Genomic DNA, 144,179 nt, shown 5'->3' on the forward strand with positions numbered 1-144,179 from the left:
GCTTCTTGATTTGATAATGCATCAGCTAGGAGGGGCTGGGAATCTGAAAGGACTAGTTTCTTAAAGAGAGCACAACCCACATCATTTCCAGAAAAAAATTTAGGTGATTTGATGAATAGCTAAGAAACTTTGTAGTATAAGATAAAATGCTGAATTTGAAGTAAAAACAAACAACAAACAAGCCTTTTCAAAAGGGAGACTAAAAGGAAGTATCCATTATTGACCAATGGTCACCAATGTTGTCTGCTTCCTCTGGACCATGTCACTGACCTAGGGTCTTGGCTTTTAGAGACTTCTAGCCCTTGAGATCAATGACTTCCCTCAATCTGAGCTCAAGACCTGATCTTGGGGCTCTGCATTCCTCTGGAAATAGGGATCACATGACTTAGGCCTAGTCTCCTAGACTTCTTGAGAAAGCTTTATCTGTCTATCTCACTCAACATCTACCTTTCAAGGTTGTTGTGAGATAATAGTTGTAAAAACACTTAACATAGTGCCTGGCACATAGTAGGTGCTTAATAAATGCTTATTCCTTCCTGGAACGGAAGAGACAAAGAAGCTCCAGAATATCAGAGGGTTGAGCATGACTTATAAAAATGATTACCTAAAATATCCCATAATGCATCTAAGGGAATGTAAGAAGGGGAAACAGAGCCAATGTTTTCAATGAGACCTTTGTTACATGACATTTTCCCAGGATCACATAATCGGAGTTGGAAAGAACTTTATAGGCCCTCTACTCTCTTAATCATACTTTCCTCTTCTTTAAAATGAGGGAACTGGATGATAATGAGAACTAGAAAGAACCTTAGAGATTATCTAATTCGATTCCTTCACTTTAGAGATGAAGAAACAGAGGTAGAAATAAGTGTAATAAGTTGATCCTAATGTCCCTTATGTTTTAAAAGCCTATGAGTAATTCTCTGGGAAAAGGGAATTGGTATTAGCCTAGTGTTCATCTCTCCTCAAGTTAATAGCTCTTTGGTGGCCTGTACAACAAATCTCTGGAAATTCTCTTAATTGTTATTTTTGCCTTATTTTATTGTGTCAAGTTACCCAGATCTTGGGATGGTTAGATATGTTCTCTAATGTCTGGATGAAAGTGAGAAAAAGGGAGCTTGAGCTTAAATTATGACATGTGATGATAGAGATTGTCTTCTTGAGCAAATTCATTCTGGGTCTTGGTTTCACCATATTTTATTTTGGGACCTTGAACTTGAACAAAAAATTTCTTTTTTTGGCTCTGATTGGAAGCTGAGAAATAGAGCATACAATGAACACAGATAAAGTTGTAATAAGTCAAAGGTGACTGGAATTTGGAAAACAAAGTAAGACAAGCTTTCTCTATGTAAAATGCCATGGATGATCATTTAAAAAAAAAAAAAGGTGTTTTCACAAAAGGTACTTCTTAAGATAATAATTGCTTCAATATTCATGAGAAAATCTTTTGCTTTTCAGAAGTGATAGATTTTCAATGATAACCTATTATACTCAAACTCATTATTTGCAATTTGACTTTTTTTTTCTTTAGCAATGGAGATTTCTTTTAAAAAGTGCCAAAGTATAACAGAAGAGTATCATGTCATCTTATGAATATATTAATTAATTTTAATTCAATTTTTACTTCTAATCACTAGATGAATTTATGATCATATTTTGAAGGTATTTGCAATTGATATTAGCAGGCTACATAGGAAGGGAGTGTTTTCTGTACTCTGCAAATCAAGGGTACTTATTATCTGTTAACATATTTTTGCCAATTTCTCTTCTGTTGAGAGCCAACTGAGAAAATGAGAGAAACTTGGAGAATTCAGAGAGAATAGAGAGCATACTCAAGCAGAAAACTGCTTTCAAAATCTTTCTAATGTAGAGGGAATCACCTAGTGGCAGGAATAGAAAAATACTTTTAAAAAAAGTTTTATGATCTCTTTCTTTTAGTTCATTCAGCTCATGAGACTGCTTAGTCTTTTCCATTCTCCCAATGGAGTGAATTAATTCTTTCAATGAAATGTTTTTCCAATATTTCAAAGTACAGGTCAGTGAGCAAGCTAAATTCTTGCACAAATATGGATGTAAATCCCAGTGCCATCAGAAGTAAGTTACAGAGAATTTATCTTGACTTGATGATGATGCAATTTTCTCTAAGATGACTTTTTTTCAGTCTATTTAAGAAGATGCATTTGAAGTATTCTAGCTGGGGAATTCCATGTAATAATTCAATATGCCTCTAGATTTCTGCTACATGAAGTGTTTGTCTGAGTTGACTTACTCTCAAAATCTCTATCCTAATTAAAGAAGCTCCTGGTAGGGAAGGCATTCAAAGAGAAATATTTCTTCCATAACACTTTGGCTAAAGTAGCTACAAACAGCAGAAGTCGTCTGATTCTGTGTGGAGAAGGTAGGGAGTCTGTGTATATTGGCCAAAGTGGTCCATCAGTACAAGGGTATTGTCCATGTACTTCTTTTATGTTTTAAAGAATTGTCCCTTACTTTATTTGCCTCTGTACACTTTATCTTCTTAAAAAAAGTATAAAAACAACTTTTAATATTTATATTTTACATTTTGAGTTCCTGATTGTGCCCCTCCATCACTTCTTCCCTCCCCACTCCTTGAGGAGGCAAACAATTTGATATAGATTATACATGTGCAGCCATGAACATTTATTTCTTTTTCTTTCTTTTTTTTTTTTTTTGATATGATCCACATTCAGTTTCTTTTTTTTTAAATTTAATTTTATAATTATAAAGTTTTTAAATGATAGTATATATGGATGAGTAATTTTTTATATAACATTATCCTTTGTATTCATTTTTCCAAACTTTCCCCTCCCTCTCCTAGATGACAGGCAATCCCATACATTTTACATGTGTTACAGTATAACCTAGATACAATATATGTGTGTAAATCCAATTTTCTTGTTGCAGAACATTTACTTCTGATTCCTTTCCAAAGAATAGTCTAAGTCCAAACCTTCAAAGTTTTTTAAAATTTAATTTAATTTAATTTTTTAAAATTTTATAATTATAAATTTTTTGACAGTATATATGCATGAGTAATTTTTTTTATAACATTATCCCTTGTATTCATTTTTCCAAATTTTCCCCTCCCTCCCTCTACTCCCTCCCCTTGATGACAGGCAATCCCATACATTTTACATGTGTTACAATAAAACCTAGATACAATATATGTGTGTAAATCCAATTTTCTTGTTGCACATTAAGTATTAGACTCCAAAGGTATAAGTAACCTGGATAGATAGAGAGTAGTGCTAACAGTTTACATTCACTTCCCAGTGTTCCTTCTCTGGGTGTAGCTGTTTCTGTCCATCATTGATCAACTGGAAGTGAGTTGGATCTTCTTTATGTTGAAGATATCCACTTCCATCAGAATACATCTTCATACAGCATTGTTGTTGAAGTGTATGGTGATCTTCTGGTTCTGCTCATTTCACTCAGCATCAGTTGATGTAAGTCTCTCCAAACCTTTCTGTATTCCTCCTGCTGGTCATTTCTTACAGAACAATAATATTCCATAACATTCATATACCATAATTTACCCAACCATTCTCCAATTGATGGACATCCATTCATCTTCCAGTTTCTAGCCACTATGAAAAGAGCTGCCACAAACATTTTGGCACACACAGGCCCCTTTCCCTTCTTTAGTATTTCTTTGGGATATAAGCCCAATAGCAGCAATGCATAGTTTGATAACTTTTTGGGCATAATTTCAGATTGCTCTCCAGAATGGCCAGATTCTTTCACAACTCCACCAACAATGTATCAGTGTCCCAGTTTTCCCACATCCCCTCCAACATTCATCATTATTTGTTCCTGTCATCTTAGCCAGGTGTGTAGTGGTATCTCAGAGTTGTTTTAATTTGCATTTCTCTGATCAGTAGTGATTTGGAACACTCTTTCATATGAGTAGAAATAATTTCAATTTCATCATCTGAGAATTGTCTGTTCATATCCTTTGACCATTTACCAATTGGAGAATGGTTTGATTTCTTATAAATTAGGGTCAGTTCTCTATATATTTTGGAAATGAGACCTTTATCAGAACCAAAGCCTTCAAAGTTTTACTAGTTAGTCAATAAACATTGCATGCCATTTATGTGCTAAACACTAGGGATATAGATAGAAATAAAAACAAAGATAGTTCCTGTCTTCTAGGAACTTACAATCTAATGGTAAAAGACAACACATAAAAGAAACTGAAAAACTGGGGGGTGATGGGGTTCATTCAAAATGGGGGCCATGTTGGAGAGTTCTAAAGAAGTGCAAAAACAGTGTAGCAGTCGAGAAAAACGGTTATCAAGCCTGTCCTTAAATAAAAGCCAATGGCCCTGCCCTCTAGTTTGAGGGGTAGATGGTACTGATGACTTGTCAATACTGGGCAGATTCAATCTATTTAGTACTACTGTTAACAGTCTGGCAAGACTTTTTTTTGTTTAAGCTGAGAAGACTCCTATCAGGGAATCATGATAAGAGGCAGTATGAGAAATCAGTATGGGAGAGTGGAGGTTCTGGTACAGAGAGATGGATGTGGTGGTACATACCTGTAGGTCTCAGTTACCTGGGAGGCTAATGCTAGCTGGTATATAAAATTAAGTGCAATTAGTCCAGCATCAAAATGGTCCAATGGGAGTTGGGGAGCCACCAAATAGCCTAAGGAAGGGAGAACTCTACCAGTTTGGAAATGGAGTGGATCAAAGCTCTCATGCTGATCAGTGGTAGTGTAATTGGTATATGCCTACAGGCCCTGCATTTCCAGTCTGGGTGAATTGGTGAGATTCAGTCTTTAGAAAAAGAAAGAAATGAACTGATGCTGAGCAAAACAAGCAGAACCAGGAATACACTGTATACAATAACAGCAAGAATGTGCAGTGATCAACTATGAAAAATTTGGTTCTTCATAGTGGTTCAGTGGTCCAAAGCAATTCCAATAACTGGGATAATCCCAAATAACCCCAATAGACTTTGGACAGAAAATGCCATTTTCATCCAGAAAAAGAACTATGAAGACTGAATGTAATTCAACACATGCTATGTTCACACTTTTTTTTTCCCTCTCTCCTATGATTTTTCCATTATGCTCTGATTTTTCTCTTCCAACATGATTCATAAAATAATATGTATTAAAATAAATAAATTTTTTAAAAAAAGGAAAAAAGAAAAAAATCTTCCTGGAGAATGACAAAAAAAAAAATTTGGAAAAACTTCCTAAGAGACCTTTTTTTTTTTTTTATCTTAGCATAGACTTTACTAAGAAAAGCTTCATGAAAATAGTAGCTACAAAACAGTTACCTCTACATTCTTCTTTCCCTATTTATATATGATTTCACAAAATGATTCTAGGAAAGTTACTTAATTTCTCCTTCCCTCAGTTTCCTCATTTATTAAATAGGAATAATAATAATACCTACTTCTTAGGATTGTTTTGAGATAAAATCAGTTAACATTTATAAAGAGCTCTGCAAAATAAAGTGCTTTATAAATGCTATTATTATTGCTATTTTATTGTCATTCTTTTGAATAAGATATATATCCTTCCAGAAGCATATTATAGTCATGAGTATCATCTCAAGTCTTAATGATATTTATGAAATAAAATTTGCTTCCTTATGCTAGGATCTTCAGTTTACCTCCCTTATTATCTATATAATTTCCTCATTTACTAAGAAGGAAATGGCAAACTACTCCAGTTTCTTTGTCAAAAAAATCCCAAAATCATCTTCTTCTTTTTCTCAAAGTGAACAGGATTAAGGGATCACCTTTAGATAGTGTCTGAGGTTAGATTTGAACACAGATCTCTCAGATTCCAGGGCCAGTACCCTAACTTATTTTGCTACCTGGCTGCTCTTCCTTTCCTTTAACTCTTTAAGTTTTAGTCCTTCAACTTCTCTTTAAAGATGCAAAAATGTTTTCTCATCCCATTCAATTCCCAACTTTATTTACAGTTTCAAAATCATTTAAATCATGTTCATAACTTTTTTTTTGAGTTTACATCCTTTTTTCTTCTTTTACTTTTCCTTCTAGTACTTTCTGTTCCAGAAATTAGAGGTAGAACTCTTTAAGGAGACGGTGTTTATGACTACAAAGTAGTACTTATTAAAACTACCTAATACTTGATTTTTAGAAAAAAATTAGCTTTTTGTTTTCAAAATATATGCAAAGATAGTTTTCAACATTCACCCTCATAAAACATTGTGTTTCAAATTTTTCTCCTTCCTTTCCTGCCACCCTCTGCTGCACAAGAAAAATCAGAAAGAAAAAGTAAACTAACAACAACAAAAAAGTGGAAAGATTATGTTGTGACCCACATTCATTCCCCATAGTGCTCTTTCTGAATGCAGATGGCTTTCTCCATCACAAGTCTATTTGGGATTGCCTTGAATCACCTTGCTGTTGAAAAGAGTCACAGTTGATCATCACATAATCTTCTTATTGCCATGTACTTACCACTTCACTTAGCATTAGTTCATGTAAGTCTCTCCAGGCCTTTCTGAAATCATCCTGCTGATTATTTCTTATAGAACAATAATATTCCATAATATCCATATATCATAACTTATGCAGCCATTCTGCAACTCATGAGCATCCACTAAATTTCCAGTTCTTTGCCACTACAAAAAGAGCTGCTACAAACATTTTTGCACACATAGGTCCTTTCCTCTTTTTAAGGATCTCTTTGAGACACAAACCCAGTAGAGACACTGCTGTGTCAAAAGGTAGATATACACAGTTGGATAGTCCTTTGAACACAGTTCCAAATTGCTCTGCAGAATGATTGGATCATAATAGTAAGGTTTGCAAAGCTGTCAATGTTTCTTACCATATCATGGAATTACTTAGGCTATTTCACCCTTTAACCAGCATTTTCCCTTAATATCATTTTACGGACCTCAACTGCAGCCAAGTCAGGAAGACCAAGAACAAAGCAAGTATTTTGTTTTTGGTAGGTAGTATCTTTCAAATGGACTCCAATTCTAGCAAATTTGCAAAATACACAAAGCTAAAAAGGATAGATGACATCTAGTCTAACAGAGTAAGTTTCTTAAAAGATTTCATCAGACTAGAAAATTGGGTCGAATTTGCTAAAATCAAATTAGGAATAAATAACACTGTCAGACACTAGGTGTCACTGGCGAACAAGGCAAGATGAAGTGTCAGTCAGTTCCCTGATCTGGGAGATTTGTCTGAATACCTGGCTGGACAATTTGATTCTTCTCCCTTTGAATGGGTGGAGTTTCCTAATTTCCATTAGGGTTATTTATTTCCCTTTCCAAGTTACTCATTCTCTCTCTTTTGTGGAGTCATGGCTTTATTTTCATACCATGTCAGCCACATTACTATAAGCAGGGGGAAAAAAGAAAGGGAAATAATTTTGTTTTTGCAAGTTAGGTTTATTAAGAGTTCTTGATTTCAAACTCAATATTCCTAGGTTTTTTTTAAAAGATTTTTTTGGGAGCCAAGTTTGTAACAGTTTAATACTAGTCCCTCTCCCTCTGCATTTAAACCTTAGAATTTGGCAAATGTTATAAATTAGGGCTTGATTTATTGTTTTATTTATTTCTACCTAGTGATTCCTAGTTTAAGAAAATTATGGAGAAAATGTAAATAATGTAGATTCAACTTAAAAGTGTGTCATAAGTTACCAAGATGATTCTGATTCAGGTCCCCAGCCTAATTAAAAAAAGATATTTTTCATCTCTAGATGAATTTGCCCTGTTTCTCCCCAGCCTTTTTCATTTAAAAGCTTGGGCACTAAGCAAAGCTGTTAATCATCATCATCATCATCATCATCACTACAATTTTTCACAGCTAGAAGTACTAGAAACTAAAGTAAACCTTTAAGGAAAAGACACGAGAGAAGAGGAAGGGGAGGAAAAAGAGGAGGAGATGGTGGTCATGGTGAAAGATGAGGAAGAAGAGGAGGGGATTCACCATCTCTGCTACAGATCCTAAGTCAGCAACACAGAGATTCTCAAGTTTCTGATCTGTCCTTTATTTCAGTATGAGAGCTTCTGTGCCATCCTGTTCGTCATTTTACATCTACTTTTTTTCTTTCTTTTCTTTTTTCTTTTTCTTTTTCGCTTTCCCATTCCATCTCTTATTCACCTTCCTGATTCTTCTATCCTCAAGAACCTTTCTCTGAAGGAAAGCAGGAGGAATTTGAGATTCAATCAGTCATCCAGTGACCACAGTTACCAGATTCCATTTCTTCCAATCTCTTGAATTATTGTCATCTGTGGACATGCCCAAAAGTTGCTTATTTACATAAAGGTTTACTAGGGATTAAAAAAAAAACCAACCTCAGAAGTTAAAATAGAAGTTACCTAGACAGCCCAGAAGGCAGGTATTGTGGATAGAGGATAGCCCTAGAGTCAGGAGGACCAGTCACAGATACTTATTAGCTAAGTGACCCTGAGCAAGTCACTTAACCCTGTTTGCCTCAGTTTTCTCATCTGTAAAATGAGCTGAAGAAGGAAAGGACAAACCACTCCGATGTCTTTTGCACAAAACCGAAAAAGGGTTATAGAGAGTTGGACATGACCAATTGACTAATCAATAACAAAAATAGCTAAAAACCAGTTAATCTGGGGGTGTGTGTGTAATTTCAAGGTTTTAGAAGATGGCAGACTCAATATGAGACAACAATATGATATAGAAACCAAGAGAGTTTAATATGGTTTTATGCAGCACTTTGAGAGCCTAGGACTAGGCAGATACGGTTCCGCCATACTCTACTGTGATCAGACTGCACATGAAGAATGATTTCACTTATGAATATCATGAGCATAAGAAAGGCACTAATAAACTGTGGAATATGTATAAGATAAAGAAGAACCTCAAGTTTATACCATATGAGGACTGAAGGAACTGAGGATGCTTCTCCTGGGGAAAAAAAAAGTCAAATATGAGAAGGGAGATGGTAAATATTGTCACATTATTTGACATGGATTGTTGGGAGGGCTTTGTTTTGTTTTGTTTTTTTGGTCCTAATGTGGCCATCAGTGGGTGGAAGTGGCTAGGAGAAAGGCAGACTAAGAGAGTTCAGCAGGGCTTAGGTGGATGCTGAAAAAGCATGGAAGTAGCTCTCCTCTCTCTCTTCAGGAGTTGCATTTTAAAATACAGTGGAAAAGCCCTAGTAACTCTGACTGAAGCAGTAATTTTTTACTTTCCTACCCTAGGATGCTTCTGATTTCCTATCTCCTTTGTCCTGAAACAAAGAAGCATCCAGGGAATTCTGGGGCTTGGATACTTTTTCATGAAAGTCTAACACCAATTCCTTTGCTTTCCTGAATATCAGCCTGACCCAGCTTGGCAGAAAATGCCTCCTCTTTAAAGCAGAGAAATGTTGTCTCCCATTACCTTACTATCTTCTCCCTCTGTCTCTGTCTCTGTCTCTTTCTGTGACTCTGTCTGTCTCTGTATGCCTCTGCATCTCTGTTATTGGTCTGTGTCTCTCCAACAGATAGAGTGCCAGGCTTAGAGTCAGGTAGAACCTGAGTTTTCTGACCTCAGATACTAACTGTGTGACCCTGAGAAAGTCACTTAACCTATGTTTTCTTCATTTTCCTCAGCTACAAAATTAGAACAATAATAGCAACTATCACCTAGGAATGTTATATATACCTGGCAGATAGTAAGTGCTATACGTGTTAGCCATCATTATTATCTGTCTGAATAAGCATTAAATAAAACACAGCAATGTAAGATTTCTGCTGGCCAATAACTTTTATCATATTTTGAAAGTTCAAGAATGAGGGTGAAGAGTTAGAGAAAACGTTGAAGTTTTCCTAGTATTTTCAGCTGCCTCTATTGCCTTTGATGAGATTCTGAGTGGACACATGAATCATCTCCTTTTGGAAAACAAAGAGTTTTTATTTATTTGCAAGGCGATTGAGCTTGTCACACAGTCACACAGCTAGTAGGTGTTAGGTGTTGGATTTCAATTCAGGTACTCCTAACTTCAGGGTTGGTACCATCTGTACCATCTAGCTGCCCCAATTTATCTTTATTTAGTTATCATTTTTCATTCATTTTGTTTTCATGTTTCCCTTCACTCTTGTGTTTGAATTGTTAGTACACAGCTCTGGTCTTTTCATCAGGAAATATTTTCAATTAGGAAATTTCATTAATGATTCCATTTTTTCCCCCTTTTAGGGTTATAGTCAGTTTTTCTAGATAGGGTATTCATGATTGTAAATCTATATCCTTTGCCTTCTGAAATATCGTATTCTAAGCTTTCTGTTGTTTGACAATGTTGGCTGCTGGAATGCTTTGTAATAGGAATTCTTTCTATTTGGTTGTATTTTTTATTTTTTTTTTTGGCCTACCCCTATCCCTCCCTAACTTGGATTTGGGTATAACACCATTAGTGGTTTACTGCAGGGACTCAGCCACTAAGAGCTAGCGGGGAAGCTCTGCGGGTTCAGGGTGACAGAACTGAAAGATTCCTTTTGGTCTAGGAGCAGGGGTTCTCAAACTACATACGGCCTACAGGCCAGATGAAGACGCTGTTGAAAACAAAGCCTTCTTTGCAAATTAGAACATTCTACATTCAATCGTAAGTTATTATTTTGTGTATTTTTGTGTTACTTTAAAAATGACACAAAAACGTCAGATTATGCTTTTATCCCAACATTTTTTCCCCATTTCTTTTCAATACTCCACTCAGCCTTCCCGACGCTTCAGCTTTTCCACCTACCAAAGGATATGGCTGGATTTAATCTTTTAAAATATTTTATAAATTTTAACATTTTTATATATTTATATTTAATATATTAATTTTTACATATTCTATGTCATATTTTAATATTTTAGAAATGCTAATATTTTATAAATTTTAATATTCTATAAACATTTTTAATATTTCACAACTATTTTAATTTTTATATATTTTATAATTTATTTCATAATATATTTTAATATTTTATAAATTAGTCCATTCATAAAAGGGACAGTACTTGGTTTCATTATCTTAGCTTAAATGTTGCAGCTATTATTTGCGGGGGAAAAAATGCTAACTTGGATGAATCTGGTGTGGTTTGCCAAAAGTTGGATTTTAAACGGGTCAGAAATAATTAATGACGGTTCTCAGAGCGCACTAGTGAAATAAGCAAGAAGTGCGGCCCGAGGGCGGAGCCGGAGAGAAGCGCGCCACAGAAAGGATCTCAGAGACGCCTGCTTATAAGGTAAGGACGGCTCTAGCGGGCGCTGGGGATAGTCGTCCGCATTGGCCCTCGGACTCAGCCCCCAACCACCTACAACCCAGCGGCAAACACAAACACAACACGCAGAGGAGCTCGTGCCGGCCACAGCCAGCCTCCACCGCTAGTCCGAGCGGATTGTTTTTTAAATCCATACAAATGCGCCAATCAGAGGCCGCGCTCCTGGAGCGCGGGAGCGGATTGGCTTGGCCTCGGAAGAGCTGGACCAATGGGCTACAAGATCACTCTGCGCTCCGTGCGCCGCTGGGAGGTAACTGACGTAGTGGAGACGGCGCCGGCTTTGAATCTGCAGGTTTTTTTCTGGGTTGTGGGGTGGTGTACTCCGCGCCGGAACTTTCAGGGTCTTTGTTGGAGGTCTTCTACGCAGTGGAGGAAGGTAAGCAGTGGGACGGACGCTCGGTCGGTGGGAGGTGGAGGTGGAGGTTGTGGAAGTGGGCGCTTGCTGCCTGTGTAAAACGTGCCGTTTCCCCTCCGGGGTCGTAAGAAGTGGGTCCTGCATCCTAGGCCCTGTGAGGGGGTAAGATGGTCGTCTCCCACTTCTTCCCTGCCCTTATAGTGAAGAAATCTCTCCTAATGAAGGTATTCCTGCCCTTGATTGCCATAATGAAGGCACTCCGCCCCTCCCCCCATAATGAAAGTACTCCGCCCCTCCCCCCATAATGAAAGTACTCCGCCCCCTCCCTATAATAAAGGTTTTCCGCCCCCTCCCCCCCATGATAAAAGTTTTCCGCCCCTCCCCCCATGATAAAGGTATTCCTTCCTCTTTCTCTCCCATATAGAAGGTAACATTCTCCCTGCCACTCCATAACGAAGGTATTCTTTTATTTATTTTTTTAAAGTATTTTATTATAGCTTCTTATTTACAAGACGTATGCATGGATCATTTTTCAACATTGACCCTTGCAAAACCTTCTGTTCCAACTTTTCCCCTCCCCCTCTTCTAGACGGCAGGTAGACCTATACATGTTAAATATGTAACTAAGGTATCCTGTCCCTGCCCCCCTCCCCATAATGAAGGTATTCTCTCCCACTCTTCCCTCCTCCGCATCAAGGAGGAGTACCCATCAGTACTTCCTGTTTTTCTCCCTCTCCTCCATTCCCTCCCCCCCCCCCCCCCCAATCTCTTGATATATAAGGAATCTGCCTCCAGTCCTCCGGAGTGACCAGGTTATCCGAACTTCCCATCCCACCCCCCCATTGGAGTGAGTTTGTTGACAGTTTCTGGGCCTCTGTTCTCAGAATTGAGCACACAGATGAGTGGGACGAGAGCCCAAAGGACCCTTCCTTAAACAGTTCCTGTTCTCTCCTAAAACTGAAGCATGACTGAATAGGGTTGAAATGAGTGCCTTCCCTAACCATGACACAAGCACATGCAGACATCCCGCACCTTCCCTCTGGACACTCTTGAAGACACACACACTCACACACTTTGGACACTCTTGAAGACACACACACACACACTCTTTGGACATTCTTGAAGACACACACTCACACACTTTGGACACTCTTGAAGACACTCACACACACTCTTGGACATTCTTGAAGACACACACTCTTTGGACACTCTTGAAGACACACACACTCTTTGGACACTCTTGAAGACACACACACTCTTTGGACACTCTTGAAGACACACACACACACACACACACACACACACACACTCTCACACACTCTATCCCTTTCCCTCTTTCCCCCCCTTCTTTCTCTTTCCTTTTGCCCCCTCCTTTTCCCTCTCCTTCCTTCTGCTCTGACCCCTCCTTCCCTCTCTCTCTTCCCCTCCCTCCTTTCTTTCCTCTCTCTGTCTCTGTCTCTGTCTCTGTCTCTGTCTCTGTCTCTGTCTCTGTCTCTGTCTCTCTCTTTCTCTTTCTCTCTCTCCTCCTCCTATATTCTTTGTTGAGAGTGATGGACAGATTTTGCATGGGTGCCTACCCCAGTCTTCTGTAGAAGTCCCCCAGGATCAGCTTAGAGTAACGCTGACTTGTTTTATCAAACTGGAAAGTGGTCCTTGCATTTTGTGTAGGTGAGAATATTAGTATCCATATGTTAATTTTCTGTGAGACTTAGGTCTTTTCTTTCCCTGCTGTCCTATATACACTCTTCATGAAGATACCCATTGTCTTGCAACCTCAGTTTCCTAGAGAGCTTTGGGTTCTGAGATCTGTCTAACCAATAGAAAATATGCTCTTTAGGACTAGTAACTCTCACTTTTGTCTTTGTATGTGCATTGACTAGTGTAGTACCTGTCACATAAGTATTTTTTAAAGAGTAGTTAGACAAATTAGAGGTAAACAATTATGAGCATTGTCATAGAAGTCTAGTAATGAGAAAGAATATATAGGGTGTCAGAGGAATAAAAAAGAATAGACTAGGAAAAGATTTAATAATTAAGAAATTTTTGTCAACCTTAGAACAGTTCTGTGTGGAGTTGAATTGAGACACTATTACAAGGTGTAAGAAGTGAGTGGAAAGTGAGGAAATGGAGATAAGGAGCTCTGAAGGCTTTGTCTATGAATTTATCTTTGAAAAGAATGAGCAATTTAATTTAGGAAGTTAGCTGGAAGGGGATGGTAGTGTCAAGTAAATGTTTTATTTTATTTTTTTAAGGATAGGGAGATCTGGACATGTAGGAATTGGAGAGAAAACCAGTGTAGAAGGAAGTTGTTAAAGGGGAAAAAGAGAATGATTTATCTGCCAAACTCCTGCAAGAGATGCAGTGTATCTTCTTTGTCTCTGTAGACAATGTGATGCAGTTGCATTTTTTTTTAATATCTTCAGGACAGTGATATTCTTTTACATTGACATACTGTAATTTTTTCAGACACCTTACCTCAGAAAGTGGAAGAGATTTGGTGGCCACCTATTTGACTCCCTAATTTTACAGATAGGGAAATTGGGATTGAGGGAGGAGTCTAAGGGACTTGTGCAGGGTTCCCAGAAGTAGTGTCTTAGGTGGAATTTGAGCAATTTAATAACTTTTCTTGCATAATTCCAGACTTGTCTAAAATGTTTGATTTAGTTCACAGCTCTTCAGCAGCTTGTTGGGTGCCTGCCTTGTCTCTCGCCATGAGTTTTCCCATCTTTTATGAATATGAGGTATTATTACTTGAGGCTAATTTTTATTTTGTAGTTATATTATTATTGGCTTTCACTACTTTTTAGCACCTAGTGAACAGTACTGCAGTCTTTAGCCCCTTGTTAGTTTTGATACTGATGCTAGAAAGAACATAAATCCCAAGCTTCTGGGAGGGGCTAGGGAGGCATAACAGAAAATAAAGTTTTAGGTTATCTTGGTCTGATTCAACCAAACTAATAAGCTGTATATTGTCATAGATTATATACTTGAAGTTACCTTTTCTATCATAATAGCTTTATTGTCAGGTACCTCAAGGAAGGACTAGAAAATTGTCATTGCTACTATTTGTTCCTCTCTCTACCCCATTCCCCAAGAAAAAAAAAAGATCATGGTCATTAAAGTGGCTGAGAGGGAGATAGCACAATTTGGAATACAAACTGCTGACATAAACAAAGGACAATCCTGGTATTGGGATCATAATGGAGCCTTGGAGTTTGTATCAGTGACAGGTTGTTTTCTCTTAAGTACTAAAGGAAACCTTTCCTTTGCAAAAAATATCAAATTTTTTTTTTTTTTATTATACTAATAAATGAAAAATACTACATATGAAACATTTGATACCTTGCTTTTTAGCAGTGGAAATAACAAAACTATATAAGAAAAGATACAGGCTAGAAGAATCAGGAACAAAAAGTAGTTGTTACTAACTTATCATTGCACCCTGTCTAAGTGAGTCTATTCAAAATTATTGTTGTTGATTCAGTAGAAAAATAACTCCAGCTCCGTAACTGGAATCTCATAGCTAGGTAAATTAGACATTTTATGCCTGGGATATGGCATTTAAGTACCTGTTCTGGGGAATTCTGTACCAACTGGCCATTACTTTTACTTATATTTATGAAACTGTCATATGAACAGATTATATAGTCTGTGAGATTGAATTCCTTAAAATTTTTTAATATTATATCATATATATATTTAATACTACAGGAGCAATGATTGGATTCTTTTCAACTTATTTTAACATTTTTAAATGTTGATTGAGTAAGAAACAAGATTGAACAAAATGAGTTGGGCTTTAGAGGAATGGAAAGATGGTCTGTCCACCAAAGCCCTTCAAAAAATTCAAGAGCTTGAAGGACAACTAGACAAACTAAAGAAAGACAGGCAACAAAGACAATTTCAGCTGGAATCCTTGGAGGATGCCCTGCAAAAGCAGAAGAAGAAGGTAATATTTGATTGATTGAAGTGTCACTGGGGGTATGGGGAATATTATAATTTCTTGATTACACTTTTAATTTTCATGTTTGAACTGACTTGTATAAGTGATGAGTCAACCTATTCTATTTTGAGGAAAATGTTTTTGTTGTTTTATTATAGGCTGCATAAAAAAAAACAACTTTCTTTTCATTCTTCAATTCTAAATAAAAAGATATTATGGAAAAGCAGAAAATTGCTTCTGGCTCATAAAAAAATTAGAGACATTTAAAATAAAAATATAAATAAATTTTAGAACAATACATAATTACTTGGCAAATATATTTTTTGTTCACAGATTTTAAAGTACTTTTGCTTCTAGTTGGCAATTAGAATAATTGTGTCACCAATTAGAAGACCAAGCACACCATTAGGAGATTACCACTGATTTTAATTTTCAGGCCATAAGTTACTTTGTTTTTAATTATTCTGAGATAAAAATCTAAGATGCTACTCTGTCCACTTAAAGACATTATTTTGTCAACATTGATTTGATATATCAGAATCTAAGCCAGGAACTTCTGGTTTATTAGTCAAGACTTCTGGAGTAATTCCCAAAATAAGCTGAATGGGACTCAGAAACTCCCAACATTAGCAAGCTAAGGGATTTATTGGTTCATGGCACCAGGGAAATATGATCACAGGACTGTTGAACATTGGAATAGTTTTCTTAGGTTTGGAGGAAGTATCCTTTTAGAAGTATTTTAAAAATACAGTGCAGTCTTGTTTATCTTAAGTGGTATAAAGGTAATGTTCCCTTTAATAGATAGCTATTATAATGTATAATTTTCTTAAATCTTAAAGAAAGAAAATTTTTTTTAGGATTAAAAAAAGTTAACTTGAAAGTTTTATTTCAAAGAAATAAAACATGATTTATTGATAAACTAGTGTAGCAATAAATATTTTATAGATTATCACCTTTAGTGATTTACTAATTTGTAAATTCCTTGGACCTTTACATTTCCCCCAGAAATAGAAAACTAGTGACTTGTATATATCAGACACTTAAATTTTTGTTCAATATGCTACTTATTGATTAATAAATGCTTTAACTTTGGCAGCAAGTTTAGTTTAAATTCCTTAAATTATTTCTGATGATTTAAATTAGGTTGAAGATCAAAAAAATGAAGGGGCCACCCTCAAAAGGGAAAATCAGAGCTTGATGGAAACATGTGATAATTTGGAGAAAATGAGGCAGAAGATTTCTCATGAACTTCAAGTCAAAGAGTCTCAAGTGAATTTTCAGGAAGGACAACTAAATTCAAGCAAAAAGCAAATAGAAAAACTGGAACAGGAACTTAAAAGGTAACTCTTTTAATAAGTCTTTTAGAAAATTGTTACAGCATTTTGTTTTTAATTAAAATTAAATTATTTTTATTGGCAGAAGCTAGAATATTTTAATTTAAGAGAAATCTAATAATAAACCATTAATTTAATAAGGTATTAAAACTGTAAAACCACTCTTTTTTGGCATAGCCTATATTGAGAATTTGTTATATCATGATTTATTACATGGATTGGTTCAATTGAGAAGCGTCATGATATAATATTTGTATGGGATTTGAAGTCAGTCTCCCTAGATTCTTAAAATTATAGCTTTTAAACTTACTATTTGGGCCAGGCACAATATCTCTGTTTTTTAAGCCTTTCTCCCCCCCCCCCCCCCCCCCCCTCCCCTCCAGCTATAATTTATATGTCTGTAATGTCTGTCCTCAAATCTTGACTGGATTGTTTAGGGTGGAGGGAGGGGGAGACACCCTTTCTGGGGTTGGATTTTAAGATCATAGATTTAGAGTTTGAAGGGACCGTGGAAATCTTGCATTTTTGCCTATGAGAAATTTTTGTAAATATAATTTTGCATATGAGGAAACTGGCTCAGGGAGACCTGGACAAAACATTTTATGCCTCTGGACCTTAGTTTCATCATCTATAAATAAAAAGTGTTGAATTAAATGGGCTTTATATCCTAAATCAATGTTAATGTGACAGCTAAGTAACTGTGGATCAGAGAATCCTAAATTTTCAATCATCTGACTGTAAATCCAGTATTCCTGCTATTGTACTACCTTTGTGACATAATTCCTTAAGCTTTCCTCTGCTAGGGTAGCTAGAATAGAGTGTTTCACTTGGAGTTCAGAATACCAAGTTCAAATCTTGCCTTAGACATGCTTTAGCTTTACAAACCTGGCCATAATCACTTAACCTTGGTCTGACGTAGTTTCCTCATCTGTAAAATGAGGATAAAGTGGAAACTTCCCTGGGTTCTTGTTGCGGATAAAATGTTTGCATAATGTTTTGCAAATCCTGAAGTAGTATATATGTTAGCTGTTACTCTATTACATTGAACCAAATCTTGCTTTAAATATATATATCTGTCCTTGTTGTTTATTATCAGTTTTAGAAAAGTAAGTATTTTATTTAGTTAACCAAATAATTATGGAAAGAGTTTTAGTATTTGACATTTATATTTACTGCTTGTTTTTCACTATAAAAATTGAGGAGTACTATATTCCTTAAAATAGTTCTTGATATATGTAACAAATAATACACTAAGGACTCAGGTTGGACTTTTTAGATTTGAAAATCATGATCCAGATAACTTTTTGTGGTCCTTTCCTCCCAACAAAATATATTCTTGTCAAAATAAGAAGCAATCACAGTAACTGAAGTACTGCTTTAACTGATTTTCTCAAATTCAAACTTGGGAATTTTTATTAGACAATTACTTTTTCCCTTCCTCAATTTTCTCTCCCCTCACTTTTACCCCTCTCTATTTATTCCTTCTTTCATTGTTGTTTTCAAACATGCCCAAATCTTCCTTCATCCTTAAGAAACCTGAAGTAGGGTCAAGTAAAGACACATATTGGTAATGTTGTCTGTTTGGAACTTTTTGAAATTGACCACATATTATTCTTTTTTTTTTTTTTTTTTTTTTTAAATTCATTTTTCCAAATTATCCCCTCCCTCCCCCCGATGGCAGGTAATCCCATACATTTTACAGACCACATATTATTCTTAACATTTTTAGTGGTAGCTATTTCTCCTTTTTGAGGGTCAATTTTATTTTTTGAAAGCAGCCAAAAGTATTTTAGAACTAAGGGTGGTAAGTAGTCAAGTGATCAAATAGGATCTGTGTTGACTGCTAAGGTCAAAATTTCCCTAAGAGGAGAAGGCGTAAATGGATTATACCTGTACCTTTGGAGGATTCAAATTAGATCATTATTCATTCTCAAAGAGTTTCAAAGCTGTTGTATAACCTTCCTCTATAATTTATCTGAAGCATATACATTTGGATGTATTATGATAAATAATAATAGCTAAAATTTCAGTAAAGTTTTAAGGGTTGCAAATACTTTAAAAATATTTCATGAGATAGGTACTAATGTTACATCTTTTTTTTTTTTTTTTTTAAATAAATGAGGAAACAGGCAGTGAGAGGTGCACAGGGTCTCATGTGTATCTAGTAAATTTCTGAATCTTCCTATCTTCAAGATTGCCATTCTGATAGTATTGTGATAGCCATCTGATTAACAATATATTTGGTTTGGGGTCAGTTTTAGATAATGTGGTGACAAGAGACAATTTGTATCTTTGAAAGTCCCCTTTTTTTCAGGCTAAGGTATGGAAGTGGTAGGGGAATGTTATTTTGTCCTTCACTTTTCTTTGCAAAGATGCCAGTGCTATTCTAAAAATTTATGTGCCAAATGTTAATTTGCCCTGTTTCCCAGTAATTCGCGTTCCCATTCATTTCTATTTTCTATTCAGCCCATTGTCTGACATAGGCCAAATGTGGAGCCTTTATTAAGAAAGTAGTAACAATAGTAAAAACTAGCAGTTATTTTCTGTCTGTAGTGTCAAGAACTAATATTAGATAAATTTAACTATGGGCTAGATCTGAGGTGGATAATTGATATTATCCATTTGTTAATAGGTTTATATTGGTCTCAAGTTACTTTATTGTTTTCTCTCTTTGACAGTAGAGATTGTTTTCAGTTTTTGTATTCCTGGGTGCCTGGTACATTGATAGTAGGTACTTATGAATGTGAATCAATGGATTTGATTGCTTGGGTATCATAATACTAACTGGCTCTTTGAGAATGAAGAGGCTTCTAATAGTTTAATTTTGTTGTTGTTCAATCTTGTGCAACTCTTAATGACCCCATTTGGCATTTTCTTGACAAAGAAATTGGAGTGGTTTGCCATTTCCTTCTCTAACTTATTTTACAGTTGAAGGAGACTGAGGCAAACAAGATTAAGATCACTTAATCTTGGTCATATACGTACCTATATGAGTCATATAGGTAATCTAGGTAATAAGTGTTTGAGAAAAATTTGAGCTCACTAAGACAGTCTTTCTTACTCCAGGCCCATCACTTAATCTATAATATTCACCTGAATCACCTAACTAAAATATTCATATAACATTTTTCTTTTTTTCAATGTTCTTATAAATATGAAGTAGTTCTGTTTATTTTATAAATAACAAAAACATGTAGGACATAATGTTGGTATTTTCATTTTGTACTTGGTAATAGTCAAATATCATATATAATATCGGTATTTTAGGAGATTTCAGTTTTCTAGATGATTTATGGGTAACTAGAAATATATAATTTCTGTAAATCATCTGCTATTTTCTATAATTGGGGCACATTTGAAAATTTTTTTTCTGACAGATATAAATCTGAACTTGAGAGAAGCCAACTGGCAATGTTGCCAGGAGATGTCTCAACATTAAATAGTACACCACAGAAGAGTTCTGCTCCTCCTGTACAATCAAGTCATCAAAGTGGTAAGGATTTGGTACATGGGTTGTAAGAGCTTAGTGTAAGGACCTTAGATAAAGGGGAGAGTATGAGTAATGTACTAGAATCTAGCATGCAATCTTATTTGAGGTTTTCTTTCCTTATTTTTTTCCATAATAGGGCATAACTTAGAATTGCTGGAACCTCAGCTACCTCTCTTAGTATTTGCATCCTTATATATAAGAAGGACAGAGAGAGAAAACTGAGATTGTGCATGTGTCTAGTTTGAGAGTTCGTCCCTGTATCTTTTTCTTCTTGTCCGGTCTGGCCTCCAGAAATCTCACATTTTCCCCATCTGAACCATACATGAATACAAATTTTTTTTTTCCCTTTGAGTTATTTTGATTATCTTTCTATCCCTAGTCTTTAGTATATATGTACATACATACATATATATGTGTAGGTACACAAACACACACAGAGTACCACGTAAATATAGTATTGAGTGATACTATAATGATACTAAGATGATTTTTGAATTAAACTAAAGGAAAATGGTGAAAAAAATTAATTTGTTTAACAGGATGAAGAATCTTGGTTGGCACAGTTATCCTGCTCTTGCTCTTATCTATTATCTAACTATGTTCAGCTAGCTGTTTTTGGGATCAGAGTACCTCTAAGCCATATTATTTTTTAGTTCATTTGAATAATTGGGAAAGATAGGACGTTAGTTGGTTTCTATAAAACATTTCATATCTGTCTTAGCCCAGTTATAATCTCTAAACACTTCTCTCTGCAGAGTTTGAATTATGGAACTGGAACACATTTCCCATCCTAGTGACTCCCTTTCTCCTAAGTGTCAATCTAGAGTTCCTATAATTTTATAATACCACATGTACAGCAATAACAAAATGTCATTTCCATCAACATTCCGTCAACTATTAATTCATTACAATTTCCTTTAGCCTAGAATGTGCAGAAATTGTTGCTTCGCTGATTACTTTAAGCCTATTTGTTTTTCTGTGCTCAATGCAAGGAATTTCTCCAAACTACAGCAGGCAGACGTTTTAGAGGCCTATTCCTATAACAACAATAAAATTACCCATCTTCCAACAAACATTTCTCATCTGTAATAGGGGTTTTTTACAAACAGCTCCTTTGTAAAAATATGTCCTCACAAGCATTTATAGGAAGTATACAATCTCACACTTTTAAGTATCTCTGTCCATAAGTTACATAGAAGATGATAGTTTATCAATTCAAGGTAATTTAGGGGAAAGGAATAAATCTATATTTTTTATTATGTGCCAGGCACTGGGTTAAGTAGCTTTTACAAATATTACCTCATTTGATCCTCACAACAACCCTAGGTAGGTGCTTCATTTTATAGTTGAGTAAAATGAGGCAGACAATAAATGACTTGTTCAGGGTCGTATAGTAAATGTATGAGGCAAACTCAATTCTTCTGTCTCTAGGCTTTAATACCTCAACCACTGCACCACCAGCTGCTTCTCTTTATGTTCTTTATACTTCAAACCTTCTTTCTGGAAAAAAGAATGTGAAAACATTGATGTTGAAGTCTTAGGAGTTAGGTCAAAGCTCTTTAGTAACTTAATTTCAAAGTCAGAACAGAATGAAAAGACCTTCAGTTTTAAAAAGAATGGATCTTTATTTTTCCAATTCCAAGTGTCTTTCTAGGATGAACAAGTTTTGTGAAAATGTAATTGGATATTCCTTGAATAGGAATTTTTGGCTCCCAATTCCAGTATTTAATTTGACTATAGTAATTGGCAGTATAATCTTGAAAAACACATTTTCACATTTTATATTAGTTTTTAATCTGTTGAATATAAATGGCCAAGACTAAATAAAACTTTTTAAAAGATATGCATCAAGGTCTTGTTATGAAATTAAACAATTCAGATCTGACCTCTAATTTTTCAAGTCTTCAAAAGGAATTTTGATTTTTGTGTATGTTTGTAGTCCTTGAAAAGTTTTTCTGAAACCTGTGTACTTAATATTTTTCATTCTACATATATTTTTAACTTCTATTAAGTAATATGTTCTCTTGTTATGATAAAATAATTTTGTTTTCATTTGGAATTTGAAATATTAATATTCAGATTCTCAAGTATTGGGATAGATACTTTGTGGATTTTACTTCGTTAAGCTGAACTTCTCTACCTGAAATTTGTTGTCTGTCATATCTGATTTTAGCTTCCATGTATGAAGAACTACAAGAAAAATATAGTAAAGAAGTTGAAGAACGAAAAAGGTTAGAGCAAGAAGTTAAAGCTTTACAAATGAAAGTAAGTTAATTATTTGAAATGCACATTCCAAAAGCTTATTTTGTTATAGTTTGTTATAAGATTAGAATTTGTTTTCCCCCCAATTATTGACATGTTTTCATTAATTTAGGGGAATGTAAGTTACTTGCTTTAGTAGTCTTCATTATTTTACATTAAAAAAAAAGGAATTTAGTAGACAGGTGCAAAAGAGTTGTTGGAATACATGGGAGCCACCTGACAGTGGCTGCTGGAAATCCAACCCAGACCTGCAGCCTCTTGTGAGAGGATGATACAAGGAGACTGAAAGGCAGTTGCTGTTCTCTGACCTCTCTGACCGAGAGACTATTATGTTGTCTGGTCTCTCTCCTCTTCTTTCTTTCTGCCTCCAATTTATCTCATTCCCAGTCCACAACACCTGTGTCAGCAGAGGTTGCTCTGCAACTCCTTCAGATGCTATGATCCACAGCTGTGGAGGTTCTTGCAGAATTGACCTGTAACAAAGGGCTATAAATGGAGTGGCTAGTTATTCTTCACCTCCCTGTATAAATCCCAATGGAAGCACAAAAAACCCTCCATAATTTGGTTTATAGACATGTATGCAACTATTTTCTAGAGAGTGAGATGTTAACAAATGAAAGGATGATTGGGAAGACCAAGTTCTCACTGATTTAATTTGTTAACATGAGCCAATTCCTTCACGTGTTTTATTATTTGTAGAAAAAGTTCCTTACATTTATTTCAGGAATATTGCTTTCTTCCAATGCCTCCTACATTTTGTATTTGTGAAGTTTTTTTTTTTTAATTGCCAAGTGTAAGAAAGACCAGTTTTATACAGTTTCCAAATCTGATGAGGATACTGTCTGCTCTTCTACCCAATTCTTTGATTAAAATTCTTAAGCATAATAGCACCAAACATAGATTGTTGAAGTATTCAGTTGAAGAGTTCCATTTAGCATTCCAATCCTGCTAAATTGACATTGAATCATTAGTGACTAGTACTTGGCAATTCTAAATTTGGTTAATTGTATTATCATCTCTCATCTTTTCCATAAGAATGGCATGAAAACCATTAAAAGCTTTCAAAAAATTGAGGTGAAATATATCTGTCACATTCTTCTAATTCCTTCTGTAACCCTATTAAAAAGAGGCAACACATTAGTCTGGCGTAATATGTTCTTGATGACATATGGTTCTTTGTAATTGTCTCTTTTCTAGATATTCACCAACCATTTCTTTATTGATTCCTTATAGAATTTCCTTGGGAGAAAGTCAAGCTCACAAGTCTTTATACTATAGAGATTCTTAACATTTTTTGTCTTTGCTTACTTTGGCAGTTTGATGGTGAAGCCTGTAGACTTTTTAGCATATATGTTTTTTTTAATGCAAAAAAAGGGGAGGGGATTACAAGAAAAAGCAAGAATATCCCAGATATAGTTATTAAAAAATTTAGATAACAAAACAAGTTCTATGGTTCTATGAGCATATGTTGAAAATTGAAAATTTAAGGATGCTTTAGAATTTCAGATTCTCTTCCCCTCCCCCCCTTTCAGGTTGGTATTCTGTCTTTTAAATTATGTAGTACCTTATTTTCCATGATCCTTCCAGTATCAGCAATAATGGCTTAATAGTCACATATATCTCTATCATTGTTTTTTTTTTTTTTTTTACATGTGAATCAGAGAAATTGAATTTATCAAGAGCAGCTAAATGTTCTCACTTATCTTGGGTATCAAGATGCCTTATTAGCCATTTCCATTCTGTCTTTTCCAGTGCATGACCATTTTATTTGATCAATTTTTAATTTTTATTCTCTTGATAATTTTTAGTTCTTCCTTTAATGTTTTCTGTTCTACAAGCAATGAGCCTTCTCTTTCTGCTGGGGTCTTTTTTCCCCCCTCTTATGATAGCTAACAGTTTTTTCTTAATCTTTTTTTTTTTTTTTTTTTCTGATCACACAGCTAGAAAATCAAAGTGTCTGAGGCCAGATTTGAGCTCAGGTCCTCCTGACTTCTGGGCTGGTGCTTTATCCACTGCCCCATCTAGCTAGTTGCCCCTGCTAACAATTTTTTATTGCCTGAGGTTTTCATTGTCACCTTCAGCTCATTCTGAGTTTTATCTATTCTGACATTGACAGCCAGGTGCTAAATTTAGTCTCTTGCATGTATGAATTAAAGAATGAAAAACATTTATTAATAACTGCTTATAGGGTACTAAGCAGCTTATTGAATTCTGGGGATGCAAATTGAAAAATCAAAATGGGCCTCCTTTTCCAGGAGCTTGCATTAGGGGGAATCGTATATAGACAAGTTCTGGCTAAAAATCAGTGTTGTGGCTTGAGTGGAGCCATAGAATAATTGATTAAGGTTAGTCTGGGGGATGTCTAGATATGGTGAACTTTTTGCCAGACATGAGCCCAAGTCTCTGTAAGTGGAGCTGCAGTTGTGAGTGAGGAGGAGGGTTAAGGCAGGTAACATGGCATCAGTACAGCTCTAGGGCATCAGAATAGATCTGTAGGTGTGGAAATATGAGCATTGCAAGTGTTGTAGTGCCCCAGACTGGGCAGTGGAGAGGCTGAGGACATGGCAGTAATGTGCTTGTAACAGGGGCATAAGTCTCAAACTTTCATCTTCATCTAGTTAATCTGCTTAATGAAGGGCAAACTTATTATATTTGCTATGTCATATCCTAAATCAAACTATAATGCTGACAGATGTTTGCTTTCCAGAGGAAATTACAAGGGCCTAATCTATTACTGTTTGACCTGTTTTAAACTGACAAAGTGAGCCAGTAATGGCCAACGTTGCCAAATCCTAGAGCCAGGTTTGTTCTAAGATAACTGGACAAAAGTATTGTCCATCTTTTTCCAATATAGCATGAGAACCATATCTCATGTAGAAGTGAATATGTCTCTTATTTCCATGTACATCTTCCTTATATTATCTTTGGCGGCTCTCTTCCAAATCTCTCATTTGCCAGTATTGTGCACCGTGGTGTGGTGAGTGTTTTTGTTCCATCCCTTCTCTGAACGAGCTACACCCAGCAAAATAACTCTAGGAGATGATTATGAACCACTACATAGAATTCCCAATCCCTCTAATTTTGTCCACCTGGATTTTGGATTTCCTTAATGGGTTAAATGTACACTATTTCAAAGTCTGATTCTTTTTGTACAGCAAAACAACTGTTTGGACATGTATACATATATTGTATTTAATTTATACTCTAACATATTTAACATGTATTGGTCAACCTGCTATCTTGGGAGGGGTGGGAAGGAGGCAAAAAATTGGAACAAAAGGTTTGGCAGTTGTCAGTGTTATAAAATTATCCATGCATATATCTGGTAAATAAAAACTATTTAAAAAAAAAAGAGAGATAATATAGATTTTGTATAATTATATATGTAATTATTAAATAAATGTAGTTATTAAAAAAATTAAAAATCTTTATTTCTTTAAAAAAAAAATAAAATTGAGTTTTAGATTCTCTTTCTCCTCCTTCCCTTGAAGAAAACACATGTGAAGTTATAAAAGTATTTCCATGAAAGTCATGTTACAAAAGAAAACATATATAGGTCTCCTTGCCCACCCCAAAAAAGCCCTCAAGAGAAAAAAAGTTAAAAAGTTGTGCTTCAGTTTATATTGATGCAATCGAGTCTTTCTTTGGGTTATCATAAGTTTTTATCACAAGTGCTTCAGAGAAATCTTGAATCGTTCTATTGCTGTGAATAGCAAAGTCATTCATAATTGATCATCCCACAACTTGATATACACAGTACATTTCACTTGGCTAAAAATCATGTAAGTCTTTCCAGGTTTTTCTGAGAGTATCCTGCTCATCATTTCTTATAGTGTAATAATAGTCCATCATCATCACATACCATAATTTATTTATCCATTTCCCAATTGAAGGGCATCCCCTCAATTTTCAGTTCTTTGCCCTGACAAGAGAGCTGCTATAAATATTTTTGTACATAGAGATTCTTTTTTTTGGATACTTTTTTCTTTAATTTTTTATTTTATTTTAATTTTAAAAAATTTTTTATTTTTTTATTTTATAATTATAAAATTTTTTTTTGACAGTACATATGCATGAGTAATTTTTTTTTTTTAATAACATTATCCCTTGTATTCATTTTTCCACATTTTCCTCTCCCTCCCCTAGATGACAGGCAATCCCATACATTTTACATGTGTTACAGTATAACCTAGATACAATATATGTGTATGTAAATCCAATTTTCTTGTTGCACGTTAAGAATTGGATTCTGAAGGTAACCTGGGTAGATAGACAGTATTGCTAGCAGTTTACATTCAATTCCCAGTGTTTCTTCTCTGAGGGTAGTTGTTTCTGTCCATCATTGGTTAACTGGAAGTGAGTTGGATCTTCTTTATGTTGAAGATATCCACTTTTTTGGAGATATTTTAAAAGAAGTCTTTAGTTGTTTTATTATCTTTTCGCAGAAAGCAAGTAAGACAATTCCCTCAAACAACATGAGTCACAGGGAAATTGCTCGGCATCAATCTTCTTCATCAGTATTCTCATGGCAACAAGAAAAGACACCTACTCGTCATTCAGCTAATGCTCAAGAAACTCCTTTTAGGAGAGGTTTTACTGCCTTACATGTTCCATGGGAACAGGAAACAACACCTAATAGGATGCCAAGTCGGCAAGATACTAATTGCAGTTTCCATGAGAACCCTAGTAATCCTCACCTGCTGGATCAGATAAAAGCCCAGAACCAAGGTAATTATTGAATTTTTAAGTTTAAATTACAATATGAGTCTTAGAAAATTTTAAAAAGTTATTCTAGAACTTTTACTAAGTATTAAAAAGTTTCAAGTTGTAGAATGGTTTTAGAAATAAATATTAGGAATAACATTTCTTTCACTTCATGTATGAAGAAATACACAGAATGAAGTAATTTTCTCCCCGTTGTTAATAAAAGAGCTGGGATTGGACTTCATCTGTCATCTAGTTAGTAAAATTTCGACTCTACAGTATATCTTGTTATTACTTTGATGAGCTTAAAGATTTTTTTTTTGAACTTCAAAATATATTATTTTTCATGTAACAAGGATTTTCTCTTCCTCTCATCTACTACTACTCCATTTGAAAAAAAAAAAAAAAGACAAAAAATCCTTGAAACAACTATGCACAGTCAAGCATATTTGACTATATCCAAAAATAAATATTTTATTCTGATTCCTGAGTCCACCATGTCTTTTTTTTTTTCCCTGAGGCTGGGGTTAAGTGACTTGCCCAGGATCACACAGCTAGGAAGTGTTAATTGTCTGAGACCAGATTTGAACTCGGGTCCTCCTGAATTCAGGGCTGGTGCTCTATCCACTGCTTCACCTAGCTGCCCCCAGTCTACCATGTCTTTAGAACATATGGATCAGGTACTTCATCATTGGGCTGTGTAATTGTGATTGGCATCAATTAGAGTTCCTAAGTCTTTAACATTTGTTTTTCTTTACAGTGTTTTTGTTTTTGTAAAAACTGTTCTTATTATATATATTCATCACATTGCATCAATTCATATAAATCTTTCCAGGTTCTTTGGAAACTATCTTTTTAATAATTTCTTATGCCATAATGTTATTCCATTACACTTATTTGCCATAAATTGTGCAAACTTTCTCTGATGGGCGCTGTCTTTATTTCTAGTTCTTTGTCAAAAAGGGTTTTTATAAATATTTTTGTACATAAGAATTCTTTTTCATTTTTCTTTGATGTCTTTTGGGCTATTGGATTAGTAGTGCTGTTGCTGCATACTCCCTAGTTGTAAAGCTAAAGTTAAAAGTGTATTGTCAATCTAAAATTTCCAGTGTGCTTTTTTTTGTTTTGTTTTGTTTGTGTTTGTGTATATGTGTTTTGTGATTTAAGAGTTAAGATGCAAAGTTAGTGAACTGGAACATCGACTGCAAGGACAAGAAAAAGACATAAAAGGACACATGAATAAATGGCAAGAAACACAACTTCAACTAGAGAAAACAAAATTGGAGTTAGCAGAAAAAGAGAAAGTTTTGAACAAAACCAGGGATGAACTGATGAGATTAACCACACAATTTGACCAGGCAACAGCCAAGGTACTTCTGGGGAATTTTATTTTAAAATTTCCATTCTACTAATCGTTCTCCTGCAAAAGTATTATAAAACAAGAGACATTGAGTAAATGTTAGTAAAGCAAATTATAGGAAAGCTTTCAGGATATATGAAAATATAACTTTTAGACCTAAATGAAATTAAATTGCTCAGCTCATCTTCCAGTGTTCAATAGAAATCATAAAATCTTAGAATTAGAAGGAAACCATGAAGGTTCCTTTTTCTCACTCAGTTCTTCTTTAATATTCTTATTTCTTGAATATGTCTAGTGACTTTTGCCCTTAATAAATAAATTTTTACTTTGTTAATTTTGATTGTAATGTCGAGCTTCCACTGGAAGATGGACAGGTAATTGGAGGGCCTTGAGATAATGCCATAAAAGGATTGATTGAAGAAATTAAGAATGTTTACTCTGGAGAAAAAAATATGATAGGTATCTTATATTAGTTGAAAGTTTATCACCTAGAAGAGGGATTAAGTTAGTTTTTCTTAATGCTAGATAAGAAAATATACAATGTTTGACAATTTTGTAGAGTCTCTTTTCATTTAAATGTTAGGTGGAATCTTCACAATTAGAACTCTAGAAGTAATAGATTCCAAAAGATTCAGTAAAGGATGAATGAATACTTTTGTTTAAATATGGGTTGGATTCCACAGTTTGTGAATTTTTTTTCTACCTTTATATTTCTGTGCTAAGGTAGTGGAAGATTTGACTGAAGGGAAGTAGATGACAAATAGTAGAATCAATGATGAGTGACTTGAGGATAATGATAATATCTATAACATAAAGTAGGAACTTAAATTAGGAATCTAAAAAGAATATTTGGAAGACCAGATTTGGAGCTGGGGTAGAGAAGATCCAATCTGTTTTAGACATGTTTAATTTGAAGTCTTGGTGAGATGTCCAGCAATGAGTTGGCATAGTATTGGTGCTTAGGAGAATAGGGCTAGCTATATAGATTTGGAGGTTATTTGTGTAGATAATGATAACTGAACATACAGAAGTGGATGATTTCACCAGAGAATGAGAAGAATAGAGGACCAAGATTGAGTCATGGCAGATAGTAGGTAGGAGGGCAATGATGATCCAGAAGATGAGACTGAAAATATTGGTCTTCACTAGTAAGGAGAGAGCCAGGATAGAGCACAAAGTGCCAGGATTATTATAGATACAAAGCATAAAGAGACCTTAGAGGCCAGCTAGTCTCACCACATTTTAGGAGTGAGGAAAGCAGTGAGTGAGCAAACAGACTCACAGAGGTAAGTGACTTGCTTGAGGTCACTTAAGTAAATGTTAGAAGCAGAATTTGAACTCAGATCTCTAATGGTGGAAGGATTCTAGAGTGAGAATAGGGATAGTACTCAGTAAGTAGAAAAGCTAAAGAACTCTCAAGAGTAGATATCAATTAGCAAAAACACCAGTTGCTTAAACATTAAGGAGTGATTGGTAACCTTTGAGAGATAATTTCAATAGTGGATGAAGAGGTTATATTGAAGCAAGATTATAAAAAGGTGAGAAGAAAGTGATGAACTTAGTATATACAGTGAAAAGAGATGACAGTATTTCAGGGCATGATAGAGTCATTTTAAGGATATGGGAACTGATAGATTTATTGTCATTAATGATGAATCCTATATATAGGGAGATGGTGAAGATGGCAGGGCAGCTAGATTATCCATTACCCATAATACTGAATTTGGAATCAGAAAGATTTGAGTTCACACATAGCCTTAGTGACTGACTAGTTCTGTGACAGTAGGCAAATCTTAACTTGTACCTTGATTTCCTTATCTAAAAAATGGGTATAATAATAGCACTTAAAGAATCATTATGAAGTTTGAATGAGATAATTATAAAGTTATTTACAAACCTTAAAGCACTGTATAAATGTTAGCTATGTAAGATGAGAGAGGGAATGATCAGAGGGTGTAGGGGTAAGATCTTGTTCAGTGTTGGTGCCCTATATTTTAAACTATTAGTTTTTTTCCTCCTCTGGATTGGAATGAGAGTACAAGTAGAGGGATTTAACTTGGTAAGGAAAAGGGACACCTCTTTATCAGAGATAATAATAGAGGTTCAATTCTGATGTTTAAGACATTGAAGATATCAATTACAAATCTAACATTGTGCTTTTTTCCCTCAAATCAATCATTTTTCCAATAAGTGCTGCACAATTGATTAGTTGTGGGTCTGTCAGTATATACAATGTACAAAATAGTTTCAACTAATTTTTAATAATAAAAGTATTTTCATATCAGTACCTTTTATTAAGTAGGGTGAGAAGATATAAAATAAAGAAAGCAGAAATGTTATTGACACCCTGCTATGATGCAAGTATCTACAAACCCAATTTTAATTTCAAATCCTAAATCCCAAGTACATAGAAATATGACTACCACATTCTCAAATTCTGATTTATACCTAGTAGTCCAGTTTTATCCAAAAAAATTTATAAAATAACTACTGGGGAATTAAGGCACTTGCAAATGGAACACTATAAATTTAAAGCTAAAAATTGAATTAAAAATGAAACCTTTCCAAATAGGGCTTGTAGTCAGTAAAAATGCAGAGACAAAGGGGCAGCTAGGTGGTGCAGTGGATAGAACACCAGCCTTGAAATCAGAAGGAGTGTCTGGCCTCAGATACTTAATACTTCCTTGCTGTGTGACCCTGGGCAAAGTCACTTAATCTCAACGACCTGGGGGGGGGGGGAATTCAGAGTGAGAAGAGAGTGACTTGTAAGTAATAGCAAGGAGGCCAATATCCCTTGAGTATTGGAGGTAAGATATAAAAATATGTATAAGGTGGGAGAGACATGGTTTATGAAAGGCTTCAAATGTCACACAGAGGATTTTGTATTTGATCCTGAAAGTAGTAGAGAGCTATTGGAATTTATTAAATAAGGAGGTAATGTGAATAGACCCATGAATTGGGAAAATCCATTTAACAACAATTTAGTAGAGGATGCACTGGAATGGGGAGAGTTTGTGGTAGGGAGAACCACCAGCAGATAATTGCAGTGGTCCGTGGTGATGATGTGATCTATGCTGCCTTGGTGGCAGTGTTAGAAGAGAAAAGTCACTGACCTCCTTTAGGTCTCCTTAAGAAAAGGGGCTTTCATTTATCTTTCCTAAGACATAGTAGATGGCAGTTCTTACAATCCAGGGGAATGAGACCTGTTGGGAGAAGCATACTTATTAGTGGTGGGCTGATGGTTAGATCAAAAACTGGAGGACCAATTGAAAATAATTTATTAGCATGCCAAGGAAGACTGATAACAGCCTCAGCTTCTTAAGGTATAGATCTATTTTTTATAATTTTTTAGCCCTGCTTAGAGTACAATGGCCAATTAATAGTTTCTTATAAGTTATAATTCAGTAAGATAAAGGAAAGAGGGGAGTCATCTAAGGGAAAATAGAGGACATCTGGGTGAAATGTTTTCCATGTAACTGGCAGCATTTGTTATCAGAATAAGAACATTCCCTTTTCAGGGGCTGGAGAGCTGGGAAGATGCCAAAGTACTTTTACAGTAATAACAGTGAATTAAGCATGACAACTAGGGGGGAAAATTGGGAGATGAGGGGGCAAATACTGCCCCCTCTGTCAGGAGGGTAATAAATTCACTTTTAGAATTTTTTTAAATGCCTATAGAATATCTGTTTTGAGACTGAAAGATTCAGCAGTCTTATAAGTCACTTTAGCTTATCTAATAGTTTCCCAGTCATAGAGCAGTTATTGATGGTAATGATATCCCTTACATCTCTTTAAATAACTTGGCCTAATTGTTAAATTTGAAATATAGGTGATTTAAAATTTTGATATTAAATTTAAAAAGATAGTCAGTATTAGTAGGTTCCTAAAAGTTGTTACAAAAGATTTTACTGAAAATATTCTTCTTAGTAGTTTGGAGAGTTCTGTCCTACAAAAGATTTTAGAACCATAGTGCCCTACTGCCTACCAGGAAACAAACAAATAAAAAACCCCAGCACAGTTAGGGTACTCTTGTCAGCTACCTATGAATTCAATTTTTGTTTTATGTCTTTACATCCAGGATCTTGTGATTTTTGTCAAATACCTTGTAAAATATCAAGATACATTATATCTGGCATTTTCCTGACATTTTTAACCAAACCTATTAAAAAAAAATTTTTTTTACTTAAAAAAAAAAAGACAATAGGAATTGAATTTTAGTGACTTCACTTTTTCAAGTACTCAAAAACCATCTCTCAGAATTTTAGTCAAGCTTGGATAATTCTAATTTAACATTTTCTCTTATTTTACTTGGTTTCTTTATTTTTGTCCTTGAGCCTTCATTCTTACTGATGGAAATCTTCAGTTATAGCTGCAAGTTTTCACTATCTTCAGATGTAGGTACAATCATTTGAAATTACTTTATTTCTATTTTTTCACCTGTTTTGGACTTTGTTTCTGATTACCAGAAAACCTGGAAGTAGAATAGGAGCTAAATTGTCTAAGGCTTGAAACTTACCCTGGAGGCACCTGTGGTGACTGGCTAAACTTGCAGGTGCTGAATAGCTGAAATTTCAGAATGTTAGTGCTCATTGTATGTTAAATCCCTTTTAGAAGTCTGCCTGTAGTTCCTCTCTTTTATGGAACACCTGTTTGGAATAAGAAGACCTAGGTTCATATTTCCTTCTCTGTATAACTATAGGTAATTCATCTATCTTTTATGACCTCAGTTTCTTCATCTGTAAAATGAGGGAACTGGATTAGAATGAGCTGAGGATCCTTCCAGGTCTAAGTCTATTAAATCAGTCCCCTCTTAGATTTTTTTTCTTGTTTGATGAAGTGCATCCAGTGGAAGGAGCCAAGGGTATACAGTTATTTTTCACTCCTTGTTGAATTGTGAGATGGAAGCTTTTAAAGATTATAGAAATGGATATTTTCATGTTGGTTACCAGGCCTTTACCAATTTCTGGAGGAGTGATGGAATCTTATATTGCCATTGAAAACTTTTGTAACTTTTCTATTTTTCAGCTTACCTGTGATTTACAGGTAAATATATGGTGATAACCTGGCTATTCAGCAAATTTCTTTTGTTTTGGCACCATTAATTTTTTTAAATTGAATTTCATTTGATTTACATAGCTTTATTATTTCTCTCTCTACTCCTTGACAAAACAAAAAACAAAAATACACAAAAAACTCCCTTGATGTACTCTTTTACAAACATATAGTCAAGCAAAACAATTCCCATATTGGCTATGTCCAAAAGCAAACAAAAAAAAATTACTTACATATACACTGAGTCTTTCACTTCTCTAATCTGTAGATGTTTAGCATATTTCATTTGATTAAACTGTAGTCTTTTAGGTTTTTTTTCCCCCCTTAGAATATAGATTGTTAATGGTATTAACCCATAATTATTAAATCATCAAGATTTGACAAACTCTTCTTTTAGGGAATGGTTTTGTACTTCTGTCTAAAGATTATTGTGCTAAATTCTTAGAACTGTAGTTCTGTTCTATAGGGTGTCCTATGAACCAGAGTTCTTTGTGATGGAAATCGAAATGATTTAAAAGAAACCTTTTTACTGGAAGAATTTTAGATCTTGTTCTCTTGACTAATAACTTATGCTTTTGTTAGGGGCCTTTTAGCTTTTAATTTAAAATTATTTCATATTTTAATTCTTTATGGGCATGTGAGGTAAGGCAGAATTGGCTTTTTGATTTAGTCTGGACCTTTATATCATTGGCATAGATACTGTTATTTCTATTTTCTTAGATGAAAATACTTGAGCATGAAGACATTAAATCAGAGCTTTGTTAGTATGACAGAATAAAATAACCTTTTAGTTGCATCAGTTTGTTTGCCTCTTTAATAGCTTGTAGGATTGTTTACTTGAATCTAGACCAAGTGTTTATAAATTATGAAATTTTGTAGCACTTTGAAGCAAGTTGTAAAGATGATTATCCTCAAAAATTGACTTTTCATTTCTCTCAATATTTCTATCCTCAAGCTAACTGTTCTAGTGCTGTTTAAATAAGGTAACTTTAAAGTCTTGTTGCAGTTCACTTTTTAAAATAAGACTCAAGAGTAACTAGCATTGTTAAATAGAAGATTAATATGTTAATTTAATAATTTAATTTAATAATAATTTAATAATATCTTCCAAAATAAGAGATTGCAGAATGAGAGATTTTGATCTTAAAAATCCCCTATACCATATTAGACTATTGCTAAAATATCAGACTCAAAATTATAAAAGGAAAGAAAGAAACCTCTGTATAAATCAACTTGGGAAACTTTTTGTGCTTTTATGCCCTTTTGTCTTCTCCATTCTCTGATGTTCTTTGCAATAGGAATGCTCTGATTCTCTGAAAAAATCCATTTTGCTTAATTGTAGATGGAATTTGGTTCCCTTAACAAACTAGAATACTATTCATTTTGCTTTATATTGATTTGATAATTGACAATGAAATTTGTGATTTTGGATTAAAAAATGATAGTTTTTTTTTTTTTTTAAGGTTAACTACAAACTGTTCCTGCTTTATGTAAATTTACTTTATGCAAATTTGATTTTACATAAAGAATTCTGAAAGAAATTCTCATTCTAAAAAACCCATATATTAATTTTATTATATAGTACTCTGCTCTTCCCATGTCTGTCCCTCATCTTGGTGCTCATTGGCCCTTAACTCCTTCCCCCCAAAATCCCCCCAAAACTAAACAAAAACTCATAAAGAAATGCTCCATGTTAAAATATACTTGGGTATGGAATGTCTTTCCCTAGATTCTATATGTCGCCCATCTTCATATGGCTGTTTCTGGTCCCCTGAATGTTGCTCTTCCTGCTCCCACTTCTCTGTCCATGTTCTCCAATTACCCTTGAATTGTGTAAATTCCCTCTCTTAATGGGTGCAGTTTTCTTTCTGCCTTTCTTCCCTATGTTGTGGGGCAAATTTGCCCCATCTGTCCCATTGCATAAAATTGCTTTATTTAAAAGTTTGCTTAACTGTCTACTTAGACAAAGCGAGAAATGTCTTATTTTATTTTAGATTGAATCTTCTAAAACTCAATAGTAAAGTTTAAATCTCAAGACAAATTATTATTACCAAGAATAGGAAATCGAACTAAAAAAATCATACTATTTGAGTTGAAAAGTTTTCATCTTTAATGAATTCTTTTATTTATTGTCAGTGTACAACACTGGAGCAAAAATTGAAAAAAATTTCTGAAGACTTGACTTGCCAAAGACAGAATGCAGAAAGTACCCGATGTGCTCTGGAACAGAAAATCAAAGACAAAGAGAAGGACTATCAGGAGGTAAGAAAGAAAGAACAAGCTATTTAATGTTGGTGAGTTTGTGCATGGAGGTAAGTTTGTAATTTTGTGTGTTTCTATGGAATATATTCTGGTTTTGGTGGTCATGGCACTTTTTTTTTTCTGAGGCATTTGGGAGTTAAGTGACTTGCCCAGGGTCACATAGCTAGGAAGTATTAAATGCCTGAGGCCATATTTGAACTCAGGTCTCCTGACTTCAGCTGCCTTGGTCATGGCACTTTTTTTTAAGGCATGATATTCTGTTGTTGTGATGTCAACTTGATGTGATATGATAATCAGAGAAATGTTTTGTGATTCTAGTCAACTCTTTTTGTCATTTTTTTATTATCCTGTTAATCTTTCCATATAATTTACTAAATTATTTAACATTAGAATAAGTATAATATATAAACTCCTGTGGACCTTTCTTACCTCTGTGAAGGGTAGATTCAGAATGTTTTTTCATTTTTCTTCATTTGAGCTCCATGTGATCTTTATATTTTGTTATATTTACTTTTGATATTTTAGTGTAGAGTTCTTTTTATTTATATTGTTGTAGTTACTGGTCCTGATGGAATTCCAGGATAATTCTGTCAATCCTTTTAAAGAACATTTAGTACCCATAGTTCACAAATCATTCTCAAAAACTGAGAAAGAAGGCAATCTTCCAAATTCTTTTTATGAGACAAATAGAGTTCTAATATTTAAGCTTGGGAAAGGTAAAACGCCAAAAGAAAACTATTGTTAACATTATTCTCTTATTAATGAACATAATTCAAATAATTTAAACAAAATCTCTCAATTTTATTTTGTGTATGCTTTTGTAAACGTATTTCTTGTTATAGATTTTTTTTTTTTTGATCTCTTTGTTGGATTGTTTAATTTATTCACATTTAAAGTCATAAGTTAGATTTATGTTTTTCCTTCATCTTTCTCTATAATTTGTTTTTTTCCCCAAATTATGATTTTTCTTCCTTTAATGCTATAAATATAGCCTTATATTTTACTTTTAAACTTTTTTTTTTTTTTTTATTAAAGTGACCATCTTTCTATTGGCACTTTCTCCCCTTTTCTCCATCTTATCTTTGTTGCTCTTTTCCATTTACAGTTTTGTTGTTACCTCTTTTATCTGGTTATAGATTTTGTCTTCCATAGTTTTTCCTTCTCAGTCAAGTACATTGCCCTTCCTTTTCCCCCTTTGCTATTCCTTTTCATTGTTTTTTTAAATTTCATTTTTTGTTCTTTCCAAAAAGAATTTCCTTTACTCTTCATTTTCTGTTCTCTTTTTGTAAGAATTTAGATGCTTATTCTCCATTGCATGATCCTTATAATCATTTGATCTCTTTTTTCAGTATTCTTTTATAGGATCAAATCTTCTAAGATCAAATCTGCTCTCTAGGTGCTTTCTGTCTTTGGCTTGTTGGACTTACTCCATGGATTCTCTTTTTCTGTTGTTCCTCAGTTTCAGAATAATGTCAATTATTGCAGTTGTCAGAGAGGACAATGTCCCATGATAAGATTCATCTTCATTGCCCACTCTCATACCCTATCTTGTTAGCCCTCAACCCCGATATTTGCCTAGAAATCTCCTTCCTGTGTCTAAGCTCTACTACTTCTTTAGGTGTGTGTTTCCTCCAGGGATTTCACTTTCTCTCCTCTTATGACAAGTAGATTTTTCATTCTTCAAATCCTTCTGGCCTCATGAAGTATCAGATCTCATCTCCTTTCATCCATAGGAGCAGTCAGTGGCAGGTATCTCTCCCTCCTTCAGTATAAGGTCCTCTGCCCTTCCTCCTTTCCTTCCCCCCCCCCCCCCCACCTCTTTTCTGCTGTGCTGTATTCATTTTGAGACTGTAGAGATTAGATTGTTAGTGTTCTCAATTTGCTAGCTTTGTTTTTACCCACGGGCATCACTCATTCCTCTCTCTTCCTGCTTTCCTCTCCCACTGTCATGTACCCTTCCAATTTTTAATTTTAAAAGAAGCATTTATGTATTGACAGGATATTGCCAGGTTCTGTCCATGATGCTCCTGTCTGTTTCTTCATTGTTACCTCTACCAGATTTCTTTCACTCTGGTCTCCTATATACCTTTAAAAAGTCTTATTTATCTTTCTGTTGTGATTCTATTGCTGTCTTCAATTTAGTCACTCCAATTCTATTATTTGGGGTGTTCAAGAAGCAAATAATCCTGGTTTTCTTTCTGAAAATGTTTCAAACTTTTAAAAATTATTGAATATTCATCTTTTACCTATATAGTTAAGCTCAGATTTATACGATAGCTCATCTTAGGTACCACTTTGAACTCCTCTAATGCTCTTTGGAATAATTATTCTCTGCTTCATTTTTCTGGACTAATATTGCATTATTTAAGTATCTTTTCATTTGTTTTTGATAGTCTTTTTCTTTCATGGCTTGTGGAACTTGTTTCTGAATTGAATCATTAAATTTAACCAGCATGAGTCTTAGAATTTGTAGCTGTGTCTTTTTTCTGGGGGCTTTCAAAATTTTTTCAGTTAAAATGTCATTTTCTGTGTGCAAAAATTGTGGGCAGTGTTCTATTATTTCCTGTATTTTAGTGTTAAGGTTTTTTAGTTTGTCATGTTCTTCTGGAAAGAGTATGTCTTTTTTTTTTTTTTCCCCCTGAAGCAATTTGGATTAAGTGACTTGCCCAGGGTCACACAGCCAGGAAGTGTTAAGTGTCTGAAACCATATTTGAACTCAGGTCCTACTGAATTCAGGGCTGGTCCTCTATCTACTGCACCACCAACTGTCCCTGTTTTTTTTTTTTTTTTTTAATTAGATTTGGATGCCTTATTTTCTTCTATGTTTTTTCTGTTTCTGTTCATGTCTTTGAGATTTCTTCTTCCTTAATTCTTTGCTATTTTTAGTTGTTTCTCCTCCCCTCCTTATTTTCCTTATTACTCTGTTCCTTATTCCCTGCTTTCTCCTAGTGGTTTCCTTGAAATTGGATCTCAAAGCTTCTTAACTTCCTCCTGCATTAGGAAATTCAAGGTTTTCTTTCCCACTTGACTTTTGGGATGGTCTAAACTGGTTTCAGCTGAATGCTATGTTCTTTTCTCAGGCTTGTTGAAGTGCTGCATCCATAGATAGAATGACCTGTCTTGGTGGCCTATCCCATTCACTCTGTTGCTTAGTCTCTGGAAGTTCAAAACTTTGTAGTATTGGTACTTCTGGGTTGCAGGCTCAAACTAGGCTTTGGCTCCTGAAAGACAATGGCCAGCCACACTGATTGTTGAGGACCAAGCAGCCTAGATCTGGGGACTCTAAGTCACTGGAAACAAAGAAAATGGGGTACTGGGTACAGGGATAGGTTTTGAGGTAAGTGTGTTATATCACAGGATCTGCTAGTAGCAGCCAAGCTGCCAATAGCAGGTGAGCAGCAACAGTGCTGAGTGGACTTGATCAGTGAGCATCAGTCTGTAGTTCCTCCCTTGCCTCCTTTTTTGGGAATCTGAGTATCCTAGATCATGAAAACAGCTGAAGTTATTTTATTTTTGGTGCATAATTTCTGATTTGGAGAGATTGATGAAGTTGTGGGGATTGAGAATGTGTGTAGTTCACTATCTTGTTGCTTATATGATCTGCAGTATTTTAGAACTTGATGCAGTTAATATTAATAACACAGTCATTTAGAAAGAGAAACATCTGGACAATTCTGGAAGCCTTTTACAATCAGGTTGACTGAATGTACATTACTTTCCTTCACATAATGTACAGTCCAACCCAACTGGCCTTTCTATTTCTCATTGATATTCCATCTCCCATCTTTACCTTTGTACATAATGTCTCCAGTACCTGAAATGCATTTATTACTTCCTATAAATGTTTAAAATCTCTAGTTTTCTTCAAAAATCAGTTTCACTGCCATTTCAATTTCTCTTGTCCCTGCAGGCATTTTTTTTTTTTTTTAATTATAGCTTTTTATTTGCAAGATATATGCATGGGTAATTTTTCAGCATTGACAATTGCAAAACCTTTTGTTCCAACTTTTCTTCTACTTACCCCAACCCTTTCCCCCAGATAACAGGTTGACCAATACATGTATAACATGCATATTAAAAAAAAAAATTATCACATATACATATTATTTACCCTGATAAACTCTAAGCTTCTTGAGGAAATGAGGTGGTTTTTTTTGTTTTGTTTTTTTCCATTTTTATCTTCAGTATCAAATATAAGTGCATATTGATTGATAATGTTTGTACTTAACACTGGATATCTTTTTTTTTTTTTTTTTTTTTGAGGCAGTTGGGGTTAAGTGACTTCCCCAGGGTCACACAGCTGAGATGTGGTAAATGTCTGAAGACTCATTTGAACTTAGGTCCTCCTGACTTCAGAGCTGGTGCTCTATCCACTGTACCACCCAGCTGCCACTGGTTATCATCTTTGATAACCAAAACCTTTGATGGGCAAATTCTTCTCATTTTGTGTCTCACTTGTTAACTGTCAGGATTGTGAATGAATTTGTCCTGTTTGATGTTTCATTTTATCTTATATGATCTTAATGTGCGGGGAAGAGGAGTCTTTAATGTTATATTTTAGAGCTATCAAATCAAATACATTTCATATTAAATTATAAATACAGTAGGTAATATCTTATATTCTTTGAGCCCTTTGGTTAATTATATGACTGTAAAATTATCTTTTCATAAGCTTCCCTATTTTTTCCTCATATTTTCATTAACAGTTTGCTCAGTATTAATGCTATATATGGGTTTTTAAAGTCTTTTATTTCTTCTGCTTGCAGAATTGTTAATTTTCTTAGTATCAAATATATTCATATATTTGAACAGCAAAAAAGGAGTTCTAAATACACTCTGTTCTAAATAAAAGAGAAAATTGAATTAAAATTCTAGTAGATGACTGACAGACTACTCTGAATCTAGATTACTATTCATATAGTATTAGTACTTGTTTATTCCCTACCTAAACAGACCTGAATTTGATTACCAGAACCAGTACTAGTGTTAATCATATCTTCTTATAAAATTGATGGGAAGTCTGGCTCCCTGTTGTCTATAGCTCTTTTATGTATTGATTAAATATCTATTTTTTTTTTTTTTTAATCTCTCTTTTCTCCTAAACAATAGCTGTTTTTTGTTTATTTTTGTTGTTTTGATTTTCAGGAACTCTCTCATCAGCAACGTACCCTGCAAATGCTGGACCAGGAAAGCACTCAGATAAAAACAAAACTAAATCAAGAGTTACAACAAGCCAAAAGCACTCAGAACATATTGCAGGCTGAACTTGATAAAGTAAGTTGATCTTCATTTTTCTCTGTCTCACTGTAATTTTTCTTCTATATCCCAGTCTTTAAAAAAAACACAACAGACCATTCTTTGAACCCACTTAAGAAGATTGTTTTATGTTTTTCTCAACACTGTTTAGTCAAAACATGAAATGAATTATTTTGATTTGATCTTTTTGGTATTCAAGTTTCTTTAAAATTTTTTTTGTTTTGAATTATCTCCCTTATCTCTCCCTTCTTTCTTAACTCATTGAGAATGCAAGAAAAATGAAACTCATTACAAATATGTATAGTCATGTAAAGCAAATTCCTTCATTAGCCATGTCTGAAATGTGAAAAGAGAAGGATAAAAATGGATAACAAAATATGCTTTCACATGTCCTTGTAAGTTCATTAGTTTTCTATCTAGATGTGAATATCATTTTTTTTAGTCCCTTCTAATGGCTCATTTATGTTTCTTTGTCTTTGTTTTTGTATTCTGAAGTACCATTTCTTTTTGGTTATAAACATATCTTGCCTTTTAAGAGCAAACTTTCCTCATTTTTAAAAATTTTTGTTAGCTGAAATTTCATGTGATCTTAGTGGAACTTCTTGACACTTGAATTCTTTCTTTGTAAGTGGTAGTTTTTGGCTCTGATGTTTTAAATTTATGGTTATTTTCAAGAAGGTAGGAGGGAAAAATAGTGCTTACTATGTGCCAGAAACTGTACTGATTTACTAATATCTTATGTGAAGGGCTCCGTGGATTCTATTTTCATTTTTACCTTCTTTTAAACATTTTATTATACATTTTCTTTAGTTAATATTTTTTTCTCCCTTTTACCGTTTCAGCTCTCCTCCCCCAAATGAATAAACAAAATCTTACTAACAAATATATAGGCAAACAAATTTCTTCATTAGTTATATCCAAAAATAAATTCTCAACATGTCTTCAGTCCACCTCTGTCAGGAGGGGATATTTTCTTCATCATCAGTTATTTAGATCTTGATTTTTTTTTTTTTTTTTTTTTTTTAATGGCCAGACTTCTTAAGTCTTTCAAAGTTATTTTTCGTGGGACAGTTTTTTAAATTACATAGTCTTGTTCATTTCATTCTGCCCCAGTATCTTTTTTCTGTTTCTTTTATCTTTTCCTGTAGAATAATATCTCATTACCTTTGTTTTCCAGTTTATTAAAGAATTTCCTGGGGCAGCTAGGTGGCGTAGTGGATAGAGCACCAGCCTTGAATTCAGGAGTACGAGAGTTCAAATCTGGTGTCAAACACTTAACACTTCCTAGCTGTATGACCCTGGGCAAGTCACTTAACCCTAGCCTGGCGGGGGGAAGTTGGAGAATTTCCCTGTATCTTCTTCCAATTATTTATTAAAAACAAAAAGAGAACATGTAAAAATTTTATGTATATCTATCTATCCATCTATCTATCCTTTTCTTCTTTGCTCATGTTCGTAATCTAGACCTAATGTGGTTAACTCTTATATTAAAAGACATGTACAGTTCAGCAATTTTTGTTTTCTACTTTTTTTAAAAGGTCTCTCTTTTCTAATGATATCTTGAAATATAGTCTCCTTCTTCTTGGCTTTGGCTTTTAAGTAGACTGATTCTAATGTTTTTAAACTTGTTTTCCAGATCTGTTATTAATAAGAGCTATTGTACATACTTCTATTTGTTAGTCTTTTAAGTTTGTTCCAACATTCCTTATTGTCTGTACAATCAATAATATTTGTTTTGTCTATTCTGATTTTCAGATAGTGAAATACTTGAATAAAATTTTTGCAAATCTTCTGTGAAGGTGTTAAAGTTTTAATATTCTCATTTCTATTTTCTTGCTTGTAAATAATTTCAAATATGATTTTTTAAACTCTTGCTTAATTTCTTCTATGGTTTCAAATATCTTTGTGATCAAATTTTTTCTTTGCTCTCTTTTTCCCTCTGGAATTGCTTGCTTCCTCTGGATTATGTTTTAATTATCCTTGGGTCCATCAAAGGGTTGGATGTAAGAAATATTTGTTACATAAACTTATGATGATATAATTGTGTAATAGATATTTAAATAGATTTGACAACTGATTAGATTTCTTGAACGAGGTGGAGTATAAGGTAAGCTTTAAGTTTTTGTGGGCATTTGATTCTTAAATTATATAGTTAAGTCTTTTTTTTATTATTAGTTTTTGATAGTGGATCACTTACCTTTTAATAAATATATTTAGTTAAAATTTTTTTTCCCCTTAATATTTCTTATCCTGTGGAGTAATTTCCCCCCCCCCCCCTAATCATTCATTTTTTCAGGAGTTCACTATTTAGATAAGGTTTTCCACCATGTTTAGTAAGCTGTTTTTCTTTCATTGTTTTCATATGGAGCTCAAATTTCATTTTAAAAAAAGTTTCACTTCCTTTCTTCCAGCTTCTTGTGGCTGAACATTGCTTTTTTTTTAAGTTTTACTTATAATTGTTGTGGAGTTAGTCTCTTCTCTGGGTTTACCTCATGGCCTTTTTAAAAAAACTTCTTAGTATTTCCGTTTTCCTTTCAGTGTTTTCTTCTATTCACTCATATTTCTAACTTCCATTTCTGGATTGCTTTTTTGTGTTAGGGTTAGACTGCTCTGTCTCATATATTTTTGGGTAGTAGAGGCACACCCTGTTCAGTTCTGACCCCTCCTTTTGAGGCTGCTGTCATTCTTGGTGGAGTAATTGATATCTGCAGGAATCCCTTGCTCCCCTGTTTGTATCCTGGTGATCCTAGTGTAGCTTTTAACTATGGCTTATTCTTTCTTGTACTTGCTCTATCACCAGCCAAGAGTGTTTTCCATTCCTTATTGTGGCCTGACAGATACTGGGTAAGGGCCCTCCTTCCCCCCATCCCTTTTCTAGACTTATCCCTTGTAGTTGTTTTTGTAGGACCACTGGCTTCAGGTCTTTTGGAAAAGTACATTGATAGTAGGATTGTGTGGGTTGTGCAGATTTTGTCTTTTTTCTGATTGTGGTGAACACTGACTTTAGGCCTGTTATAAGAGGGTTTCTTAAATTTTTTTTCCACTTATAACCCCTTTTCACCCAAGAAATTTTTATGTCACCCCAGGTATATAGGTATATAAAATTGGTATATAAATCAAACATTTACTGATAATAATTTCATGACTCCCACATTGTTTTGAGACCTCATATGGGTTGTGAAGTGCAGTTTAAGATGCTGGGTCTTGGAAGGCCCCATGTGTGTGTATTGCCTTCCTGGTTTTCCTTCTTTGGCAATCTTTAGATGTTGGTCCTGGGTCTTGTTGCTTTTGACTAGTCACAAGTAAGATTTCATTAGCTCTAGTTCTCAGATCAAAATACAAGTTCTCCCTCCTCTTTTGACTTCTTTTCAGAACACTTGTATTTTTAGTGTATCTCTTTCCCTGTCACACAATATTTTAAGTTGCTTAATGCATCTGACTATCTTAAAATATTTGGCGCAATGGTGATTCAAGGCTATTCCAATTCAACTTGAGATGAAAAATGCCATCTTCATCCAGAGAGACTGACTGTGAATCAAAGTGTACAGTATTTTCACCTTTTTTTTTTTTTTTCCCCCTTTCTCATGTTTTTTTCCTCCTTTTGTTCTGATTATTCTTGTACAATATGACAAGTGTGATGATAGGTTAAATTATAACCTATGAAAGATTGTTTGCTGTCTTGGGGAGGAGGAGAGAGAAAAAATTTGGAACACAGTTTTTTATAAAAATGAATTGTTGAAAACCATCTTTACATATATTTGAGAAAATAAAATGCGAGTGGAAAACTATTTGGCTTAAAATTAATGCATTTAGGATATTTAAGAGCGAGCTGTCACATGTGAAAAAAAAAATCTAAATTGCTACTTCTGGTGACTTGCAGTAATGTTTTTCTAGACCTAAAAGTTACTGCAAGTCACCAGAAAGATTTCAAAGATACTGTAGTCAGTATCACAAAAAAAATCAGCTGCTAGAGAGAGGAGTTTAGAATGTCATCTACTAAAATGCAAAAAATAAGGATTTATAATGAAGAATAAACTATTTAGTAAAATATTTATGTAGTGTCCTTTCTAGAGACCTCAAGTTGGGGTGAAAAAACATACTGTACTTTCTAGAGTCTCCATGCCAGGTTGTTGTGAGCTTTCTAGAGTCCCCAAGTTGGGGTGATAAAATGTACTGTGCTTTCTAGAGCCCCTATGATTAAAACATAGGTGATTAAAACATACTGTTTTAGTGGAGGAGTGATGAGGCAAGACTCCCGAGGATGGTTAACATATGAAGTCTGTTTATTCCAAATTCACTCACCTTTATATATCCTCATACCCTTATATAACCAAAGCAACACTGTGCATTAAGTATATACTCTGCATGTGGGACCACATAAACAACTTGCCATCTTATGTAGTTTGTCACCTGTATCATCACTCTTCCACCTGATAACACTGCTTCAATCACAACACAGGTTGTCACTATCCCCTGACTTCTCAGAAAAGCTGAGGCCCTTGGGGGGGGGAGGGATAGGGAGTCCAACCAGATATTATTAGCAGATTCCCTCTGGGCTGAAGGGTGTTTTACCTCGCCCAGAATTCCCCCACTATCTGTGGCCCTCTACATATTTATATAGTCCTAAAGGGAAAAATGTGGATCAGTAATAAAATAGAGGATTTCTAAGCATTTTTATTGAAAAGACCAGAACTGAGTAAACTTCAAAATGCAAAAATCAAGAGACAGAAAATAATAAATACATTTGATCAATTGGAAGAAAGTATTAAGATGATCAGAAATAAGTTTCCTTTTAAAATTCTGTCTTTAGATGTTTTAGAGAAAGTGAAATAAAACTGGCAAAGTGCCTGTATATGGTTTTGTTTTCTTTCAATGGCTTAGGAGCAGAAGGAAAGAAGAAAAGAAGGGGAAGGAATTCTTTTTTTTTTTTTTAAACAAAATTAGGGTACAAACATTATGGGTAAGGGCTTGAGTGGGACAAAAATGACATCATGTAAACCCAGCAGATGAAAATGGAACTCTCCACACAAAGTATGGTACATAAATAAGTTAAATTTATTAGGGAAATAGATATGTGAACAAAGGAGGGCAGGATAGGTGAGTCATAAGCAAGACAAACTCCTGTTTTAAAAGTTCAGAATAAAGATTGGAATAAAATAAAAAATAGTATCAACCTATGATGAAGGTAGTTATTGAATTCCAATTGTTAAAGAACTGAGAATTGCCCAGAAGAGTGTAGACAAGCAAAAATGCTAGATGTGAGCAGGCTGCAGGATGTTAGAAATGAAGAATTGAGCACACTATTTAGAAATAATGCGAAGGAAGTAAATATTACTATTCCTGGGGAAAAAAGATAACCTGGGAAAATCTGGGAACGACCTGTAGATCCATAGAATAGCTTTTAAGAAATAAATTTTCCATTTGAAAATTTGTACTTGCAAATATTATTGCATAAGTGAATCTCATGTGTAATATGTGATAAATTTGACTTGAGAAAACTTCCTAGGAATGAAAACTAAAAGTGAAATGAATTGTTTTTGGAGATGGTGAATGGGCTCTAACTCATTAGAAGTCTTCATCCGAGCCTGTATGAGAATTGTTGATAATGTCATTGGGAATTATTGTTGAGGCACCTAGACTAAGTGGATTTTAAGGTCCCTTCTAACTTTTAGAAGTTTGTTGTGATTGGCATAAATTATGCTTTCTCAGGTTATTTGGTTGTTTTTTTTTTTTAAATATCCACTCAAGAATAAATATCATAGAAAATAAATTGTGTTACAAGTTTTGTTTGTAAGAAGGAAAAATGGAACATGCTCTTTCTCGTCTAGGTGGTAGCAGTGAAACAGCAACTAGAGAGAAATTCAGATGAGTTTAAGCAGAAGCTCTGCAGAACTGAACAAGCATTGCACACAAGTCAGACCAAGGAAAATGAGCTGAGGAAGAACCTGGAGGTAAGTGAGAAGTAATGGTCATAATGCATCATATAGCAGATCAATGATGGATGTTATAGCTCTATTTGTAGGAGGCAGCATTTTTTTCTTTTTTTGGATTTGTCTTCTGCTTGCTTATTTTAGAACTGTGGATTATGTTTTTTCAGTCAAAAAAGTAGCACAATAAATTTATTGAATTTGTATTCATCCCATGAAGTGTAACTTTAAAAAAATTACTAAATTATAGAAATGATAGAAATATGTAATTTGCATGAAAAGAACATGACTATTTGGTTTATATTAAGTATGTGACTCTTTGAGAAGAAAGGTGAAAAGGAAGTTTGTAAATATAAGTGATAACTCTTAAAGTAACAAAATAACTTTTATTCTAAGAAATATTGTCAAATAAAAGAATCTATGTTATGCTTTTCAAAATCCCATTACAATTCAAGGCACAATTTGGATACCACTTCCTCATTGAAGCCTTTGTGAACCCCTTTTGTTAATAAAAATTCATGTCCTTTCTTGGATTATACTTGTACTTATCAAACTTTTTAAAGAAGAAGGAGTCTGGCACTTTTGTACAAAGTTTCTTAGTTATAATAGAATTTAATGTTTTACCTCATAGAAGTAAATGGAACATTGGGTTATGTCTGTAAACATGATTGTTTTGCATTAAATTTCATAGGTAAAACTTGTATTAAAACAACTATCTTATGGTATGTACAGTGTAGGAAATTAATCTAGAATCAGCATAGCTTTCTGTGTGTTATACAAATTTGATCATTAGGACGATTCCCAGTGGCAAATGTCTTAGGAACAACTGAATGTATTTTTTTCTTGGCATCATTTTCTACTGACATAGCTCACTGATTTTATGCAATTGATTTGGAAGTTTTATTTTGTGGCTTTTGTCCTTTGAAGCTAGTTAATAAACTGATGCTACAATTTTGAGGGAAGGAATAGCAAACAAATGGCACTTTTTGCTCCAATAAAGAACTCTTGCAAGTTATATGATACAGTGGAGTTCTGGTCCTTGAAGTCAGGAAAATCTGAGATTAAATCTGCTCTCAGACTCTCATTAACTGTATGATGCTGAATGAGTTACACTTAGCCTCTGTCTGCCTCAGTTTGCTCATCTGCCAAATTGTGACAACCATAAAGCATTTAGATCAGTGTGTGGCACATAGTAAATATTATATAAATCTTAGCAATCATTATTAGCTATTAGATAATTTTAAAGTGAATTTTCTTTCCTAATTAATATAAATGATAATTCAGGTACTTTGTTTTACCAAATCAAAATGTTCCCTGATTTTTATTGAATTGTTAATTGTTAAATGTATGTGGAATTTTAAAGCTATAAAAAGAACTTGGCTCTTTTCAACAACAAAGTGATTCAAGACAATAGAGGAGAAGGACTGAATATGAATCACAGCATAGTATTTTCACCTTTGTTGTTTGTTTTTTTTTCTTTTGCATTTTTCCCCTTTTTAATCTGATTTTTTCTTAGACAGCATGATAAGCGTAGTAATATTTTTAGAAGAATTGCACGTCTAACCTAAAAATATAATAAATTTAATTTAATTAAAAAAATGAAAATCATATCTTAGAAAAAACTCTGACATCTTTGTGGCCTAGAAATATAATGTTGGGGTAGAAATAAATGATTTCCAAAGAGTGTTCTGTATGGAGAAGTAAGTGAAAAGCTGCCAAAGCTCAAGTAGAAAAAACTTCAAATCAAATATTGGTTTTATTAGCAAACATTTTGAAATGGAAGTGTTTGTTTCAGCAAAACAAATGTTTGCCTTTTGGCCAGGAGGATCTACTAACAGATGCTTCTGCTGACATAGCCACAGGCAGACTGGCACAGAAAAGTGTCCTCTGTGAGCTTTGTTTTGAGCCAGTTCTCATGTGATGTTACTGGCTGCTGGTGAAAACATTTTGTAAAAAACAATAGATTGATTAGAATGGTTAAAAACACTTATAAAATTTGACATCTTGGCCAAATTATGGTAGCCATCTAGGCATTCTTGTAGGTTTTTTTTCTTACATCTTTTTTACATCTTAACTTGCCCAAGATATAAATTGCTGGGTTAGATATAATTGCAGAACGGCTAGCCACAATTATATTCTAGTTTCAGATGTTTCTAATGCCTAAGAAAAAACTAGCTACAAAGCCTAATCCAAATTTTACATGATAATTTAACATTGTTTTCTTATAAAAGGATATAGGGTTTAGAGATAATTGATGACAGATTAATTGCACTGTGAATTATGATCTGGGATTGAAAAATGATTTAACAAGTGGTCTTTTAACTATATTAAGCGGCTTCAACAGCTATTATATTCCTTGGTTTTTGCTACAATTATACTAGTAATGTTTATTCTTACCTATGGCAATAAAAAAAATTTATGGTGAGGTAAAGCACATTTTACATAAAATAAACGTTTTAGATGTAGTTTGTCTTTCTGCCCTTTTGATGTTGGTAAAATATCTTGAATGATATGTAATTCTTTGTAATTGTAAAGTTTTATATGTTTATAGATTTTGGATATGGAAATATTTTCTTATCCCTGTTAGGATTACTAGGTGAGAACTGAGGTTGTCGCTACATATCCCCATTTAGTAAATAAAATGGCACTTACAATGAGAAATTATCAATATTAGAAATGCAATTTAGTGGTCTAATCATGGATAAAGTTACCCTGTAGTATCAAATCAAATATAATACAGAAATAACTTCAGCCAGGTTACAGTGCCAACTCAGTAGCATTATGATGTAGTGTAGTAAAATGCTATCATGTTGACAATCCAAATCTATGAACATTTGCCTGGGGACTTTTCCAGGCATGGAAATCTGAATGACTAAGTACTCTGAGGAGTTTGTCTTGGCACATAAGAATGGGTGAGACATATAGAAGAAAAATAACCCTTCCAATCCACATTTCCATGATGATCCAGCCTTCCTCCATCAGGAGAAATTAAATTTTATTCTTGGATGGAGTTGAGAAGTACCAAATAGAAACTAAAATTTGCCTCCTTTAGCCTTAGGAAATGATGCCTCCCTTGTTTCTCCTAAAAATAGTAGAATCTGGGTGGTTTTGCTTGCTGGCACATAATTATAGGGATTTTTGTTGTGTTTTTCTAGGAAAGTACCGCAGTTTTGCAAATTATGTGAGGATGCCTAGGAGACTATATTCTTGTATCCTTATCTCATTGTTATTGACAAGCTACCCAATCAAGTTTAAAGTAACTGCATCCATATTGAAACTAATTACTCATGGATGCCAATCTGAAATTGCATTTTCAGATGTTCATTTTTGTTAATCTTAGATTTAAAAAATTTTTGGATTTCATAACAACTGTATTCTTACTAGACTGTTGGCTGTAAAATTAGTTTTTTTTCTTATAAACGAGTTTGATGGGATAATTAGGTTATGGTTAAGGTTAGCTTTTTTTCAATAAAATATTTAGGAAAATACAAGTACAGGTAAAATTCTTTGAGTATTAGCTTTTTCAAATAACTTTACTTCAAAAGAACCTCTCCCTCCTCAACCCTATCAAGACCTTTAGAACAAATAACATTTGTTATATCATCATTTCAAAAATTAAGAAATTATTGCCCAAATATCAATAGTTAGGCTATGGTTCAAGAAAACTCTAAGCTTTATTTAACACCATTCTTAATCAGAGAGGTCTAGCTAATGTTTAAATGTTGGTTTAAATAAGGAATATTTGTTTTCTTAATTTAGAGATGTATTTGTGAAAATTTCTATTGTGTAATTATACAACTATACTGATTATGAAATGTTATCCAGAAATTTCTTATACAGCATTATCAATTAGATAATCTTGACATTTAGTATGACTTAATACTTCACTCCCCTGAGCTTGAATTGAAGGTAGTGTCATTTTGGTCAATAAAGGGACAGGGGCTAGGAAACAGATAATTAAAGTTTGATGAGATTTCATTTCAGTAACAAAATTAAAAATATATACTTGAACAGACAGCTGCCAGTAAGTTTCCAAGTACTTTTCCCTAGTCATTTTCTCTTTTCTTGCATTTGGCTTTCCTACATTGGTACCCATCTGCTAGTAGTAACTAGGCTGATAATTGAAGGCAGTATTCCAACATAACAATGCCAACACCATCTGTTATCTAATAGTATAGCAGGGTGTTGTAGGGAGGGCAGTACTTATATATTTTTTTTCTTTTAAGAATCAGATTTATTTCATTTTTTGAGTAGTCTTGGTGTGAGACATTTAAAAAGTATAATTGCAAACAAGCTAAAACTTGAAGTTTAGCAATTTCACAAGTGCCTCTTATTTTTCTAACTTGTTTATAAACTGGTGGGAAGATTTCAGAATAATCAGTAAATCTCTGTAACTGTCCTATATTCACCTCTAAACAATCACAAAATGCTCCCAAAACATATTCTGTAATAGCAGAACCAGCTAAAAGATGATGTGAAACTACCTTTTAGTTCAAGAAATTGAAGATTTGCTGGAAAGTCTCATTTGTGTATGAGGGGGAGCATAATGCAGGACAAGAAGTGTCCCAGTGAATCGCAAGTAAGCCCCACCTCAGCCAATCTTCAGGAGATCCTGGGGTCCAGTGTGGTGGAGAGGCACTTATAAATTAATATAATTGGTATTATAGATTATGTGGAAATATAGATTAATATAGAAATCTAGCTTATCTCACAGGAAAGTAGGAAGGGGGGGAAGAGTAAGTGAAACAAGTGGAGGGAGAGAGACTGATACTGAAGAGGGGGGAGGCAGTAGCTAAAAGTTGGAGAAGAGAAAGAAAATGTGAAAGAAGACAGAAGACAAATGGGGGAAAAAACATAGAATGGAAGGAAATACTCAGTAATCATAACTTCCAATGTGAATGGGATGAATTCTCCCATAAAATGGAAGTTCACACACAGCAATGTGTATCAAAGCTCAGCTTTCTACAATAATGCAGTTTATAGGAAGCACACTTGAAATAAAAAGACATATAGAGGATAAAATTTTGCTTGAGCAGAATCTGCTTCACCTGAAATAAAGAAAGTAGGGGTAGCAATTTTGATCTCAGATAAAGCAGAAGCAAAAATAGACTTATTTAAAAGAGCAGGAAGGAAACCACAGTTTGCTAAAAGGTACAGACAATTAAGTTAACATTAATACTAAACATATATGCACTAATTGGTATAGCATACAAAATCTTAGTGAATTTGAGTGTGTTACAGGCTGGGAAAATTGGAAAACAGTAGGATACAAATTAGGTATAGATTAACATTTCTAACTACATACCAAGGTAAGGTCAAAGTAGGTATATGATTTAGACATAAAGAGTGACATAAGTAAATAAGAGCAAGGAATTGTTTACTTGACATAGCTATGGAGAAGAGTAGACTGATCAAATGAGAAAGTATTTCAAAATGTAAAATTAGATAATTTTGATTTAAAAGCTTTTACACAAACAAAACCAATACAACTAGAATTAAAAGGAAAGGGGAAAGCTGGGAAACAATCTTTACAGCAAATGTCTCTGATAAAGGCCATATATAGAGAATTGAATTAAATTTATAAGACTATATGCCATTTCTCAGTTGATTAATGGCTAAAAGATATGAATAGGCACTTTTAAGCTGATGAAATCAGAGCTATCCATAAGTATGTAAAGAAGTGATACCACTTTACTCCCTTTAGATTAATTAAGAAGAAGAAAAGGTAAATGATAAATGTTGGAGAGGTTGTGGGAAAATTGAGTCATTAATGCAATATCAGTGGAGTTTTGAACTTATCCAACCATTCTGGAGAGCAATTTAAAACTGTGGCCAAGGGACAACCAAATTGTGTATTTGATCCAGCAAAACCACAACTTGGTCTATATCCAGAAGAGATCATTAAAAAAAGAGAAAAGGCCCTACCTGTGCAAAAATATTTATGAGCTTTTTTTGTGGTGATAAAATATTTGAAATTGAGGGGATTGCCCATCATTTGGTAAATAGCTGAACAAGCTGTGGAATATGAACATAATGGAATATTATTGGCTGGTTGGGTGGTTATTGTGCTTCATTCTCAAAGGTAATTAGCTCTTCTCTAAATCCTTTATAGCAACCTTCATAGTCCTTTATAGTTTTTTGTAACTACATAATTTTTTTGTAATCATTATTACACAGACAATATGTGTTGCACATGAGATTTGAACCAGATCTTACTGAATCTGGAGTCAGCTCTTATGATTAGTTATACTGCTCTCATAGTTAGTCATTAAAATTTACTTTTTTGATCTACAGTCAGAAAATTTTTGTAAGATCTCATCATAACACATTTGTTATAATAAAAAATTTTGCTATATGCCCCCCCAAAAGAGGGGTATCGTGTATTGTAGGATAAAATTATTGTAACTGCACAGTATTAAGTTTTGCTTTATTATTCTTTAAATTTTTGTTGTAGTCCTTGTGTATATCATTTTGCTATTTCTGTTTACTTTGAATTAGTTTGTAAAAATTATCTAATGTTTCTCTGAATTCCTTTGTTTATTTAGTTTCTTAAAGCACAATAATTTTTCGTTATTCATATACCACAATTTGTTTTGACATTCCTCATTATATTGATATCTCTTTTCATTCTCAGTACTTTGCTCATGTAAAATTGCCACTGTAAATATTTTAATGTATGACAGACCTTTATGTATTTGACCTCTTTAGAGGTGTAGGATCTTAGCAGTAGAATCTCTGCTTTAAAGGATATGAATATTTTCTTCACTTTTATTTCTCCCTAATTATTTTTAGTAATTATTGGGCTAATTTAAAAGCCTTTACAACTGTGTCCTTGTCTTTCAATAGCTCTCAAGGAACTTTTATTTATTGAAGTACCAAAAGAATATTGTGATTAGATTCTTTCTTTTACATAATGACTCCCATAGATGACTTCTGATGACAGCATTATATCATGGTTATTAAATTTAATTTTTCCTAAATGAAGATAAGCAACATTGAGCAATATTTTGCACTGTAATTGTGGGATTTATGTTTATTTAGCAGTAGCGGTGGTGTTTGTTTTTTGAGTACTTTTTTATCTAGTTTCTTTGTATCCCTAAAAGAAACCTCAAATATACAATATTTTTTTTGTGTGTGTGCTGCTATTTACATGAAAAAAAGACCTATCATCAGACCTTTCCCTTCTACTTTTAAGGCATTTTGTTCAGATTAAGATGTCTACCTTCATTAAGGAGCATAGCCTAAACGTTTTTATTGTATTTGTTTCCATTGGTCACAATTTCATATCCCAATATCACACTAAGGTAGAAGCAGTTCTTTTAATTTGCAGTGTCCAAATTTTTAGTTAATTTTATTTGTTGTTTTAGAAAATTTTTTTTTTTTTTACTTATCAAGAATTTTTAATAATATTTTAGGAAACGATTCAAGAAAAACAACTCTTCAGTCATCAGTTAGATAAAAGAACAAGAGAAGTCTACCTACTGGAGGAAGAACTCAAGAAAACTAAATATCATCTAAAGCAGAAGCAGAATCTTGCCGAAGAAATGAAAGGTAAATTAGATGACTAGTTGATATGTAAGTTATTTTCACTATGAAAAAAACAACAAATCTTTGAGTATCCTGAAGTTGAAGTGAATTGTTAATGTTGCCCTTGGATAATGTCCTTTGTTTTTGATTGGACTAGGGAAGAGATTGAGACTGAATGCACCGTGCACAGTTTTTAGTGCACAGTTTTATACATAATCTATTTTGTGATAGTTGGGATTATTTAAATTCACTATTCCCAAATGGCTAATTTGTAGTTCTTTGGAATCTAAATGACAAATATCTTAAAAACATCACTATTTTTCACTTTCCTCACAATACTGTTTTGTATGTCCCAAATGTGTTAGTTATACCAAGGCTATTCATTTCATCATTCATAATTTTTCTTATGAAAATGGGAAAATCAAATTGGTTTTATTTGTTATGAATTTTATTTTGTTTCACTGCCTGGTATTTCTGTAACTGTCTTAAGTCATGTTTCATATATGTTAGAGTTAAGTTTGGAAATCCAGCTTTTCTGTAAATCACTGTAAATAAACATAATAAGTTAAGTTTATGTTTAGAATGAGTTAAGTTTAGAAGTTGAATCTTCTAATCATTGCTTTCCTTATTTCAAATCTTTTATCTTTGAAGAATGCTGGTGAATTTCGAAGAGTTATACAAGGTAGTCTTGTTGATTCTCACTAAATTATCCTTGTAGGAGAACTCAAAATAGTGAGTTCTTAGTGACAGGATGGAAGGAGAAGTGGTTTCTAGTTCCTCATTCCTAATTTCTAGTCAATTATTTGTTCATCATATTTGTGATGCTTCAGATGATATAAATAATCATAATTGTTTTCCCCATTTATGATGCTGTAAGCTTTGTAATCAGTCACTTGTTTTCCCATGTATAATACCTGCTCTCTATTCTGAGTGCTTTTCCTTTTGAGTATAAAAGAAAGTTGGCTCCTTATTAAGGGGTCTTGGCTTGATGAGGAATTGAGATTCCTTTTATTGCTAAATGCTAGCCTCATCAATAAATTGAATGGGTCCAGAGCTTTGTGCTTCAGTTTACCTTAATTTTGATTTTAAAACTAATAACCAACTTAACTGCATTATTTCCCATGCCTTCAATGATCATTTCCTTAGATTTCTTATTTGATTAAATGATTTTTGCATCCAAATGATGTTTCCTTTATAATACATGAATTTACAATTTAATTTTTTGTGTGTAAAACTAAAAGAAAGGTAGATTACCATTTCCATTTTCAAAAATAGACTGGACTGATGTCATGCATCACAAACCTCTTACTACCATTTTCCTTGCTATAAAATATCGGATACTTGGGGCAGATTGTGGAACTGCCCCCCATTATAATTGGTTTGAATTTTCATGTACCATGTTGACTTCTGATTCTTTGTGATCCCATTTTGGAGCTTTATTGGTAAAGATAATGGAGTCATTTGCCATTTTGTTCTATAGTTCATTTTACAGGTGAGAAAACTGAAGAAAATAGGATTAAATAACTTGAGGTCACACAGTTTGTAAGGATTTAAAGCCATATGACTCCAGTCCTAGCACACTATCAACTTTGCCACATATCTGTCCCCCTTGCTATAATACCATTTTTTATGTTTGCAGCTGTGTTTGTTTTGTAGTTATAGGTGAATCTAGCAACATCTTTCTCAAGAGTGGCAGGGACAAATCAAATTTTCAGATTATTTTGAAAAAACAGAATAGATTATGGGAACTATGTATTAGGAAATGTTATTAGGAAAGTGGTCCCTTCCTGGCTTTTCTGTAGTTTGTTTTTTTCTTTAATTTCCCAAAAAAGAAGAATGAAAAAGCTTTCAGCACATTGAGAATGTTTATTTTCTAGTGTCATTTTCTATAATATTTGAATGACTGATAATAATGACTGATATAAATAATATTTTCCTTATTAAAGTATATAAACCCAAATGAGTTCACATTAGTCTAGAATGATATATAATTAGTAATTCACTATAATCTGGTCTATGTAAATTTATTGTCCTAAAACTAGATTATAATTAATTAAAAGTGTTATCTTTTTTAGATAAGAATGCCACTCAAGAGGAAACTTTAAAAGCTCTTCAAGAAAAAGTTGATCAACAGGAAAAGTCTTTCATTTTAGAAAAATTGAAGCTTGCAGTGGCTGATCTAGAGAAACAACGAGATTGTTCTCAAGATCTGCTGAAAAAAAGGGAACATCATATTGAACAGCTAAATGATAAATTAAGTACAACACAGAAAGAGGCAGATTTATTACTGAGTACCTTGGAATTAAAGGAAAAAGAATGTGAAGATCTCAAAAAAGAGACATTTCTATTTTCTCAGTGGAAAAGTGAGAAAGAACCACTTTTGAATCAACTTTTGTTAGAAAAAGAAGATTTAGAGAGCAAAATTAATCATTTGGAATTATGTTTGAAGACTCAGCAGATGAAAAATCACAATGCCAATGAAAGCTTCAAAATAATGGAAACTGAAAGAGAAAACTTGGGCTTGGAGATCAAAAAACTTCAGAATGCAATAGAAGGAAAAAGTATAGAATTAGAAGCCCAGAAAAGAGCCTATGATGAACTTCAGCAAAAAGCTGAGTGCTCAGAACAGAAATATAAAAAGGAAATAGAAAATCTTTCTTTGAAAATAGTTCAGTTAACTGAGGAAGATGAACATCTGAAACAAAAGCTACAATTGATGTCTAGTGAAATCGTGGGGAAAGATCAGCGTTATGAAGAATTGTGTATACAATATGAAAGGATCAATAGTCTAGTAAAATCCCAAAATATTTCTCAGATGACAAGTGATGATCACTGTGGGGATCTTTTAATGTTTGAAGAACCAGTAATGAACAATTCTTTTACAAATATACTTGAAATTCAAGGAAGCATACCTTTAGAAGGGGGAAGTCAAAAAATTAAGTTATATTCAGGAGATGAGAGTCTAAAAAGTGCAACTTTACTACAGAATGAAGTTTCTTCATTTGAGTTTTCAGTAGAGTCTCAAAAGCAGATGAACTCAGACTCACAAAAACATTGTGAAGAGTTGGTACCAATCAAAGGTGAAATAGAAGAAAATCTTTTTAAAGCAGAACATATGCATGGATGTTTTGTGAACAAACAGTTTCAAATGCTGAGTGAACAAGCAGAATGTGGACAAGCTGAAGATTTAAAAACCAATAAGCTTTTATTTGAAGAGTCAGTAAAGGAGCTACAGTTGATGTCTGAAACCCTGAATTCTGAGAAAAAAGAAATTAATTCAGTTCTCTTTCAAAACAAGAAAGAAATTGAAGAACTGACCCAAGAAAATCACAGTCTCAAGGAAATTAATGCAATTTTAAATATTGAAAAAATGAACTTAATACAAAAAAATGTTGACTTTTCAAACTGCTTAATTCAAAAAGAGAATAATATTTCAGAGTTATCTGATAGAAACATGGAGGAAAAGCTTCTTTTGGTAAAGAGATGTGAAGATGCTGAAAAGGAACTTGAACTTCTTAAAGAAAACTACAAATCAATGGAGAAACAGAACACTCTTTGTAGAGACAGAAATAATGAATTAAAAGACCTGGAAGGAGCTTTTGCAAGAGAACGTGAAGATTACATAGGTAAGCTAGCTCTAGTTGAAGAAAAAAATGAGAAATTAATTTTGGAGATGGAGACAATACAGTGTGGACTGAGAACTGAGATTGCAGCCATTCAAAACAGTTCAAAGATTGAAGCTGATTGCTTAAGACAAGAAATTTCAAATTTAAAGTATGAACAAAACCAAATACAAGAAAAATGCCATGACTTGCTTCAAGAGAATGGTCGACTGTTGGAATTAATTAAGGCAAAAGATAATGCATCAGTTCTTACTGGCAGTTCAGCTTCTGAACAAATCAATGAGTCAATAAATCAAAATGAGAAAGAATCAGATAATTTTAAGATGATTAAAGTTGAAATGTTTCCTATGAATCTTGATGCAAAAGACAGTTCTTTAAATACTTGTAATCCACAAATGGTACGATTTGAGGAAATTATTAAACATATGGAACTAAGACTTAAAGAAAGTGAAAAAGAGAAAGAATTCTTACAGAAAGAATTAGAAATGTTTAGGAAAGAGTTAGAAATTCGGGATTCAAAAGTAATGGAAGCTAAGCAATATGATCAGTCATTTGAAACCAATAACTATGAGGATTGTAAAAGAGAAATGGATGAAAAGTATATTTCAGTTCTACATGAACTATCAACAAGCCAAAATGATAATGCACAATTGATGACTTCATTGCAAGGAGCAGTCAATAAACTAAATGAATTGGAGAAAACGTGTGAGATTCTTCAAATTGAAAAATTAAAATTAACATCTGAGCTGAATGATTCAAAATCAGAATGTATCTTAGCAACTACCAAAATGGCAGAAAAAATGGAGAAACTGGTAAATGAATTTAAAACACTAAATAATGAAAATAGTAACCTTCCTGGCGATCTTAATGAACATAATGGTAAAGATAAATTTGGGGAACAAAATAATGAACAAAAGTCTGTTTCTTTAAAACTTCTAGAGAACAGTATTGAAGAAGGTGGTGACTATGAACATTTGAAACTATCAAACAAAGAGGTTCAAATGCATTTTGTTGAGTTACAAGAAAAATTTTCATCGTTAGAAGTTGAACACAGAATTTTACATGAACAGCACTGTTGCGTGAATTCCAAATTGTCAGAACTATGTTCTTACATTGACACACTAAAGGCTGAAAATTCTGTATTGTCAATGAATCTTAAAAACTTACAAAGTGATTTGGTGAAGCAGCACTCTCCTGGTAATGAAGAATTTGCATTAGAAGACGGTGGATCTTTATCATCCTCTTGTATGAATGAAATCCCCAATCTTACAAGTTTTGTGGAATCTTCTTTTTATAAGGACTTATTTGAAGAACCAAAAGAAACATCTTTGAATAGTTTAGAAGAGAGTATTTTAAACAGTCAGTCCAGTGCTAATACACATGAAACCCCTCTTAGCAGCCCTGTGGTAGAATGCATGAGTAAAAAAATTGCCAGATCTGATCCCAGTTTAAATATTGAAAAACTTGAAACACTTTGTCAAACTTATCAGATATCACTGAAGAATCTTGAAGAGAAATATCAAAGTCAAGAGATTATAAAAGATAAAGAGATTCAAGAACTTAAGCAACTAATAGGTTCTGAGAGGAAAGAATTACAATCCCTCAGAGTGCAGTATTTAACAGAAAATGAACAGTGGCAACAGAAACTTACAAATGTGACTGTGGAAATGGAGTCAAAGTTGGCAGCAGAAAAGAAACAGACTGAGTACTTGTCACTTCAACTTGAAGTAGCAAGACTGCAACTTCAGGGTCTTGATTTAAGTTCCCGTTCTTTCCTTATTGCTGAAAGTGAAGATGTAAGTATGTTCACTAAGATTTTTTTTTCCCCTTATATCTAATGATATCAAAGGAAAAAAGGGCCATTTAAATTAGATCTGGTTTGATTGGTTTACTATATTTCTAAATTCTGTTTTTAAAATTTGTTAAGAACTATATTACTACTGCATAAAAGCACTCATCTAATTCATGTTTTAACAATTTACTACAGTGATTGGTATTATCACAACTATACTATATATAAAATATTGATGGTGACTGATTTTCTAGGAATGTTATAATGTTTGAACATGAACTTGAGGGAATGAATATGTTTTTTATCACTCAAAGTGTGGTGATCTATAAGCATATCTTGCCTAATTATTGTTTCCCTGATAAGATTTCCTGTGAAGAAAAATATTTTTGAATCATTTGGTAGATTACATCAGTGATGATTATTTAATATCTTCTAAGTGACTGGTTGAACATTATGAGATGTTCAACTTCATAAAATGAAGATTTAATAATATATTTTGTGCAAATGTGATTAAAAATAATACTGACAATTGTTAATTGATCTTGGTTAACAATGTTAGGAAATGTGTTCTTTTATAAATTTGTCATGATAATACAAAATTACATGATGGAGTTGACCCTTCCAGTCACTTTTCAGCAATAATAATATATTTTAGAATTATAGCAATTAAAAAATGTCCTTATAATTAGTATATGTATTTGAAAACTTTTGGCCTAATGAGTTATTGTGACATACCTGATTTAGTTCTTATTGCTTTAAAACATATCTTTCCTTCATTGATTAATTATTATTTAGATATACTTTGATTTTTAGATACCTTTAGATACATTGATTTTTTTTTGTTTCAATACCTGAAATCTAAAAAAAAAAAAAAAAAAAAAAAGTTACAGCAATACCTGCTAAGTGAAATATGCATTGGTTGGAATTTACCATTTTTTTTTTTTTTTTTTGACAGGAAAAGGAAAATTTTATTTTACTATTAATATTTACAACCTATCTCAATTGTATCTGATATAGATAGAATATAATTAAGTACCGTAAATCAAAAGATAACATTTATGTAGATTTAAAGAGACTCCTAAAGGAAATCTGAGGACCATTTTGGGAGGTGAAGAGGAGGAAAGTGGTATTTTAAACTTCCTTATGGTGGTAAAATATATCTAGAAATTAAATTTTATCTTACTTCTGTATTCATTTGTGAAAAATAAAACACTTTCTTTTTGGTATTTTGTAATTACAGGCAATTAAGAATGACCAAGATAACAAAGTCTCAGATAACTCAGAAGAACGCATTTCATTCACTGATGAAAAGATAATTAAGAGTGACAGACTGCACATTTGTGAGCAAAATGTTCAGCCAGCCTTATATTTGGAATCTGAGAAAATAGCTGAAAATGATGGTGTCAGCTCTGCAGCTGTATGTTCTAGGAAATTGAACTTAGAAAATGAATATAGAAATCCATTAGATAAAACCCTAAATAATTCTGAATGTATTCATGAAATATCATTTTCTAGTAATGATACTACAGTAGCCATGGATTTCCTAGAGAATCAGGTGCTCATTCAGAATCTACAAATGAAATTGAAAGAGACTTCAAATGAAAACTTGAAGTTAATCCGTGGCATAGAGGAAAGTAATAAAAAAGTTGACAGCTTGCTCAGTGAAATCAAAGAATTAGACTATGAGTTGGACATACAAAAGACTGAATTAACTGCTAAGATACGCAAATGTTCAGAATTAGAAAAAGTAATTCAGGAACTTCAAAAAGAAAAATCAGATCTAAGTGCCAAATTAGAATCCCTCTCTTACAATAATCATGAATTACTTCAGAGAGTAACATCTTTGGAAAACATAAATTTTGGTTCAAATCCAGAGAAAGTTATATTCACAGATAATATAGATATTGAAGAAAACGTAGCAATGATGAATAAAGATTGGAAAGAACAATTTCTTGAAATTGAAAATGAATTGAAGAGGGTAAAATCTGAAAAGACTAACATTGAGAATCATGCCATCTCCATTGAAGGTGACTTGGAAGAACTTCAAAGAAGGAATCTGAGTTTAGAAAAAGATAATGATAACAAACAGAAAGTGGTGTCCAATCTTGAAGAACAACTTTCTCTGGTTATTGCTGAGAAAAACCACCTTAGTGGAGAACTTGACATTGTATTAAAGGCAAAAATGCAAATAGAAGAAATATGTGAAAAATTGAAGGAAAAAATTGAAGTGTTAGAGGCAAGTCAAAGGGAATCCCTGCAACATGTAGAAATAATGGAGTCTGAGATAAGAGACAAAACACAACTCCTTCAGTCTATGACTTGTCATGTAAACCAACTATTAAAAGACAAAGAAGATCTCCAAGAGCAGCTACAGAATTTAGAAAAAGATACACAGAACCTTAGTTTGATAAAAGATGACTTGAAACATGAAATTGGTCAACTGACCAATGAAAAAGAGTTTCTGATAAGAGAATTAGAGAACCTGAAATCTAAGTTGAGTGAATCAGAAGCAGAAAATGTAAACCTTTCTAAGGTTTTGGAGAGTTCTCTAATTGAGAAAGGAGAGATTGCAGCAAGATTGAATTCAACACAAGAAGAAGTACATCAGCTGAAAACTGGTATAGAAAAGCTAAAAATCCGCATAGAAGCTGATGAAAAGAAGAAACACTATGTTTTAGAAAAGTTAAAAGAAAGTGAACGTAATGCTGACTCATTTAAGGACAAAATTGAAGCACTTGAAAGAGAATTGCAGATGTCAGAAGAAAATCAAGAAGCAGTGATTCTAGATGCTGAGAATACAAAGTCTGAGTTAGAAACACTGAAAACACAAATGGAAGAATTAACTAAAGGATTAAAATGTTCAGAATTAGAATTATTTGCTTTAAGGTCAGAAAATAATACAGAAATTATTGCTTTAAGGGCAGAAAAAGAAAATATATTGAAAGAGTTGCAAGAAAAGCAAGATCAAGTATCTCAATTGGAACAGTTAGCTGCAAACTTACAATTTGTTGAAAGTGAAGTTTTTTCTCTAAGGTCAGAAGAAAATATAGTGAAAGGAATACAAAAAAATAAAGGTCAGGGGTTTGAATTAGAAAATTTGATTCAAACTTTAAACTGTTTAAAATCAGAGCTTGTTGCTTTAAAGTCAGAAAAAGAAATTGCTTTGAAAGAACTACAAGTGAAGGAAAATCGAGTGTCTGAATTAGAAGAGTTGGTCCAGAACCTCAGATATAAAGAACCTGGAGATGTAACTTCAATTTCAGAAAAAGGAAACCTGTTGAAAAACTTTCAAGAATCTCTGGAGCAAGCTTCTGAATTAGAAGAGTGGGCCAAAACTTCCAAATGTTTAGAGTCTGAGCTTGTCACTTTAAGGTTAGAAAAAGAAAATATGCTGAATGAACTACAAGAAAAGCAAAATAGGTTATCTGAATTAGAGGCATCGAATCAAACACTAAAACATTTGGAAACAGAGCTTTTTGCCTTAAACTTAGAAAAAGAAAATTTATCAAAAGCACTGCTACAAGAAAAACAAAGTAAAGTGGTTGAATTTGAAGAGAGAAATAACAATCTGAAATTAATGGAAACAGAAATTTTTGCCTTAAGGTCTGAAAAAGAAAATATGTTAAAAGAACTTCATGAAAATCAAACTCGAATGTATGAGTTAGAAGCATTACTTGAAAACAGTGTGGAGACTTATGCTTCTGTAAGCTTAGAAAAAGACCTATCTATTCAATTACAAGAAAATAGTAGTCACCAATTAGAAAAGTTGTCCAATAACCTGAAATCTTTGGAGATGGAGGTTGTAGCTCTAAGGGAAGAAAAAGAAAACATGTCTAAAAACCAGGGAGAAAATCACCTGATGGAATTAGAGAAATTGACCCAAACCATAAAATGTTTAGAATCTGAACTTGTGGCTTTGAGGGAAGAAAAAGAATCCATATCAAATGAAGTACTAAAAGAAAAGCAATATCGAGTATCTGAATTAGAAGAGTTGACCAAATCCCTAAAGTGTTTGGAAATTGAAGTTGCTTCTTTAAGGTCAGAAAAAGAAAGTATATTGAAAGAATTACAAAAAAAGCAGAGTGAAGTGTCTGAATTAGAAGAATTGACTAAAACTTTAAGATGTGTAGAAACTGAAGTTGTTTCCTTAAGATTAGAAAAAGACAATGCGTTGAAAGAACTGCAAGTAAATCAAGATCAATTATATGAATTAAAAGAATTGATTGAAAGTTTAAAATGTGTAGAAACAGAAGTTGTTGCCTTAAGATCAGAAAAAGAAAATATATTGAAAGAATTAAAAGAAAAACAAGATCAGGTTTGCCAGTTAGAAGAGTCGATCAAAACCTTAAAATGTTTGGAAACAGAACTTGCCCTCTTAAGGTCAGAAAAAGAAAATACACTTCGGGAATTACAAGAAAATCATTATCAAGTTTTTGAATTAAGAGAATTAGTCCAAATTCTAAAATGCTTAGATTCAGAACTGATCAGTACAAAGTTAGAAAAAGAAAATGTTTTGAAAGACCTACAAGAAACACAAGATCAAGTGTCTGAATTAGAAAACCTGACCATAAACTTAAAATGTTTGGAAACTGAAGTTGTTTCCTTAAGGTTAGAAAAAGAAAATATGTTAAAGGAATTACAAGAAAAGCAGAGTCAGGTGTATGAATTGGAAGGGTTGACCACAAACTTAAAAGTCTTGGAAACTGAAGTTGTTTTATTAAAGTCAGAAAACAAAGATGTGTTGAAGGAACTACAAGAAAAGCAAGATCAAACCTGTGAGTTAGAAGAAATGACAATAAAGTTAAAATGTTTAGAAAGTGAAATGATTTCCTTAAAGTCAGAAAAAGAAAACACATTAAAGGAGTTACAGGAAAAGCAGAGTCAAATGTCTGAATTGGAAGAATTGACCAAAAATCTAAGCAGTTTGGAATCTAAAGTTGCTTCTTTAAAATCAGAAAAAGACCACATGTTGAAAGAATTACAAGCAGAACGTGATCAAATTTGTGAACTAAAAGAGGTGAATATAAGCCTAAAATACTTGGAAACTGAAGTTGTTTCTTTAAGGTTAGCAAAAGAGAGCATGTCAAAAGAGTTGGAAGAAAAGCAGAGTCAAGTGACGGAATTTGAACAGTTGACCAAAAGCCTAAAGTGTTTGGAAACTGAATTTGCTTCTCTAACATCAGAAAAAGAAAATCTGTTGAGGAAGCTGTGTGAACTTGAAGAATCAACTAAAAATATAAAGTGCTTAGAAAATGATGTTGTTTCCTTATTATCAGAAAAAGAAAGTATTTTGAAAGAACTTCAAGCAAAGCAGGGTCAAGTGTCTGATCTGGAAGAGTTGACCAAAAGTCTAAGGTCTTTAGAACCTGAAGTTACTTCTTTAAGGTCAGAAAAGGAAAACATACTGAAGGAGTTGCAAGAAAAAGAAAGTAGCATTTGTGAATTAAAAGAAATAACTACAAACCTAAAATGTTTTGAACTTGAAGTTGCATCTTTAAGGTCAGAAAAAGAAAGCATGTTGAAAGAATTGCAAGAAAAACAAGACCACATTTGTGAATTAGAAGAGAAGACCAGAAATCTAAAATGTTTGGAGACTGAAGTTGCTGCTTTAAGATTAGAAAAAGAAAATATGTTGAAGGAGTTGCAAGAAAAACAAGGTCACATTTGTGAATTAGAAGAGATGACTAAAACCCTGAATTGTTTGGAGAGTGAACTTGCTGCTTTAAAGTCAGAAAAAGAAACTATGTTGAAAGATTTACAAGAAAAGCAGTATCATATTTGTGAATTGGAAGAGATGAACATGAGTCTAAAATGTTTGGAAACTGAAATTGTTTCCTTAAGGTTAGCAAAAGAAAACACGTTAAAGGAGTTAGAAGAAAAACAGAGTCAAATATCTGAATTAGAACAGTTGACCAAAAGTCTAAAGTGCGTGGAGTCTGAAGTTGCTTCTTTAACTTCAGAAAAAGAAAATCTGTTGAAGAAGCTGTGTGAATTAGAAGAATCAACTAAAAACCTCAAATGTTTGGAAAACCAAGTTGCTTCTTTATCATCAGAAAAAGAAACCATTTTGAAAGAACTACAAGAAAAGCAGGGTCAGGTGTCTGATTTAGAAGATTTGACCAAAAATCTAAGGTCTTTGGAACCTGAAATTGCTTCTTTAAGGTCAGAAAAAGAAAGTATGTCAAGGGAGCTGGAAGAAAAGCAAAGCCACATTTGTGAATTAGAGGAGATGATCAAAAACCTAAAATGTTTGGAGAATGAACTTGCTGCTTTAAAGTCAGAAAAAGACAGTATGTTGAAAGATTTACAAGAAAAACAGTATCATATTTGTGAATTAGAAGAGATCAACGTGAGTCTAAAATGTTTGGAAACTGAAATTGTTTCCTTAAGGTTAGCAAAAGAAAACATGTTAAAGGAGTTAGAAGAAAAACAGAGTCAAATATCTGAATTAGAACAGTTGACCAAAAGTCTAAAGTGCGTGGAGTCTGAAGTTGCTTCTTTAACTTCAGAAAAAGAAAATCTGTTGAAGAAACTGTGTGAATTAGAAGAATCAACTAAAAACCTCAAATGTTTGGAAAACCAAGTTGTTTCTTTATCATCAGAAAAAGAAAACATTTTGAAAGAACTACAAGAAAAGCAGGGTCAGGTGTCTGATTTAGAAGATTTGACCAAAAATCTAAGGTCTTTGGAACCTGAAATTGCTTCTTTAAGGTCAGAAAAAGAAAGTATGTCAAAGGAGCTGGAAGAAAAGCAAAGCCATATTTGTGAATTAGAGGAGATGACCAAAAACCTAAAATGTTTGGAGAATGAACTTGCTGCTTTAAAGTCAGAAAAAGACAGTATGTTGAAAGATTTACAAGAAAAACAGTATCATATTTGTGAATTAGAAGAGATCAACGTGAGTCTAAAATGTTTGGAAACTGAAATCATTTCCTTAAGGTTAACCAAGGAAAGCATGTTAAAGGAGTTAGAAGAAAAACAGAGTCAAATATCTGAATTAGAACAGTTGACCAAAAGTCTAAAGTGCGTGGAGTCTGAAGTTGCTTCTTTAACTTCAGAAAAAGAAAATCTGTTGAAGAAGCTGTGTGAATTAGAAGAATCAACTAAAAACCTCAAATGTTTGGAAAACCAAGTTACTTCTTTATCATCAGAAAAAGAAAACATTTTGAAAGAACTACAAGAAAAGCAGGGTCAGGTGTCTGATTTAGAAGATTTGACCAAAAGTCTAAGATCTTTGGAACCTGAAATTGCTTCTTTAAGGTCAGAAAAGGAAAGCATGTTAAAGGAGCTGAAAGAAAAACAAAGTCGCATTTGTGAATTAGAAGAGATGACCATAAACCTAAAATGTTTGGAGACTGAAGTTGTTTCCTTATCATCAGACAAAGAAAACATTTTGAAAGAACTACAAGAAAAGCAGGGTCAAATGGCAGAACTGAAAATGTTAAATGTTTCTTTTGAAAGCCTACTTGAAAAAAAAGAAGAGGAAAAGAGAAAACTTAAAGAAGAATCCAACCATAAAGTAGATTTGCTTCAAAAACAATTGAATGATCTAAATAAGAAAATAGAGGACTTACATGAAGAACACAATATATGTAAAGTTAATGAGCAGGATCTAAATTGTCAAGTGGACTGTCTAAAAAATGAGAAAATTCATTTGCTGCAACAACTTGAAGAGAACAAAAATAATAATGCTTTGCTGCAATCTTCTATGAATGACCTTATTCAAGAAACGGAAAACAACAAACAAAAATTAGAGAAGGAGACTGAAGAAAACAGAATCCTTCAAAAACAAGTTGAAGACTATAGAAAGCTCTCCTCTCTGCTGACCCAGATGGAGTCACAGCAGCAACTCTGGGAGAAAGAAAAATTACAGCTGAAAAATCTTATAGTGGAATTACAAGAAAAGATTCAAGAACTGTCCAAAAATGAAACTTTGTATGACAGTTTAGAAGCTTTGCAATGTTCATATGCAAATCTGGAGAAGGAACTTGAGTTGACAAAGAGGGAAAACTCATCTCTTCTTGAAAAGGTAAATTTTGTAAAAGTGAATTATGCTATTTGCAACTTTGTAGGTATTTCATAGGTTTATTTGAACAGAGTACTTTGAAAGTTTTTTAAATTGACAATTTTGAATAATGGTGTAAAAGCAGTCCAGAATATAAAACTTGCAAACTAGTATATGTAATTTAAAAATTTTGTTTAGACATAAGATTACATTGGTGTAAGGAACTTCCAATGTGGAAACTTTTACCAATGCAGATGGTAACCCTTTTGCAACTTCTAGTCTTAGTCTTAAAGTGGGCTGTTGAAAGATCAAGTGACTTTCCCAGTTTCATAAAGTCAATATATATCAGAGGCAAAACCTGAATGTAATCCTGACTGTCCTGTCATCTCTCTACTACTTGGCTGTTTTGTGTTCATAATATAGATCATCATGAGAATCTATATTTGTGTGATTTCAAAGTTGAGGGATTGTAGAGGCATTGAGAGCATTATGGATGGAAGTATCTACTCTTGACATCAAGTAATATCTATTGACATCTACCAGAGTTATAATAAAATTAAATTTGATGAAAACATTTGATGCATTATTCTGCTTTTTAGGAGAGACTAGTTACTATAAGACAACTTAAATCAGATATATGTTTTAGTATTAGGATGGTTTTTGCCTAGTCTGTTAAGCCTTCTGCCTTCACAAAATTCTATTTTAGGAATTGATGTTCAGAATGCAGACCTTGGGTTCGTGATACTTAATCATCTAAAAAAACATTATGTTCAATATGTTTTTATTATTAAAACAAGAAAGAAGGTTGATTATATTATTGTAGAGCTTTATTTCCTAAACATTATTCCCTTCATGCTTTGGATTTTTTAGCCACACTGAGCTATTTCCAGATGAATTCCTATTTGTATCTTTCCTTGTGTTCATTCAGGCTGTCTTATGTGAAAAGAAGAGATTTCTTCTATGTTTTTACCTATTGAAATCTTACTGCACTGCTCAACTCTGTGTTATTACCTTCATAAAGTTTTGTCATTGTGACCTCTCAATTCCTTTTTACCTTTGTTCTCTACCTCCTTTTGCTGGAGGCTTCTGGTGGTAGTTTAATAATTGCCTCTAATCAAACTTCCTGGAGTCAGGAAGACTTGACATCAAATTTGGCCTCAAATGCTAGTTATAGGAATGTGGGCAATCATGGAACCACTGTTTGCTTATTTTCAGAACGGTAAAGTGAAAATAATATTTACCCTCTATGTTGTTTGTGAAGATCAAATAAAATAATATTTATAAACTCTTTGTAAAAAGCAGTTAACATGGTGCCTGGCACGTAGTAGGAGCTATATAAATGTATTCTTTTTCTCTCCTCCCTTGCTAGAAGTGTTGCTTGCTTCCTTAATTTTTTTAATCTCTCCTTACTCTTTATTCTTCTTTACAACCTGTTTTTCTGAATTGAACACAATTAACATATATTGGATTACTTGCCATCTAAGGGAGGAAGTTGGGGGAAAAGAGAGAGAAAAAAATTTGGGACTCAAAAGTTTTGCAAAGGTTTATGTTGAAAACTATATTCGTATAGTTTGAAAATATAAAGCTTTATAAAAAAAAAATCCCTACTTTCATGTGTAAATGTTTCTTTGACTCCCTAAACTATTGTGTATAGTCCTTGAAAATGATTATATTGGTTTTCATTTTTATATGACCAGTGACTAGCACAGTGCCATGGATGCACAGTAGACATCTAATGCTTTTTTCTTTTTTTACAGCAAGGGTTAAAACATGGAACTAGTAAATCAAAAAAATTCAATTATGAACACCCCCTCCCCCCCCCCCCTTTTTTTTTTTTTTGCAAGGATTAAGTGATTTGCCCAAGGTGACTCAGTGTTAAGTGTTAAGCTTCTGAGGTTGTATTTGTATTTCTGAGGTTTGTATTTGAATTCAGGTCCTTCTGACTCCAGGGACAGTTCTCTATCCACTGTCTATACCTCCTTTTACTTAAAGCACTTTAGGGCTTTTCTGTATTGTTAGCCTGGATTTATTTTTAAAACTAAGTGTACTAAAGATAGTGCTCTTACACAGGTTTTCTAGTAGGATATTTCTTTTAGATAACACATAATGGAAATTAGCAATAAATCTAGAGCTGATTAAATCCAAGAAGTTGTTTCATAGAGTATTTTTAGTTCTATCTTTTCAGTAAAGTTGCTGGTATTTGTATTGGTATGTTTGTGAAAGATTTGAAGATACTATTGTATCTTTTGATATTCCTCTGTTGTTTTCTGTTAAATCTTTAATGAGAAGGAAAGAATGTTTTAGTGGCCTTTGAAAATTATTAGAATGGTTTAATAAGGTAAGAATTTATCAAGTTAATATTATAATTTTAAAGGTAAAATAAATATCCAGATTATGTAGTTAATTTGTTTAAAAATCCAAATATTACATAAGCATTATTTAGGAGATGAATAAAAACTTCTATTTTAGATAAATAAAATGACACATAATGAAGTTCTCCTGAAGAAGGAAACGAATGAGGTGATGCAAAAGATGACAGTTTTGCAAGAAGAATATACTGGAGAGAAGAACAGATTTACTGATCATGTAAAAATTACAGAAGCAGAAGCAGAGAAGCATAAAGTAAGTTACTTTCTGAAATACTGAAATATAATTCAAATAATTTCAAGTTAATAAAGCTTTCTTTACTATTTAGGAGGCCTTTTTTGATAAATAAAACATATTTAAAACCATTGCTTTCAAATTCAGTGATATCCAGTCCATCTTTTGATTAGATTTCTCTACCTTCTCATTTTTTAAAAATGGAGTTAATGGTATTTATCAAATCTGCTTAGAAGCCCAAAAGAGATAGTGAATGTAAAGTGTTTTTCAAATCTTAACACTGTAAGCCAATGTCAGCTGCTGAATGGTTATTTCTATTTATTCTTCAATCCAATTAAAACTCTACAAGAAATAAATTTAAGAAGAATTTAATTTACTGTCTCTTAGGGGAGAACTCTTGGTGCCTCTTGACGGATGTGAAATTTCATTTTTTATACAGTTCTAGTAATCTTAATAGTTTCTTTGCTTAATTCAGGTTAAAAGTTGGAGTATCATGAACGATAGACATAAAGGTCACTTACAGTTGAAGAAAACATAGCTGTGAAAGCTCAGCTGTTTATGGTCATTTTGTTCAGGGGTAATACCTCTTTATTCCAATTTCTAAAAGCATTCTTATTTTGATATACAAAATAACCTCGAGTCATCAAGCAAAGTTTAAAATTATATTTACACATATAAAAGCAATTCATGTATGCTTTCATTTCAAAATGTTTAAGAATTAAAACATTCAAGTATTAAGGAATAATTTTTCTACTTATCTCAGGAATTTCTTATTTGGTGCAAGTAATTCTCTGACAGTGTCAATCAAGTAAATGTGTTCTTGCAAAAGATAGACACAATTTTCCCAAATTCACTGAATTTTCTAAACTTTGAAAATAAAATACTAGCTTATATATTGTTGTTTGTTATTCAAAGTGACTAAGAGGACATAACTAAGATGTCAAGGTGGATGATGAACATTGAATTGAAAAAAATGTCCATGGCTTACTATTATAGTCATATTATTTACATATTTAACTGACAGCTTCCTCTGACATAAAATAATATAAAAATTTTGTTGTGATATGTTAATTGACATGTAATATTGGCTCAGATTTAATCATTTTTTATAAAAAAAAATTATAACATACTACTAGGTTTTTGCTTATGTTCCTTGGCAAATTTTTTTCCCTTCAGAAGTTTGCATTTCATGGCTATTTACTTATTCTTTTTCATGCTTAAGGTTTTTTTAAATTTAATTTAATTTTTTAATTTAAAAAAATGATAAAATTGTTAAATACCATTTTTGCATTTAGATGCAGCTGGATGAGCTAATTTTGGAAAAGTGTGAACTGAAGAAGAGTTTGGAGTGTTTACAAAAAGAACTGAAGGAAAGAGAAGGAAAATCAAAAGATGAAATATCAGATTATCAGTGTAGGCTTGAGGATGCCAATAAAAAATATGAAGCTTTACTCAAGGAAGCAAACAAAAAGGTAAAAAGTTTCAGTTGGGGGATATAACACGTAGATTGAAGATATCTTCCTAGATGATAGAGTAATATTGTTGCTTTCTCTCATAGTTATCTATGGAATTATAAGAAAATAGGTTTTAGTCCTTTATAAGGAAAACAATTCCTATCTAAAGTAAAATTGATTGATCACTTTCCTTATTATAGTTTTCCAACTAAACCTTGATGTAACAACTTGGTTTTGTTTTTAATTTAATTTTGCCATTTTTCTAACTAGCAAATATGTGTAATCAAGCAGTACTGATCAAGTTATCCTTCTAGCTAAGACCAAAAAAATAAAAAATGTATATGTATTTTACTCTATTTTAACTCCATCATCTCTGACATGACTTGGGCCATATGCTCCATTTTTGTTCTTGTGCAATTTTGATTTGTCTTTCCATTTATCAGAGTTACAAAGACTTCCAACATTTAAAAAAAATTTATAGTTATTGTATAAATTATTCTTAGTTTTATTGGTTCATAAGAATCTCCCTAGTCTCCTGTGAAACTGTCTATTTCATTATTCTTATGTCTAATAATATTACAATCATATACTATAGTTTGTTTAGCTCTTTCTCAAAAGGTGATTGATCATTCCCTTAGTTTCCAGTTTTTGCTACTATGAAAAGAGCTGCTATAAATGTGTGTGTATGGGTCCTTTTTCATTTTCTTTGATCTTTTGGAGGTGTCTGCCTAGTATTGGTATAAATAAATCAAAGGGTAGTGACTTTGGGGTATAATTCTATATTGCTTTCAAGAGTGATTTTAGCAATACATAGTTCTATCAGGAAGACATTAGTATGTTTGTTTGTTTTTGCTGAGGCAATTGGGGTTAAGTGACTTGCCCAGGGTCACACAGCTAGGAAGTGTCTGAGATCAGATTTGAACTCAGGTCCTCCTGACTTCAGGGCTGGTGCTCTATCCACTGCGCCACCTAGCTGCCCCTTGTTTTTGTTTTTTTAGCTCCATCATCATTTATCATTTTTCTTTGTGGTCATCTTTGCCACTCTGATGGGTATTAGGTGGAACTTTAGAAATGCCTTAATTTTAATTTCTCCAGTTTGGATTTGGAGCCTTTTTTCATCTGGCTTTTATTTCTTTCCTTGAGAATTACTTGACACATTCTTTGGTAAATGGTCTTAGTTTGTTATATATCTTGGATTTTAAGAGCTTTAGCAGTTAAACTTGATGCAAAGATATTTTTCTGGTTACTTCTAGGTTGACATAGATAATCTCTGAGATGTCTTTAATCTCTAAGTCTGAGATGGTCCAGATATTATGCTTTTTAATTTATTTTAATTTAGTCAGTTCAGAGCTCTGATTTTAATGGTGAAATATCTTTCAGTGAGGGATTTTCCTAATTAAGGTAGATTGTCAACTTCTCTACAAAGTATAGTAGTGGGGATTGTCCTGAAAGGTTGCTTGATTTGCCCAAGATCTCATAGTCATTATATTTTGGAAGTGTGACATGTTAAGGTCTTTCTAATTCTGAGTGAAACTTTCTATCTCCTGTGTTGCATTGCCTCTCTTACAGAAAGAAATGATGGACTTAAAATGTAGAACAAGACATAAGGTTTTGGATATGGACAAAATGGGAATTTGTTTAACTATACTATGTATATGTGTTTAAAATGTATTTTTTCTTTTTTCTTTTTTTTTTTTCAATTGAAGGGGGAAGTGAGTAAGAGATTATAAATGTTTGCAAATATATATGTGTATACATCCCATCTTTCCCATAATATATTGATAAAAACTATTTGGTTTTTTTTTTTTTTCTTTTTTTTTTTTTTTTTTCTGAGGCTGGGGTTAAGTAACTTGCCCAGGATCACACAGCTAGGAAGTGTTAAGTGTCTGAGACCAGATTTGACCTCTGTTCCTCCTGAATTCAAGGCTGGTGCTCTATCCACTGCCTCACTTAGCTGCCCCCAATAAGAACTATTTATTCTGGGGGAGTGTGTGCATTTTCCTGTTTATTGAGGGGATCCTTAGAGTTCTGTATGTTCACTGTAGAGCTTATAATTCTGAAGCCCAGAATTCCAGTTCATGAAATGATGCTTTGTTTTATTTGGACTGTGAGATGTTGACCAAAATTATATTTTATCTTTCTTAGCATGAAATGGAAATTGAAGCATATCAGGAGAAATTAATTTGTAAAGACCAGGATCTCAGCTTACACAAGTCAGAGATGGAGATTTTAAAGTCCAATAAAGAAGAATTAACTAATTCTTTGAAATCTACTAGTAAGATTTTAGAAGAATTGAAGAAAACCAAGGTATTTTCCACAATACTATTCAGCTTATGTTAAGATACATTTTAGGGACATTAATGATATAATGACACTTAATGCAAGTATTTGCTTTATATTGAATTTACAGTGTTGAAGTTAAATGTTTTCTGCTTTTCATTTAATTTTATAAATAACTCCTACTCAGAGATACTACTATTGAAGTCACTGGCTGTGTTGCTGAAAATACTGATAAATGACTAGCTATCTTTTCCAATCTGTGCACATGTGTAGACATGTGTTTAGTCAGCCTTTCTCCCAGAGTTCTCTTGAAAGGAGATTAAGGAGTGGTGGAATTGAATTAGAAGATAATGAACATAGCTTCTCAATCAGTTGCTTGTGATATGCCAGTAACTTTCTTCTTAAGTTATTGTTAAATCAATTCTTTTAGTTTCATCGTAGTTATATTTTTATGGATATTATAGGTACATAAAATAGGTTTAGAAATAAAAAAAATTACTGATATAATAAATCATAATTTTCTAACCCCCAAATTCAGTTGAAATCATATAGGGGTTCTGACCCGAAGTTTAAGAAACTTACTAAATATAGAAAACAACTGAATAGGAGAGAGAACCAGCTTTGACTTATTCACACAAATGGTATTATGTTATCAACCAAGTTAATTGTTATTTCAGTTTTCCTGCCTAAAAGTGAGTGGTTTCACAAACCATAAAATGTGAATTTTCATTATAGTTGGAATGTTTTTGTTTTGTAGGTGGATAATATGAAATATGTAACTCAGTTGAAGAAGGAAAATGAAAATGCTAGAGGAAAAATACAGTTGTTGATCAAAACCTGTAAACAGCTGGAGAATGAAAAGGAAGCATTACAGAAAGAAATTACTGGCTTTGAAGCTCTTCAAGAGAATCAGAAACAAAGTAAGCACTAATTAAGAGGAATAATAACCAGAATTTTATTATTATTTTTTTTTTAACAGGGAATGCTTTTATTTTTGAAATATGGTGGTATTTTAGATACATGTCAATTTATATTCTTCCGAATTTCAAATTTTGCTTTCAAATTTGCTATTAAGAGGGAACCACATTTTTCATGCTGTAATAACTTCACATATAATATATATTTACTAGCACTTCAATTTGTGCACACATTGTTCTGGGAAACAAGGATGAAAAGTCACATCTTGTCTGCCTTTTAAGGAGCTTTCAGCCTGAGGAGGGGGAATCTTGCATGTTTTATATATATATATATATATATATATATATATATATATATATATATATATATATAAAATAAAGTACACTGCACAGTAGAGAGTCTCATAGATGAGGTAAGATATACTATACTAAGTGTTAAAAGAAAATTGGAGGAGAGGATTCTTTCATCAAGGAAGACTTCCTTAAGGGATGAAGATTTCAGAATGTGAATACATAGAAGGGAGTAATGCTTTCTATTTGTTCAAATACATAGAGAACAGACTTAAGGTATATGTTGGATGTTGTAGCTTATTAACCTTGTTAGCCTGAAATGTATAGTTAATGAAGGGAAGCACTGTGATTTCATACTGAGCAGTATAGTTGGAGGCAGTTAGATGGCGAAGTAGATAGAGCACTGACCCTAAAATTAGTAGGACCTGAGTTCAAATGTGATCTCAGACACTTAATACTTCCTAGCTATGTGACCTGAACATGTCATATAACCTAATTGCCCTTCAGGGGTTCACCCTAAAATACAGTTAGTTTGGTAACAAATCTTTAGGGATTTTTGAGCATGAGAGTCATGGGGTCAGACCTATGCTTTAAGAAAATTATTTTGCAAATAAGAATATATTGAAGAAGGTAAAATTGGAGGCAGAGACCGTTGAGGAAGGGACAGCTTCTGTTGTACCAGGTGAGAATGATGAAAGGTAGTGAAATATGAGTAAAGAGGAAGACAAAATGTGACATTGTAGAGAAGTTAGGGTAAATAAAAGACAGTAGTCTGAGGGAATAACAAGATCAGGGAAATTTTATTTTATGGTAATTTGTGGAAATAGTGAGTTGATTAAAATTTTATCCTATATTTAATGACAAAATTAGAATCACTACTGTGAACAACTTTGCCTTCTAAAACATTCATGTAGCCCATCCCTACATCCATGACACAGTTGAACAAGATTTTATGTATGGCCATGATCACTGAAGAATATATTCCTTTGGTATTACATTAAGCTAATAAAGACTATAGGAAGGAGTGTGTGTTTGTGTGTGTGTGTGTGTGTGTGTGTGTGTGTGTGTGTGTGTGTAATATTTAGGACAGTCCTATTTTACTTGATATTGAGCCTGTTTCAGGACCATTTGTTCCTTCTCCTTTTCATCTTTTCCTTGTTCATTATCACTGTTTGCAGAAAGTGTGGGTAAAATAAGGAGTGAAATTCAGACTCATTAATTTGGCTTTGTAAGTAGCCATGGCAAAATATTTTCTAGGAGTGGAGATCAGATGGTTTAGCTAAGATCAAACTTGTGTGAATCAAACTTAATCAAACCATTAAATTTACATTTTCAAACTTAATAATCAAGGGTTTGGCTGGTCTGTGTTAATATGTATTCTAGTAAATTTATTTTTGTGCTAAGGCAAATGTTAATGATTTATATTAACAATCAGAACATCTTCATTTACTTAATTTTGATATGCTATTTCCTTTTAATAGATAATGCCCCAGGTGTTAATGTAGAAGAACTGATGTCTGAGGTGAAAGAACTGAAAGAAACTATTGAAGAAAAAAATAAAGAGACAGATGAATACTTGGATAAATATTGCAACCTTCTTGTTAGTTATGAAAAGCTAGAAAAAACTAAAGATATGTTAGAAGCACAGGTTACTTTCCTAAGTTCTTTGCAAGGAAAAGTTACCTCTCAAAATTCTCCTATGCTAAACTCAGCTGATTCAATACACTCTCCAAATCATCCTGTTCCTGAAAAGAAGACATTATCTAGTCAAAGTAAAGTTTCAAGTAAGAGACCAAGGTCCTGTGGCACCAAGGAAAATGATGGAGAATCAATGCCTTCTACACCAGAGACTTTTACTAAAAGAATCAAAAAAGGAGTGACACCAAAAGGTATCATAAGCCTCTCAAGGGGCTTGGAGAACACTGACTATGAACCAGAAGGACTCCCAGAAGTTGTAAAGAAAGGTAACTCTTTACTTCTGAAATAACTTCTGTCTTTCCCTGCCTTCTGCCTTTTCTCAATGTGTGAAATAAAATCCTATATAATGAGACAGAACTATGTAGTCTCTAGAGCATTTGTGGATATCAGTACTTGACCTTTGACTTGTAAATGATTATTTAAATTGGTCTAGACTCTTTTCCCCTCCTTTCTTTTTTGTGATAGATAAAACAAAAAATCATAGGTTGATTTAAATAACTAAAGAAGAATAGTGGTTTGGATTAAAAAGCTACAGATTTTAATTATCTGAATTTCAGATTTATGGATTCCCCATAAAACCTAGTAATATCTTGATCACTTGTCATTTAGAAACCTGGTATTCCAATGGGAGAGTATTGGTGATCATACCATCTAATATCCCTACTGTGCCTTTCACATTTTCTTTTGTTTCAGTACTGGATATAAGTGATAAATAGTTTATACTGTAAAGTATTCTATCAGAGAACAGGAAATATCTTTAAAAACATTAATAATACTCTCATTGTGGCCAAATGGCCAAGAGAAAACTGGTTATTTTGATGAACAGTCGTAAATCTTTTAGTCAATCACTATTTTGTACCTACCATGTACTAGGCACATAGGTCCTTGGAATACAAAGACAAAAGAGACAGTTCCTGTCCTTAAGCTCATACTTTCTACATAGTAGAGAGGAGCAAGGGGCCTGTTAGCATTTATCTGTGAGCAGTAAGGATTCTTGTAGATGGTAGCATTTAAGTTAATCCTTGAAGAAGAAAGCTCACAAGACAGCTATGATAGAATGCATTCCAGCCATTGTCTATTGAGCACTGATTAAGAAGGCCAGTTTGACTGTTGTCTAGGGCAGATAAACTTTTTCACTGGTGATCCCTTTTCCTTGAGAAAGATTTATGTGATCCTGAATATATAGGTATATAAAGTTGGTTTACAAATCAAACATTTACTGATAATCATAATTTCATGTCTCCTCCATTGTTCTGAGGCCCTAGATGGAGTTGTGACCACAAATTAAGAAGCTGAAGTCTAGGGGTATGCTTAACTTTTTTAAACCTTAGCTTTTTTTTTTTTTTTTTAAGATACAGCTTAAGCATCACCTTCTAAAACAATAATTTAATTCCAACTTTCCCTATCTTCTGGTGCCCCTTTCCCCACAATTGCCTGCTTTTTAACTTTATATTTACTCTGAAAATGTTCATCTCATTGTATCCCTAGTGTATAGCATAATTCTTAGTGCTTGTTAAATATTTTTTTCATTAATTTTGTGTATATTACCCTGGTTTTGCTTTCTTTACTGTGCATTATTTCAGTCCAGTCTTGTAATTTTTTTTTCACATTTCATTAATTCTTTAAAAAAAAATTTTTTTTTTAAACAACATGATCATATTCTATTACATTGTCAGCCATTACACAATGTATGGGTACCCAGTTCGTTGCCAAAGGATTTGTTTTGAATATTTTGTTGCATAAGGTATAAAATTATTAAGCTGCTTTAGGTTTATGTTCAGTGGTAGGGGTATTAGGTTAAAGGTTACCAATTTGTTGTTTAGTTGGAGGTAGTCAGTGATGTAATTACCCAAACTGTCTTGAATTTGTGGCTATTTTTTTTATCTTCTATCCACAAATAGCAAGTTCTGCTCTTTGTTTTTTCTCTTTTTCTCCTACTTTAATATTTTTCTTTCTTCCTTGACTATATTTTCACCTAAAGTATGTCAGTGGCCCATAGCTAATAAACTAGTACAGCAAATCATGCACAGAATTTATAGACTCAATTGGTGATTTTTGCCTCCTTGATCAGAGTCTTCATGTACACATGACATATGCACATAGACATATATGAATACAAAGACACACACACCCTTGACATCTTTTTAATTTGTCATGACAGAAAATCTTATTTGAAGAATTCTAAGAAAATTCTTTGTCATAGCTCAAAATGCCTATGCTGTGTTCTATGACCACTGTGAAATGTTCATGAAAATTAGCTTTTTTCCTAAAAACTAAACTTTATTTCCTTTCTGTAGATAAATATTGTTTTCAATTCCAGATTAGAATGGCCCTAATCCAATCATATTTTAAAAAACAAACAAACTTGTGTTGCAGGATTTGCTGATATTCCAAAAGGAAAAACAAGCCCTTATGTCTTTCGGAGAACAACCCTTGCAACCAGGACCAGCCCCCGTCTTGCTGCACAGAAGCTGTCACCTCTGAATCTACAGAAGGGACAGCCAGAAAATCTTGCTGAGACCTCCAAACCAACAGCTGGTGGCAGCAGATCACAAAAGGTAACTTAGTGCTGCAGAGTGGTCGTGTCTGTAATCATTGGAGATCTGTGCATGTTATTTGGGGGAGAACTAGGTACTCGGCTCTCAGGTTCCACTGTTTATTGATTTTTAGTGTCTGACATTTCCTACAGCATGGTGTAAATAAATCAGTAAAGATAAGCCCAGTGAAAAAGCCTAAGGAAAAATTTGCCCTGTTATTATTGTACAGACCAATCCTTGATTACATAGGTCACTGCAATGTTAAGTATAAATGGTTAATAAGAAATAGCATTACCTTAGACTCCCAAAGGAGATGGTGAGAAAGAGATTTCTAAGGCAGCAAAGAGGACTTTAGGGCAATGAAGTGGCACAGTGGATAGAGAATCAGGAGCCAAGAAGATTGAGTTCAAATCTAAGCTCAGATACTCACTATTTAGATGACCTTGGGCAAATCAATTAACCAGCCTTCTTTGCCTTAGTTTTCTGAACTGGAAAAAGAGCAGGAGAAAGAAATGATAAACTACTCTAGTATCTGTCAAGAAAGCCTTTAAATAGGATCACAAGGAATTGGACATGACTTTAATTGATTGTTTAACAATGCAGGGTTTAAGGGTTTTCAGTTTTGTGCAACTAAAATTGTCTTTATTATCTTTTGAGATTATCCCCTGTATTCCATGTTTGTTTAAGAACTCTCTCTTAGCCATGTTTGAGAGAGAATAATTGATTTAAATTAGTTTGGGAATTTGGAGTTCATCTAGTTGAGAAAACTGAGATCCATAAAGATTTTTTTGACAAGCCAGACAAGGTAGTATCAGAGCCCAAAATTTGAACCTAGGTGTACTGATTCCTGATTTCAATGCTCTTGTCAATGCACTGTGTGCCCTTACTGAGATGACTTTTAACAAAACTGTTGCACTTTATTTTAATATGCATTACTTGAATTTCTTTTCTTTTCACTTTATATAAACTACATAGTTTGTCCTGCCTGTATTAAAAACTGGTTGCAGCTGTATAGCAGAGGAAAGATTTTTTAAAAATTATTTGATCTTTTGACTTGATTTGTCATAAAGGGTACCTGTAAATCATAGTTTTATTAATAACCCATTATGTTTAAAGTATATAGCCTATATACTATATATAGGTTAATATATAGGCCTTTTGCCTTCAAATTCAATCATGTATAGCTTTTATTAATATTATTCCTTTTGTACATTTTTTCTCATCATAAGATCTATAAATAGGCCTATTTCTTTCCATCTAACATCCTTGTCCCCTCTCATCAATTTATTCAACAATTCTTAAACTCTTAGTTTTTGAATTAAGAGTTCTGTGAAGACAGAGTTCTAAACTCTAGCACACCTAACAGAAGTTAGCATGTTAAATGTTTGAATTGAATTTTAAAAGTAAGTTCTAAATCAGTACAAGGAGAAGTTCTTTTCCTGAGAATTGTCATCAAACAGAAATCTTTCTGTCAATATTTAATCATAAATGAAGAACATTATATAATCTTTACCATTTCTAGTACTTTAAAAACCTGTACTTTAATGTTAGGTAGAATGTCTTTTGTATATTCTTTATAAATCACTGGAAAGAATTATTAGAGTTTTAACTTTAAATGTACTATTGTCAGCATTGGGTAATGGAAGCAACATTTGCTTTGGGAGTCAAGAATCCTAGGTCTCACATAATAGATTTTTCAGAGAAAAGCCAGGATTCAAACTGAGATAAAATCACTTGACTCCAAGTCCTAAGCTTTTCTGTTACCATACTATCTACTCTATTATGCCATATTTTTTCCCCTAATTTCTTCCCTGATAAAGTCTTATGTTTCAATAAATGAGAAACAAGAACAGATTGTTTTAGAAATTGTTGACAATTTAAAGTTATTCATTGTTTTGCTGTGTTTTTAATTTTGCAAAAGTGTTTGTAGATATTAAAATAAAGGTATTTCTGTTGTAGGCAAAAGATGACCATCAGCACCAAGTGCAATCACTTGTGACAGTCATGGAATCCACCACAAGATCTCCTCTTTCTGAAAATAATCTTTCAAAAAAAACTTCTGCTGACATCCCTAAAGAGAGTATGAGAACCAAGAAAGTAAAACATTCCCCAAGCAAACACACTGTACCTGAACAAAACAAAGAAGACAACTGTAGGGTTCAATAAAATTTAACAGGTTTTTGTAGTTTATCAGTGATATACAAGTAAACGAACTTTTTAATAAAGCCTTGCATAGAGGTTTTTGTTTAGTCAGTCTCACAATTGTTAAATCTGTGTTTTTACTTTTTAAAGATGGAAATGTTAGAACAAGAATGATTTGTCTTGTCTTTGTATGTCATTCTCATTGTTGTTCCTCCATGTACATAATGTAAATAATCCTGTATAAAGTTATATAGAAAAAGTTGTAAAATACTCCAACTAAATAGGGAATACTGCATTCTATGTTATATTCATTAAAGTGACCAATAGTGTCATAAAAATGTTTATTGTTTATGGTAGGAGACATAGATATTTTGAGGAAGGAATTATAATGAGTTACATCCATTTGAATAAATAAAAAGAAAACCGTGTATTTTAGGAGTAAATAGAAGATGTGTATAGGTTGTTTATAATAAAAATGTCATTTTGAAGTGTCTCTAGCTAACATATGTGACTAAAAATAAAAAATGATTACAGAATTCATTCATTCTTGCTATTGAGCCTTGCTTGGTATGAGAAGTAGAGAAATAAGACTGAGAATGCTAAATAAGAAGTAATTAAAAGAAGGCACCAGAACTAAGAGAACTTGAGAAAGGCTTTTTGTAGAAGTTGGTATTCATAGGAAACTAGGAATAAAAGATGAGGAAGGAGAGCATTCCAGGCATGGGGAACAGCTAGTGAAAGTGCAGGGATCTATGAGATATCTGTTCATGGAATAGCAAGAAAGTGTTACCGAATCAAAGATGGAAGGGGTTAAAGGATCATTGGTACTGTTAGAAAGAGTACTTTCAGTTGAATGATGTGGCTGGAGGCCAGATTGCAGAGGTTTAAAGGAGTGAGGAAAGAAAGTAGCATCAATTGTAGATAGCTTTTTTTTTTTAGGAGATTAGCGAGGAAGGAGGAAGAGAGGAAAGTATGATAACCAGAATGCATAGATCAAAGTAAGGTTTTTTTAGGAATGGAGGAAAAAAGAGAAAGGCATTTTTATTGGCAGGAGGGAAGTAGTAAGATGGAAAGATTAAAGAAAAAAGAGGACAGATAATAAGAGGTAGAATCACTGAAGGAGAAAAGATGAAAGGGAATTTCTGATTTACCTCAGCAGGGTATAGGATCTCCTCTATCAAAAACAGGTAATGTTAGAAGTCATTTGGAAAATACAAGATAAAGACGTTGGAAGGAGGGGGCTCTTGGCTAATGACCTGAATATTTTTCAGTGAAATATGAGGCAAAAGTTCTTAGCTGAGAGGATAGGGAGATCAGAGGAGCTTTGGAGGAGGGAAGAAAAGATTTGAAAAAGACTATGGTGAATGGAGTAGTGATTTAATTGCAGGACTGTGGAAGGAATGCGTTGGTTTAGGTGACCTGTCGAGATTGTATTATAAGATTATACACATTTGTAGGCGATCCAGTCAACATAGTTTGATGATTTTCTCCCAGCTTTATTTAGAAGTATGTGTAGGAGCAATGGAAGGAATATGAGATAAGGTCTTCATTAGGATAAGAAAACAGAAATTGAACTGGTTCACCAGAGTCAAGATGGGAGAAAAGTTAGGTTAATATAGGGTTGGTGGCTTGGTAAAGAACTGAAGAATAAAGGCATTGAAGGTCATAGTAAGGAAAAAACAGATTTGGAAGTTGCAAATCAAGAAGTGAGATTAATAACATTATGATCAGATAAAGAATTTTCAAAGTTCATGAATATGGAAGTGATACCTTTGTGGTGATGGCAAGATGATTATGACCATCTCTGTGAGTAAGGTGGGATGGAAGTCATGGGAAAAGTTGAGGAACTGGGAGGTTAGGATATTTGAAGGAATGCCAGAATATATATTGAAGTCCCCCAGTATGAAACAAGGAGTTGGAGAAAAAAAGATTATGAACAAGGACATTGAGGAAAGGAGAATCAGATGAATATTGGTATATAATAGCAACAAGACTCTTAATTGGGTTATAAATATGTTAATATGAATCTCAAAGTTACCAAGTCTGGTAAAAGGAGCACTTAGAAGTGCCGTTGGTAAACAAGTCATATTCCAATTCTCCCACCATGACCAGAGATTTGGAGGGTATGAATCAGCATGCAAGAACTGGAGAGAATATACAGGAAAACTCATAGAAGAATCAATTGTAAGTGGCAGACAAGGTTTTAAAATGAAACTCATTTGTTATCTGTGGAGCAGTCAGGCACTTGGGAAGAAGTAGGTAGCTTTGAAGTGACACCTTAGAACATTTGGGTTGGGGGAGACAGGAATAAATAAGCAGTCAAGTGAGGTGCCAAAAACCAGAGTTTGGACAGTGGAGCTAAGAGTTCAGAAACAGACATGGATGGAGGGAATGATGAGGTGGAAATATGTATTCATCATTAATAAGTTCTATAGGGTTACTGTCTGTTCAGGATCAGACTAGGGCTGGAGTTGTCCTTGGGTAACTGGTAGGGTGTAGCAGGAACTGGGAGGAAGGGGTTGCCAAGTCATAGGCAATGTGCTTGCTGTGTAGCCTGGGCATCCAAAGGGAGTGCTTGGAGCCTGCAGCTAGTCAGGTAAGCTGGCTACTGTAGAACTCAGGCTACTAGAGACTGAAATCTCTGCTAGTCAAGCTGGAAAAAAAAAATAAATCAATAATCATATTGGATCTATACACATACTCACATATAGTTCTCTGTAGATGATCAATGATATGCATATCTATATTTAATCTATCTTATCTATTATCTATCTAGAAATGAAGTGAATCTCAAAGGACAGAGTCACTTAAGTAACAAATACTACTCAAAGGACAGAGTCACTTAAGTAACAAATACTTTTTTTTCCAGGATTATTTTTAAAAAAAATCTGAAGAGATTAATTTTTTTCTTCATTTTTTCCTTCTTCCTCTCCCCAATTGCAATAATTTTCACCATTGATTTTTGTAGAATTTTCCACATTTTTTCTCCCTCTATCTCTTCTCTCCAAGACAGCAAGTGATCTGATATAGGTAACAAATAGTCTTATTCCTCCTTTTGGCTGTGTGTGTGTAAAAGGTCTAATACTTGAGGGAGTGACCAAAAATACTGTTTTCTGAGGAGATCCAGGTTTTCATGATTGCAAGGAACAATTAAAAGAAGAAATTTTAAAAGGAAAGTTAAACAATATGCAAATAGAGGGTTCTATATAGAGCACTATGGAAAGAGAGGAGAGGCTGGAGCAGGAACCAAGGAGGGATAGGTATGAGAGTCCTTAGTGTGAAGGAGAAGCTTCAGTATAGGCTGTCCGAGGCTTGAATTTATGATTCCAAATAGAATCACTGGGCAATAAACTTTTATTTGGTTCCCAATAGCAATGATTATGTTTATTTGGTTTTATTCCCTAAGAAAGGAGAAAGTTTGAGGATGTGTAGGGGGAGGGATAAAATTGGTGTTCTGGTGGGAGCATGGGGGAGGGATAAGGCTCAATCTGGGGCTTCTTACGGAGGGTTGAGGTATGGTTTGATCTATTACCCATTGAAAATGTCATATTGGTTTTCCTGGTGTTTTTTTTTTTTTCCTTCCTATTTGAGGGGTGGAATGTCCTTATTAAATATATGCCAAGGTTAACAACTGATCAAGGATATGTGAAACAGCAACAATATATAGTTCCAGAGAGGGAAAGTCATTAAACTCATTTGACTGATTACCAGTACAATGGATGGAAGAATACATTCTATGGTTGTAGCGAATTCATAAGGTCCAGAAATACTTGTATCTTGAGAATGACACCAAAAGGGAAATCAAGCAAATCATTTCTTGCTTCTTAGAGAAGCAATGAAGAATCTGATTATTTCTCTAATTGTTATTTTTTCCAAGAATTGTTCATAATGTTACTAAAATATTTAAATACCCCTTTGTCAGCTCTAAGATTTAATCTTTTCATCTCACTTCTCAAAATACCAAATATGAAAAAAAAACCCTATTGTTAAGGATTTATTGAATATCCACTGTAGGCAGATTATTATATGAGATGGATAACAAAGAAAATAAAGAGTGTAGTTCTGTCTTAATAGATTTTATAATCTAGTAAAGAAAAAAAACTTAATCATGAAACATTTTTAGATTTCAAATGTATGTTGTAGTCTAGTACATACTAAGGGAACTAGCAGTAAGTTAGGGAATAATATTAAAAAGTTTTCAGAAGGGCTAATATTTATTCTTTTCAATTTTTTCCCTCATTTTAATTTATGCTTTTTGATTTCATGTGAATACATTTTCATAGCTCTTCTAATATTGGCAAAGATGGCAATAGAAATAGTCAACTTTCTTGGGTGTGAATTGAATGAAACTACAATTTATTTTTTTGGGAGGGTGTCAAATTTTTTCACTTATTTTTTAAAAGCTTTTTATTTTTAAAACATGCATAGATAATTTTCAACATTCACCAGTGTAAAACCTTGTGTTCCAAATTTTTTTCTTTGTCCTACCTACCACCTCTCGTAGATGGCAAATAATCCAATATATGTTAAACATGTACATTTCTTCTATACATATTAACACAATTATCATGCTGCACAAGAAAAAAACATCAAAAAGGAAAAAAAGAGAAAGAAAACAAAATGCAAAGAAGTTGTTTTATTTTTAAACATTATTTTGTTTGTTTTCACGTTACCATTAAAAAACAAAACAAAACAAAACAAACTATATCTCTCCGTTCTCTGATTCCTGAGATGTATTTTGTAAGAAAAAAAGAAAAAATGTGGAGAGAAAAAAAGCAGTTCAGCAAAACTAAAAGCCTCATGATATATGTAGTATTCACAGTTCCAAATCAGAGATGCCTTTGCTAAGAGGGGAAGATATGTGTTTTCTCATCTCTGCTCCTTGATCAAGCTATATCATTAAAATTACTCAACATTTACCTTTTAAAAAAAAACATCAAATAGTATTTCAGAAACCAATTCACAACTCTTACAAATAGCGTATTAAAGTGCCTATCTTTCCATGGTCCTTCCCAAATTGACTGTTTCCCTTTTTTTGTCTTTTTTGCCAATTTCTTTGGCATAAGGTAAGATTTCGCTTATTTAATTTGATTTCTTTTATCTTTCCTTTAAATGTCACTCATAGAGGTCTTATGTTTAAGATAAAGGGTTAATAGACATAAATATATGAGAATGAGAACCATTCCTCAGTAAAATGGCCAAAAACTAACAGTTCTCAAAAGAACTGTAAACTATCAATAATCGTTAAAAGTTGATCCAAATCATTAATAAAAGATGAGTTAGGGACTGGATCTCTGCTTTTGTTCATAGAAGGAACATTGGAGTGAAGGAACTCTATTAACAAAACTCTTCAGATATTCCACAAACAAGACAAAATAGTGTCTGAGGGTGAAACATATGATATGGTTAAAAACCAAACTGAACTGTGATCCTCCTGGGACAATCAGAAAAGATTAAAAAAAAAAAAAAAAAGAAAGAAAATACCAAGACACAGGTGTGGCTGTAGAACACATCCAGGCTAATTTTGCTGAAAGAGCAAACAAGTTCTGGGGATAGCAGGGTTAGGAGGTAGCCCCAGCCACAGAAATTTTCACCTGCCAGGCAGTGTGGGGAGTTGAGCATCTGAGCTGGGAAAGATTGAGGGATCTTCTGCTGATTAGGAATGGCAGGGGCAGTGTGCCTGGGGAGAGAAGGAACCAGTACATACTTGGTGAGTATAAGAGCAATGGGGCAGGAATATTGCTGCCTTTGGGGCACTTATATATATATATATATATATAAAATATATATATATGTTTATATATTTATATATAAATTTATATATTTAAATGAGCTGACAAAAGAGAAAGAACTCAGTTATAGAAATTTACTATGGGAATAGGGAAGAAGAGGGTTCCCCTCCAGTGGAGAATACTAAAGCAAAAAAATCCTTTTCTACCCCAAAGGGTAATGTTAAATGATCACCTGGCCAAAAAAAAAAATTCATAGAACTCCACAAAGACTTCAAAAATCAAATGAGAGATTGAAACAAATTTTAAAAAATATATATCCCTATCCCTATTTCTTCCTTTTTGATTAAATCTATTTTGCTTTAACTTAGATTTAGAATTAGAAAATAATCCAGTAAATATCACCTGAAAGAGATAAAGAAAACCTACAGAAATGTCCTAGCTAAATTTTGAAAGTCCTAGGTCAAGGAGAAAATATGAGCAAGGGAAACAAATTTGAATAGGGTGGAGCCACAATGAGAATTACACAAGACTCAGCAGTAGCTACATTATATCATGTTCAGCAAAGTTAAGCATAATCTAGGGTAGATTGGAATATGATTTGATTCTGAAAAGCAAAACTAAGAAAAAAGAAATATTGTATGAATGAGGTGAAAAAGGAAAAACTGACAGGATTTAGATGGGGGAATAGGACTGGCTGTTCTGAAATCCTACCCATGTGAGGAATGACTTAAAAAGGAACAATACATATATATCCAGAAAAGTATAAAAGTCTAAATTTATGAGAAATAATGGGAGGAGAGAATCGATTATGGGTGGGGTTGTAGCTTAAAGGGAATGGGATAGTATCAAATTGTGCATCCTCTTTGACCCAGCAGTGTTTCTACTGGGCTTATACCCTAAAGAGATCTTAAAAGAGGGAAAGGGACCCACATGTGCAAAAATGTTTGTGGCAGCTCTCTTTGTAGTAGCCAGAAACTGGAAACTGAGTGGCTGCCCATCACTTGGAGAATGACTGAATAAATTGTGGTATACGAATGTTATGGAATATTATTGTTCTGTAAGAAATAACAGCAGGTGATTTCAGAAAGGTTGGAGAGACTTACATGAACGGAAGTTGAAATGAGCAGGACCAGGAGATCATTATATACTTCAACAACAATACTATATGATGATCAATTCTGATGAACTTGGCCCTCTTCAACAATGAGATGATTCAGGCCAGTTACAATGATCTTGTGATGAAAAGAGCCATCAACACCCAGAGAGAGGATTGTAAGAATTGAGTGTGAATCACAACATACCATTTTCACTCTTTTTTGTTATTGTTTACTTGTTTCTTTTTTTCTTTTTCCTTTTTTATCTGATCTTGTGCAGCATGATAAATGTGGAAATATGTACGGAGGAATTACCCATGTTTAACATATATTGGATTATTTGCCATCTAGAGGAGGGAGTCTGAGGGAAAGGAAGGAAAAAAATCTGGAACACAAGGTTTTGCAAGGGTGAATGCATATATATTGAAAATTTAAAAAAAAACCCTATTTTTATAAAAAAAAAGAGGGAATGGCATAAACAGGGAGGGAAAAGAGGTTGAGAAGAGAAGGGAAGGATCCTTAGAAGAGGGGTAGGTTAAATGATAGCAAGGCAAAGTAGTGGGTAGAAGTAAAACAGAAGAGTCATCAGGGATAGGAAATGAGATACACACAAACATAATAATGATTAGAGATAGAATTTCCTACAAAAAAAAAATCAGGGGTAGTAATCATTGATCCCAGAAAAAAGTTAAAACAAATAGATTTAATCAAAAAGAAAGAAATAGGGATATATTTGTAGAAATATTTGGAAGAAATAGTTGTAATAATCAATATTGTTTTAGACTATTTAAAATAACTAGATAGTATAAGGTTGGAATATTGCTATGATATAATGATAAGTTGGTAGATTTAGAGAGGACTTAGACTTATGAAAAATTATGTTATCCACCTTCGGAGAAACAAAGCAAGCATAGTATGACCTTAAAAAGATGTATGTGAATATTTTTGTGTATTTATGTGTATAAATATATAGAAAATATAGATTATCGTAGAGGGCCGAAACCCTGGAGAAGTATACTTGAAACAAGGATACTTACAACAAGGTGTTAACTCAGTGGAAGTGATGAGATGATAATTCTCTAGTATAGTACTTAGTATGGTGATATAATGATTCTCTAGTTCACACATAATCAGTATGTAGTAATGATGGAATCAAGGTATTTAAGGGCTGAGAAGGACTGGAAATGAGACATTCCATTTTTGACCATCCTCCTGATGGCTCTCCTACCTTCTGCATTCCTTCACTAAGATCCAAGACTGGACCAGAATAAAGACTCTAGACTCTATTCCTGACCATTCTCACGGAGACTATCCTGCTGAGACCAAGGCCTGCCTGAAGGACCTCCAAAAAACTAATTGGAACATTACAGATTATATATATATATATATATGAATATGTCCATGCTTAATTGTATCCTTCTTGATATAGGTAGGAGGAGAAAAGGGGAAAAAAAGAATAAAGTAAAATGTACACAACAGAGAACAAAAGAAAATCTACAAAGTAGAAAAGATGGACAACTGAAACAATGGGTAGTATTTATTATATAGGCTTTCTTGAGATGGAATTACATTATCCTATATTTTGAATCCTCTCTTATGTTCTGTTGTTCACATGGCAATGTTTCCCCCCTCCCATTTTATATTTAAAATAAATGAAAATTTTAAAAAAGGTTCTGAGATAGAAAAATATTTGGAAATATTTTTCAAAATTATTTCAGCAGTATGCAAAATTTCTTTTACCTCAACTATTGTTATATCAGTGCAAATTTTGGGGAGACATTTAAATTCATAATATATTTATGCCCAACTCATTAAAAAGTAATCTTGTAATGTTAAAAAAAAGAAAATCAATGCAAATATAATTAGTTAAAAATATACTAGGATGGAGTTCAGGAAGATGTGTTTCTTAGTTCAAATCTGGTCTCAAATAATTACTAGTTGTGTGACCTTGGCAAGTCCTCAAAAACTCTAAAAACCTTAGGAAACCCTAAACAGGGTCATAAAGAGTCATATACAATAGAACAAGAACAACAATAATAAACCCATAAAACTATATGCTATAATAGTGAGACAGGTAATCTACTTGATTTGAATCTACTTCTTTGGTGACAAAGAAACCCACCATCTTTTGCCTTTACTCATTCCGCTTTGAGGTAGCTCTAATTTTTAGAAAATATATCCTTATATTACCTCTCTATAACTTTTCCCCCATCACTCCTACTTCTGCTTTCTAGAGACAAGCAAACCAAATTTAATTCTTCTCCCACATAATATATTTGAAGGCAGCTATCATGTTTCTTAAGATAACTTTTCCCCACCTCAAGTTAAACATCCATGGCTCTTTCAACAAGTACTTATATCTAAACATTTGGAATTTGTGACACAAGTTAGACAGCAGTTAAGTAGTACAATGGATAGAGAACCAGACCTGGAGCCAGGTAGTTCAAATACAGCCTTAGATGCTGATTAATCGTTTGATATTGGACAAATCACTTAAGCTTTGTTTCAGTTTCCTTATCCACAAAATAATATTCATAATAACAGAATAATAGTATTTATTTTCCAGGATTGTTGTGAATGTGAAATGTGATATTTGTAAGGCACTTAATAAAGTTTACTTTTTCATTATTTAACAAGAATGCCTTTTCTAAATAAAGGAATAGCATTAAAAAAAATCACTCAGAAATAATGCCTGGGGGCAGCTAGGTGGCACAGTGGATAGAGCACCACCCTTGAATTCAGGAGGACCCGAGTTCAAATCTGATCTCAGACACTTAACACTTCCTAGCTCTGTGACCATGGGCAAGTCACTTAACCCCGGCCTCAGAAAAAAAAAAAAAATAATGCCTAACCTAATTGTAACAATAATAAAAACCATGCTGGTAAATATTTGATAATTAGCTTTCCAGAAAAAAAATGAGCATACATCTTTAAGGTGAATCTGTTTAGTTAAAATTTTCTTCATTATTTTCTTAAGTGGAAGCAAACTATAAATCAAATCCTGATTTGTAGCATTTGTCTGATAAAGTTATAATAAAGATGTAGTAAATACTCTCATCAAAAATTTAACTCCAGCTCTCTTGAGCCAGTTTGAGCTGACTGCTGCATTCCACTTACTGAACTGAGCTCATTTTTATAAAATAGCTAACAAAGTGCTGCCACGGAATGACACATTGGGTAAGGTAGTATAGATATTGTTACTCAGATAGGGTAAAGAGTCCCACAAGGTCATACAACTATTAAGTAGAGGAATTGGAACTCAAATCCAAGTCTTCTTACTTCAAATTCACCAGCTTTTAAGTACACTAGCAACATCTATTTAATAATGAATTTGCTTACTGTAAATTGTTTTTACTAAACTAAAGATTTTCTACTGGCTTCTCACAAAAAAAGTACAATAGAAGAGAGAAGGATTTGAGCTGAATTAAAAGGAAAAGGAAGTTTAAAAAATTTTAAATTTATTTATTTTTAAAATTTATTATATTATAAATATATACTTATTTATTATATATTATTATTAGACTAAATAGAAAAAAAACTGTCATGTGTGTAACAGTCTCATTATCAGCCATGCTCTTTCAGTATCAGATGTTTCTTAGGCCTTCTCCTTTGTTTTGAGGTTTTTCTCTTTTTCTGTCTCTCTCCAGGTGCTCATTGGCACCCATCTGATTCCTTCTCCATCTGTAGAGATACAAGCAAACCCTTTCCCCCAAACAGTTAGAGCATATAAAGCTGGGACAAATTCAGCCAGAGACATTCCATCTTTGATCAGGCTCCTGGTGGTTCTCCTTCTTCCTGCACTTTGGGAAAGACTGGTTTGGACTCAGGGACTGAGAGACAGCTTCATTCCATCTTCGGTCAGGCTCCTGGTGGCTCTCCTGGAGGACTGAGAAGGTTGGAGACAGACTTGGATAAGACAGAGGACTGGAGGTGGGAGTTCAAGCTCTTGGAGCCAAGAAGAGAGATTCATTCCATCTTCATCAGCCTCGTGGTGGCTGGCCTATCCTCCTGCTCCCCACTTCGAGACCGAGGCTGGTCTGAAAGTCCTTCAGAAGGCTAACTAGGCCCCAGGCAAGGAGGCAATAAAGAATTTGGACTTTGGGCTTTAACACTTGGCTATTCCTGTGGTGATTACTCAACTGAAAAGAAGGCTGGTCCAGAGATCTCCAAAAAACCAACCAGAACCTGAGAAGTTTTGGGGAATTTAAGCAAAAGTTTGAGACTTATAAAACATACTAAAATATTCTACTAAGTGAGAACTTTGTTGTAAAACTTCTTGAACATCCCTCAGTTCACTGCAGGTATAGTTAATGATAGGAGGACAGAAGGTGAGACAAATGTAGCATCTTTCAAGGACCAGGGACCTATGTAACTGTATATTTCTCCGTATTTAATGTAACCCTTATATCTTCTAATTATAAAATTGCATACTTAGTGATTTAAATTATTTAAAGTATTTTCTCTTAGGTAATGCACTTTTGTATATTTTAAATGGAGAACCAACTGGTAAAATGAAAGGAAATTCTGCATGGGAAGAAATTTGTCGAAATTATCTTCAAAATGAGATCTTCTGGAACAAGTTATAACTATATATGCCTTCATTTCCATGTGGCATTTGGCAACCTCATCAGTTTAGGATGAATGTTTATCAGTTTTATTGTGACTCTTCACTTCTGCCCCTAACTAAAACTGCTGAAAATGCTTCCTAAGTCTTAGATGCGGGAATGATAGATTATGACTGGAATCAGATTAAGGATTTTGCACTCATTCTAGAAGATCTACTTACTGAAGGATGATATCAAGTTTTAGGTGAGGGGACTATGATGCATGCAGGACTACATAAACAACTTGTTATTATAGTTAGTTGTCTCTTTGCCACTTGGTATCACTCTGCTTCAATCACAACACAGGTTGTCATGCCCCTGACTTCTCAGGAAGGTCGAGAATCCTTAGGGGAGATGGGGAGCTGAACTAGACATTGTCAGCAGGTTCCCACTGGGCTGAAGGGTCTTATATCTCACCAGGAATTCCTCTACTATCTGTGCCCTCTACAATTTACATTTCTGCATGTAAAACATAAATAATTTATTCTCATTGAGTCCCTTGTCATTAGTCTTTGATATTTACCTTATATTTCTGTTGAATCTTATATATCCAATTTTCTATTGAGAGTAGGTTTTTTTTTTTTTTTTTTTTTTGCAACAAAATTCTGAAAGTCTGGCAATTCACTGAATGTCCTTTTTTCCCCATTCAAAATTAAAAAGCTTAACTTTGCTGAGTATGATATTTTAAACCACAACCCCAGTTTCAATTTTTTTTTTTTTTTTGCTAGATCTTGTGTGAGTGTAATTTATTATGTCTGGATTAGCTCCTGGAAGACATCAGGATCAGTCAGAGTCAGAATAAATCAAAGTCCTTGGTTTTTAGGGGAAGAAGTGAAGGAGGCAGGCAAGCTGCCATGTGGCTTGTCAAAGATGTATCCTGAATTCTGGAGTCCAGAGTCTCCAGCCTCTCTCTTCCTTGTCCTGCAGCCAAGTGCCTCTGACTCCTCTCCCCCAGCTCTCCAATCCTTCCTACATTTACCTTACTACTACCCATTCAGCAGGCACCAATCATGAGGAGAGCCATCATCTAAATATATTCTAATAGAACCATTATCTTACATCGAATAGGTAATTAGCCTTAAGCACTCTCTTGTCTGATTCAAGTACACCCTTTTCAGAGTTTCAGCCCTCTACAATAATTGTGGCTCAACCATATTTGAATTGTTGTTTTTTTTTTTCCTTGTTGCTTATAATATTTTCTCCTTGATTTTGGGGTTTTGGATTTTGGCTATGATTTATCTTGTATATTTTCTTTATAAGGTATCTTTGAGATGGTGATTGGTAGATTTTTTTCTATTTAATTATTTCTAATTGTATCAAGATTCTATTTTTGATTGTAGTTTTCAGGTAGTCTGATTATTATATTTTCTCTTTTGTATCAGTTCTCTGGATAAGTTATTTTCTTATGAGATATCTCATATTCTCTTTGATTTTTTTCATTCTTTATATTTTATTTTATTACCTCTTGATCTCTTATAACTTCACTGACTTCTTGTCCAATTCTAGTTTTCAAGGAGTCATTTTTTCCCTTAAGATTCTGGATCTTCTTTTCTAGTTGGCTGACTTCTTCTAATCTTGTTTTTCTTGGATTGTTCCTATTTATTTTATTTAAATTTTTTTCTTAATCTCTCTTATTTGATGTGTAAAGTTTTGTTTGAGTTTTTCTATGAATTCTTTTTGACTAAATGAGCATTGAATGTTACTCTTTGGAGTAGGAGAAGTTTGGGTTTTTTTTTCCTACAGTATCCTTTTATGAAGACGAACCCCAATTTTTCCTATTCCCATAGCAACTTTCTAGGGTTAGGTTCTTTCTCCTTTCCTTGCTCATTTTTTTTTTATTTGTTTGTTTTATTTATGGCAGATTGTTGGTGTAATCATCCTTAGTCCTGGGGGTGTAGGGTGCTTTTGTTCTCAGGTCCTCTGGTTCTTCCCTTTGACATAGAGCCCCAAATCAAGAACTACACCCTCCTGTAAGTGCCCACAGCTAGTAGTGTCCCTCCCCTACTGCTTCTGCACTCACCAAGAGTGTGCCTTGATTCTTTCTCTTCCAGGGACCCCTGGGAGCCCAGCACAACTGAACCTGGCATTCCTTATCAGCAGAGGTTTCCTCAGTCTTTTCCAACTATGAACTCATCTTGCATACTGTCTGGGAAGTCAAAATTCTAATGGCTGGAGCCTGGCTCCTACCCAAACCAGCTAGCCCCAGAGCTTAATTGCTTGCTGTTTCAGCAAAACTTACTAACTTCCCTTTTATTGTTGAGGGCACTACATGTTTCCAGTCTCCTAAGCTCACAGTTGCCATCTTTAGCTCTTCGCTCTCACTCCTTCCTTCTCTCTCCCTCCATATCCAACAAGGCTTGCCAGTTTTATCGTGGTAACATCTTTCAAATGTTCTTCCTTCTGTTCTCTGGCATTTGCTACCATCTTGGTATGGGTCCTCATTATCTTATGCTTGGGGATTGTTATTGTAACTTCCTAGTTGGGCTCTGTCACAAATCTCTTTTCAATCTATTTTTCACTTAACTGTCAATTTTTCTAAACTGTACATGTGACCATGTCATCTTGCTATTCAATAAACTTCAATGATTTCCTATTGCATTTTACAATAAAATACAATTATACCTTCCACATGTTGACTTTCCCCATCTTGATTTTGATATATTATAGATTGGCATAAAAAATTAATTAGGAATTTTTTGGCAGAAGCTGCAGATAACATGTGAAGACCAGTAGATGACATGGAAAAGGTATTGAAACCCAGACATGGATAAAATAAATTTTTAGTATTGTATAATATTAACATAATTTATCTTTTAATACTATAGCTACTCCATAAAAGAAAAAGAAAAAACTCAGACTTCTTTTCTGGGATGAAAAGAGGGCCAAGAAATTTTTCAGAGTGCACGAGTGCAATGAAGAGTGCAATGTGGAAAAAAATAACTGTATAAAACTCTCTGTTTGGTTTACAAAGTTGTTCATAACCTGCCCTTCCCTTTTAATCTTTTTACCCCTTTTACCCACACTGACCTTTTTGTTGTTACTTGAATAAGACATTCCATCTCCCAATTTTGGGCATTTTCCTTTGGCTCTTCCTTACACCTTGAAGACTGTCCCATCCTCACATCTACTTCTTGGCTTCCCTGGCCAATTAAAATCTCTCCTTCTACAAGAATCTTTTCTTGATCCCTCTTAATTGTTATGATTTCTCCCTATTATTTCCACTTTATTCTATATATTTCCTATTTGCACATATGTTTACTTGTCTCCCCAAGTAGACTGTGATTTTCTTGAGAATAGAATATTCTCTTTTCATGTTTCTTTCTTAATTAATTAAGAAATTAATTAATTTCTTTCTTTTTAATCTCCAGCAATTAGCACAGTGTCTGGCACATAAAAAGCACTTAATGAGTGTTTTTCAATTGACTGATAGTGACAATACCCCAGTTTGAATCTGGCTCTTTCACTGTTTCTGATTTCCCCTCATGTGCTATGAATGTTGTATCTTTTGTCAGACAGTGCTTTATAATATTTTCCTGTTCTTTCCTGTGATTTCCATTGTGAGATTGCTATTAGTTTGGCAACATTATGGATGGATTAAATTCAATTCTTCAATGGTTCAGTGGGTAGAATGTGGAATTGGAGTCAGGAAGACATATCACATCCAAACTCTGACATTTACTGGTTATGTGATCCAAGGCAAGTCATTTAACCTTGTTTGCCTCAGTTTCCTCATCTGGAAAATAAGCTGGAGAAGAAAATAGCTAAGCACTTCAAAAATAAAAACAAACTCAAATGGGGTCACAAAGAGTTGGACATGACTGAAAATGACTGAACAACAACAACAATAAATAGGTAGAAAAATAACACATTTGTGAAAATAACACATTGTGCCCAAGATGTATTGGAAAAAATATAGAAGGAAAAGGAATCATCAACTGTACCCTTAGAAAACCTATAGAAGATTAGTAGATAACTAATAAATATTGTCATTTTAAATGGTTAGTATTGAGACAGGTAAAAACACATGGAAAAAGAAATAAAGGTATAGAGGCAGATCACTGAATATAAATGTTAAAGCTGAAGAGAGAGACCTTACAGATCATCAAGTATAAAGATGCTTAGCTTTTTTTTTGTTTGTTTGTTTGTTTTTGTTTTATTTGTTTGTTTGTATTATGGAGCCCTTGGCAGACTGGTAAAAGCCTATGGATTTCTTCCAGAATAATGCATTGGTAAAATGTATAACATTACTAAGAAAACTGAAGATGTTGAAGTACAAATATAAAATTTTCCCATTCAAGGTAAAAGTCCCACTGAAATCTATCCAAGGATCCCTAAGAAGTTCATGGATTTGATGTTAAGAACCCTTAATTTATTTCAGTCCCTTCATTTGTACACATAAGGACACGTAATTTAGGGAAGTACCTTGCTATAATCATGCAGCTAGATAGTGAATGCCCCAATACTTAGAACCCAGGTTTCCTAACTCCTAGCCCAAGGGAGAATTGGGGCAAAAGGAGTGATCAGGTGGTTTGATGAGAGGAAAGTCTTTATAAAAGAGGTAAGTTTTCTTTAATTTTCTCTATACTTTTCATTTTTACATTGCTTGAATTTCCACAAGTATCCTATCCCTCCCCTTTCCTGTTTTCTCTAGAGAACCATGCTTGATAATGAATAAAAGAGAGAAAAAAAGCAGTTCAGAAAAACTAACCAACACATCAACATAGGTGATATTCTTTTCCCATAATCTCCCATCTCTGCAAAGAAAGGAAGAAAACACTTTTCCCCTTACTTCCTCAACTGAGAGGACCAAGCTTGATAATTTTGACAAACTACATTTAATTTCATTCCCCCTCCCATATCGGTTGCTGTAGTAGTGTTTATTATATTATTGGTTCTATTTATTTTACTTTGCATCAATTCATATACTTTCTCATGCTTCTTTAAATTCATTATATTATTTTCTATATTGCTGCTTAATATTCTATTACATCCACATATCACAATTTATTTAATCTTTCCTCATTTAATGGATAGTTAACTTCATTTTGATTTCTTTGCTATGACCAAAAGTGCTTCTATACTAAAGTGTTATAAGAAAGGACAAGTAACTAAATCACTATTAATTAGAGAAATGCAAATTAAAATAACTCTAAGGTACCACCTCATACCTATTAGAGTGGCTAATATGACAAAAGGGAAATGACAAATATTGTAGAAGATAAGGGACAATTAATTAGAACATTAATGCATTATTGGGGGAGTTGTGAACAGATCCAACCATTCTGGGAAGCAATTTGGAACTATGTCTAAAGTGTGATAAAATTGTGCATACCCTTTGACTCAGCAAATGTCTGTGCTAGATCTGTATCCAAAAGAGTTAATAAATAATGGGAAAGTATGCATATGTACAAAAATGTTCGTAGCAGCTTTCTTTGCAGTAGCAAAGAATTAGAAATTGAGGCAATGCCCATCAACTGGGGAATGGCTGAACAAATTGTGATATATAGAGATAAGTTTATAAGTAATAATGAGCAAGTGGATTTCAGAAAAACTTGAAAGACTTAAATGAACAGATGGTGAGTAAAGTGAGCAGAACCAGAAGAACATTGTACAAATGATAAACTTTGATAGATTTTGCTCTTCTTAGTTATACTATGATCTAAGACAGTTCTAAATGACCCATGAGGGAAAATGCTATCCACATCCAGAGAAAGAACTATGGAGTCTGAATGCAGATTGGACCATATTATTTTCACTTTTGTTGTTGTTTCTTTCTTTCTTATGGTTTTCCCATTTATTCTGTTTCTTCTTTCACAAAGATGACTAATATGGAAATATGTTTAATATTAATTTATTTGCATAAGCTATATCAATTTTTTTTGTCATCTTGGGGAATGGTAAGGGGAGGGAGGAAGAAAAAAAGAAAATAAAAATATAAAAATAATGTCATTAACTAATTAATTAAAAACAAACAATAAATTAAAACAATAAACAACTTATTAACAGTTAAAATAAACAATAAATAAAAACAAATAAGCAGGATAGTTTAAAAAAGCTGAGGACTTACATGAATTGATGCTGAGGGAAGCTAGCAGAGCCAGGAGAACACCGAACACAATAAGAGCAACAATGTATAGATGATCAACTTTGATAGACTTTGCTCTTTTCAGTAATACCACAATCTAAGACAATTCTAAAGGATTTAGGATGGAATATGCTATCCACCTCAAGAGAAAGAACTGATAAAGTCAGAATGCAGATTAAAAATATAGTTTTAAAAAAATCTTTATTTTCTTGATTTTTTTGGGGGGGGTGTTTGTGTTTTCTTTTACAACATGACTAACATAGAAATATCCTTTGCATGACAACACATGTATAATCTTTGTCAAAATGTTTTCCTTCAGGGCAGCTTGGTGGTGCAGTGGATAGAGCACCAGCCCTAAAGTCAGGAGAACTTGAGTTCAAATCTGGCATCAGAGAGGTAATGCTTCCTAATTGTGTGACCCTAGGCAAGTCACTTAACCCCAATTCCCTCAGCCAAAAAAAAAAGAAAAGTTTTCCTTCTCAAGGAAGGGGGAATGAGAAGAGAAACAATTTGGAACTCAAAACTTAAAAAAAATTAGAAATCATTATTACATATAATTGGAAGAAATAAAAAAAAATAAGTGTTTCTATAAATATTTTTGGTGTAAATGGGACTATCTAACTCTCCCACACCCCAACTTTGACTTCCTTGGGCCATATGTCTAGCAGCAAGATCAAGGAAAAGGATACCGGGGTTTTAATCACTATCTTGATATAATTCTAGATATAATGTGCTCCAGAATGGCTTGATTAGTTAACAGTAAGGAAGATATTGTGTGAACTCCTTAAAGGTGTGAACTAAGTACATAGGCTAATATTAGCACCTTGTTTCAAGTTATGGCCCATAGCAGGTAAACTTTACTTAACCCCCCCCCCATATTTTCCACTACCCTAAGAACAATTAAAATTTTTGTTGTGGAAATATTTTTGTTATATGAAGATTTTCATTGTAATTTTTACTATTGAAATAATATTTTAGCCAAACTTTAAAAAATATTACTTAATTTTGAAAAAAAAAGTAAGAGTTTATCTGAAATAAGGTTCATTCTTCTATTTGTAAAAATAAAATATTAAGCCAGGCATTTTATTAATCAATTGGACAAATTTATGGGAATGAGGATATTGTGACTATTCAAGATTTTTGAAAGCATCTTTTTGTGGAGTTTGTGGATATACACATTTGTTGTGGGGATTCAAGAAATCTAAATTGTTAGTGACTAGTTTTGCTCCAAAACTGAATTGGTTAGCTTGGAGCTCTGGGGCTGTTCCAAGATGAATGAGATGAATTAAGCTCAGGTGCTGGGAAGGTGTTTCTTATAGGAACAGCCACTCCCTTTGTGCTAAACTATAAAATGGACTCAGGTAAGACTCAAGTTTTACTGCCTGTTCTCATCTTTTCTTCTGTAGAGATCTTGCAAATATTACTAGTTTATTGGGATTTCACATATTGAATTTCATCCACAGAATTCATCAATAGTATCTTTTGAGAGGCAGATGACAGAGGCAGATGTATATAACTGACCATATGGTCTATACAATGAGCATCTCAGATTTCTGAGGGATAGTTCTCTGAGTCTCAAGTTTGAGAATCCTGGAATCTGATCTTCTTGCTAAAGAAGGGGGAGGGAACCAGATCTCCCACATTCTATCAGTTTTAGGATTTGCCTTATGAGTAACTCTTATTTTGAGAATTTGGGCATTTATCTTTCTATTGAGAGAAGAAGAATTTTCTGAGCGGTATGCCTCTTGGAGAGAGGAATGTTGTCCATATTGACTGTTAGTGTTAGTGGGAGAATCCTCTAAGTGATTACTGCCACAAAATATTCAGGTAAAGGACTTGCATTTTGTATTCTACTATTATGGCAATTTATTTATTTATTTATTTTGAAAATTGTTTTATTTTTTTTTCTGGTTATACATATATTAACTTTTAAAATACACATTTCTTGATGTGATAATTCTGGGATTTAGTGACAATATTCCTTGGAGTTTTCATTTAGAGGTCTCTTTCAGGAAGTGATTGGTGAATTCTTTCAATAGTTAGTTTACCCTCTGGTTCTAGGACATTAGGGCAATTTTCCTTGATGATTTCTTGAAAGATATTGTTCTAGACTTTTTCTCTTTTTTTCATCATGGTTTCAGGTAGTCCAATAACTCTTAGATTGTCTCTCCTGGATCTATTTTCCAGATCAGTTATTTTTCTGATGAGGTATTTTACATTTTTTTCCTAAATTTTTTTTTTTTTTTGGTTTTGTTTGACTGATGTCTCATCGAGTCATTCACTTCCTTTTAATTTTTAGTGAATAATTTTCTTCAGTTAGCTTTTTAAAATATCCTTTTGCATTTGGTCAATTGAACTTTTAAATGAGTTTTGTTAGTTGTATTTTTTTTTTCCCATTTCACAAATTCAGTTTTTCAAGGAGTTTTTTACATTTCTCTAAAACTACTTTTTAAGAATTGATTTTCTTCAATTTTTGTGTTTCCTTTTCCAGAGTTCTCATTTCCTTTCTCCATTTTTCTTCTATTTAAGATCCTTTTTGAATTCTTCCAAGAGAGCCTGTGAGATGGAGACAAATTTACATCACTCTTTGAGGCTTTATCTAGGGATGTTTTGCCTTTAGTGTTTGCAGGGTTTGAGGTCTGTTTTTCCCTGTCTCCATAAAAGCTATCTATGGTCAGAGCTTTTTTTTTTTTTTTTTTTTTTTCCTTTCCTCCCAGTCCCCCCCGATTAAGAAAGACCTTTTCCGAAATTCTTCTAAAATATTTTTCTGCTGGAAATTTGTTACACTTCAAATATTTGTGGTTTCTGTCACTCCAAACCCTATTCAGAGGCTTGATTTGGTGTTTTGAAGAAAGCCAGGAAAAGCTCAAAGACCTGTCTATTCTTGGCTCTGTACCTTAAATACACATTTCTTATGAATCATGTTGGGAGAGAAAAATCAGAAGAAAAACCACAAGAAAAAAAGAAATCAGAAAAAAAGTGAACCACTATGGCAAGTTATTTGGATAATGTGAGTCTAATAGGAAAGATATTCCCTTTGTAACAACCCAGAGGACATTTCCTTTCTAATCCAAGACCTCAGAAAGTGGTGTTGGTGGGAGGGTGTGAAAAATTATTCATTGGAATGTTGTTAGGGTCTTACCTGCAGCCTCAAGTATATTTCTTTCAGTGAGTCTAAGCAAAAGAAACTTGTAAATATTGGTAGCAATATTACACAGTGCCCTTCCAAGCTGGGATCCAAATCATAATATGATGATGAATCTGGAATTTATGTTGTTGCTGAGCCATTTCAGTATTCCTTGTGATTCCATTTGGGTTTTTATTGGCAAAGATACTGATATGGTTTACCATTTTCTCATTTAGCTCATTTTACAGATGAGGAAGCTAAGGCAAATTATAAAATAAAGAGTAAATTGTAAAGTAAAAAGTAAAGAGACTTGCTCAGGGTTACACCTCTATTAAGTGTCTGAGGCCACATTTGAACTTGGGCCTTCCTGTCTCTTGGCCTAGCACTCTATCTACCACAATTGTACCATCTAGGTTCTGAAGACATGAAAAGCAGGACTGGGAAGATAAGAGCATAGTACTGATTATGGACAACTGTGGTTACTTTATGTGTTTTTTATATTATTTATTTTTTTCCATTGAATCTTTTCTATCTTCTGAATTTTCAATGGGTTGAAATAATAGCTATCTTGTTCCCAAATGTACATATATCTTTAATATGTGTACAGGGCCATTTGGGAAACTTAAATGTGAGATATTTCAAGATTTCCCAGAGTAAATTCTAGGTGAAAGTATAATGAGCCAAAAAAATAAAGAAAATAATCTTTTGCATTGCCTTTCGTGATATGACTCGCTCATAGCTAGAGGTTTCTAGGCTGTGGATTACATATATTTTTTCTTTTTATGACAAACTTTATAATTTTCTTAAGAACCATTATGCCATTGCCTTAATTCTTAAATTAGCCTCATTAAGTATGTAAATTAATGCCAATAAGTTAGAAAATCATTGGATGTTTCTGTTCTTTTATATCCATGAAATTATTAGCAAGGATGATTCATTAAGCATATTCAGAATGTGTCTCCATAAAATATATTCCTCCAAGAAATATAAATTACTTGAGAAAATATGTTAAGAAAGTAAGAATCAAAACAGAATTTATGCTTTATAGGCAGGCAAAAAGAATCCTAAAAGTTGCTTCCTCTCAGGTATCACATTCTGTGTGATTTGTATAGGTTATCCTAAGCATAAACCAGAAGATGTGGTCTTTACTTTAGGCCTCAGTTTCCTGACTCAAATATATCCATATAGGAACTCTTAAAGATGCAGAAGGCTTTGTATTGGGAGATTATAGAATATTAGACTTGAATGAGACTTAGGTTACCTCATTTCAGTACCCTCATTTTGTAAGTGAAGAAACTTAAAATAGTTTGATAAAAGTCAAACAGCTAGTGTCTGAACTGGGACTTGTACTCAGAACTTGTGACACCTAGAATGATGTTTGATTCATTCTTTCCTACTTCCTAATAATACCTAATAATTGGAGCTGTCCAAAGATAGAATGCTTTTAGTAGTGGTGAATTTTTCAATCTTTTGAGCTCTTCAAGCAGAAGTTGGATAACCACTTTTTTGGGGAAGGTGAAGGGAAGAAGAGGGAGTAGAAACTTTTCTTCTGTATGAAGCTATAATTCCTCTACAACTTGAGGTCCTAGAGAATTGTCCAGGAGCACTTCTATAATCACAAAGCCTGCATGTGTTAGAGGTAGGTAGCATATTTGCATCTAATGGCCTCCCACCCTTTACTAATATGAAATTATCCCATTTGTGGGCCACTCCAGTAATTTAATAGTGCAAAGGTATTATGATTTTTTGGGGGGATTGTTTAGGGTTGCTGTTTAGGCAAAGACATTTAGAACAGGAATATAAGAAAAATAAGCTTTTAAATATTTTAAGCTTTTAAATCTATTTTAAAAATAAGCTTTAAAATTTTTTATCTTCTAGTTATTTGTATTTCTTAGGAAAGTGAAAGCGTCTTTTCTATAGCATTCTTTTTTGCAATGAAAGCATTCTATTTCTGTTTAATTTTGCATCAATTCTGGCTAAACAGAGTGCCAGAAAGGACTTGAGCATTTAGATCCAGTGATCAATTATAAAGGATAGTGTCCACTTAAAGCTGTCTTACCATTATATATTCTAATTAGTGTAAGGGAAACACTAATTAGACTTATCCTTTTCATGCAAGGAAACTTTGTTAGTAGAGGCAAACAATACAAACAATATCTTTCAACAAGAATAATATGCAAATAGGAAGAATAATAAAACTGAATGTGTTGTCCAGTTTGCCACCTTCAGTCAATAAATATTTAATAAGTGCCTCCTGGGACAACAATGTGGCACAGTGGATAGAATGGCAGGTCTGCAGTCAGGACAATCTGTGTTCAAATGTGGCCTCAGACACTTGGTAACTGTGTGACCTTGGACAAGTAACTTAATCCTGTTTGCTCCAGTTCCCTTCTTATAAAAGAAAAGTCAATCAGGATCACATTCTCATAGATGTGTATAACATTTCTTCTCTACCTTTTCTCTCTTTCCTGTTGTTTGCAATAAAGCTTTTCACTGGACTAACTTCCTTTGTATTACTGTTATTCTCAGCACCAGACATTAAAGGACTATTTTCTCCAACATATCTGGTTGATCTATGATACTTTCTTTTGACAAATCTGGACACAGACTTAACCTGCTGACAGATGTACTTAAATTGAGATCGAACAATACAATGAGCCCAATTGTAGAAAGCAAAGGTCTTTCCCTTCCCATAGGGGAATCCCATGTCTCCTCAGTAGGGATTCCAGAGAACTGTCACATAATAGCCTGTGCATAGAGTAGGTGCTTAATAAATGTTTGTTCCTTTCATTTTTTCCTCTTCTTTATGTATCTTTTAGCTTTTTATGTATATAATTGAATTCAACTGTATTAGAACCCCATAATTATAAACACTCAACAATCATTTATTATGTCTCTACCATGTAAGGGGGGCAACAAAAATAGTCCAGTATGTCTTCCTGCCTCTAGTAAGAATTGACCTTAGATGGCCACTGGATCATCCATATTTTTTTTTCTTGTGTTTTTGTTTACCAGCTTCAATTGTGCATAGCAACTTACTGGGGATAGAATTGTACCTATCATTTTGACATTATTGCCCTGATTTATATGGCCTGCTTGTTATTTTTTTCATAATTTTTTAACATTTTCTCAAACATTAAGGTCAGGATGACATTTTATTCTGCCCTTCCAGTCTTCAGCAGTAACTCACTTTTTCTGGGATGCAAGAAGAGACAACATTTCCTTTCCTTGTGGTTATAGGACTCAGCACAGAGCAATGGCAGGAATGCAAATCTGCTTTCTCCAAACAAGGCCACCATACCATAAGCACTCAATAATTATTCTCAACTGACTTCCTGCAAAGCAATTGACCAGTTCTACTTTCTATCAAAACCCAAGCACACACCATTATTATTATTTCCTACCCCCTCCTTTTCTCAGTGGGAATTAACCATAGTAAAACCTGTCTTTGATCCGCTAATAAATTGCTGGAGAAAACTAACTACTAATCTACTTCTCCTTTTGACTTCATTGTCCCAACATTTGTTCAAATGTGAATTTACCTAGTTCAATAGACATTTATTAAGTACCCACTATATGCTAGATATTGAACTAAAAAAAGAACGAAAATGACATTTTCTACTCTAAAACAGCTCGCAATATAATGGAAGAAAACAATATTATTTGTTAGGTATTGTGCTAAACTTTGGGGATACAATAAATAAAAAGAAACAGTGCCTGCCATCAAGGAGTTTACAATCTAAGGGGGGAGGGGGAAGACAACACACAATAGGAGGCAAGAAAGTGGGGGATGGATACCCAGCATGGGGATACTTGTTCTATGAAATTAAAACTAGGTAAAACAGCTGATGCAGAGTGGAATGAATTGAGAATCTAGTTGCTGTCTTCTATTAAAAAAAGCATTGGAAAGATTTTGATAGTCCACATTCCAACTGTCCTGTTAGAGTGAGCTGAAGAAGGTGATATCAATCAAGTCTTGAATTATTAGCCTGGTGAGGAATTCAGAAATAAAGAACTTAACCTAGGAGGGGCATCTTGTTCCACAAAGTTGAAACCAGACAAAGAAATAGCTGCTAAGTACACCTAGAAACAAGCTATAGGATAAATAGGAAATAAATAGAAGGTACTAGAATTAAGAGAGGCTGGGAAAGGCTTCCTATTGAACATGAGATTGGAACTTGAATCCAATCCTATCTGAGACAAACTCTTTTCACTATGTCATCTGTGACTCTTATATGGATTTTAAGATTTATAAAAGCTTTAAATGCATTCTCATTGGATCTTCACAATGTTCTTGATGGCCCATGTTGCTATTAATACTAATGATGATGATGATGGTAATAACTAACATTTATATAATACTAGGTGCCAGATACTAAGTGCTTTAAAAATATTTGATCCTCCCAATAACCCTATTGGGATACGATTGTTATTCCCACTTTACAAATAAGGAATCTGAGACAAACAGAAATTAAATTGCTTGCCAGGGTCACACAACCAATGAGTATCTGAGCCTAAATTTGAATTTAGACCTTCGTGATTCAGGCTATTTTCCACTGTTACCTAGCCGTCCTTTCTATTTATTAGGTATGAATCATTACTGGTATCATATCATATCATATCATATTTAAAAAGTGAAGTTATAGACTGGGAAGGAAAAGTCAGTTGTATTCCCAAATCCCTTTTTAAATATTATTAATGACAGGGAGAGGGGAAGAGAGATTTAGAGAGAGTGATCTATCTATCTATATAAAAAGTTCAGAGACTTGGAGAGACCAGGGGAGAGGTTCAGAGACTGGGAGAGGGGGGACAGAGGAGGAAGATGCATAAATATAGCAGATTTTTTTGGTGACATTATCATAGATTAAGGATATGCTCTTATTAGATCTAACTTCTCATCCCCTGCTGAATTCTAACTCCAACATTTGCTAAGCTGGGATATCGATTATTTATCACTTGTCACTTGTCTCTTTGAGATCCCATCTATATTATTGCCATTTGTAAAATGGGAATAATACTTGTGTAGTTAAGGTCCTTAGGAAATGACTAAAGTGAAGATCTACTGAGCTCCAGTAAAGTAGGAAATGTGTGTGGCCATAAAAGGCTCAAAGATCTGTTTCCCTTTTGCCCTTGAAGAGACTTTCCATCATAATATTTACAGTTTTAGCACTTGGGGAAAAAAAAAAGAAATGCCAGCTTAAATTCTCTTTTGGGATTTCTTTCTAGTATCTAGAATGGAAAAAGGAATATGAAATTGCTTCCTTTCTATCCAAGCAATATAGAGAAAAACAAAGAAATGGTATTACTCCTGGAGTAATATGGGGAACACATGAGGGGCCCTGCAGTGCTGATAACTTGGACTAGGAAGAACCGATCCAGAGGAGACTGGATTGAGATTTGAGGCTAAGGCAGTCATCAACAAAAATGGTTACTGCATTAATCAGATTTCTTATATCTTTCAAAATTGTTTTACATCACAATATGTGATCATCATATAAATTGTTCTCCTGGTTGTGCTTACTTCATTCTGTCAATTAATATAGATCTTTCTAGGTTTCTCTGAATCTGCACCTTTTGTAATTTCTTATTGTATAATAATGTCATTAAATTCATATATCATAATGTGTATAGACTGATGGACACCCTCTTCCCCAATTTATGGATACCTTCATATTTTCCAGTTATTTGTCACAACAAAAAGTGCTATTGTAAATATTTTTTCACATTTAGATACTTTTCTTATTTTTTGTAACTAACCACTTCAGAGATATATGCTTAGTAGTATTTACATGTATCAAACATGTCTACATAGTTTAATTTAGGGACTTTTTAAGCACAGCCAAATGGCTTTTCAGAATGGCTGAATGAAACACTCATTTCTACCAAAAGTGCATCAATATTCATATTCTCCCAAAGATCCTCTAATAATCGTTACTTTCCATTTGTGCCAGATATAAGTATGAAATGGAATCTTAAAGTTGTTTTGAATTTCATTTCATTTATTATTTGTGTTTTGAGACATTTTATATGGTTGTTAACAGTATCATTTCTTTTGAGAACTGCTTGCTAGGATTCTATAAATGTTTACTTATTATCTTTTTTCAGAGAAAATTGTTGCAAAGTTTCTTTCCCAATTTCTTTGTTTTAAAGAATATAATTCTACCCAGTGATGAGTTTACTAACACCGGTTCCCCCCCCCCCATTTCCTCCACTCTGTCAAGGGAAAACTTGAATAATCAAGATCACAATACAAAAGAAGAACATTAAAGAAAAGCCCTTTTGGAAAAACTTGTTCTAATCTCAGTCTCTACTAGTATGAACAAAAGAGCTTAGGGGTCCAGGACAGTATGTGCTGTCAAATAAAATGGACAGATACAACTGGCCTTAGTTATATGCTGCCCTTTTCCCCCTTCTTTCCCTGAGGGCCTCTCCTGGAAAATAAGCTGTCCTCTTCTATCACCTCATTTCCCCCAGTTCTGCAGGAGTTCTTGTTCTCCTCCTAAGTATGTGTATTTTCCAAATAAACACAGGGCAGTAAACTTAAAATCCACAAAGAATTAATTCATTCTGATAGTAAACATAGGGAGAATCCCCATAGAGAGAAAAGACAGTACCCTAACTGTTCACTAATCATTCCTGTTGTGGCCCAAGAGAATCATTTGTCCACGCACAACTTTTTGACCAAGTTTCTAGTGCCTAAGGAACAGAGGGTCAATGGACCAATGAGGAAGGTTACATGTAACTCTTCACATTAATTTTGTTAGATTTGTTGCCAAAAGTAACTGCCACATAATTCAAACTTTCTCTAATATGGCCCAAGGATATATTTCCTTGATTCTGGATCAATCTACTGCATATAGCCATTGGGACAACTTTTCTTGTACTCTTTAGCTATTATCTCATATCTATAGTAAATTTAGAATGGAATGTAAAGCCCTTGATGGGACTGAATTTTGCTTTTTTTTTTTTTTCCTTCTGTGTCCTCAGTACCTAGAATAAGTTTGTTACATAATAGGTATGAAATTGTTGAGAGGCTTGTTGAGAGAAGACATGAATAAAATAATTAATATAGCATTTCCAGTTTACTTCACCTTCTTAGGCCCAAGTTTCCTTCTCTAGAAAATGAAAGGGTTGAATTAGATGATCTCTAAGGTTCATTCTATTCCAATCCAATCTCATCCAACATACAATTTTGCAGATGAGGAAACTAAGGCTGAGAGAGAAAAAGTAACTTGCTTAGTATCACATAGCTAGTAAATATCTAAGGCAATAATTGAATCCATATTTTAAAAATTTAAATCTAGCACTCTATCCACTATGCCTCAAAGATATATGACAAGCAGGTGACCAGGTAGTTTTTTTTTTTTTTTTTTTTTTATAAAGTCCTCAATAGTCTCCTTGACTTCTGCTCAGCATTTGATGCTGTACTATCCACTTTTTCCAGATATTCTCTCCTTAATGGGTTTTTGGGACACTGATTTCTATTGACTCCGGTTTTATCTGAATAGCTTTCCCTTTTTATTTTTCTTTGTTGTATCACAACCCGAGTCATTGCCCTTCACTATGGTGTAACTCATGGATCTGTCCTGTTGTCCTTTCCCCTCCCCTTCATATCTTATCACTTAGTGATTTAATTACTTTCCATGGGTTGAATTTTTATATGTATGTAGATGACTTCCAAATATCTATATCTAATTCTACTTTCTCTCCTTAACTCCAATTTTCCATTACTAATGGCCCAGTAGATATTTTGAACTGGATGTCTCTTAGACATCTCAAACACAACACATTCAAAACAGAATATATTTTTTCCCCTCCAATTCTCTTATGAACTTCCCTATCACTATCAGATCACCACAATTCTCCCATTTACCCCATTTCACAGCCTTGTGTCATCTCCAATTTCTCATTTTCCCTTACCTCATATATCTAATCACTTGACAGATCTTATGATTTCTTTTCCTTTAACATTTCTAGCATCAACCTTATCTATCCAATCTTCTTTATCTCTAGTCACCACCCCAATTTAGCCCTTACCAATTCTCACCTGGTTTATCACAATAATCTACTGTTATAATTGGTCTTTTAATCTAAAATTTTGTCCTACTGTAATCCATCTTCTTCATTGCTGCTGAAGTGATTTTTTTCTAAAGTACAGGTCTGACCATGTTACTCCCTTTCACAAAAAAATTCTAATGGTTCCTCATTATTTTTAGGATCAAATAAAAACTCAGTTTGGTATTTGAAGCCCTTCACAATTGTCCCATGCTTGGAACTTATTCTTTCCTTCCTTCTATGTCTTAGGATCCATAGTTGCCTTTTAGATTCAGTTCCTGCATCTCTTCCTATAAAAAGCTTTTTGTTTGTCCTCCCCCTTATCCAATCATCTTCTATCCCTCTTGTATATCTTAAGTATATGTCTCTATGTGTACACATTGTTTTCCCTGATATTGTACAAATTATGGGAGAGCTGTATTTCTATTTGTATTTCCCCTTTCCCCCACATATCTATTTGTATTTCTATTTGTATTTTCCCTATTTCCCACACATCACAGATTGCCTTCACTTATTTAATAAATGCTTATGAATTGTATTGAATTGAATTTTAGCTAAACCTAGCCCCTTGATTATTACATAAAATTAAAGCCAAACTAAAAGCCGCTGGAAGAGAATTATTTCTCTGCAACTATGTGTGGTTTCCTCAGTGAAATGAGTGGTGATATGTATATAAGCCAAATTGGAAATCAAGAATCAGGCAAGATTGTACTGCTAAGTGTTTAACAAATGGCTCTCTAAAACCCATAACATACTTTAAAGTTTAAGCTTCTCTATCACTTAATTATTCAATCAACAACAGCAATGAATTAAACCTTAATTTGTAGTGTTGACTGATTTCAAGAGGTGTAAATACAATGGGAAATTTAACAATCAGCTCTCATGAAGCAATACAAGCTGGAACCAGCACAGTCCTACATCTATACCAATGTCCTGCCATTACCTTTCTAAGCAGCTTTGTGACTTTGGGAAAAATCATGTCATATCTTTGTACTTCATTTTACTCACTTGCTAAATTAGAGAATTGGATAGGACAAGATGCTCTTTAAGGTTTCCTAACATTTTAGGGCCTGTGTTTGGGAAATTGGAGATTAACAGATTACATCATGATGTTTCATGTGACCTTGGATAGAAATAAGGAAGATGGACTTGCTTTTAGACCTATTACATTGATTGCTCCGTTTAAATGTATCCATAGTGATGGTGACTGACAATTGAAGTAAAATTGATGAATAGCGTACTCTGTACCTATGAAATCATGTCTTTACTCAGGACAGGCTCTGAACACCATGTCCTACATATAGCACTTAACTGCTCCTATTATGATGAGGTCTGATGAACTAAGAGCTTTCAGGGGTTTTGGAGGCGTTCATTTGTTTTGCTAGTCATTCCTGTTTTGTATTTATGTTTCATAAGATGCCATTTTCTCATTTTTAGAAAGAAGTCTGGTAAGTGAGGTTGAGATTATATTGGAAAATCAGTGATAATGAAAATTATTTAGAGAGCTTCTAAAATATGTTTACAAGTTTGTCACTGGAGATCACAGATTTCTACCTAAGGGGTGAAATATTTGGATTTAGAAATCTTTAATTTCAATAGACAGTTCTAAATAGCTGATTTAGTTCCATTGTTCTGATAGTTAGCTATGGACCTAGGGAAGAAAATGGAGGTTTTCACATTCCTTGTCCCCAATAATGGTGCAAAAATCTAGGTCAGAAGAAGGAAAGGAAACTTAGTTGGAATCTGTGCATGCTTCCATGTATTTTCTGAATGACTTCCTTATGGCCAAGACCTTTTGAATCCAACATCCCATTTTGGTCTCTATTCAGTTACATTATTTTATAATCTAACTTAGAAGTGGCCTTTGATAGCAAGATTCTAGAGAGCCATACAAAAGGCACAAACAGTTAAACCTGAATGAGTTGTGTTAGGACAGTTAGTCCTTTTATTTCTTATAAGAAAAAAAAAATCTTATTTTTGGTACCTGCCAAATTTTGAGATACTCATACTGAAATTTTTAATGAGATGTTAAAGATCAAATGAGATAATGAGTATTTTTGCAAATCTTTAAGTTAACGCTAGCTCTTATTACCTTGATAAATTTAAACATTTATTTATTTAAAATATTTTGTTCAATTAATAAGTATTTATTTTCTCTCTCTCCTCCAATCATTTTTTTCTTCAGAAAAAAGGAACAAAACTTTTGTAACAAATACGAAAGGTAAGCAAGACAGTTCTCACATTGGCCATAATCAATAATGCATGTCTTATTTTACATCTTGGGTCTATTATTTCTCTTCAGAAGGGATGAGCATGCTATTATTGCTTTCCTTTTTTGTCAGTTTTGATGATTTGATGGGTGTGAGTTAGGATCTCAGTTACTTTAATTTGTATTTCTCTAATTTTCAATAATTTGGAATATTTTTACATGGATATTGATAGCTTGGATGTCTTCCTTTGAAAACTACATATCCTTTGATCATTTTTCAGTTGGGGAATTAGGGGGTGTCTATCCCAAGCAAGTGAAGAATTCTCCTGGTAGAAAAGGTTAATGAAGAAGGAATTGTGGAATTTTTATTCTGGACTTTGATGATTTTGGGGAGAGTGTGATTTTTGCAAATATTCCCATTTTATTTTATATATAGTCTTTCTGTTTTTGTCTTTTCATCTCGAGATGAAATTCTTAATTGCATATTTTGAAACCAAGCTACCTTTCAACTGGTTTTACCTTCTATTGCTTCTCACTTATTTTGTGAAATTATACTTCTTTTTGTTTGTTTGATTTTTGTTTTGAGGCAATTGGGGTCAAGTGACTTGCCCAGGATCACACAACTAAGAAGTGTTAATTGTCTGAGTCTGGCTTTGAACTCAGATCCTCTTGAATTTAGGACTGGTTCTATCCACAACACCATCTAGCTGCCTTCAGAAATTATACTTCTTTTTTTTTCCTATTCTTAAAAATTTAATTGTTTTTATTTACCAGATATATGCATGGGTAATTTTACAACATTGACAATTGCCAAACCCTTTTTTCCAATTTTTCACTTCTTTGCCCACCCACCCCCAGATGGCAGGTTGACATGTTAAATATGTTAAAATAAAATTAAATACAATATATGTATACATGTCCAAAAAGTTGTTTTGCTGTGCAAAAAGAATCAGATTTTGAAATAGTGTACAATTAGCCTGTGAAGGAAATCCAAAATGCAGGTGGACAAAAATAGAGGGATTGGGAATTCTATGTAGTGGTTCATAGTCATCTCCCAGAGTTCTTTCGCTGGGTGTAGCTATTTCAGTTCATTACTGCTCTATTGGAACTGATTTGATTCATCTCATTTTTGAAAATGGCCACATCCATCAGAATTGATCATCATATAGTATTGTTGTGGAAGTATATAACGATCTCCTGGTCCTGTTCAAGAAATTATACTTCTTATAACTGTCCATCATTCTTCTTTGTAAGATTTTACAAATGAATTTACATTCTAACGTAGTGTTGTCTATGTCAGTCATCTCTCTCCATTTGGGAAATATTAGATATTTGCTCCTGATATTAGTCAAACTTCCAATAAAATTATTAGAGTTGTTGTTAAAGTCACTTCTATTGTCCATTTCCATTTTTGATTTTCAATTGCCTGTTTAAATTATTTAGTGTTAAGTTGTTTCAATTGCACACCATTTTTGTCATTATTATACTTGTAGGTTTTTCTTCCTATTCCTCTATTATCTCTGACATGTTGATGGTCTTATTTTATCCGGATGGCTGACTGAAGCACAATTCCAAATCAGTAATAAGTATTTTCCTGCCTATTTTATTCTTTTTAAATTATTCATTTCTTTATTCTGTGAGAAAAATTCCAAGTGCCATTCTAAGTCAGACATATGTAAAGTTATGTGCAAATGTAATTAAATGACATAAGTATTCATAATCATATTTTTTATTCCAGAAACACTTTCTTCTATTTGTAGTATGTCCTTTCCAAGGGATAAATTAACATGAAGGCTGACTTATTCAGTATCTGTTCTATAGTTTTCTACTCCCATCTCCCTACTCTCCAACCACCCCAAATCACCAAGACACGCCTAGCTCTATTTAATTTTTTAAATGTTATTTGGTGTTCTCCATATACAGACCCTCCCAATTAGTTTTTTAAAAAAACTGTTTATGACATAGGGATGTGAAGCTTTTTTGTATTCTGTAAGTCATAGGCCACTCAATTCATCCTTGATTCACCATGCTTTCCTACATATTATGTATATATATTTTATCATCTGTACCTTTTCCTTTGAATTAAAGTCATCAAGTATCAGAGTATATGTCATTTCAATTTGGGTCATATTAAATTCTTCGTGAAATTTCTCTGTCATTTCATCTTTTATAACCTAGTAGGTACATAAGGCATAATACTTTTATGGCGATCTTTTAAAAATATTTATCCTTAGTAATACAATATGCAATGGCTAAATATTTCATGAAATAAAATTTCTTATTGCCTTTGGGTGTCTGATAAAACTCACTTTTCCAGTTCTTTCAAAAGAATAAAATACCAAAGATATAGAAAAAATCTTGGACTTTATTAATAATAAAAAAGTAAATATGAAGATGGATGAGTACTAACCTATATTCCTACTCTTCCATCTTTTTCAAGGCTGGCCATTTATTGAAAATTGCATATTTTTTTCCTCTTTTGTCTTTGTGCATAGCAAGAGTGTCAAAATTGAGATGATTTATCCACTTTAGCGAGGGTCTCACATTTGGGATGACAACGATTAAAGTTTATTGATAGTTCAAAAACTGATTCTTTGCCTATGATTTTCCTTTGTCAAACTGGAAGAGAGTTCTCATAATACTGAAAACTACTTCTTTTTTTTCAGTTTTAGGGACAATCCAGGACCAAAACAATTTGTTTTTAGTTGGTCAGTCAATAGATTGGTGATGTGCTTCTCCATAGCTAGTATAATTAATGATCTTAGTCTGTTACTAGATCTATAAGTATAAATGAAGTATGGTAGAATCTTCCAGAGCTTACACTTTGTTAGTATAGTCTTTTAAAGTCAAATACAATTCAATATCTCCATTCCACAATGAGAAATCAGAATATTACTTCATTGAATAAACCATGAAATCAATTCAGGCATTTTAATACAAAAGTCCAGGAAAGTAATAATTTAATTTTTTAGAAAGAGATTATTCATTGCTTATGTTATATGAACAAGTTCTTTATTAAAATAAATTATTTATAATTATAAACAAATTCATTTCAGTAAGGACCAATGTAAAAACAGGGTCCATTTTCAATATGATTGGATTTTCAGTATTATTTATCTTGGCCATAAGCATTGGAAGTCCATATGCTAATATTTACTGCAGTCTTATGACTATAACAACTGAAATTGTCAGCAAATTTATTCTGTTTGATGCTCCATGGAGAGATATATTATCTTATAATGTATTTACTAAGAAACACAGAATCACAATCCACTAAATCTTCTTCCAAGAAGATATCCAATATTTAACTTAGGTGAAAAAAGAATATTTACATGTAATTCCATTTGCCATCAATTCTCTAATAAATTCTAAATTCCTCACATCTGACACTGAACAAATAAAACAAAAGATGTAGCTCTAATTTTATCCCTCTGGTTTTTAGTCAATTTTGTAAAAGTGTTTCTGAAAATGTGTGATTTTGTACTGGATTAAAATTCAACTCCCTCCAAGGGATCTTCTCATTTGTGAATTCTCATGGCTACTCTTTCCACTGCTGTCATGTATATTTGAAGAAGAGTGTGAGCCAACTTTATGGAGATTTTTTCTTAGCATATATTTTTTCTTGAACTAATTATGTTCCCTGGATAACTAATAAAAAGATCATTACATCAGTGGGAGCTAGATTATTGTAGTACAGACCCATAGAAATTTTCATTCTGGGAAAGTTATCCCCAAAAGAACCTAACCTGTGACTGTCATTTGATTGTAGGAATCTGAAGAGATGTTATAATCTTTTGAATTGCTCCTTTATTTTATACCTTTCTGTAATTAGAAACATAGAACATGATATATTTTATAGGGATTTAGGTAACCCTAACTTTATTGAGGATTTTTAGGATTTTTTGTCACATCATTTTGTTATCCTCTTCCAATTTCTTTATTTATAAATATTTGATCCCTCAGCCAGAAAGGAAACTCTCAGAATGAAGAGATTGTGTTTGTACTACATTTCTTTTGTATCTTCCCAAAGTAACTAATACTATGAAAAGGAGGTATCAATGCATGTTTATTAACCAGTTTAGTGTTAAATCCAGGAGAAACTTATAATAACAGACTGTGGGAAGGGGTTGAGTTTATACAGTGGGCCAAGACTAAATGATTGTTAGATCAAACCTGTGTGGGTTTTTTTTTTTAAGAACACCAACTCAGAAAAGCATTTGAAAAACAGCCCAACATTTGGAGGTGTACATAGGAGGGATTTTTAAAGGAATCAAACAGTTCTGATGGGTGTCTGGAAAGGAGCAAAGTGCAAATCATTGCAGGCATTCAATCTGTCTTCCCACCAAGTTCCTTTGTCTGTAAAATTAAAGTTGAATTAAAAAGATTTCAGTTGATTGTTCTTCAAGAGACTATTCACTGCCTACTTGGTGTCACTCAGATGAATGTCTAAACAGTCTCTGCAAACACTGATTCTCTGATAATTGATTTCTCTTTAAGAACCCAAGATTACTTTCTGCCTTTGAAGCACTTTAAAAAAAGTGTGTAGATGGTGAGTTAATTTCCCTATCCTATACAAATTTGATGCCCACATATCTATTTTATGGAAAATACATAAAACCAAGTACCAGGAATTTTGCTCTTCCCTTTGCTTGTGGAGAATAGTTATATATTATTTGTTTCTCTGCTTGTTGAACTCTTTGATTTAGCTCAAGATGCTGCAACCTCCATATGGTCTTCCTTGATTTTCTCATCTATAAGTCATCTTTTCCTTCTCAAATTTCCTTTAGCACTTCAATCTTCACCAAAACTCCTATATCATTATACTTTGTACTAAATTACTTATGTGTACTTATTATCCCTTCTTTTAAGTTGTCTCTTGAGGCAGAGACAGTTTTGATTTTCATTGTTATATTCTATTATGTATCTTCATTATCTAGCATGGTACATGAACATAGTATTTAAGAAAGGTTAATTGAATTATCATTCCCTTCTAAAATTTCTCATAGCATTTTATCTTGGCCTCTTTTATTCAATTATAGCCTTCTTCTCTGTATCATATTTTTTTGGTTCACATCTTTTCTCTAGTAGAGTATAAATTTCTTGGGGGGCATGTTATATTTTTAGAGCCTGGTGCATAGTGGATATTATATTTTGGAATGAATCTGTGATACCATGGGTATGAAGCAAGATTTCAATTAAAAAATTCCCTCTCACAGAAGCAGATGGAAGCTTGTTTGTAATTCATAGTCTTTTGAATCCTGCTTGGGCCACTGAGGAATTAAGTTATATGCCTCTTGTCAAATAACTAGTATGTGACAGAATTAGAACTTGAACTCAAGTTTTCCTGATTGAAAAACTGACTATTTTTGAATAAAATAAGCATTTAATAAATATTTGTTAAACTGGAAAAAAGTGAATCTTGTCTGTCATGAAAACTGAATCCCATTGATTTTATACTTAACACAGTGTTCTTGTTTAGTCATTTGTTTGACATGTCCAATTCCTAGAGATCCCTTTTGGGGTTTTCTTGAGAAATATACTGGAATAGTTTGCCATTTCCTTCTCCCGCTTATTTTATGGGTGAGGGAACTGAGGCAAACAAAGTGAAGTTACTCGTCAGGGTCATATAGCTAGTAAGTATCTGAGGCTGGATTTAAACTTAGTTCTTCCTCATTCCAGATTCATCATTCAGCACTGCACCACTTTGCTGCTTTAAGTTTAGAGCCATCAGTAACTTCCTCCAAAAACAGCAGGAATGAAAAGACTAATAGAAACATAAACCAATAGGACCATGAGCTCATAGACTGTATGATAACATATATCAGTAAACATTTATTAAGCACCTATTTTTTTGCCAGGCTCTGTGTTGAGAGGTAAAATATAGTTCCTGTCCTTAAGGAACTTACAACTTAATGAGAGGGACAATCTGAAAACAGATATATGCAATGCAAACTCAATAGGAAATAATGAAGAGGAAAAACACTGCAATGAAAAGGGATTTGGGAATATTTCCTAGAGGAGGTGGGTTTTTAGTTGGGACTTAAAGGAAGTTAGAGGTGCCCGAAGTTGCAGGACAGGAGGGAGAGTTTCAAACATAAAGGACAGCCAGAGAAAATGTTCAGAAATGAGAAATGGAGTTTTGTTAGCCAGGAGTCTAATTTCTGTCAATGGATAGAAGAGTATGTATGGGGGGGGTGACGTATAAGAAGACTAAAAAGTCAGAAAGAGCTTTGAATGACAAACAGAATATTTTGTATTTGCTTCTGGAGGCAATAGGGAGTCACTGGTGTTTACTGAATAGAGGGGTAATATGATCAACTTATGTTTCAGGAAAATCACTTTAGTTGCTGAAAAGAGGATGGATTGGAGTGGGAGAAAGACTGGAGGCAAGCCTGAAGTCTTTCTTCACTAATGCCATTCTTGCCTCTTCATTAGAACACATCCAATCAGCAAAGAAGACCAGTTTTGCTTTGACCATTTAGTGCCTTTTAAATACACCCTATTTCTGTCTACACAACCAATTAGGAGTCCATTTCTTCATCAAACGATGAGACAAATAGAACCAGTTACAGAAAGTCTGCTCAGGGTGATAAGCACATGAATTATGTGTCCTTATGCCTTTTCAGAAGTAGGTTTCTCAGTCTCTTTCACATGTGGAATTGAATCAGCCAAATTCACTCCTGTGAAACTAATATAAAACCTAAACTACCATGATCCCAAGCCCACAACATAATGAGCTCAACCAATCAATCAATAAACACATATTAATTGATCTCACTATTTCAGATGACATAAGAATGCTTAAATTAAAAAAAATTTTATGAGTCCTTTCTTGTGTTCTTAGGAAGAAGAATAGAAAGAGAATTGTGTTTGGAGTTTGAGACCTTGGATTCAAATTCTGACTCTGTGAACTACCTATCTCCTAATTAGTTTGTATATATTTTTGAATTACATTTTCATGTGCATTTTGTTTCTCCTAGTATAATGCTAGTTCCTTTAGGACAGAGACTATTTTGTGTCTGTTTTAATGTTGTCATGAGCGAAATTTAACAATAAAGTAAACTAATTACATTTTTGAGCAAGATAATAACTTATTAATAGAGTACCAGACTTATTAATGAAAGATTCATTGGATGTCTCAACTTCTGATCAAAATCCTTTAATAAAAGGGCATCTCAACTTTTATAGGTTTTGGGGAGAACAGAACAAAGAAAGGAATAGGGGAATCATGGGGTTTAGGGAAACATGAATGGTTACATAGCTGGAGGCATGGGGAATAGTATGATTGTCTGAAAGCAGAGAATGAGAGATTAGCAATGACCCCCTCCTTCCATCTTTGACTAAGAGATGTTTATTTCTTGAGTTTACCTGTAAGGTCAGCCTTTGGTTAGCAAACCAGATATCCTTGGTAGTGCAAAGAATTTTTCGAGGCAAGGAAAAAAATGATGAGTGAGAAAAATGAATTTTTAAACTTAATTGATTATAGACCAGCTGAATGTTGAACTAAGTTCAAATACAGAGAAGTGGTTACAGAATCTATTTAATTTTCTCAATATTGAGCCTGGTACAAAATAGTTATTTAATAAATGAATGAAAGAAAAGAACAGCCTCATTTCCCAAGGCAATCTAGATGGTTCTCCTCTTGTTTTTTTCTGGCCCCAAGTTATTATCCATTTTCCATGCTAGTTCTAGATAGTCAATGAATAAACTTTATGGTCTGACAACTGAATTGCATAGCATAATCTGGACAATTGATATTTTTCCCATTTAGAAGTAATGATCTGGGGCTTCATATAATAAAAAAGATGATAGCCACAAATATGAGCTTACTATCAGTAGGAAAACCTTTATTTTGTACTGGGTTTCCTCCATGACAGTGGTAATACTATCTCCTTGTTCTATTTCTTGCTTGATATTAGTAATAAGAGGGTTTTCAAACAGTTTTTTTAAACCACAGTTTTCAAGTTATCTTTTATGATTTTGACATACTCATGGGAGTATGTTGGAGGAGAACCTTTGAAGCAACTTTCTGTTCTATCTGATCAAATGCCCTTTCAGCAAATAGCAAGCACAGTGGGATCTTATGTTCTCTATACTTTGCATCAATTATTTAACTATAAAGATGTGTTCTACTGTGGGGTATTGTTTGTGAAAGTATTTTTGTTCCCTTAAAGACCTTCCTGAAGTTATATATAGATTTCATGTATAGATTAGTCTTATACAAATTTTATAGAGATGAGAAATTAGAACTATGGATTGGAAATTAGTGGAATTCTTTCAGTTAACTTTTTGAGGTAATAAGGTCTGACATTTTTTTTCCAGGTCTCTATTTTTCTGGTGGTCAAATACTTTCAGAATCAATTCCTATTTGCTCTCAAAATTATGCTTCTTTTTGTTTAAGCCTTTCTGTATACTTCATCTATTCCAATTGATTAAAAAAAATTCAGTATTATTTCCAGTTCTTCATGCGGCACACTTGGAAATGATAATTAGTCAAAAGGAATTTGTTAAATGCTTAGCATGTTCCAGACTCTGTTTTAAATTCTGGGGATATAAAGAAAGCAAAAACAATCTTGTCTTTAAGGGTCTCAAAATGTTGTGGGAGCAACAACATATAAGTGTACCAGATAAAAATAGAGTAGTTGGATAGTAATATCAAATGGGAAGATACTAATAGCTGGGAAAACCCTCCTAGAGAAAATGTAAGCCATCTGGAAGAAAGCTAGGGAAACTTAAAGGTGGAGACATGAAAGGAGAACATTCCAAAAATGGGAGAGAACCACTATTAAAAATGGGATGTAGATTGTCATGTTTGAGGAACAGCAATTAGGGCTGTGTATCTGTACTATTAGAGTCCAATTTGTGATGGCTCTTCTATCCTTAGAATGAGAGATTGCCATTGTATTATAAAGTCCTTTCTATCTGATTTATAGATGATGTGGGGTTATAAGAAGCTATCCCATATGGGTATCTGACAAGTTTTATAATAATTTATTATAAATAATAAATTATGAATAAGTTTCTGAAAAGGATCATGACAACAGATTCTTATCTACTATCTGGTCAGCCTAGCTAATAGGAAAGGTGCATTGCTTCTTAGGCTGGTCTCATTCAGTCAAAAAAGATTTATTAAGGACCTACTCTGTGCCAAGCACTGTATAAGGCACTGAGAAAAGGACAAAAATTTCTCTCAAAGACATTATATTCTAATAAGAGGTTACAGTACCTTTTGAGCAGTGATTGGCTAGGGAAGTGATTTTTGATTTAGTCACAGAGATTGTGTATAGAGACAAAGGTTCTGTAGCAATGAAGCTGATAATTTTCAAAAATTATTTTTATTAATTTATTTTTAATAACTTTTTTATTTTCAAAATATATGCAAAGATAGTTTTCTATTTCTATTCATTCTTACAAAATCCTGAGTTCCAAAATTTTCTCCCTCTCTTATTCCATCCCCCCAGAAGCAAGTAATCCAATATATATTAAATATGTGTAATTCTTCTATACATATTTTCACAATTATCATGCTGCACAAGAAAAATCAGATCAAAAAGGGAAAAAAATTGAGCGAGAAAAAAGGAAGCCAACAACAACAAAAAAGGTGAAAATATTATGTTGTGATCCACATTCAGTCCCCATAGTTATCTCTCTGGATGGAGATGGCTCTATCACAAGTCTATTGGAATTGGCCTGAATCACTTCATTGTTGAAAAGAGCCAAGCCCATCATTATTGATCATCATATAATCTTGTTGTTGCTGTGTAGAATGCTTCACTTAGGATCAGTTCATGTAAGCCTCTCCAGGCCTCTCTGAAATCATCCTGCTGATCGTTTCTTATAGAACAATAATATTCTATAATATTAATAAACCATAATTAAAATTATTTTTAGAATAAAAACAAAAAGTAGAAAGGAGTGATAGTGGTACCCATGCGCTTTGGCATGGATGCATTATTGGGGCTGCTTATGGCTAGGTGGATGGCTGGAGAGTAGGTGACATGTAGTGTGATCTGTGGTAAGTATCTCAGAAGATACTTAAACAAGATATATGGTATTATTACACTTAAGTACTTTAGTTTCTTGATCTCTAAAACAGGGAAAGGATCCTCACATGAACTTTGTGAGGCTCAAATGAAATGGTTTATGTAAATTGATATACACAAGTCAAAAATAATTTCCAAATAAAACTACATTAAACAGTTGCTTGGTTGCCATCTTTTCCCTTTGTCGTATGTTGTCTTAAAATAGGATTTTATAACTTTTTAGATGAAAAAGAGGTAAACTGATTTTTAAAAAAAATTCCTGGCATTTTCACAATTATTTATTAATATTTTCTAAATATATAAACTCTATAGATTTATGAAATTTGTCAGCATGAACAAGGAAGACATTTTAAATGGAATGTATTTTAAGCATATCATTAATAGAATTGCTGTTTTTTCAGCAATTTTGTTGAAGGAATCTATTTATGGTGGAGGAATTTCCATTCTATATAGAATTATGAAATAACCATTTTCCCTTCATTTGCTTCAAGAGCAGAAAAATTCATTTTCTCTTTCCAAGTTTTCTTTCACCACCAACTTTCCCCCATTTATTATTTTATTTTTATTTCTCACCACAGGAAGTGATTCTCAGCAAACCTTAAAATAAAGGCCAGCTCCCTATGCTTTTCTCATACTTCAAGGCAAAGCTTTTGAAGTTGAAGGAACTTCAAAGTTGGTTTCTGAGCTTTGAAGTTCATCTGTTTATCGACCCATTTTTTTAAACAAGGGGATTTTGTGCCTTATTCTGTTTGGCCTGCTTCAGCAAATGGCAGAGAAGAGAAATTTGTAACCAAAAAAATCCCCCGCTCTGAGAACTAATAGAATTAAAGTCAACAAGCCCAGCAAATGGTTTACCACTATTATGGGGAAGCATTAGCAGGTGTGTACATGCAAATGGAGGAGAATATAATGGAAGAGACTATTTTGGCAGATGAAAACTGAATGAAGGATACAAGAAACTGTCAGATTTGCAAGTGTTCTCTGAAAGGTAGATTATTGTGCATCTATGTGTATGCAATGATTTCAACTTTGTGGATTTTTTTCCCCTCATGCTGCTTTTTCTTCTATACAGAATATATATTGGAGACATGAGGTAAAATGAATAGAAACATCATGAAACAATAGAAAAGATCATGAGGGAAAACACCCAACATCCATTACCTTATTAAGAGGGAAACACACTACATAGTGGAAAATATTGATTGGCTCATTGAGTCTGGTGATATTGCCCTGAACTCAGTTTTCATCTCTGCTCTGAATTGTTGGGTCCTCAGATCAAAGTTATAACCATTTTGTTTCTTTAAAGCTCTCTAATGCCCTTGATTCCAAGGATACACATTAATCTATGAGACTTTAGGCCACAACAAATCTAATAACTTCATCCCCTTCCAGGGTTCCATTCTGACTTAATTCTGATTTGTAGCTTGAACTTGGGGCTGTATCACGAACATAATGTAGGGTCTATTTAGGTGCAAAAACAAAAAACAAAAATCAAAATCCAATTTAAGTAAAGCTATCAGCTCTGGGATGCTATCTATTTTATGCTTTTCATTTACCTTGTAAGGAAAATTTGATATCCTTGCCCCTTGCCCATGCTTTTGAGTCTCAGTGTGTTTTTATGCTTTAACCATTTTCTAGTCTCAAATAAAAGAAAATGTTTGCGTTTGTTATTAAAACACACACACTCCTTCGCAAGAACAATTAATTAAGAGAATAAGAGAAAATGATAACTAGCATTTATATAGCATTGTAAAATTTGCGAAGTCCTTTACATATGTTAAATTCGTGCCCTGGAATTAGGTATTATTATTAATCCCCATTTTATAGATGTAACCAGCCCTGAATTTCATTAGCTTTTTCAGGCAACCAATCAAGAAGAGCATTCATTTGTGATTATTTCTTTCTCTACATAGGCAGAAATTCATAGGATTATAGGATTTAAAGCATAACCTTAGAGATCATTAAGCCCAAATGATTAGTATGCCTACAATTCCAATTCTTTGCCACCACAAAAGGAACTGTTATAAATATTTTTGTATATGTAGGTAATTTTTCTTTTCCTTTAATCTTTTTGAGGTATAAATCTACTAGTGTTATTGCTGGGTCAAAGGATATATATATATATATATATATATATATGTATATATATATTTAATCATTGTCCAATTTTATTTATTTAATGATAGCTTTTTGAGAAATGATGCCTCAAATATCTTATTTTTCCTTCTAATCTTTTAATTTAAAGGAAAATTATACATTTTACACTCCATGATCTTTTTTATCTGTTATTTGGTCATAATTTTTTCTTTTATCCATAGATCTGACATGCAAAGTTTTTCAAGTTCTCTGAATTTGCCTGTGATATCACTCTTTATGTCTAAATCATGTACTTATTTTGACCTTATCTTGGTATACAGTATGGGATTTGATCTATATCGAGTTTTCACCAAGTTGCTATTTCCCCAGATATTTTGGTCAAATAGTTAGTGCTTGTCTCAAAAACTTGGATCTTTGGGTTTATCAATCACTAGCTTACCATGGTTATTTATTACATGTATTGTATAACTAATCTATTCCACTGATACACCTATTTCTCATCCATTGCCAGATTATTTTGATAATTACCATTTTGTAATACAGTTTGAGATCTTGTATGGTTAAGGTGCCTTCCTTTATAGTTTTTCTATTTATTCCTTTCATATTCTTGACCATATGAATTTTATTCCATATGAATTTTCCATGATGAATTTTATTATTATAAATAATATATTCCAGATGAATTTTATTATTATTATTTCTATCTTGGTAAAATAAGTTTTTGGTAATTTGCTTGGCACTGAGTAAATAAATTAATTTAAATAAGATTGTCACTTTTATTTATAGTCTCAATTTACCCATGAACAATTAATATTTTCTCAGTTGTTTAGATTTGTCTTTATTTTTGTGGGAAGTATTTTGTTGTAATTGTGTTCATATTGTTCCTGGGTTTGTCTTGGCAGGTAGATTGTCAAGTATTTTATTTTGTCTGTAGTTATTTTAAATGGAATTTCTTCTATATCTTCTTGCTGGACTTCATTAGTAATAAATAAATGCTGATGATTCATGTGGGTTTATTTTCTCTCCTACAACTTTGCTAAAGTTAATTGTTGAAACTAATTTTTTAGTTGATCCTATAGGATTCTCTAAGTATACCATCACATCATCTACAAAGACTGATAGTTACATTGCCTATTCTATTTTCTCCAACTTCTTTTTCTTACCTTATTGCTATAGTTAGCATTTCTAGTTGAATATGGAATAACAGCATTAGTGATGAGTATTCTTGCTTTATCCCTGATATTACTGGGAAGGTTCCTAGCTTATCTCCATTACAAATAGTGCTTGCTGATGATTTGAGATACATACTACTTATCATTTTAAGGAAAGCCTCATTTACTTCTGTACTTTCTTTTCTTTTTTTTTTTTTTTTTTAGTAGTAATGAGTGTTGTATTTTGTCAAAAAGCTTTTACTACATCTCTTGAAATAATCACATGATTTTTACTGTTTTTTTTTTAAATACTGATAAGTTCAATTATACTTATAGTTTTCCTAAAATAGAATCAGCTCTCCATTTTTTCCCATATAAATTCTACCTGGTCAGAGTATATGATCCTTATGATATATTGTTATAATCTCCTTGGTAGGATTTTAATGAAAATTTTTGCATCAACATTCATTGAGGAAATTAGTTTAAAGATTTCTTTTTTCTGTTTTTGCTCTTCCTGGTTTAGGCTAGTGGCATGGAGTTGAACCAAACTGAAATTAATTCAACTATGGAATCCTTTTCTATTCAGTCATTTCATGTCTCTCTAATGATCTAGGGCAGCTAGGTGGTACACTGCACAGAATACTAGGTCTTCAGTGAGGAAGACCTGAGTTCAAATCCAGCCTCAGGTACTTAGTAGCCATGTGACCCTGGGCAAGACCCTTTTTGCCAAGAAAACCCCAAATGAGGTCACAAATATGCAAACATTATATGTGCAAGATATATGAAATGTAAATGGAAGTTGATTTCAAGGGAAAGATACTGTGGATGAGAGGAGTCAGAAGAGTTGCCTACATATATATATATATATATATATATATATATATATATATATATATATATATATAAATAAATATATAAATATATATATATAAATATATACATATATACATATATACATACATATATACATATATATATATGTATATATATATATATGTATGTATATATATATATATCAGTGGAGGTAGTTTCCACAGCAATTACCTAGTTACATGGATGAAGCCATGCTCTAAATCTATAATCCTGTTTCTCCCTACCTCCACTGTTACCAAAAGAAATTAAATACTGAAACCAGATTTTGTTGACATTTTTATCTGATTAAGAAATTCAAATATGTAAATATGTTTCAAACTAATCACTCTCCTTAGAAACTCAGAAAACAAATTGTGAATTTTATATCCTTTATTAGAAGCAAGAAAAAAACTGAATAAAAATCTGGCTCCTAATTGGGGCACATCATAGAGTCTTGTCTTCCTCTCTCCTTTCCTCCCTTATTTTCTCTCTCCCTCCCTCTCTCCTTCCCTTTCCTTCCTTCCCTTCCTCCCTTCCTTCCTTCTTTGCTTTCTTCCTTCCTTTCTTCCTTCCTTTTTTCCCAGCTATCTATCCATTTATATAACTAATCTATCATCTATCTCATATATCAATCTAATCTATCAATCTCTCTATCAATCTAATCTCTCTCTATCTCTCTCTAATATACCATCTATTTTATCTATCAATCAAGTCTCTATCTAATCCATCTATTTGTCTAATCTATCTGTCATCAATCTATCTAATTTATGTATCTGATCTATCTATATATTCTTCTTTCATCAATCTATCATCTATCAATTAATCTAATTTATGTATCTAATCTATCATCTATCTATCATCTATCTAATGACAACCACTTGTTAATGCTTAGGGTGAATCGGATGAAATCTGAAGGATCAATATTGATGCATAACTATGGCAAAGCTCTCTTCTCTCTTTAGGAAAAGCCAGAGCACATTTACAGTCAAAATGATATGAACTCATCATCTCTATAGAAAAAGACCCTCTTAGGATACAAGTCAGGAGTTGAAGCTGAATGGAGACTTGCTTTAGAGAATGCCTCTGTGACTTTGGGAGATTCTGAACTGCTGATGTTTTGAGGACCCCTGAAGAGAAGAAACATGATGTGAGGAGGAGAAAAGTCCATGTGGTGAGGGAATTCTTCCTGTCCAAGACTGCTTCTTTTTAAAGATGACTTTCTGCTGATTTTCAGCCAAGTCTCCATCAGTTTTGCATTCTTCATTATCATTGTTATTTTGCATCTCCTTTTTTGAACTTCAGGTTTCCCTTACAAAAGAGATATTGTTTCAAATGAGATAATGTAGGTAAAATATTTTACAAATTTGAAGACTATTGTTTTCATAAAGGGCACACTCTTTGATCTTGTATCTTAAGTGTCTGTGTTTCTTTCTGTCTCTCAGTCTCTCTCTGTCCGTCTTTCTTTTTGTGTGGATAAACACACACACACACACACACACACACACACACACACACACACACACACACCCTAACTTCCCTTAACAAAGCTATCCAAAAAAAGATGTTCTCTTCCTTAGAGGTTTTCCAACAGAACTTGGACAATTACTTGTCAAGGGGAGATCTTTTTATAATATGGTCCAGACTAGATGTTTACTGAAGTTCCTTTCAGCTTTCAAAATTCTTGTGTATAATTGACCCATTTTTCTGTCAGGTAAATCCTATGTATTCCTATGTATGCAGCAAAAGACATAGATTTACAAAAGAAAGCAATTATTTTGTAGTAAGTATTAATTTTTCCACATAGAAATTCAAGGATTCTCTGTAATCCAATCAGATTAAGAATCCTTATGAGAAAAAGGAACACAATACATATAGTGAAGTAATAGTTAGGAAAAGGAGTTTTAGTTTGCTGGATTACATGTGGATTACAAATGTATCCAGAGGACAGAGAAATCTCCTTTAGTGGTGAAGGTATTTATTTGAATACTCTTTGTGGAGTAATTTGGAAAGGTAAGAGGTAGAAGGTGAAGTGGAGGGTGGTGGTACCCATGGCCTTAGAGGACAGATATTCATGGATGCATAAATCCTAATATTCTGGTGAATGACTGGATTCTAAAGCATGGTCTGGGCCAGGATAGAAACAGTATGATGAAAGGAAATTTTCCTTTATGTTCTACCAGTTCAGCCCCAGGGCAGAATTCTAAAGTTGATGGATTAATTTCCTTTGGGTGGTGGTGAGGGAAATATGGTCCTTTTCTACTTTAAATCTATTTTATGAATTCTAAGTATTAATTAAGAACTTCAGAAGAGATTATAGGATTATATTGACATTCTGAAAAAGAGAAAAGGATAGATGCTTAATAAGTGGGTATTTAATAAGTATTTAATGAATTGAATTAGAATTTCCATTTGGGGATATGAAGATTGGAATATAGATTACTTAAGTCAGAGAAAAACTTGGAATCAGGAGCTAAGATTTTAGTTTTCTAGTACAATTTATTAACTAGATATCACTGACATTCTTCCCTTGCCCCTTTTCTTTTTTTTTTTTTTTTATCCTTGTTAACTTTCTTCTTCCTTAAGCCCCTTTGTTATAAAGGCTATGTCTGTGCCATATCCATAATAGCTTTCCTCTTTTGAATTTGTACTTTATTTGACATTTAAGGGAAAAACTAAATGCATCATTTGCTCATTTTTGATGCCAATTATTTAATCCTTATTTAAGCTGTATCTAAGCTCTGAGGATACAAAGAAAAACTAGATCCTGCCTTCAAGGAGCTTACAGTTTTATGGGGGACACAACATGCCAATAATTACATACGATCCCCTTCTTCCTATATTCAGGATAAATAGGAAATGATCAATTGAGGGAAGGCACTAGAGACCGACTTCTTTTAGAAAATGACTTTGGGGGTTTAAAGGAATCAATGGAAGCTAGGAAATAGAGATGAGGAGAGAAGTAATTCATGTATAGGTTATGGCCACTGAAAATGTCCAGAATCAAGAGATGTCACTCAATCTGAAGAGTATGTGATGTGTGTGTGTGTGTGTGTGTGTGTGTGTGTGTTTGTGTGTATAAAGTGTGAAAATATTGGAAAATACGGGTTATGAAGAGCTTTGAATGCCAAATAGGATCTTATGGCAATGATAGGGAGCCATTCAAGTTTGTTGAGTGGAGAAATGACTTGGTCACATCTGCATTTTAAGAATGTTTTCAGGAAATTTTTGTAAGGCTTCAGAAATTTCATCTTGATTTCAAATAAGAAAACTGAAACTTGAAGATTGAGTTTATCCTGAAGTGGAATTGGTAGATGGAATGTAGATTTAGAGCTCTAATAATCTTTGCTTTTCCTCTTGTCAGAGATAGTATGATGTAATGCAAAGAAATGCAAGACTGGGGCTTAAAAAAACAGAATAGTTTTTCTTCTGAGTTTGCCTCATCACCTTGTACAACTCACTGCATGTTTCATTTTTTAAAAATCTGTAAAATGAGGGCTAAAATACTTCTACTATCAATTTCGTAAGGTTGTGAGAGTCAAATAAAATATGTATGTAAAGTATTTTGATTCATTTCAAAGATGCTGAAAATATATGATTCTGTTGAGTCAACATGGAGAATTAGTGGTTTGGTAACTCCCTGAGCAATATATCTCAGAAATCCTTGAGACAGTTTCAGGGAATCTTTGAGGTCAACCTTTTCACAATATTTTAAGACATTTTAATTTCTAATTCTACAAATATCAATAGATACAACCCATAGCAATGCTTTTTGGTAGTCCTTGATAATTTTGGAGAGTATAAAGGAATCCTGAGACCAAAAAGTTGAGAATGATTGGCGTAGATGATAAGTCCAGGGAGGGAGTTGCCTGAGTCTTACAGAAATTAAATTACTTTCCTAGAAGACATATAGCTGTAAGTGTTAGAGGAGGGATTTGAATCTGGTCTTTCTGATTTTAAGTTTCAGCATTTGCTGTACTATGCAGTGTTGCCTCAAAGTAAATCTTAAAATTATGTGTAAATATCGGCTATTGTTGTTGTTGTTTTTACAAAGTAAGGGCTTAATAAATTGCTCATTCACATTCACATTAGTTATACAGGATGATTTTGAGGATCATTTAAGTACATTATGTAAAATGATTTGCAATGTCTAGTTCTATATGAATTTAAGACATTGTATGAGCATCTTTGCCTCATCATGCAGACCAAGATGCTGGGCACGCCAGGTACAACTGCAGCTCGTAATTGAAAGAGAATTGAAATTGAAAAAGAAAAAAATGGACATTTGATGTTCATGTTCCCAGCTTCCAGAATAATTCCTCTTGATTTAAATCTTGTGACACAATTCCTGTCTTGGGCTGAATTTAAATTAAGAGAAATTTCAAGTACCTTCTTGTGGGAGCAACCTCTAATCAAAATGTCATTTGTAACATTCTGAAGAAACTGAAGGTTCTTCATCTCCTCCTCCTTAGGCAAAACTAAGCATCAAAAAGCTTTTAGTTCAGCTAATGTTTTTCTCCTTTACTGCAAATTGGAAATAACATTTTTAGTTATTCTTTGCAATGATGTCCACAGGATAACAGATAATACTGGTAAGATCTCTTCCTGACTTAAGCAAAGGATGAAAAAAAAATTTAACTAATCATTACCTGGTATGATTGAATATGCCCCCTATTTATGTGGATAGCATTACATTTAAAAACTCTTTTCCCAAGTACAGATCCCAAGGAAGATTAGGAGAAAGCTAACAGGAAGGAGTGGGAGATTTTGAGCCGAAGAAAAAGGAATTGAAAAGGTTATTTGAAGGGTTCTGCAATTATGAAGAAGGGCAGAAAATGAATGTGGGGATAGAAATTTAGGGACTTTTAGGCAACAGGTGATATTTTCTCATCACTGCATTTGTCAAAGACAAGGGTTTCAAACACAGGGATATATTTGGGGAGTGAGAAGTTTTAAAAACATGATGTTTGAGACTAGAATCTGGATTTTGGATTGCAGCTTAAAGTAAAGTAAAACAACAAGTTCCTGGCCAGAGATGGAGTAAACTTAATAAGAAAAGTATTGATGAGATCCAACAAGTCATGATGAAATCTGAGAAGTCACAAAGATGGGAAGTTGTCTGGAATAGACTTAAACTGATGAGGAGAAATTGGGGCTCTAAGCCGAGATGGATCAGCTCTTTTCCTTGTGGTCTCATTACCTCTCTCTCTTTCCCCAAAGTAACTAACCCAAGGGCAGATCCGGTAGCGAATGAATTCACTATCAATGCTGTACTTAAAACAAAGTCTTTATTGATAGCAAAGGGATAGACAGGCATTTGGCCTCCAGAAAGGCCAAATTGCCTGGCAAGGGCCGGGATGCCAGAACAAGTTGGAGGGCACAAGGCAAGTATAAACCTAGTGTGAGGAAAACAATTTTAGAAATTCCTTTTATACATAACTAGGGTCATAAAATAACATTTGCACAGAGATTTATCCAAGAGGTTCTGGAGATATTTGTAAATAAGACAGGAATTTCTCTTAATCATTTGTATCTCAAATTATCTCCTTTAACCTCTCCCAAGACAATACTTTTCCTGTTAATTATTTTTATCTTGGTCTATCTCTTCTTTGACCTTATCAAAATCATCTCCGGGTTAAGGGGCAAAACTTCATTATAATGCCATAAGGCAGGCAAATTCTTAATGGACTCACAATTAAAAAGGGAGAAGGTGGGACCTTGTATGGGAAAGAACCCTAAACAAAATATGCTCACTATATGTTCACAAAATATGCTAATTGTGTGTTAGTAAATTGTCAGGATAGCATTGGGAGTTGACATCTATAGAGTAACCTTTAAATTGTATAAGATAATAGTGGGCATTAGTATAGGATAACTGTCTGTACAGAATCATTCCACAAGGGATAGTTTACTCCTCACTCAGGGTCCTCACTATATTGCTAGTTGTATTCTTTTCTACCATCAGAATGTCTTTATCTGAACTCATGTAAAACGAATCAAAAAAGTTTTAAGTAGAAAAAGAAGGGAGAGGGAGAAAAATGCCTACATACCTTTACTGAGTGACATAGAAATAGCTTTTATGAAGGTAACATAACAGTTGAGACATCAAAAAATTCATAGGAGACAAAAAGTTCAAAAAAGGAACTGGTAATAAAGCTAGTAATTTCAGATAGCAGTACTCAAATGCACAAAATAAGGATGACAAACAAGATTCTCATATAAGAATGCAAAATTGGCCTGATAGGTCTTGCTGAAACATGTTGGGATGAGACTCATGATGACTATGATATGGCTCTAGAAGGCTATATGTTATGCAAAAGAAACAGACTGGGTAAACAAATAAGAAAGAAGATAAGAGGTGAGATTATGAGTATAGAAGCATTGCTTATTAAGAATATTTCAGAAGAAAGAAAAGAATCTTAGCAGGGAAGCATGACAGAAAACATCTGGTGTGATGATTAATGGAAATTGAGAAAGGAGGGATACTGATAATGGAGTCTAGAAGAGATCACATCAATAGTTCCCACACTGAAAAAAAAATCATGGGTCCTCCATATATTTATACAATTTCACATATATTCATTTATTTATTTAAGGATCTGAGGCAATTTCTTGTTCATTTATTTAATTTAAATGATAGACAAGTCATCTGTCCCTTTCATTTCAAACACTATCTAATCAGTCATATGGACTAATTAGTAAAGAAACATGGGTGAAGGAGATAATTATTGCTTAAAAATTTAGAATTAAATTGTCTAAATTAGCTACTTACCTGTCCTTTCTCTTCTTGACTTTAACACTGGAGAACCAACAAATGTGTTATTTGCACATCACCTTATTTCTTCTTTCTATCAACTTGTTATTACTATTCCCAACCCTCTTTCTCCAACATTTGTATCTATACCATTGTTCCATCTACAACTTCTGGGCATGACTGACTGTAATGGTGATAATGACTAAATTGAAGAAATAGAATTTTAATAGGGGAAAGTAGAAGAACAGAATAAATCTTTTATTTTTTTTTGAGTTTTTTAAAAAAAATCTTTTTTTTTTCAAAGCACATGCATAGTTTTCAACCTTCACCCTTGCAAACCTTGTGTTCCAAAATTTTTTTCTCCTTCCCTTCCCCTTCCCCTTTCCCTTAGACAGCAAGTAATACAACATATGTTAAACATGTACAATTCATTTACACATATTTTCACAATTATTCTGCACAAGAAAAATCAGATCAAAAAGGGGAAAAATGAGAAAGAAAAAAATGCAAGCAAACAACAAAAAAGTGAAAATACTATGTTGTGATATATGTATGCATTATATGTATATATAGTATTTTATAAACTTTAAAAGATTATATAGATTGAATTTATTCTAATTATTTTGAGGGGCAACATGGTAGTGTGTAATAGGCCAGTTTTGAATTCAGGAATGTTAGAGTTCAGTCCTCTTCCCTGGCACAATTGCCTGTGACCACAGACTTTTCACCTCTCTTTGCCTAGTAAACCCTCTTAAGACTATATTGGTAACTTTTGGTGCTAAGATTGTAGAGTGAGGAAGGAACGTCCTGAAGCCCTTCCAAATTCCTCTTCAAACAACTAGAAAACTGCTTCAGAATTTATCTCGAGGCAGAGATGTAGCTTGGCAGCATGACAAGAAAGGTCTGTCTCATTAGGATAGGATGGGAGTGAGGTCCAAGAGCAATGGGGGCCTAAAACAAGTATCGAAACCTGGGGCAATCCATCAACAAAGCAAATGAGTAGTCTTTATCTCAACAAGGCCATACCCCCATCACTCTAGTCCATAAGCAATCAGGAAGGCCTTGATCCCATTGCTGACCAGTAGTAAAGTCTTGCCCTGGGGCTTACCAATAGCATGACCATGCTTATAAAATCTACTATCAGACAGGTCCTGTTTCTATAGAAACCCAGTAGCAAAGCTCAACTCCTGGGGTTGACCAGTAACAAGATTACTTCTTTAGGACATGGTAGAAGAGATGCCTTATTTCCATAGCAACCTAGTAGCAAGGCTCTACTCTCATTACAAGCCAGAAGGAAGCCTACCATCCAGAGAAAGTAAACAATCTAGCTCTGAAGCCCAGTGAAAGCCAGCAGTGAGACCCTTAAGCTCCCCACAAAAAACTTGGGACAGTGCAGGACTAGAGTCCAATTCTCATTTAAAAAACACCAAGTCACAAAAAGGCAGAAAAAATGAGCAAAAACCAAACAAACAAAAAAAGAATTTAACTATAGAAAGTCACTATAGTGACAGGAAGGATCAAGACATAAATTTAGGAGAGGATAATAATGTCAAAATGGCTACATGTGAAGCCTCAAAGAAAAATGTAATTTGGTTTCAGGACCAAAAAAGAATTCCAGGAAGAGCTTAAAAAGATAAAAAAATTAGAGAAGCAGAAAGAAAATTGGTTTAAAAATGAGACTAATGTAAGAGAATCATGAGAAAAGTCATACAAAAATTTACTGAGGAATATCTCCCTAAAAATAGAATTGGTCAAATGGAAAAGGGAGAAATAGTTCCTTAAAAATTAGAATTGAGCAAGTGAAAGCAAATGGAAGCATTATAAGACATAGATATAACAAAACAAAATCAAAAAAGACAAAAAAGAATAAAATATGAACTTTCTCATTGGAAAAATAACTGACCTAGAAAATAGATAAGGAGAAATGATATAAGAATTATTGCACTACCTGAAAACCATGATCAAAAAAAAAAGAGTGTGAAGAACATCTTTCAGGAAATTATCAAAGAAAATTGTGCTGACACACACACACATATTAGTGTATGATGGCAAAATAGAACTTTAAAGAACCTACCAATCACTGCTTGAAAGAGATCCCTAAATGAAAGCTTCCAGGAACATCACAGACAAATTCCAGAACTCACAGATAAAGGAAAAAGTAGTGTGAATAGCCCAAAAGAAAAAAAAATCAAATATTGTGGAGTTACAATCTGTATTACACAGTATTTTGCAGCTTCTACGTTAAAGAGCCATAGGGTTTGGAATATGATATATTGGAATGCAAAGGAGTTAAGATTTCAATAAAGAATCACCTCAGCAAAATTTAATCTTTCAGGAATACAAAGAATACTTCATGAAGTACAGACCTTTGAAGCATTCTTAATTAATTTTTTTTTTGAGGCTGGGGTTAAGTGACTTGCCCAGGGTCACATAGCTAGGAAGTATTAAGTGTCTGAGACCAGATTTGAATTCGGGTCCTCCTGAATTCAAGACTGGTGCTCTATCCACTGTGCCACCCAGCTGCCCCTAAAAATTCTTAATTAAAAGACCAGAGCCTAAAAAAAAGAAATCTTCAAATACAAGACTTAAGGGAACCCTAGAAAAATAAACAAAAAAGAAAAACATAAGGCATTTAATAAGATTTTAATTATTTTTATTTCTATATAGTAAGATAATATTTGTAACCCTTAAGAACTTTATTGCTATAAAGGGAATTAAAAGGAGTATATGAAAACAAAATTTGTGGATATAAGGTGACTTTGAGAAGATGATATCCCCACAATGAAATAAAGGGTTAAGAAAGAAAATTGCACTGGAAAAAAGGGGGGAGATTCAATGCAGTAAATAATTCCACATAAAAGAGGTATAAAAAAGTTCTAATGAAGAGAAGGATGGTAATGGTTGTGGTGGTGGGCAAGGCATAAACCTTACTCTCATCAAAATTGGCTCAAAGAAGGAATAACATACATATTTGGTGGGATATAGATCTATCTTACCCTGTAAGAAAGAAAAATGGAGGAGGAGGAACTGACAAAAGGGAAGGTAGATTGGGGAAGTGAATGATGAGAAGCAAAACATTTCTAAGGAGTAAGAAAGTAAGACTAGATAACTAAGGTAAAAATAGCATGGTAGGATGTATAGAGTTAGTTATCATAATTCAAAATGTTAATGAGAGAAAGTTACTCATAAAATGGAAATAGATAGCAGAATGGATTAAAAACCAGAATCCTACAATATGTTATTTACAAGAAACATATGTAACAGAGATACACAAAAGGTAAAGGTAAGGGGATGGAGCAGAATTTATGTTTTAGCTGAAGCAAAGAAAGCAGGAGTAGCAATCATTATCTAAGAAAAAAGCAAGAATTGATCTAAAGAGATAGGAAAAGAAATTAAATCTTACTGAAAGGCACTATAGACAATAAAGTCCTATCAATATTAAACATATATGCATCAAGTAGCACAGCATCTAAATACTTGAAGAAGTTGAATAAGTTATAGGAGAAAATAGAAGATAAAATTATACTAGTGGGGGATCTCAATTTTTCCCTCTAAGAACTAAATAAATCTAACCAAGAAATAAAGAAGAAAGAAGCTAAGAAGGTGAATAAAATTCTGGAAAAGATATATATGATAGATCTTTAGAGACAATTGTATGGGAATAAAAAGGAATATACTTTTTCTCTGCAGTATATGGCACCTACACAAAAATTGATCATATACTAGGACATTAAAAAACTCACAACCAAATGTAGAAAAACAGAAATAGTATATGCATCCTTTTCATATAATAATGTAATAAGATTATGTTTAATAATGGTCAGTGGAAAGAAAATTAAATAATTTAAACCTAAAATGTATGTGAGTCAAAGAACAAATCATGGGAACAATATATAATTTCATTAAAGAAAATGACAACAATGGGACAATCTACCAAAATTTCTGGGATACAGCCAAAATGACATTTAAGGGAAATTACTTACTTACATTAATTGCTTATATTAATAGGATAGAGAAAAAAAAGATTAATCAATTTGACATGCAACTAATAAAAAGTAGAAAAATATACAAATTGAAAATTCCCAATTAAATACCAAATTGGAAACATGAAAATCAAAGGAGAGATTTATAAAATTGAAAGTAAAAATCCCACTAAACTAATGAATAAAAATAGGTGCTGGTTTCAAGGAAATAAAACAAACAAACCAATTGTTAATTTGGTTTTTAAAAGGAAAGAAGATACCAAAGTACTAGTTTCAAAAATTCAAGGAGTTAATTCATCACCAAGGAAGAGGGAATTAAGACAATTGTTAGGAACTATTTTGCTCAGTTACATGCCAACAAATCTGATAACCTAAATGAAATGGATGAGTAACTACAAAAATATAAATTATCCAGATTAACAGAAGAAGAAATAGCATAATTAAATAATACAATATTCATGAATGGACTTCCTAAGAAAAAATTCCTCAGAAAAATATCCCTAGGACCAGATGGATTCACAAGTGAATTCTACCAAACATTTAAAGAAATATTTGGAAAAATAGTTGGAGTTCTATCAAATTACTTTTATGATAATTATGATGCTGACACTTAAACTAGACCAAAACAGAAAAAGAAATTTATAGACCAATTTCCTTAATGAATGTTGATGCAAAAAATTAAACAAAATACTAGTAAAGAGATTACAGCAATATATCACAAGAATTTTAAAGTATGATCAAATGGGATTTATATCAGGAATGCATGACTGGTTCAATATTAAAAAACTATCAGCATAATTGACTATATTAATAAAATTACACAACAGAAACAATATCATTATTTTAATAGATGCAGAAAAAGCTATTAGCAAAATACAGCACCCACTCCTATTAAAAACACTAGAGAGAATATAAATAAATGGTACTTGCATAAATATTATAAGTACTATTTATCTAAAATTATCCCAAGCATTATTTGTAATGGGGATAGGCTAGAAGATTCAGTATAATCAGGGGTGAAGGATGTCTATCATTATGTTTATTATTTAATATAGTAATAGAAATGTTAGGCATAGCAATAAGAGAAGAATAAATGAATTAGAATGGTCAACAAGGAAATAAAATCAGCACTCTGCAGATAAAATGACATCATACTTAGAAAATCATAGAGGAATTAATGAAATAACTGCTTGAAATAATTAACAACTTTAGCAGATTTTCAGGAAACAAAATAAAGCCTAAAATCATCAGCATTTTTGATAAATTACCAAGAAAATTTAGCAGCGAGACAAAAAGAAAAATTGCATTTAATAATCATAGACAGAATAAAATACTTTGTATTTTACCTGCCAAGACAAATTCAGGAATTATATAAAACAATTATAAACACTTTTCACACAACTAAAGTCAGACAAAAGTAATTGGAAAAATATTAATTGCTCATGAGTGGATAGAGCTAATAAAATAAAAATTTCAATTCTACTTCAATGAATCCTGTCTATCCAATGCTATACCAAACTACCAAAATTATTTTAAAGAACTAGAAAAATAATAAAATTCATCTGGAAGAGCAAAAGCTCAAGGATGTCAAGAGAATTGATGAAAGAAAATGTCAAAGAAGGTCATTAGCCATTCCAGATCTCAAATTCAAATAAAGTGGTAACTATCAAAACAATCTGGGCACTGGCTAAAAATAGAGTGGGGGATAAATGGAATAGATTAGGTACAGTTTATATTATAGTAAATGACAATAGTAATCTCTATATGGTAAACTCAAGTTTTTGAAACAAAGACTCATTATTTGACAAAAACTGTTGGGAAAACTAGAAAATATTATTTTAGAAATTAGAATAAACCAACATCTCACACCATATACAAAGATAAGAGCAACATGGGAATAAGATTTATACAAAAAGTGTGATACCATAAGCAAATAAAGACAAGAGGGAATAATTTATCTGTCAGATTTATGGAAAAGGGAAGAATTTAGGAGCAAAGAAGAAATAAATAGCATTATAAAATGTAAAATAGATAATTTTGATTAAATACAATTTAAACATCTTTGTATGAATAAAATCAATACAACCAAAATTATAAGAAAAGCAGAAAACTGGGATTTTTTTTTGCAACAAATATCTGATAAAAATTTCATTTCTAAAATACATAGAAAACGGAATCAAATTTATAAAAAACCAAGCCCCCCAATTAATAGATTCCCGAATTGATTGTCAAAGGATATGAATAGGCAGTTTTCAGACAAAGAAATCAAAGCTATCTAAAGTTACATAAAACACTATTAATCAGGGAAGTGTAAATTAAGACAATTCTGAGGTAACATCTCACCTATCAGAGTGGCCAATATTGCAAAAATGGAAAATGTTGGGTGCTGGAGGGGATGTATAAAAATTGTGACACTAATGTACTGTGAAGCTGTGAAATGATATAACCATTTTGGAGAGCAATTTGAGACTATGACTAAAGGGAATACCCTTTGATCCATCAATGCCAACATTAGGTCTATATCCCAACGATATCCCCCCCCCCCAAAAAAAAGGGCAAAAGGACCTATTTGCCAAAAATATTTATAGCAGCTCTTTTTTATTGTATGCAAGAATTGGAAATCAAAATGATATTCATCAATTAGGGAATGGCTAAACATGCTTTGATATATAGTTGAAATGGAATGTTACTATGATATAAGAAACTAGCAGGTAGACTTCAGAAAAACCTGGACTTATAGGAATTAATACATAGTGAAATGAACAAAACATGGAGAACATTATACACAGAATCTTGCATACTATTATTTGATAAAGAATTGTAGGGGCAGCTAGGTGGCACAATGGATAGAGCAGCTCTGAAGGCAGGAGGACCCGAGTTCAAATCTGTCTCAGACACAACACTTCCTAGCTGTGTGACCTGGGGCAAGTCACTTAACCCCAATTGCCTCAGAAAAAAAAAAAAAAAAAAAAAAAGAATTGTAAATGACTTAGTTATTCTCAGCAATGCAGTGATTCAAGCCAATTCTAAAGAATTAATGACAAAGCATACTATGTGCCTCCACAGAAATTGATTGAATTGATACTGATTGAATACATATTGAAGCATGGTATTTTTAAATTTTATTTCTTCCATTTTTTTCTTTTATTCAGGTTTTCTTGTACAAAATGAGATATTTTATATAATTGCTCATGTACAGTCTATGTCTGATTTCTTACTGTCTCAGGGGAAGGAGAAGAAGAGACTGATAGAGTTTGGAACTCAAAAGTTTAGTAAAAATGTTAATACAGGGGCAGCTAGGTGGCACAGTGGATAGAACACCAGCCTTGAAGTCATAAGGACATGAGTTCAAATATGAACTCAGATGCTTAACACTTCTTAGCTGTATGATCTCTGGGCAAGTCACTTAACTCCAATTGCCTCAGCGCAAAATAATAATAATAATAATAATAAAAGTTACTACAAAAAAAAGGATGAAAATAGGGCAGTTACTGATCTTCATCAATAGAGGGAGTACTGGTTAAAAATCTTTGTGGTTAAAAATCCAAAGTTTTCTTTAAAAGGTTTTTTTTTTTTTTAAACTATTTTAATGACCTAAAAAAAAAAAATAACAACAAAATTCAAATGGAAGAACAAAAGGTCAAGATTTTCAAGGGAGCTAACGAAAAAAAAAGTAAAATGAAGGTGACCTAGCTGTACCAGATCTAAAACTATATTATAAAGCACTGGTCACCAAAACCATATGGTACTGGCTAAAAATAGACTAGTTGATCAGTAGAATAGGTTAGGTTCACAGGAAAAAATAGTCAATAACTTTAATAATATAGTGTTTGACAAACCAAAAGACCCCAGATTTTGGGATAAGAATTCATTATTTGACAAAAACTGCTGGGAAAATTGGAAATTAGTATGGCAGAAACTAGGCATTGACCCACACTTAACATTGTACACCAAGATAAGGCCAAAATGGGTTCATGATGTAGGGATAAAGAATGAGATTATAAATAAATTAGAAGAAAATAGGATAGTTTACCTCTCAGACCTGTGGAGGAGAAACGAATTTGTGACTAACAAAGAACTAGAAATCATTGATCACAAAATAGAAAATATTGATTATATCAAATTAAAAAAGCTTTTGTACAAACAAAACTAATGCAGACAAGATTAGAAGGGATACGCTAAACTGGGAAAATATTTTTACAGTTAAAGATAAAGTTCTGATAAAGGCATCATTTCCAAAATATACAGAGAATTGGCTCTAATTTATAAGAAATAAAGCCATTCTTCAACTGATAAATGGTCAAAGGATATGAACAGATAATTCTCAGATGAAGAAACTGAAACTATTTCTAGCCATATGAAAAGATGCTCCAAGTCATTATTAATCAGAGAAATGTCAGATTGGCTAGAATGACAGGAAAAGATAATGCTCAGTGTTGGAGGGGATGTGGGAAAACTGGGACACTGATACATTGTTAGTGGAATTGTGAATGCATCCAGCCATTCTGGAGAGCGATTTGAACTATGTTCTAAAAGTTATCAAACTGTGCATACTCTTTGATCCAGCAGTGTTAAAGAAGGCAAAGGGATCTGTATGAATAAGAATGTCTGTGGCAGCCCTCTTTGTGGTGGCCAAAAACTGGAAACTGTGTGGATGCCCATCAATTGGAGAATGGCTGAATAAATTGTGGTATATTAATATTATGGAATATTATTGTTCTGTAAGAAATGAACAGCAGGAGGATTTCAGAAAGGCCTGGAGAGACTTACATAGACTGATGCTGAGTAAAATGAGCAGGACCAGGAGATCATTATATACTTCAACAACAATACTGTATGATGATCAATTCTGATGGACGTGGCTTTCTTCAATGAGATGAACCAAATCAGCTCCAATAGAGTAATAATGAATTGAATCAGCTACACCCAGCAAAAAAACTCTGGGAGTTGACTATGAACCACTACATAGAATTCCCAATCCCTCTATTTTTGTCTGCCTGCATTTTTGATTTCCTTCACAGGTTAATTTAATTGTACACTATTTCAAAGTCCGATTCTTCTTGTGCAGCAAAATAACTGTTTGGACATATATACATATATTGTATTTAACATATACTCTAACATTTAACATGTATTGGTCTACCTGCCGTCTGGGGGAAGGGGTGGGGGAAGGAGGGAAAAAGTTGGAACACAAGGTTTTGCAAGGGTCAATGCTGAAAAATTACCCATGCATATATCTTGTATATAAAAAGCTATAATAAAAAAGGTTTTTTTAAAAAACAACTAGATGATAAGCTTCTCAGAGAATATGACTTTAGTTTTTTTCTATTACTCTCCACACTATATTCATAGTTCCATGACCAGTTTTACATAAAGACAATAAAAGCTCATTGTATTGTACTGTCTTTTTCCTTTGTGTGGGCCATTACAGCATGTTACCTTCTCTTCTGATAAATATCCCAAAATCTCTTCTCCCACCCCATGACAGCACTGTGTTAATTATAGTACAATTCATTACTTTTTTATAATTCCTCTGAGCAGGTTGATTCCTAATGTGTTTTTTTTTTTTTTTTTTTTTTTTTTGCTCTTTCATAATTCAAGTTAAAGGATCCCTCAATGTCAGCAGTACCTTTCATGGCACAACGTCCCCTCTAGCTATCCTTGTTTGATCTATTGAGTTTTTACAAGCTATTTGTGGGAGGCAATAAAGATATATTTTAGCATATATCAAAACTCTTCTTTATCTTTTGGTCCATCAAAAGTGTCATCTGGGAAAAAAGATGAGAACTTATAACCCTGTAAGAATATGGAAAACATCAATCTTAGATGACAAAACTGTATAAAAACACCTGCTAACATTTTAAAGTCCCCTTTGAATAATTTTATGCAATACACATGTATATGTAAAGAAATGAAATTAAAATGGACCTGGTGGCTGCTAACTTTTAAATGTTGGCCCCTCTTAACATTTTTTCAAATAACATTTTTTGAAAGAATGTATTGTAGTTGTTTTTTGATCTTAATTTTAGAGAAAAGTAAAATACTGTTAATTAATAATATGATTACTAAGTTACCCCAAGACTTCTTCATTCCTTTTAAGGAAGATGCAGTTTTGCATGTTACTTTGTCAAGAGTCCAGCTTAAATATATTCTCTGCCTGATGTCTGACTTTAAAGTGGCCTAGCCCTTGTGACTAATTTGTATTTTAAATGTTGGGTGTTAACATGAAAATATATTAAAACAAAAATCCCATTTTCTTTTCCAGATATGATGAATGGGATATTTCAAGTTTTGTAAGCTACAATCTAGTTTTCTATGTTTTTCAAACAAACAAAAATGATGAA

The 144,179-nt window shown here is 33.4% G+C and overlaps 1 protein-coding gene across 2 annotated transcripts; it reads left to right on the forward strand.

Moving 5' to 3' along the window:
* The first annotated feature begins 11,494 nt into the window (after positions 1-11,494).
* Positions 11,495-82,592, forward strand: CENPF (centromere protein F). 2 transcript variants are annotated; one of them, XM_074309151.1, is made up of 21 exons: positions 11,508-11,616; positions 14,260-14,336; positions 15,307-15,544; positions 16,682-16,878; positions 20,250-20,365; positions 22,536-22,627; positions 27,070-27,352; positions 28,496-28,698; positions 35,877-36,002; positions 41,148-41,276; positions 47,087-47,209; positions 54,601-54,736; positions 56,788-60,131; positions 61,368-68,156; positions 70,602-70,754; positions 72,029-72,205; positions 74,333-74,494; positions 75,225-75,387; positions 77,157-77,639; positions 79,750-79,931; positions 81,870-82,592. In XM_074309151.1, the coding sequence occupies exons 3-21, from the start codon at positions 15,383-15,385 to the stop codon at positions 82,074-82,076; spliced, it is 13,227 nt and encodes a 4,408-aa protein (XP_074165252.1). In that variant the 5' UTR covers positions 11,508-11,616; positions 14,260-14,336; positions 15,307-15,382; the 3' UTR covers positions 82,077-82,592. The 2 variants fall into 2 exon arrangements, with proteins under 2 accessions (XP_074165251.1, XP_074165252.1); XM_074309150.1 differs by lacking the exon at positions 14,260-14,336 and having other exon boundaries at positions 11,495-11,616.
* The last annotated feature ends 61,587 nt before the right edge of the window (positions 82,593-144,179 follow it).

Source organism: Sminthopsis crassicaudata, chromosome 4, assembly GCF_048593235.1.
Source record: "Sminthopsis crassicaudata isolate SCR6 chromosome 4, ASM4859323v1, whole genome shotgun sequence".
Lineage (NCBI taxonomy): Eukaryota > Metazoa > Chordata > Mammalia > Dasyuromorphia > Dasyuridae > Sminthopsis > Sminthopsis crassicaudata.

Bases quoted from the DNA above. Each gene is read 5' to 3' on its own strand.
- CENPF (XM_074309150.1), top strand. From the start codon at position 15,383: ATGAGTTGGGCTTTAGAGGAATGGAAAGATGGTCTGTCCACCAAAGCC. The intron at 68,157-70,601 runs GTAAATTTTGTA...CTTCTATTTTAG, and splicing joins ACTCATCTCTTCTTGAAAAG to ATAAATAAAATGACACATAA. The intron at 72,206-74,332 runs GTAAAAAGTTTC...TATCTTTCTTAG, and splicing joins TCAAGGAAGCAAACAAAAAG to CATGAAATGGAAATTGAAGC.